General features: G+C 39.5%; 8 protein-coding genes across 8 annotated transcripts in view; 4 read left to right on the top strand and 4 right to left on the bottom strand.

Moving 5' to 3' along the window:
* LOC140949126 (uncharacterized) overlaps positions 1-1,705 on the bottom strand; it is a 46,829-nt gene extending 45,124 nt beyond the window's left edge. Inside the window, exons 1-2 of the mRNA XM_073398361.1 lie at positions 1,301-1,705; positions 976-1,033 (exon numbers count right to left, since the gene is read on the bottom strand). The gene's annotated coding sequence lies outside the window, so the exon portion shown is untranslated. The remainder of the gene's footprint in view (positions 1-975; positions 1,034-1,300) is intronic.
* A 34,071-nt stretch (positions 1,706-35,776) lies between these two features.
* On the bottom strand, positions 35,777-65,621 carry LOC140949124 (uncharacterized). Its single transcript, XM_073398358.1, has 4 exons — positions 64,800-65,621; positions 64,189-64,398; positions 52,856-55,190; positions 35,777-35,894 (listed from the first exon to the last, which is right to left on the bottom strand). Exons 1-4 carry the CDS (start codon positions 65,566-65,568, stop codon positions 35,777-35,779), a joined length of 3,432 nt encoding a protein of 1,143 aa, XP_073254459.1. The 5' UTR covers positions 65,569-65,621.
* Positions 65,622-68,573: 2,952 nt separating this feature from the next.
* LOC140947462 (protein FAM47E-like) lies at positions 68,574-78,740 on the top strand. Its single transcript, XM_073396571.1, has 13 exons — positions 68,574-68,680; positions 69,407-69,563; positions 71,287-71,390; positions 71,504-71,615; positions 71,757-71,831; positions 72,687-72,740; positions 72,965-72,996; positions 73,880-74,000; positions 75,305-75,358; positions 75,506-75,574; positions 76,201-76,329; positions 77,538-77,702; positions 78,423-78,740. Exons 1-13 carry the CDS (start codon positions 68,613-68,615, stop codon positions 78,630-78,632), a joined length of 1,350 nt encoding a protein of 449 aa, XP_073252672.1. The 5' UTR covers positions 68,574-68,612; the 3' UTR covers positions 78,633-78,740.
* A 340-nt stretch (positions 78,741-79,080) lies between these two features.
* On the bottom strand, positions 79,081-95,071 carry LOC140947482 (NF-X1-type zinc finger protein NFXL1-like). Its single transcript, XM_073396595.1, has 21 exons — positions 94,632-95,071; positions 93,314-93,420; positions 92,006-92,136; positions 91,098-91,167; positions 90,868-90,976; positions 89,835-89,996; positions 89,614-89,714; positions 88,952-89,066; positions 88,198-88,445; positions 87,639-87,729; positions 87,114-87,234; positions 86,921-86,954; positions 86,053-86,178; positions 85,034-85,131; positions 84,181-84,202; positions 83,936-84,070; positions 83,181-83,271; positions 82,976-83,051; positions 81,749-81,932; positions 80,547-80,687; positions 79,081-79,538 (listed from the first exon to the last, which is right to left on the bottom strand). The coding sequence occupies exons 1-21, from the start codon at positions 94,972-94,974 to the stop codon at positions 79,368-79,370; spliced, it is 2,676 nt and encodes an 891-aa protein (XP_073252696.1). The 5' UTR covers positions 94,975-95,071; the 3' UTR covers positions 79,081-79,367.
* Positions 95,072-95,159: 88 nt separating this feature from the next.
* LOC140947476 (uncharacterized) lies at positions 95,160-101,892 on the top strand. Its single transcript, XM_073396588.1, has 9 exons — positions 95,160-95,219; positions 95,382-95,506; positions 97,724-97,850; positions 98,591-98,664; positions 99,074-99,128; positions 99,542-99,637; positions 100,433-100,480; positions 100,584-100,655; positions 101,636-101,892. The coding sequence occupies exons 1-9, from the start codon at positions 95,205-95,207 to the stop codon at positions 101,645-101,647; spliced, it is 624 nt and encodes a 207-aa protein (XP_073252689.1). The 5' UTR covers positions 95,160-95,204; the 3' UTR covers positions 101,648-101,892.
* A 315-nt stretch (positions 101,893-102,207) lies between these two features.
* On the bottom strand, positions 102,208-112,452 carry LOC140947472 (small ribosomal subunit protein uS3). Its single transcript, XM_073396585.1, has 6 exons — positions 112,312-112,452; positions 111,634-111,858; positions 110,910-111,004; positions 103,846-104,033; positions 103,130-103,320; positions 102,208-102,296 (listed from the first exon to the last, which is right to left on the bottom strand). The coding sequence occupies exons 1-5, from the start codon at positions 112,339-112,341 to the stop codon at positions 103,139-103,141; spliced, it is 720 nt and encodes a 239-aa protein (XP_073252686.1). The 5' UTR covers positions 112,342-112,452; the 3' UTR covers positions 102,208-102,296; positions 103,130-103,138.
* LOC140947483 (uncharacterized) lies at positions 112,408-115,848 on the top strand. Its single transcript, XM_073396596.1, has 5 exons — positions 112,408-112,482; positions 112,550-112,589; positions 112,701-112,752; positions 113,676-113,740; positions 114,262-115,848. Exons 1-5 carry the CDS (start codon positions 112,423-112,425, stop codon positions 114,399-114,401), a joined length of 357 nt encoding a protein of 118 aa, XP_073252697.1. The 5' UTR covers positions 112,408-112,422; the 3' UTR covers positions 114,402-115,848.
* A 709-nt stretch (positions 115,849-116,557) lies between these two features.
* Positions 116,558-122,589, top strand: LOC140947460 (glutamate dehydrogenase-like). Its single transcript, XM_073396568.1, has 2 exons — positions 116,558-116,769; positions 120,688-122,589. Exons 1-2 carry the CDS (start codon positions 116,638-116,640, stop codon positions 122,035-122,037), a joined length of 1,482 nt encoding a protein of 493 aa, XP_073252669.1. The 5' UTR covers positions 116,558-116,637; the 3' UTR covers positions 122,038-122,589.
* Positions 122,590-124,238: the final 1,649 nt, after the last annotated feature.

The raw sequence follows: 124,238 nt of genomic DNA, 5'->3' as shown, positions 1-124,238 counted from the left end.
TCTCAAGTGAAGTTTGCAATCTATTCATCTGCTAATCTGTTTGTTGCTTTGGAATTTGCAACCTTACTGGATTTTAGTGGAACAGATTTCATTTTGAAAACATTAATGCGTAGCTATTCTCGGCGACTAGACTTTCTTGAATTAAATCCTTTGTTGATTTGCGTCGGATGACAAAGTTGACTATTGATCCCATATAACTACAAAAAACCCGGACACGTAGGTGGATAACAGTCAAATGGTTATATAAACTCATGACAAAAAATTACAAGAGGTGGCTCTGTGACTGAAAGCTTGAAAACCCCCTTCTGGAGGCCCATTTTAATATACAGTGTATTTTGAATTTAAAGGCAAGCCTTCACTCATTACTGTCATTTGAATGGACCCTCACTCGCCCAACAAATTAATTGCGACAAAATATTGTTTTCTCATACTCGGAGATGATACCAGTTTCTTTTTCATTCATTCTTTCTTTTTGTTATGTTATGTCATTGTACTTATTTTATTATTATAAATTTTTGCAAAAATTGTTTTCTTATTTTTATTCTTATTCTTCTTATTATAATTTATTAAATTATTACTTAATTATTTTTCATAAAAAATATTTTAATTTTTTCATTTTCCGAGATGTTTCGAGATGTCCCGGGATGTTCCGGAATGTCCGTGTTCAGAGTCCGGGTTTTATCGAAGCCCTCTCTTGCTTGTGGCGCTTTTGAGGAGCATTCATGCTTGAGTGGCCCGCCGCGGAAGCTTATTATCATGCGTAAGGCTTGATTTCCACTGTCGCGTAATTTTTACGTGCGTATGTGCGTAAAATTTACGTTAGCAAATAAAATAGAGGCAATATATGAAAGGTCGCACGTATAAGCGAAAAAGTAGAACCTCGCTCAACTTCACGTTTATTCTCAACACTTTATATCTTGCCTCTATTTTATTTAAGTGATTACAATTTTCGTGCGTTAACGTCTGTGAACGTACCTTAAATGTCCGGATGTTCTACGCGATGTAAAACTTTAAAGTCGACTTATAAGTTCCCCTAAAACATCGGAGAAAATTAATAGTTTTTAAGGCATCAAGTTAACCAAACAGGCTTCTAAAGCATAGAGAAAACTATTCAAAACACTTCTGACATATTTGGAAACATTCGGTCTTTGCGGGCCCCTGTTTTTCACGTTTCCCATATGAACCCTATAAATCCTTACGTCATGCAATGTTACTACATGTATAAATATTTTTAACAACCGTTCTCACATAGTGAGTTTGGGAAGCCTGTGACTAAAATCTTAAAACTGGTATGACCTACCTTGAAGGCATTTGATGAAAATTAAAAGCACGATATCAATGAGCTGATCCCACGGTCTCTAGATTTTCGTTTTTGTCGAGGAAAGAATGAATTATGCTCGATTACTGCTTTTGGTTCTACGCCAGCCCATAGGAACTTGAAAATTCCACAGCTACGAGGTCCTGAACAAATAAAAACAGTCGATTGTTCATATTCTTGATGCACCATTGATCTAAGTATATATAGCAGTATGTTATTCAAGAGTATGCCAAAGTGTCCGTATTAGACCAAGCTCTATCGTCATGGACTCATGTTTTATCGATGATGTAAAGAATAAAGCAGGAAATGACGACGCAGTCGTCAATTTTTGCACTAAACAGCAAAACAGCAGTGAAAATATTTAGAGTCCTCGAAAGTCCTCTTTAGTTGACGTCTTAATTAGAAGTTGGATGTAAACGCGCTCAATTTCCAAAATTGGTGAAAGAAGTGTTGCTTCACATGTCTAGGGTTGCTATTTCTTAGCTATTTCTTGGTTTCAGGGTGCATAAATGCATAATGGGTTTCCTGTAGGGAATCGGTAACCGGTAACTAATAACCTGAAATCGCCGATACCCGGTAACAACTTCCAATTAGTTACACCATTCCTAACTCGAAATCCTGACTCGGCAAATAGGTATCCTCTTAGAGACTTAAAGCATCCGTTCAAACAACAGGTTTTCCATGAATTCAATGTTCAAGGCACATCATTTTCTCCTTGGAAATCGTTTACGTTTCATGCAGTATTTATTCTCCTAGCCTCTTTCCCTTTTTCCAAAGCAAAAACACTGAATTTTTTAAATAGGTCCAAAACATATGTTAAATTGCGTCGAGTACTTATATAGTCTACACAAAATATGAAAGTCATGGAGCCACAACCTGGCTAAAACTTGGTTAGTTTTTGCTTATATCAAGTGTCAAAAATGTAACTGTTTTGCATGAGACATCAACAAATTTTTGAGGAGCCCTGTCGCATGTTCTAGCCATTACTGATTTCTCAGCTTGCGGGAAGCAGACGCTTTTTTTGGCTCTTGTTTCATCCGCTATTTTTTCGGCGGGTGAAACAAGAGTCGAAAAAAGCGTCTGCCCCTCGCAGGCTACTGCTTTCCGGGCTTGTGCTTCGAATCGGTTTGTAGAAAGATGGTTTACTAGATGGTAACTTTTGAAAAGGAAATACCAGTTATCCATTTTAGATTCACTCATTTATCCTAGAGACACTTTAATACTTGTCTTCGTGAAGGAAAGTTGTTGCCTCTGTATATGTTTCACCGAATTATATTTCTTTTATTGATTGTTACTAGTCTCTCTTGTAATTTTAATCGCTGTGCCGTTTGTTTGCAGTCGTTCAGTGAACATCGCTTGCAGGAGTACTCAAAATGTCACGCGTGAAACCATTCAATAAAAAATAAACATAATAATTTCTTTATTTTTGTTGGAGCTTAACTCTAATTAATGTTCATTCAAACACTCACCACAGCTCGCACTGCAAAAGTGAGAACCGGCTGGCCGTATAGGTGATTTTGGAAATTTTTTTAACGGTTTAGCTAAAAGCCCACGCGTGCTTCGATCGTCCTGAATATTGAATTCCAGGCCTGATTAAGCTACGGTGATCAAGAGCCATTATGGCTCTTAAATGTGATCGAAGATGATTTCCAGTTTTTTGGTGTACATATGAGGCTATCAACTCGATGTACGATTTGATTCACTCTTGGGCTGTTTGCAACTTATTTTTCTCTAAAATTGCTTAGCCGTTCCCTCAAAAGTCACATGAATGTGCTCTAAAGTTAACTGAATTGTGGAAAGGCAAGTTTATTGTTTGATTTGAATTATAAATTTATTAATGGGAGCCTCGCTTTTAGCCCTGGCTAAATCTATATATTATGAGTTTCCTAAGGGACGGACCATTAGAAAAGTTATGAGGGGGGGGGGGGGGGCGGGATTTTCGAGCCGCAGGAATTTTTTTTCGTTATCAGATTTCTTATATGAATTTTTTTTAGGCCATAGCATGAATATTTCTTAGGGTTAATTGGCGAGCATGAATTTTTTTTCGTTTTATTTTCTCTCGCGCGAATATTTTTCTTTGTACTTCGCCCACCCCTTCCCCCCCCCCCCCCCCAATACGTTTTGTAATGGTCCCTCCCTAAACTAGCTGATTGAAAGATCAGGTGTCGTGTCAAAAGCTTGTCAATCTTGGCATCTGTGAGGTATTTCTCGTGATTTCGTTGTTAACTGATTGAAAAAAAGGCAATCAATATAAAAAATATAGACCGATCTTAGGCTACTTTATTAAGAAAGGAGCATTTTACTTTGGAGAGGCGGAGGGAGAGTAGAGGTTGAGCAATTTTTTTCCATTTTTCCATCTTATTTGCAAGTTTTTTTTTTTCCTGCGACATATGAACACGTATATTCATAGCCTGTTATCACAGCCCACGCATCATAAGTTTAGTTAAATTAGAGTCATCGACCTTGGTACCTCTAGCAACAATTGTTGTATTATAGTTCAATATATGGAGTTAAAACTCCATGGATTATTAATTTAAGGCTGGTTCCAGAAACATTCAAAATGTGCTCTTAACCTCCCACAAGTTATAATTAGGCGAGCCACTGTTACTTAATAACATTAATAATGGAACAACTGGCTTTCACTGTTCTCGATTCAAATCTTTATTGCAACAGAGCTGGAAATAACTAACCGGTTAGGCGCGATAAAGATTTTCCGGTCAAGCGCATTTTTGCCTGGACAAGGGCGAACGTAGAGGAACGTTAAGAGGACTTTCAAATAAAACTTCTAAGCAAGAACAGAATAACAAGGGATTTACAGTACAAGCGGAGCAAAAATGAACGAAGAGTTTAGTGGACGTGGACCGGAGACGGGAGCTTGGGAGAATAGGGGGTGGGAGCACTGGGAGGGGTTTGGGAGATGAGAGAGGAAAGGACGGGTGATGAGAGTTCTAAAAGGGTGGAAAGAGGGAGAAATAGGGGGAAATTACCCAGCACTGCTTAAAACTTGAAATCGAAAAAGGGCTAAATGACAGTAAAAATAAACGGTAAAAAATTTTTCACAAGGTTTCGAAATGAAGGTTGCCAAGAAAAAAGGGGAGGAAAAAAGCTAAAAACTAATGTACAAAACAAAATGGCTGGTAAGGCGACGAAACTAAACTGCACATTGACAAACACCACTACAACAAAAACTACGGATACAAAGCGGTAAGAAGACAGGAATTTTGCTATACGAACACTGGTCTACGGAAAAAAGGTATAAAAGACAGGGCTAATAACGCACGAAAAAGCTGGCAATTTTTGTGATTTATCAAAATATAAGTTAGTTTGTGCTACTGAACACTTTGAAGAAAAGCATTCCTTAGACTCATTGCCAAAGCAAATCGAGTTGATCCAGGGCTTATCCTGGAAATCTTTTCATTGCAGATTTACGGAGATTCGGCAATGTGAGCAATGTTGTTTTATATCGGGGAGGTCGAAATTATGTCTATTCGACACTTTTCATTCGAATAGGATTAAAAATATGAGAATTTCCTTTCTAACATTCACGTTATACAAATCCCAAAAATAAGTGAGACTTGCATAAACGTTTTCACATGCTTCCTTGTGTACCTATTTTTCTCGTTCTTTTCTTTTGCATGAGTTTGTTTTTCTTTTGCTAACCCCCCCTCCTCCCCCCAAAAATAAATGGCTGGCCCGTCCCATAGCAAACATGTGAAAAACAAGAGACACCGTTCGGAATGAGTCATGATCATGAATTGTGATTTACACATGAACGCTTTCTCCAACGGTCGCCTTACCATTGCTAGAGACTCGATCGGAGTCATGATCAGTTTTAGCTCATTTTCTCTTAGTTTTAGTCTCCTTCGCAGTCGCTCTCTCTGTCTCACGCGTGGACGTTTATCTTAAGCCCTGTCCACATTAAACACGTAGAATTTTGAAAGCACGGTGTTAAATATTTTTGGTCCGGGCTGGACCGGTATATTGGAAAACACATCATTTATTTGGTCAAAAACTGATAAACGTGCAAAGTGCATATATTATTCTCAAAATGTTTTCTCTCAGATTAAAACGCAATTTACGCAAACCTGATGTTTTTAAATTTACTCGCTTTGAGGCTGGAATATGCGAGGAGCGTTTACCAGAAGTTCCGAGACTGTAAAACAGCCGGTCCTTTCTTATGCCCTCGCATGATTTTCGCGCGCGCGTGGGCTTCACACGCTCACAGGGCGTGGCAGATCTCCTTTTCACCCTCTGCGCTCCAGAAGTTTCGTTTCAGCGTGAGTGAGCTTGATCTACGTAAAAATACGGCCTGATTTACAGTCGAAAAAGTTCCATTTCTCTGGCCTGCAATTTCTCCAGCTAACTTTGGTAAAAAAAAGATATATATATATCGGACACCTAGAGTTAGTACCCTCTAGCATGAGTCCCTTTCTTATCTTTTTTTGACCTTCGATAAGACGATATCGTACTGAATACTTGGCTCTCTACTCAGTACTAGTTACAAAATACTTGTTCCACACACACAATTGGCTATCAAATGGTTTACCCAAATTACCAAAACCCTAAAAACCTTGTTCTTTTCTATCTTCTACCATCCGTCCCCAAGGCAGTCTGCGGGAAAAGTCCAGAGCTTCGGGACCGGGCCCGGGGGCTGAGGGTATAGTAAAGGTGGGCAAATTAAAACTAACTTTTCATTGTTTTTTTGTGTGTTTGTGTGTGCGAATTATTTGTGGCCGCGTGAAACAATAGCGTCGGTTGTTTTTTGAAAAAGTGCAGGGATCCCCTTTTTTTTTTTTTTTTTTTTTGTTGATGCAATGTAAGTCAGGTTCTCTTTATTTTCTACATAAATTATTAAACGAAACAGCCGCATAGTTGCGCTCGATGAAAAGTCCTGGGGTGGGAATTACGGCCTTTTATGTGTGCCCTATGGTGGGTTTTGCTAAAAGCAGGCCCGAGGCCAACGGCCCGCGACGGCCCGGCGGCCCGCGGCCCACGGCCCCGCGCCCGGGAGGCGCAGCGGCCCGGCTGCCCGGCGGCCCGGAGGCCGGTGGCCCAGTCCTGATTTTCCACAGTTTTTTGTCCAGCGTAAATCCACGCCCATGCACAGATCTGAATCCAAGAGACTATAAAGGGGACAGAGAGGGTATCCCCCATATACACCCTATTCCAGAGGTAATTCGTCTCGAGTTATTTTTAACACCACAGATCTCAAGGGGGATTAGACAACAGCCTATCACATATCCCGAATGTGTTCCGCGTGGATGACCCACGCTGAGAGCCACACGTCCTTCACGAAATGACGCAGAACAAAATGGGGGAAGACGCGGAGAGCGATTTTGCTATTCCTTTTGTCGACGAAAACGACTACAGCGAAATTTCTGCGAAAGGTGTGTCAGCGAAACCGAAATTAAAAAAGAATCGCCCTTCCTCTCTTGTATAGAGCTAACAGTAGAGCAGGGAAATCCTTAACACACTGAATATTTTTTCAGGATCATTTATAATTTACAGTTTGAAGAGAGCAATTTCTGGTTTGATGTTTATTTTTTTCAGTCTTTATAGCGATTATTCCTACCCACTTACTTTGTCAATTGTAGGCGAACCCTCCTAAAGCTGAATTTCAAGGGACCATATTCAAGCTAAGAAAGAGAAATAAAATTTCGTCGTTGCTTATTTACGTCCTCCATAAAACGCGAAATTAGGCATTTTCACGTCGTAGTCGTGCAAAAACGGGAAAGAAATGAACAAAAAAGTGTGTTGCACGTGCGAAGTTGTTGTTTTGCTAATTAAACCTATTGTTTTTTTTTACGTTCTTGTTGTCGTCCGCGTCGTTGGATCTTAAACTCCCTAAATTGTACAAACGACCGGTTTCAATAGACGGCAAAATTTCTCATTTTATTAAAGCACTGAGGTTACGACTACTTCGAGTTAAACTGATTTCACGGGTTGTCAAAGAGTCCAGCGATTCCTTTTTCCCAGGTGTGCGCCGACTCATTTCGCTTCAATATTCAGGAATGCTCTCGATCTATTTACGCTTTCATTGCCTCTCGCCCGACATGTTTTGCACGGCGTTTGGTCATGCGAAACCTCCACGAAATATCCACGCAGCGCGCGAGGCAACTTTATCCCGATTCTAAAAATAACTCGAGACGAATTACCTATGGAATAGGGTGTATATGGGGGATGCCCTCTCTGTCCCCTTTATAGTCTCTTGTCTGAATCGTGTTTTGGCGTGCAAAATGGACGACAGTGAGTTTGAATTCGATTACCATTTAAATATTCGTTTCAATCCTTTTCAACCCTTTTCTTTCGTTGCATGTTGCTAAGTGAAAAACGTTGTCATTCTCTGTTTATTCGTCTGTTTACAGAACCCGATAGAGAGGAAGTCCATTCTCAAACGATGTAAGTTATTTTCAAACCACAGTTCGAAAAACTGCCCTGTTCTCCTTTTGGGGTGGGGCTCCTGTAAATAGACCGACATGTCTCTGTATAGAAAAAAATTCGCAGTTCACATATCTCATTACTTATGATATTTTCGCTTTCAAAGTATGGTTTGAAAATAACTTACATCGTTCGATAATGAAAGTCCTCTATTGTGCTATCGGTTTCTGTAAAGAGACGAATTAACAGAGAATGAAAACGTTTTTATCTGAACAACATGCAAGAAACCGAAACAAGGATTCAAATGATTAAATGGTAAACGAATTCAAACTCACCGTCGTCCATTTTGCACGCCCTAACCCGATACAGATCTGTGCATGTGCGTGGATTTACCGCTGGACAAAAAAACTGTGGAAAATCAGGACTGGGCCACCGGGCCTCCGGGCCGCCGGGCTGCCGGGCCGCCGGGCCGCGGGCCTGCTTTTATCAAAACCCGCCCCACGGTGGGGAATAGACCGACAAGTGAGAGATAGATAGTATAAAGGAACCATTCAGAGGCCGATCCTGTACTCTTTGTAAAGAGTTTTTAATACAAACTGTAGTTGCACGGTTTTACTCAGGTAATGATGAACATCAAATGGTTCCTCTGAGTTCACTGATGATAAATTTGCCTGTAAAATTCATAAGAGGGAAATTGAGTACTTTCTTGGCTGGTTGAATAACGTATTTTATGAAGAGGCGAAGTGCCCTTCAGTTGTTTGTTTCAATAATATTACTTTTCGTACGAACATTTTGTGTCAATTTTAACAACAGTACAACAGTAGGGCTTTACTGAGGTATAATAATTCTTCTAAAATTCCACGTACCAAACCGTGATTTTTTCATTCACGCAAAATTTCATTGTTTATAAAAGTGCTGAAGATAGGAATCTTCGGGCGTTTTTTAACCGAGTAAAAAATGCATTATCCTGCAATATTTTTACCAAATAGTATTGTAACTGGGATGCCTTACTTACCTGCCAAAGATGAACTTGTTTCCTTGGACCGCCTTTCTTCCTAAGGGCTTTGAAAATGGTATAATTCAAAAGGTTTTGGACCGGCGACTATATGGCGTGGGGCAGCATTTCACTTTTTGGCGGTTTTCTCGAAAATGAAAATCCTTTGGAAACTATGACTGTGATTTTCGAAAATGTTTCACCAAAGGGTTCCTTCTGACTGAAAATGAAGTATTTCGAAATTTCAGTTTTGACAGCGAATTCTCGATATTTACAGACAGCCGCCCTTAAGCATGGATAACAGAAAGACTTTCTATTATCCACGTTTTAAGCCGGCTTCCCGGTGTTTGCTTTTTTTCAAAGATGAACTCGAGGCAAGAAAATCGCTCAAAGCTTTCTTTTACAGCCAGAATTATAACTAAATATTCATTGGAACGTTTTCTTTCCTTTTGCGGTGAGAAAATGTCTAAAGGCTGTTTAAAGTTCTGTAAGCTTATATCAAACCTGCTACTCGGTCAGATCATTGTCTCAAATCTTATAAACGTGCATAAAGTAAATAGCTGCATAAACTACGCTCGACTTTATTAAATTAGATATAAAAGAGAAACATCAAATACAATAATTACTCAGGCTTCGAGATGCAGCGCTGAAAGGTATCAAGAAAGGCCAGTATCGCTTCAGACTTTGCAACCCTCTTACGCATCAAGCAAGGTGCAAAACGAAAACGATGCCATCCGAAATCGGATTTCCGACTTTGACAAGTGACGTATTTCTTAACCAAAAACCCAATAAACAAACTAGCCATGAATAACAGAAGACTCCTGATATATAGCAGTTGAATTTCATTTTGTACATCCCAGTGGAAAAAGATAGTTAAAAATATCACAAGTTGACACAAAACTCTGTCAGCTTCAGCTGTCAAAGTAAACAAGATTCGAGATGCTGCATAAATTTTCCGCATGAGCTCACCTGTAAAATTTTGACCAATCAGAGCATAAAAATTGGACGTAGAGCGTGACCAACGCGTGACCATGGTGAGCAAAGTCAAAAGCAACTGTCTTCCCCGCCTGTAATAGCTGGCTGAATTTTCGCCTCCGAGGTCAGTTTTAAATCAAAATTTTAATTGTGCGGCACAAAAACAAAACATATTTCATATGAATAAAAAAAAAATTCAAACTTGAGCCTGCGATCATTCGAAAACTAGTAAATTGTCAGCGGATAACTTCAAAAAATACTTGACCTCGGTCGGTCAACACCTGAGCCCGCGATACGGTCAAATGATACTGATAAGTAGATACCCTGTTTTGACAGCTGTCAATTGATCACAACATTGATGTCCAATGGATGTGCGCATTATCAGTTTTCCTATGCTCTCAAACTAGCTAGAAAGTATGAGATTGAACATTGATTGCGATCTAGTAAAACAACTGGTCAGCGGACAGCAAATAAATCACGCCACCTCGATGAGTTGACACATGAGCCCTCGATATGGTCATGTGATACTGGTCAGTGGCTATCCTGTTTTGACAGCTGTCAATTGACCATATTGTGAATGTCCAATATAAAATATGTGGATTTGCCAAGACACGCCTAAGACACCCCTCCCTTCCGTTTGATAGTCTCCCCTACTCTACCCTTACAATCTGTAGACGCGTACGTACGTCATACGCTCGGTCAGTCACGTGACAACCAAACGAAAAGAGGTTGACCATGTTCTATGAGCTTTACTAGCCTTCGAGAGCATCCGGTTTTTTCGGCTTTGGTCTGCGGTTCGCAGGCTAATTATTTACCATTTTCAATTCAATGTTTGTCTGAATCTTAGTCCGTTTTCTTTCCAGCAATTTCTTTGTATAAAATACACCACACGACTCAAAAAATTTTGTCAAGTAAATCTAATTTCAATAAAATATATATTAGCATATCCTTAGCAGACCTTAGCATTGTTGACATTTATGGGAACGGCCGTTTGACCTTTCAGAGCTGGTTCATTGCGATCGTCCACTATCTAACTTTCTAACTACTCAAGTCCTACCAGAGCAATAAAAGACTCAATCGATCTTTCGATTTTGCAAGTAAAAACTATTTTCCTGATCACCACGAAAAAATGTGAATTCAAGACAATTTTTTGGAGTTTGTATTACCCCCGGTTGCGTGACGGTTTTAACGTTCATTTTATGCAAAAACATCGAAAATGAACTGCGCGTTTACCTCTCTCGGCGCGTTGCTTTTTAATTGCCCAAGCTGGATTTTTTATATGTTGTACTAAAACAGTAGGGCTTTACTGAGGTATCATGATTCTTCTTAAATTTCATGAACCAGCTGTGATTTTTTCCTTCAAAGTTTCGCAAAATTTCATTGTTTACGAAAGTGCTGAAAATAGGAATCTTCGGGCCTTTTTTAACCGAGTAAAAATGCATTATCTTGCAATATTTTTACCAAATAGTATTGTAACTGGGATGCCTTACTTACCTGCCAAAGATGAACTTGTTTCCTTCAACCGCCTTTTTTCCTGAGGGCTTTGAAAATGATAAAATTCAAAGGTTTTAGACCGGCGACTATATGACGTGGAGCAGCATTTCACTTTTTGGCGGTTTTCTCGAAAATGAAAATCCTTTGGAAACTTTGATTGTCATTTTCGAAAATGTTTCACCAAAGGGTTCCTTCTGACTGAAAATGAAGTATTTCGAAATTTCAGTTTTGACGGCAAATTCTCGATATTTACAGACAGCCGCTCTTAAGAAATAGATTTGTCCCTTTTTTAAACTTGTTACAAAGTAGTAAAACTGAAAGTCGCTAACCTGGCTGCTTTACACGTCGACATATTGTGACTTCGCAGTGTGAACCCCCTTCTGAAGAGGATTTAGAATAAATGCCTTTGTCTATATTCAAAGGATTATTTTAGTTCTTCTTCGATTCATGAGCTGTTCATTTCGATGGCGGCTGACTGAGTTGCTTTATGATGATGCATAGCATTCAATGTCTTCGGTGGCATTACGTCTTCGCTGCCCATTTAGCAGACTAATGCAACTACATTTAGCTGACTGTTACGGTTCTTGGTCAGCGAATATTCATTTATATTTTACCTACAATTATTACCTACCTGTAAGATATTAGATGCAAATTACAATCACAATTTCAATGAGCTGATCCTGCGGTTTCTAGATTGTTGTTGTTGTCAGGGGATAGATAAAAAGCACACTCTTCCACACTGGACAAACCAAAGCGTGTTCCCTTCGTTATCACCTACAACCTAGCCTCCCACGCAGACGTTCTTAGGGGTTCGTCACGCGTTCATGTCCAACAAATAGTCTGCGTGGCAGACGTAAGGGGTAGGGGGGAGGGAGAAAAGCGCGAAAGCGGGGAAAAGGGAAAGGGTCCCCTACCCTCTCTCCCCAATCCCGCTCCCTTTTTGCCTTCCTCCCTACGGCCCTACCCCTTTCAGCGCCTTCTAACGGGCTTCCCCACAAACGTCTGCTGAATCGAGTGGTTAAATTCCCTTCCCATTGTTCGCAAATATCAGCTGGAGCTCAAGTCAAGATTATCGGAGAACCAATCGGCGCTGTTGAAGTCAAAGTGTTGACAAGCCAAACACATACGTTCAAGCTCGGTAACGTGTTATAAGAGTTTAGCTCCGGACAAGAATATTTAGGAGATAAGTGTAATGCTTTAATGGTGAGTTTTCGACACGACTTGTGTACTTGAAGTATACACTCCACATGAATACATTATGTCCTACTCGAGTATGTATCTAGAGTATACAGCTATTTCGAAAAAGGTTGTCGGAAAAAATGTGCACGCGACAATCCCGAAAGGTAATATGGGATATGTTCAATACACTGTTCCTGACACTGTAGCTTTCCTTTAGACTCGCAGATATATGTTCACGGCTTCTCCTGCCATTCTTTCAAATTTCTTTGAAAAAAGGTGAACTCAAAACCGCCCACAATACCTTTCGGGGTTGTCGCGAGCACTTTGTCCGACAACCTTTCTCAAAATAGCTGTATGCTAATAACACTTGGCCCATGGGCATACGGACAATGAAGCTTGCTAGCAAGCTCACTGAGAGAAGCGAGCCCCAAGAGAACGCGTGAGCAAGTGGCGACGGAGGAAAGGAGAGCTTGCAACTAGCCTGCGAAAACATCCGTTTCTCCTCTGGCGAGGAGAAACGGCTGTTTTCTCAGGCTACCGCGTTTGTTGGGTTTAAAAGTTTCTCCCACAAAGAAATCAGTTGATTTCATATCCAAGTGGATGCGTGGAAGATCGACTTATCTCCTCAAGAAAAAAGAAAAACAATGCAGTGATGAATGAACATTTTTTTTGACAACGTGGAAAGTAACGAATGCGATTTTTGATGACGCAGTGGTTTAAACAGAATGCAGCGGCTTTGAAGTAACACGTCTCCGCTGGATTCAAGGAATATTGTAGATCCGACTCAGCTTATAGGCTACGATACAGACTAGAAGGTTCACACCAAATTGCCTTCTTTCACTGGTCTTGTCTTTGTGCGAAATTGTAATATTTTGCTCCTTGAACAGACAACGGTAGTGTAACTGGCGCGTTCTCAGGCCACCTGAGGCATGACTATGGCTCTTCTTTGTAATCAACCGCGCTTCCCAACCTAATTAAATATGCATATTTTGTTAAAGCTATTTATAACGGTTTGCTTCCATCAGTGAAACTAAAAGTGAACTACAAAAAGTGTTGCTCAACGTAAAAATCATGTGGAACGTGATTTCAAATAACACGTGACATTGCTTCGTCACAAAACACGTTTTCCTAAAAGGGGAAGGGTTGCAAACCTTAATCTTAGGAATTTTTACTACCAAAGTGTTACATAAACAGTGTAAATCGTAAATCTGCCTTGTATCATTGGAAATGTTATTTATCCTATTAGCTATTTAACTGATTAATAAAAGATTTTAATAGCCTCTGAAATGTACCTAAAAGAACTTGTTGTTCTTTCATTATCCTTTCCCATTTTAGAGTAAATATTTTGACCGTTAATTCTCATTCATCAGTCACTTGACGAAACTTTGAGCTTCTAAAATGTCTCATATTGCTAAGACCATTAAGCTAAATTTGTAGTTCAATTTTCGGGATCATTGATAGAAGCAAACCGCTCTAAATAGCATTTTATCAAAATATTCATATTTAATTAGATAGTCATGCCTTAAGTTACCTAAGTAATAACACAGGAAGCCCAAGCTCGAAATATGAACATCGGCTTTGTTGTGTAACATTCCAAATACAAATATGAGATTTGTATGGGAAAAAACCTATCGTTTCTGTAACCTACGAAAATGAAAAGGATTTCAATAAAAAACAGCTAGGTTACCTTACTTAAAATGTGTGTTACGTCTCTCCTCTGTCACCTGCTCTGTGGTCCACGGGCCGGTTTATGGCCGGTTTATGGGTTGGGCTGTGCTTAAGAGATTGATCTCAGTCTCAAAAGGCAGGCAGTAAATGCAGTGATCTTTGCAGCTGCATTAATGGTGGGGATGAGCTTTGTGATAACATTGCTGACAGGGATTAAGAAAACTCTAACGATGATGATGATGTTGATGACGATGACTTCGAGAAGGAGGGTGATAGCTAGAACATCTTGTCATGAATGTCTGGCCCTGTTAGTAAGGGAAATCGCATTTCCATTGTTTTGTGTAGGTCATAGGCCATTTGCATGACGGCGTCATTTTACTTCTATGACCAGGATCCTTCAGGGTTTTGCTTTCTTGTGCAAATTAGGGCTTTTGATATTGAAACCTCACTGGGGCTAGCAAATTTACATATGAAAGGAAAAACGAAAGGAATTCTGGTCGTAGTAGTAAAATGCCGCCATCGTGCAAATGGCCTATTGGAGCGTATCTTTAAAAAAGCTTAAAGGAATTTTTATGATGCAGCTTCGTTTCCAGGATTCTGTAATAGCTTGGCCGGTTCTACATAGCCTGAAAGGCGCCTCAATAGGTGTTTGTTGTTGTTGTTTTTGTATTGACTACGTGCTATTAGTGGTTGCTAAACGGAGTTTTAAGCTCAAGCCTCGTTTCCATGCTATCGCAGTCACGTGACCAGTTTAACTGCTTAACAGATACGTTGTCAAGTCAGATGCACTATTATGTGTTATAAGAGCAATTCTGTTAGCAATCTGTTGTCATTGAAGATGGTTTTCAAGTACTTTAAAGTGAAGCCTCGTTTCCATGCTATTGTAAGAGCAATTTTGCTATTCTAAGAGCAATTCTGTAAGCAATCTGTTGTCATTGAAGATGGTTTTCAAGTATTTTAAAGAGAAGCCTCTTTTCCATGCTATTGTGGTCACGTGACCAGATTAATAGTTTAACAGATACGTTTTCAAGTCAGATACACTATTATGTGTTATAGGAGTAATTCTGATAACAATCTGTTGTCATTAAAGATGGTTTTCAGGTACTTTAAGGTCTAGCCTCGTTTCCAGGCTAGAACACAAACGTCACATTTTAAAAGCACCCTTGTGGCCATCGGTGCAAGTTACAAAATTGCCGACAACATTTTTTACGTTCCTTAGAGTCCCCTTAACACATCTAGATAGGTGGCTTGCTTTTTTCACAAAATGCCTACGGGATTACAGATGCTCCCAGACTATATACCACAGTGCAAAGATTTAGAGATCACATAGAGAAACTGAAAAAAAGGCACTTTTTATTTAAGTGTCAATGTATTTAGCACGAAAGTGCTAATTGGGGACACTATATTTTACGTCTCCTAATGGAGACGAGACCAACTGGTCATCCGAGCCACGCGAAGATCTCGCCGCTGCAGTGCAAAGGGAGTACCTTCATTTCTCAGTTATTTTTTAAGACCCTGAGTATTGGTCCGGCCCTGGGAATCGAACCCGCGACCTCCCGCTCTGCAGTCACGCGCTCTGCCGACTGAGCTAATCCTGCCGCGTGAAATCAGATCGGCACATTCACGTATTATTATGTACATCTTTGGATCTACATAATTTGTTGAGATGTGAGAAAACAATACTACTGCTTGTAGAAGAAAAACTGAACTTGTTGTGATTTACATTTATATTATTGATATAACTTAAATCATTATTATTATCATTTGGTGGAATTTCGTTGGCAGGGCGGGGCCCAATTGTTGAAAAATGGTCATTAAGGTAATTCCATTGAAATTGTTCTACTATCAAACTTGAAAATTGGCATAATGGACATTCATGATATGAACATTAAAAAATGCAATAGAAAGATGGGGTCACCGAGCTTGTTTACGCGTCAGCAGGCTCTTAAACGGGGGTATTTTTACCGGTTGCGTGTTAAAAATTCGAATCCCCTTCTTACAGAATTAAGTCTTTGTTACCTGAAACACACAAAATTTTATCTTGATTATAAAGCTTCTTTTCTTCAAATAAGCACTATTGCTTCATTTAATTCGTTTTTGATTGCCTGGTTGTGGGTATATTACACTTTTTCGGACAGTTCCGTGGTTAGCTTGAAGTCCTCGCCTTGACCCAAACACACCAAATACGAAACTATTTTCTATGGCGCGCCGTTTGTTTCAAAATTATTTGTAAACGTATTGTTTAATGTGGTTGTGACATATCCAATAAAATGTTCCTGTGATAGAATCAACCAACCATTGTTATTTTTCACCTTCATATCATTTTACTACCGTGATGTAACATTTTCTACCTTGATATCATTTTACTGCCGTGATGCGACATTTTCTACCTTGATATCATTTTACTGCCGTGATGCGACATTTTCTACCTTGATAACATTTTACTGCCGTGATGCGACATTTTCTACCTTGATACCATTTTACTACCGTGATGTAACATTTCTACATTGATACCATTTTACTACCGTGACATAACATTTTCTACCTTGATATCATTTTACTACAGTGATGAAACATTTTCTACCTTGATATCATTTTACTACCTTGATGTAACATTTATTACCTTGATATCATTTTACTGCCGTGATGCGACATTTTCTACCTTGATATCATTTTACTGCCGTGATGTAACATTTCTACCTTGATACCATTTTACTGCCGTGATGCGAGCTTTTCTAACTTGATATCATTTTACTGCCGTGATGCGATCTTTTCTACCTTGATATCATTTTACTGCCGTGATGTAACATTTTCTACCTTGATAGCGTTTTACTACCGTGATGCGACATTTTCTACCTTGATATCATTTTACTACCGTGATGTAACATTTTCTACCTTGATAGCGTTTTACTACCGTGATACGACATTTTCTACCTTGATACCATTTTATTACCGTGATGTAACATTTCTACCTTGATACCATTTTACTACCGTGATGTAACATTTTCTACCTTGATATCGTTTTACTACCGTGACATAACATTTTCTACCTTGATAGCGTTTTACTACCGTGATGCGACATTTTCTACCTTGATACCATTTTACTACCGTGATGAAACATTTTCTACCTTGATATCATTTTACTGGCGTGATGCGACATTTTCTACCTTGATATCATTTTACTGCCGTGATGCGACATTTTCTACCTTGATATCATCTTACTGCCGTGATGCGACATTTTCTACCTTGATATATTTTTACTGCCGTGATGTGCCATTCTCTACCTTGACATCATTTTACTACCGTGATGAAACATTTTCCTACCTTGATATCTTTTTACTGCCGTGATGTGACATTCTCTACCTTGACATCATTGAGGGGTACGTAAGGGGGGTCCGAAAACCGCAAAACCGCACATAAATACACCAAAAAACCGCAAACCGCATTGTATTTTTTCCCGAATACCGAAACCGCGCGTACATGTAGGCCGCAATATGGAAGCTGACGTCAGCAAGACTTGTGATATATTCTGATAACATTGTGCGTTAGTATTAAACATACCATCATAACTCTAACGATATATTGTAGTACACTACCAGGGGCGTAGCATGGGATTTTGAAGATGTACGCACGAGAATAAATTTTTGCGTTAGCGCCGAAGGCGCTTACATCTAGGGGGGTCTGGGGGCATGCTCCCCCAGAAAATTTTGAAATTTAGGGTCTCGGAAATGCCATCTCCTGGTTTTTCTGCGGGGCATTTTCAATAAATAATGCGGCAGAAATGCAGTAGAAAGTTGTACAAAAACAATGAAGACAGGTCACAAGCAAAGGGCTAGCCTGCGAGCAAGCTCTCCTATTTGGGCGAGTTAAATGAGTCTCGCGAGAACGCGCGAGCGAGCGGCGAAGCCGCGAGGGGCACTCGCTCGCGCGTTTTCGCGAGGCTCAGTTCGCTTGCCCAAATAGGAGAGCTTGCTCGCAGGCTAGCAAAGGGCGAGGCGTCGACCCTTAAGGTATCAGCCACCCTTCAGGACCGTCCGCGCGCGGATCGCTGTAGCGTTAGTTGTTTTTATAAAAACCCCTATAAACCATATATGTTTTAAAAGTTTAATAATTCCAGATTATGGATTTGAACTAACAAAAACTATTTGCTTAAATGTGTTTCGAAATTGGAACGCTTTGTGTAAAAGTACACGTCTCTATAAACCATGTTCCACTGCCGTCGGAAATAAACGGAAGAAAACAATTAATACCGCATTCGCTTCTCAATACGTTCCACTAAAAAACCGTGCCTCAGATTTTTGACAAGTGCGTTTGTTTTTCTTTTATTAGCAAATGAAGTTGGGGAAGGCAATTATTCAACATTCCCTGTGGAAAAAAAGCTCTAGCTTTAAAATGAAAAGGAGTATTAAAATTCGCACACACGGTTTTGTAGAAGAGATATATGGCATCACTCTGGCCAAATTTTAGCCAAATTGATTGAAAGGCTGCCGACTTGGAGTTCAAAACGTACGAGTCGATCGGCAAAATTTGCGTTCGGAGATAAAATAGAAAATACATTTTTGGCGGCATCCTACCTGGAATGAGATTATAACACCTAAATGTTTATTCTGATTGATATCATTAGTGGCCATTATTAGTGGCCAGCACTGAATGATTGATGCTTGGATAATGGGAATTCTAATAAAAAAGCCAGTATAATGTGAAAATATGAAATTATTAGCCAGCAAATTTAATGAGAAAAAATTTTTTTTCGCAGATCTCAGCTGTACGCACGGGCGTACGTGCGTATATGGACGCTATGCCCCTGACTACAGTGTATTATACTCTATTTACTACTAACCAAATGCCAAGTATGCTGGTCATGTACTTGAACGAGTATTGATATCTCCCTTGACTTTAAAAACTCTGTCACTGATCCTGTATGTCTTACATTGGGTGACTGATTACTTTGGACGACCCTGTGCTAGTTGTGGAACGCTGAATAAATGTTTCTTCTGGAATTGTGACCTTCTTGTCTCGTAAAGAGTTCACGTCTTCCTTTCCTTCTTCATAAAAGATTGCCACCCAATTAATTACGTCCTCTTCGCTTTCAGTTGCGACCTCGACGACCTCATTTGCCATTTGTCGCTTACTGAATCAAAGCAACGAGAACACGAGGCTGTACGGCTGTACGAGCTAACATCCGGCATAGAATTTCACGAAGTCGACGCATCATTGGCCAAAACGGTTAATCACATTAAGTATTAACTGGAAAAGGCCGTAATTGCAAACCACAGAGTTAAATTGTAAGCTGATATTAAATGAACCCTGATGCGTTGTAAAACAAAACACTTGGCTCGCGCTTGCAAAACAACCGGATGCCGACCGTTCTAAAGAGTGTTATCACCGCAGACACTTTTTTTTTCACCGAAAACCGCGACTTAAAGGTTGTAATAACCGCAAACCGCTTAGTGTTTTGAAACCGCAATACCGCGAGTTAAAATAAAAATTACCGCGAAACCGCACCAAAAATAACGCAAAACCGCATCACCACAAACCATTACGCCCCCCTCATCATTTTACTGCCGTGATAAAACATTTTCCTAGCTTGATATCTTTTTACTCCCGGGATGTGACATTCTCTACCTTGACATCATTTTACTGCCGTGATGCGATGTTTTCTACCTTGATATCATTTTACTACCGTGATGAAACATTTTCTACCTTGATATCTTTTTACTGCCGTGATGCGACGTTCTCTACCTTGATATCATTTTACTGCCGTGATGAAACATTTTCCTAGCTTGATACGCTTTTTACTCCCGTGATGTGACATTCTCTACCTTGACATCATTTTACTGCCGTGATGCGATGTTTTCTACCTTGATATCATTTTACTACCGTGATGAAACATTTTCTACCTTGATATCTTTTTACTGCCGTGACGCGACATTTTCCACCTTGATATCTTTTTACTGCCGTGATCAAACATTTTCTACCTTGATATCTTTTTTTTCCTGGCGTGATGCAAAATTTTCTACCTTGATATCATTTTACTGCCGTGATGCAACATTTTCTAACTTGATATCATTTTACTGCCGTGATGCAACATTTTCTACCTTGATATCATTTTACTGCCGTGATGTAACATTTTCTACCTTGATATCATTTTACTGCCGTGATGCGACATTTTCTACCTTGATATCATTTTACTGCCGTGATGCGACATTTTCTACCTTGATATCATTTTACTGCCGTGATGCAACATTTTCTACCTTGATATCATTTTACTGCTGTGATGCGACATTTTCTACCTTGACATCATCTTACTGCCGTGATGGGACATTTTCTACCTTGATATCATTGTGCTGCCGTGATGCGATATTTCCTACTTTGATATCCTTTTACTGCCGTTCTACCTTAATATGATTTTACTACCGTGATCTGACATTTTCTACCTTGATATCATTTAACTGCCGCGTGATGTTTCATTTTCGACCTTGATATCTTTGTTCTTCCGCGATGGAACATTTTGCTGCCCTGATAACTTTACTACCGTGATCAAGCATTCTCTACATTGATATCATTTTACTGCAACGATGTAACATTTTCTACCTTGATACTATTTTACTACCGTTATGGAGCATTTTTGTAATTTTGTTATGTAACATTTTCTACCTGTAACATTTTCTAAGTTGAAGTAAATTAGTTTATACGTGGTGGTCATTTTTGTTAAGATACTTTTTACACTAGTGAGCAGCTGTAAGCAACGTGAGTATATGATTTAATTCGGAAATGTGCAATCTTTAATCTAGGGATTTACCGTAAATGATCTAATAAACGCCGGGGGCTTTTATTAAATTTCAAGGGTCTAAGGGAGGGGGGGGGGGGGTGTTAAAAAGATAAGAGGCGTTTATTCTAATAACTGTAACATGGTAACCTAAATACGGTATTATAATAATCTAAATGACAGAGCTTTAGCAGACTATCAAGTCCGTCCGCTAAACCGTTCTAAACCGTTCTAAACCGTCTACAAATCCATAACGGTATAATTATGGTACATTCAAAGTGGCGTTGAAGGGTACCGTACTGGTAGTTGTCATTGAGCAAGACGCAACTCGCACACCGGTGTTAATTAAGCAAAAACGCAAATAAATTGATTGATTGTATTGTACGTCTGTTTCCAGTTTATGTGTGGTTTTCAGGGAAGGGGGGCGTTTATTAGACAGGGGGCGTTTAATACAAACTTGTCAGCTTAGGGGGGCGTTAATAAGATAGGAGGCGTTCATTAGAGAGGGGGCGTTTATTAGATCATTGGTAAGGCCCTTCCTGTTTCTCATGTCGGGAATGAAAAAATTATTACTTTTCAATCAACTGAATCTGCAGCTTTTTTTAAGATTGGAACAAACATGAGCGAAAGTTTCGATTGGCATAGTTTCCTGGAATCTGTTGAGGATTTATGTCGGCAAGTGGAGCATAGGATACAATTATCAGATTCAAACACGTTACAAGATTTTTTATTCAGACTTCAGGCAAAACGAACAGCATGCGAAAGGTTAATCGGAGCTGCTGTTGCCTCTGGAGTAGATACTTCTGTTTCTGAGAATGTTCAAGGAAACGTCAAGCGGCTGAGCAATGTCATACAACATCTCATTGATGATGTTGAGCGACAGTTACAATCAGTTGACTCTACCTTTTATAGCTCTTCAATATTTTCGGAAACTCTCGTACATCGTAATGGTTCGGTTGGGAGACCTAAGCTTGTCATTAACTTAACTCAGATAAACTATCTTCGCAGCTGGCAGTTTACATGGACCAGGATATGCCACACATTATGTTTTTCAAGAACTACACTATGGAGGCGACTGAAAGAGGTGAATTATAATTTCAGAGAAAGTAGATTTACCATTATTTCAGACATCGATCTCCAGCAACAAGTGGCTGGCATAAAAGCAGAATTTGAAAATACTGGGGAGAGAATGGTTATTGGCATCCTTCGTTCCAGGGGTATACACGTTCCTAGACATCGCGTAAGAGATATCATTCGTCGCATTGACCCAATCAACACAGCTCTTCGCTGGCGAGCTATGCATCCCAGATATCAATACGACGTTCCTGGACCTAACGCACTATGGCACATAGATGGATTACACAAACTTATTCGTTGGGGGTTTGTGGTTCACGGGGGGTATTGACGGCTTCTCAAGGCTTGTGGTTTTTCTGAAATGTGCAACGACTAATCGAGCAGAAACTGTCATGTCCACCTTTATGGACGGTACAAGAAGGTATGGGATACCGTCGCGTGTTCTCTCCGATCACGGAGGGGAAAACGCTGATGTCGGCAGATTCATGGAGTCGATCGGGGGGCGAGATCGAGGTTCACATATACAAGGTTCGTCTGTGCACAATCAGCGTATTGAGAGGCTGCACAGGGACACTACACGGTGTTGTCTCTCTAGCTTTTTTTTTTTATTTTTTTTTTAATTTTTAATTTTTAAAACTAAACTAGTGTGCAGCACTAACAATCCTACTATATACAAGGTAGCCGAGAACAGCCTATAGCCGCCTCCTGAAAATAAAGACAAACTAGTTCTGCTCACGGTCGTATAAAAACAATATAAAAATACTCAGCCAAGCAGAAAAGGTCTCATACATCACGGCAATAAAATGATATCAAGTTAGAAAAGATCGCATCACGGTAGTGAAATGATATCAAGGTAGTAAAGATCGCATCACGGTAGTGAAATGATATCAAGGTAGAAAATGTTGCATCACGGCAGTAAAATGATATCAAGGTAGAAAATGTTTCATCACGGCAGTAAAATGATATCAAGGTAGAAAAGATCGCATCACGACAGTGAAATGATATCAAGTTAGAAAAGATCGCATCACGGTAGTGAAATGATATCAAGGTAGTAAATAATGCATCACGGCAGTAAAATGATATCAAGGTAGAAAATGTCGCATCACGGCAGTAAAATGATATCAAGATAGAAAAGATCGCATCACGACAGTGAAATGATATCAAGTTAGAAAAGATCGCATCACGGTAGTGAAATGATATCAAGGTAGAAAATGTTGCATCACGGCAGTAAAATGATATCAAGGTAGAAATGTTACATCACGGCAGTAAAATGATATCAAGGTAGAAATTTCCGCATCACGGCAGTAAAATGATATCAAGGTAGTAAATGTTACATCACGGTAGTAAAATGATATCAAGGTAGAAAATGTTATGTCACGGTAGTAAAACGATATCAAGGTAGAAAATGTCACATCACGGTAGTAAAATGGTATCAAGGTAGAAATGTTACATCACGGTAGTAAAATGGTATCAAGGTAGAAATGTCGCATCACGGCAGTAAAATGATATCAAGGTAGTAAATGTTACATCACGGTAGTAAAATGATATGAAGGTGAAAAATAACAATGGTTGGTTGATTCTTTCACAGGAACATTTTATTGGATATGTCACAACCACATTAAACAATACGTTTACAAATAATTTTGAAACAAACGGCGCGCCATAATTTTCCCCCAAAAAATCATGTTCTACTATCAAACTTTTTTTCTTCTTCAAATATGTTATTTATTAAACTGTTCTAAGCAAATACCTGGGAAAAAAATCGGGGGTCTCCGTGCTTGTTTCTTCACAAACTGCTGTGAAAGGTGGGCATGGCTTTGAGATCGCAGTCTGGATGGATAATTTGCGCGGCGGGGACTGGGGCGACATACAAAATAACGCCCATCGTGTTCGAAGTATGCACTCGAGATCAAGCTTGTTTTCAGTTGTTTTTATGTGTTTGATATCGCCAACACAGAAATTCAAACTTGAAAATAGTACATTAAATACCAAGGAAGGAGGTAAGTCAAGATTTGCGGAGATTTTGGAGTTATGAACCTTAATTTTGGACTATTTTGTAGCGCTGGCGTTCTGTTTAATTCCAGTGAGCTAGGGTTCGATTTTTTTGCTTTTGCACAATAATGCTTGACAAAGAAACTTGAAGAAAATACTGTTGATTCCTATTCTTCATATGTTCGCGTGTTTGGTTTGTATACACAGCAAAATGTGAATTCAGCAGCAAACTTCGTATTTACATCAAAGATTGGTCTACCTCGCGTGGTTCTGCTGCTACGGTGGGTCATATTTCTGCCAGAAATATTCGTCTCTCCACTCTCGGAGTTTAAACAACATATGTACAGTAGCGACCCCAGGCCAGATACTGGCCTGTTAATGCAGTTGGAGAGCCTTACAGCTGTCCCACAGGCTTCACAACCCCCTTAATCCAAAGCCTCGGCCAGGACATTTTAATAATTCCACAATCTCGACGGCCGCAAAGTGAAAAACCACTGCAAACTTCGGGATCACGCACATTTCTTTCATTTTCTTGTTTTTCGATAGCAAACCAGTAAGCTGTCAGCCGATCTGCGGAATTATTATTGCGAATAAAAGCTTTAGCTCTGCAAAAGCGGTCCTTGTTTGTTCTTTTCGTCCTAGTGGGAAGAACCGCCGCCATTTTCAATGTGGCAATGTTATGCGCAGTAGAGGGCGGCAGTGCAAAACAAGGGAATTACCTTAAAAGCATTAGAAAGCTCACTAGAATTAGAAATAATGGAACCATTCGACTTAAATTCTTTCACCGTTGTATTGTTGGTGCGACGGGAAGTTCGTTAATGGTCTGCCATGTTTTTAGAGAATTACCTTTAGCTTGACTAAAAGCATTAGAATAATAAGATGCCTTAGAAGTCTTGATGTTATTGTTTATTGTATTTCGCATCTTTTTGTTCTTTGCCTAGTCGCGTGGATCATTCGATGCCATAGTGTCTCTTTTGGTAGCATCACGATCGCGCATACCTTTCTTTAATTCTTAATTGATCCAGGGCGCTTTTTTTTATTCTAGCGCGTCTAGTTCGGAGTGGAGCATGAAAGTTAACAACATCCAAAAATTTCGTTTTCCAGTCAGCCCACAAAACATTAGGATCATCAGAGCCGTTACAAGTCCAGTCCTGCTGAGCGATATGGTTACGAAAACTCTCTCGATTAAAATTTTTAAAATTTCTGTAAGAAATGGTTGAATGCCCTTTTTAGGGAAAAGCAGGAGATAATTTTCTATAAGCGTAAATAAGGCTGTGATCGCTGATGCCAATATAAGAGACTCCGGAACAGACTACCCTGTCAGCATAGTAGAGTAGGTTCAGTTATAGGTTGTTAAAGCCCAAATAAATCAGAAATTTCACATAAGTGACGAATATTTGAATCATATTGTAAAGAGGCCTGGTTACAATTTAAATCACCTAAAAGATAATATTCAAGACCAAGAAAATCTAACTTTTCAAGAATGATTCGTAATATACAAATAAATCAATCGAGGAGCAAAGAGGTCGATACCATGTAGCTATCAGAAATGGCTTTGAGTTATGTTTACGAATTTTAATACATAAATTTTCTAGATTAGGTACATTTAGACTAGAACGAAACTACAAAATTAATCGAGGTTTTTTTTATAAAAGCCTACTCCTCCGCATTCAGGGTCACCCAACGTCAATTTTCGGAAAATATCTGTTCGGAAGACGATTTGAGATCTAGAATTTTCGGAACATTTTTTGTAAAATTTCTTGCTTGCCTACCTCTCCTAGGATTTTCGAACATCTAAAAATTGGTGTAATTGCCCATTTTTAACGGGTTTTTACCCTAAAAAGCTCACCTAGAATTTTCGGGAGCCTTTTTTCTGGCTGAAATTTTCGAAAAGGTAAGTTTTGATCCCTATGATTTTCGGATCTCGAGACTTTCAGCTAGGAAATCCGAACAGATGAAAAATTTTTAGGGGATAAAAATATGCCTATATCTACCGTTTAATAAATACTAAAATACGTTTAACAATTCTATGTTTAAGTGGTTTTGAAGTATATTCTCGTTGGGTGCCCCTGCGCATTGTCTGTTTCTATCACGACGAATAAATTCATAGCCTGGTATATGGACCTCACAGCTTTTGATAGTGTCATCAAGTTTAGTTTCATTAATTGAGATAATATCGATAGAATAATCAAAAATGAGAATTCTCAATTCATCAATGTGTTTAGTTAGACTGTTGATGTTCAAATAGGCTTTTCTAAAACCTCGTCTAAAAGGAATAAAATCAGAAATACTATTATGTTGATTGGAAATAGGTGAGCTAAAATACCTTTGAGGGGTTAACGTGGGCATTTCCAGTTGCGAGCTGGAACAGGACAGTTTCCTAGCTCCATTAGAAGCTTTCCCAGTCGTTGAATAGCTGGGGACCGAAAATCCTTACCAGACTGATTAGGTTTTGAGGGCATTAAAAATCGTTTTATCGGACAAAACTGTTCTACCCAACTATTTTAGCCCTACTATTTACAGGTAAAGCAAGGGGCGGATCCAGTAGGGGTTGGATTGGCTGGCTAGCCACCCCCTTTTAGCACAGCCCACCAAAAAAAATTTAATACACGGAAAGACATACGGAAATACATGAGTCCCAAAGAAATCGAGAAAACTACGTACCCAGCATAGTCAGCTGCACAGTACTGGAAGGAAACGGTGACAATACCTTTCCTTGACGTAATCAGGTCAGGAAAAGAGGGCACATTATGAGCTCTGTGCTCTTATTTCTCAAGTAATGAAGACGTCTCAAGAAGCCACAATAGAATTCAGGCGCGGATCTACACCAGTTTCCAACTTTTCACGAACATCGGTCAGATTTTTTCATAAATAAGTAAATATATTTTGAATGGAAAAAAATCCAAGTTAAACTCTTGCCAATATCCTATCTGAATGACTCAGAAACCCAACAAGGAAATCCGTTAGTATTCATCCTAGATCCGTGCTTGGAACTTGCTCAAGTACTGCAAGAGAAGTGGGGCCATCTGATGCCTTGCCGTCATCTTTCCAGAGTCAGGAACTGTGTGGGCTGGAAGGGACTGGAAGCGTGTCGGATTATGAATCCATCTCGGTCTCCTCACAGATAGACAACACGCAAACAACATCTCCTTCCCAAACGAGAGGGAACTTCTAAAAATTCTCACCGTTTTGTCTATGGAAAGCACGACGGCGGAGAAATCATTTTCCTGCATTCGGAGAATCCATAATTGGCTTCGCAACGCAATGACCATCGAACGACTCTCAGATTTGGCCGTCATCGCCGTGCATGCAAAAGCAGTTACCGTCGGTAGAAGTGTGGTTTGTGAGAAATTTGTGGCGCTACACCCTACACGATTGACAGCCTCTTCACTTCTGGCCGACTAGGTTAGTAAAGAATTTCTATTAGCTTCTATTTCTTCTCAGTTTTTGTGGCGTTTCAGGAGTTTGCAGTGTTACAGTCTCCAATTTGTCCTTCCTAAATCGCCATGTTTTGGGACAGACATAGGACAACTTAAAATAAATTAACGTATGGTTTGGTGGCTAATTGGTATCAGCCATCTCCCATTAAGAATCCTGGATCCGCCACTGAGAGCAGTTTGCGAATTGTCTCTTTTTAGCGTTGAAATGGACCAATCTAATTATCATTATATATAAAATCATATACTAAAGAATGTGGGGTTGAAACTGGCCGAAGACCGAACACAATGCCAGCCGGTATCAACAGTGTTGACCGTTAGCAATTCTCAGTGTGAGTAAATCTTGCGAGGTCGCCAAGCTAAAGGAGTCGTGTAATGTAAAATAATAAACTCATATGTCTCGGTTTAATCAGGACCTGTCTGCTTTTCTCCCAGTTCAATCAGAAGGTGACGTGTATGCTTTGCTGACTCTAATGCTCCCTCCAAATCACTAAGACAAACTTGAGTAAATGAAAGGGCATCGTAACTATCAGGGGTGCTTGCGTGCTCTTCTCCAAACAATTTAAGATGGATCTCAAGTGCGTGCTGGTCAGAATCTAGTGCTGCATTAAAGTTTCCAAGTGAACGATGAATAACGCAAAGCCCATCATAACTATCAGCGGTGCTTGTGTGTTCTTCCCCGAACAGTTTAAGACGGATCTCAAGTGCGTGCTGTAGAGAATCTAGTGCTGCTTTGAAGTCTCCAAGTGAATGGTGAATGAGGCCAAGCCCATGATAACTATCAGCGGTGCTGGCGTGTTCTTCTCCGAACAGTTTAAGACGGATCTCAAGTGTGTGCTGTAGAGAATCTAGTGCTGCTTTGAAGTCTCCAAGTGAATGGTGAGTGACGCCAAGCCCATGATAACTATCAGCGGTGCTTGCGTGTTCTTCTCCGAACAGTTTAAGACGGATCTCAAGTGCGTGCTGTAGAGAATCTAGTGCTGCTTTAAAGTCTCCAAGTGAATGGTGCGTGACGCCAAGCCCATGATAACTATCAGCGGTGCTTGCGTGTTCTTCTCCGAACAGTTTAAGACGGATCTCAAGTGCGTGTTTCTTAGAATCTAGTGCTGCTTTGAAGTCTCCAAGTGAATGGTGAGTGACGCCAAGCTCATCATAACTATCAGCGGTGCTTGCGTGTTCTTCTCCAAACAGTTTAAGACGGATCTCAAGTGCGTGCTGGTCAGAATCTAGTGCTGCTTTAAAGTTTCCAAGTGAACGGTGAATGACGCCAAGCCCATGATAACTATCAGCGGTGCTTGCGTGTTCTTCTCCGAACAGTTTAAGAAGGATCTCAAGTGCGTGCTGCTCAGAATCTAGTGCTGCTTTGAAGTCTCCAAGTGAATGGTGCGTGACGCCAAGCCCGTGATAACTATCAGCGGTGCTTGCGTGTTCTTCTCCGAACAGTTTAAGACGAATCTCAAGTGCGTGTTTTTTAGAATCTAGTGCTGCTTTGAAGTCTCCAAGTGAACGGTGAGTGACGCCAAGATCATCATAACTGTCAGCGGTGCTTGCGTGTTCTTCTCCGAACAGTTTAAGACGGATCTCAAGTGCGTGCTGTAGAGAATTTAGTGCTGCTTTGAATTCTCCACGTGAATGGTGAGTGACGCCAAGCCCATGATAACTATCAGCGGTGCTGGCGTGTTCTTCTCCGAACAGTTTAAGACGGATCTCAAGTGCTTGCTGCTCAGAATGTAGTGCTGCTTTGAAGTCTCCAAGTGAATGGTGAGTGACGCCAAGCCCATGATAACTATCAGCGGTGCTGGCGTGTTCTTCTCCGAACAGTTTAAGACGGATCTCAAGTGCGTGCTGTAGAGAATCTAGTGCTGCTTTGAAGTCTCCAAGTGAATGGTGAGTGACGCCAAGCTCATGATAACTATCAGCGTTGCTTGCGTGTTCTTCTCCCTCAAGAGGGATTGACAAGCCCAGTGCTTGCTGTTGGGCTTTAAAGGCTTCAGAATAGTTATTTTTCCCGGAGAGAAAGTTTCCAAGATCCATGTAACACGCTGCAAGAGCTTCACTGTGCAAGTAGTAAGCGGAGGAGTTTTCGTTGCATTGACAGAGAGCTGTTTGATGGTAACTGATTCTTGTTTCAAGGAGAATTTTAGTGTCTCCACTTGACTTAAATAAGGTTATAACATTTCGATGAAAACGAAAGAGACCGCTTGAAACGTGCTGCTTTATTTCGATCTCTTTCAGCATTTTATGAGAAATATTTCGAAGATGTTGCTTAGTATCAATATCCACGAAGTTCTTCGTTGCCTTGCTTACAAGGTCAAGTACTTGCCATCTTAGAGGATGGTTAGAAAGAATGCTAGAGTCTGTCTGGTTTTCGTCTACTTCAGTTTTTCTCTCTTTGCTTTTCCCTGACGATATCAAAAGTAGATCCATGTCTCCTACTGCCTTGCATTCCTTTATTGCACTGAACAGTAACTGATTCCAGTCAAGCATATGGTTTTGAATTTGGGAAAAATGACTAAGAATTTGGAGAGCAACAAGCCTAAGTACTGCCAAATCTGGGCTCCCATGCATCAACTGAAGAGCCTCTCGCAAATACTGAACTCCTTCTTCAGTTTTAGAGCTAGCAAGGTAGTTGATGCCTAAATAACACAGACGTTTTCCTTGTGGTTCTGACTTGGAAACTAATGGCAGGGCCGTGGATTCCGCCGTTTCCTTGGCTCTACAAAGCAACTGCGTCGTACTTCCCTTTGGTCCCCAACATGCTTCTCCAAACGCCTTTGAAACCAGTAGTTGACTGTAAGACTCGTTTACCTCCAGCCTCTTCGCAGCCTCAATTGCTGAATCGTAAATTATGTTAAAGGTTGATCCCTCTAAGAAATAAAGGTTATCAAGAAATAACTCTCCCTTTGCTAACACCTCAAAAACTGCGCGTGCTGTGATGGGATCAGAAAGAGACTCCAGTAGGCTTTGAACAATGCTGCGCTCATCTTTATAGAATGCCAGAAAGGCCTCCATTGAATGACCAGTGAGATATTGCCCGTTAAGCCTCTCAAACAGTGACACGTAAAATGAATGCAAATGGTGCTTTGATTTTAGAAACGTGTCTTTCATTTCATTTAGTCCCTTTTCTCTTGCAAATGTTTGAATCAGCTTGTGCATCGTGAAGAACTCTTCTTGCAAACCTAAATCAAGAAGTGACTTTCTCCGAAAGTTTTGCAACATCTTGTTAGTCTGAAAAGTGTTTTTACCCAAAACGGCAGCGGCAACCTCACTACCGAAATTATCAGGGAGAATACTCAACGACACTAGTGCTTCTTGTTCATGTCCATTCAGTCTTTGGAAAGATGAGGAAAAAAGAAATTTCAGTCTGAGATTGGGAGGATAATCTGGGTTGTCTAACATCTCGATAATACTCGCTGAAGCGGAGTGCTGAAGGAATTCATCAAGGAATTGGCTCGGTTGACCCTTATATTCAGAAACCGAGGAGCACAATAATTTAATTGCTAAGGGTACAAAGCCACAGATTTGCGTGATTCGCCGATAGTCTAGAGAACTGGCGTTTGAAAGTAATTCCTGAACTAAGGTCTGAGCATGGGCTTCCTCTAATGTTCTTATCCTTACACTCTTGTAGCCTTGAAATTGTACCTTCATAAACTCTAAAGACTCCCTCGTTGTTACTAGCATTGTCAACCTTTCATTGCACGTGAGAATTTTTTCAATGAGTTGTAAAACACCTTCCTTCACTTCTAGGTCACGACTTTCCAACAAATCGTCAGCATTATCAAGAATGAAAAGAGATCGTTCCGAAATTTTGCTTAAGAGCTTACAAAGCTGATTATCAGGGGAAAGACGCGAAAACAAGAGCTGATCATTTATGACAGGTTGCCTGAAACAGCCAAGAATCTCTGAGGACAGAGCTGCTTTTGACCTCAGACCACGTAAGGACAACCAACAGACCGGCATTCCGTTGTGTTGGAGATCGTGTCCCACCGCAATTGCAACAGATGTTTTTCCAAATCCAGGTGAACCCCAGATCGTCACGAGCTGGGTAGACTCAGACGCCAAGTGAGCCATAATCTCCTTACATTCGCTTTGACGCCCGGTAAAATTAGGAACCATTTTAGGGAGGGAAGTTGCCAATGGCGATGGTCTCACACCTTTAGACGTAAATAATAAAGAATAACAGTCAAATTTGATTTGCACTTTTTGGTAACAGCGGCGAACACAAAGAAACGATGAAACTTTAACTATCACTTTGACGATCTTTAAAATTAAAAAAGTGAAAAACAAAAATAAAGACCAACTATAATTATATAAGGATGGAAATTTAATTTAATTTCGAAGTAACTTAAATATGGGAAAGTCCAAACGAAAATCAAGTGCTTATGAAGCGATTTATTCAGTAACCGCTTTATTTGAATTCAGGCAAAGGTACATTTACTTATTTTACTTCAACGCGAACTGACTAATCCTAGTCAATATTAGGATGATGATAATATGTGCCCAGCCTGAATATGAGGCGTTTCTGGAGGAAAGGAAAAGAGAAAAGCGAAAAGGAGGTAGAGCAAAGGGATAGAAACCTACTTTCCTCTTTCTCCCCTCCCCCATCTAAGATCTCCTCTCCCCGAAAACCCTAAGAAAGACCTGATAGGCAGGCTAATGTGTACCCAGCTCTGGCGTGCATTAATAAAAACAAACCTGTGTGCTGACTACTTTTACCCGTGGATACGCAAAGATTTACTAAGTGAATATTTAAAGACTTCAGCATTATCTCATTTCTTCCTTGTTTCTCCATTTTAAGCTGTTTTTTTATGGAGAAAAAATCCCCCTCAGAATTTCCTTGGGTTTTTCAAGATATTGTTACGTCAGTATCAATAGCACAATATAAAAGTGGACACTATATTATATATTGTGTATACTAAACGAACCTACCTTTGATAAAATTATCATCGTTTCCTTGATAATGAGGCCATCTTTTGAAGACAACATCATCATTTAAAATCTTGGCAACTAGAGAAGCGGCATTGGCACTTGCAAATTCGCTCCATTTTTCATTTGTGCTCTCTCTGCCATCTGCATAACTAGCAATTCCCTTTACAACGAGCCATTCAACTTGGAGGTCAAATGCAGCTGTGTGAAGTCCTGCAACAGAAACAGCGGCACCACTCATAAATGGGGCCATTGAGTATAGCTGAGAAATGAAATAAATGTCAGGATATCAAATTGAAAGGTGCGTTCTCAAAACTTGAAAATTTTTAAAAACCTAGAAGGTTGAACAGATTATCGAAAAGGTGAGCCTCTGTCTAGGTGTTTTCGACAAAATCGAAGTCGCGACGATCGCCTTGGATGAAGCGATGATCTTAGAGGGCGACGATCGCATTGCCATTTCAATCCAGTTTGCTTGCGCGCTAGTTGAATCTCGTGCTCGTTTTTAAACCTGCCCCTAAGGGAATTAAAGAGGACGCGTTGCTAAGGGCGACCGATTTTTTTCTTTTTTTCGCCTTAACACCCCAGCGCCCCCTTCCCCCGCCCCCCTCCGCGCCGCCCGGGATTTCATTACCTTCGGCTTCGGTGTCAACGGCCACTGCCAGGGGAAAGGTTTCAGCCAACTGTTTACGCCGCGATTCTATCTTGATTACCTCTGGAACGCTCAACAGCTCACCACTGCTATGAATTTTGACTTCTCGATCTTCCAAGTTCTCCAAAGGAGCCTCCCAGCCAAGAGCTGAATCCTTAATGAGATCAAGAAATCGTTTGCTGCCAAACGTTCTTATATTATTGTGCAGCTCTTTATCGCTTGTCATTACCTTCAATCCATATGTTGTCAATTTGGCAGAAATTACAACATCACCCAATTTGGTTTCCTCAGGACGGAGGCTACTGCACGTTCCCACTAACATAACTCCTTTGGGCATAAGCGCTGAGACAGCATTTTTTGTAGTTACTATGGAGCCTCCCGGACCACTAGAACCTTCATGACATCGCAATAAAGCAACTGCTACTTTCTCTTCTTGGCCTTCATTCTCGTCCTCGAAGTAAACAAAACCTAGACCATCGAACCAACATCTAAATGGGTTGTTTAGGTGCATATAACAAGCTAAGAACTCACAGTCCTTTACAGTCAGTAACAAAATGTCGACAGGAAGGCGTGCATGATTCCGATCCTTTGTTGGTGATTGGATATCATTCATACGGGGAAGTTTAACATTAAGCTGGGGCGGGTCTTTACTGGTATGGCAGTGTTCTTTCTTAGTTCCCCTATTTGCACCATCTGAGATATCTTCTTCTTGTAAGTTGCTACCAAAGTCCTTGGCTAGCGGGTTCGACATTTCGCTCAATTTAGACTTGAGAAATCAAAATATATGGATCTGGCATATAAAAGGTACATACACTGTCACATGTTTGTCCAGGAAAGGTTTGATTTAAAATAGTTAATGAAATTAAATTAAAATGAAATTAAATTAAAATACCCGACTTGTCAGCGGAAAGTGTAAGTACGGAACTTTATATAGAGTGTTTTTACATGACGTAACGGCGGCCATATTGGTGTTTCAAAACAATGAAACGGCGGCCATGTTGGTGTCCCAAACTAATCCTGTGGGAGTTGGACTCTTTTCTTACGCAAAAACTTTCTTTTGTTCCAATAAATTTGCATAGATGATGGCCACGTGAGTGAAAACACTCTATAGGTAGATGTTAGAGATGTCAGATGTCTCTGGGTGGATGTTGTGCAGGTTCGGTTTTACTTTTGGTTCAAATTTTACTTTCCTTAGTTTGAAACTCATTATTACACAAAAAAAGGAAAATAAGACCCCGTCCACACTAGCCTCCCACGCAGGCGTTCTTTTGGCTCGTCACGCAATCCTCCTGTGGCTGGCGACGACAAAATAAGCAAACGAGGAACGAAACTTCGAGGGGTGTGTTGCAGCAGGTTAAATTAGGAACTATTTTACGGGTCGCAAAACAAGAAAACCACGGAAAACCAAAGGTGAAGGTTAACGGTGATTTAATTCCAAAGACCAAAATTTATAGACCAAAGATTGATTGTAAACTGAAATAACAATACAAAAAATCTCTATCAATTTGGCGAAAAGGCGATACTAAGACAAACAACGCGTAATTAACAAACTAAAGCTTGAAAACGGTAATAAAGCGGTTCTATGACGATTAGGTCGATAACAAGACAGTAAAACCTACTTTGAAAAACTAGATAATCTTAAATTAGACAATAATTCCATGAATCTGATCTTAATCCTTGTACTATCAAGCAAAATTGTGGGCGTAACTCTAACAGGCGTTCAAATCCGCTTTTCTCTCTTGAGACAATTACATTAATTGATTTAAGTTTAAAAACTTAAATCTGTATTGTACAGTAACATTCGTGTACCTATGCCCACTACTAAAGAACGAAACTAAATAATATAGCTTACAAAAGCAATCCCTTACATATCGATCCCGCTTGTACCAAAGGTTAAGAACGAACCAAAAAACGATGTCACGACGCGAATCGTAGTTGACTTTTCTGACCAAAAAGACACTCTTTTATATCCGCGTGGTGACGCCGAAATATCCCATTACAAAACCAGTAGAAAATCAGGTAAATATTGCAATAGGCTGCGTGGCAGGCGTTTGAAAGGGAAGGGAAAGGGAGTTTCTAGCGCGAGAGAAACCGGAGGGACGCGCGAGGGAGGAGGGCGGGAGACGCCTGCAAGAAGACCATTGTTTTTTTCGTTTTTAACAGGCGAATGTTAAAATCCTGATTGGTCAGTCATCAAAACATGTCAATCACAACCTTAATACCTTAATCCGATTGGTTGAAATCAACATCACGCTCCTGAGTATAAACTTAATCGATCTTTCAGCTACTTTCAGTAATCATTTAAAAATATGTTGTTAGTGTTAGTGAAGCGTGATGAGATTTCGGTACAAAATTCATCGTTAATTAGAAACTGAAGGCGTCAATTTCAGCTTGAAAGGAGAATAGAAAAAGGCAGTTATGAAGGAAAAGACCTGCCACAGATGCGTTTTACGGACTGGCTTTGAGAAGTCTCATCTCTTTACTCACTAGAAGAAAGAAAGAGAATATCATGCTGCCTGTGTGCTTGTTATCTGCCGTTTCACCTTAAACGCCTACCACGCAGGCTATACTTTATCAACGACTAGTCATTGTTGAAGACGAACCGATCTATGATCCTCAGCAAATTTTTGTTTGAGGACTTCTTCTTGCTAGTAGACGTTATAAAGCCACCAGGAACTTACATTAACAAGACGCTATGGGAGCGTGCACTTCGGCGTCGAGGTTGTGGAATTAATAGTGAATGCGGGGGCAATTAGTAAGAAATGATATTTTTCCGGCACCCTTCCTTACAAATGCCCTTACTATTCTCCTTTTGAGTAACAGACGTCTTAAACTCTTCACCGCAAGCCCGCTAGGTGCATGACCACGTGGCTCTAACCGAATTCGATTATAATTTGTCTTAAATAAATTGCGCACGACGAGATCACACGTCCACTTTCTTTATTTCCTCTACAACAACACTTTCGTTATGTACCGTTAACTCCACACCTTCTCCAGTAACGTAACTAACATCTCTTGCATCAGTACACTCCCTTATAAACCTAATATGTGAATATGCACAATCTCCACACCGAGGATAATTCATATAAAACATCGAAACATAAACTAGAAATGCGTATTTCGCAATAACCCTTGCGAAACTCGGTTTTTAGTAGCGCCACTCAAGTTAAGCCCTGTCGGGCGGGGTTAGGAACTGGATGGGTAGCCCACCGCGAATATCGTCGTGAAGGTCCTTAATTTGATCTTTCTTTTCCTCTTCTTCTTTTTTGCCTATTGTGTGGTAGTTATTGTATATTGAAAAACATATTTAGCATTATTTCTCCTCCTACGCCCCACGCTTTTCTCTCGCGCCCAAAACCCCCTTCTCCTTCCCTTTCAAACGCCTACCACGCAGGCTAACATTGTCACTACGCTAGTAACTAGGATCTAAGCATGGAAATTACGAAATCAACGAACGGTATTGTTCTTATGTCTTATCCTTTACACCTTCCGTGAGGCAGGAACGCTTGACGAACCCCTAAGAACGTCTGCATGGGTGGGAGGCTACGTCTACACGAATTGTATTCGAGTCTAAGATATTTGGATTTTTTTACCAACTTTTCAACGATTTTCGATTGAGTTTTTTTCACATTTTATTACCGCGATATTTCGATTATTCTATTAAAAAAGCTTAAGTCTCGTAAAAATTTTGGTAGAAAGGCAAAATATCCCAGAGAATTTCTCAACACGGCCAGACCCAACACGAAGGGTAGCTAAGTTTTTTCACGGTAACCATTGTTCGTAACACCATACTAGAAACACCGAAAAAGCAAAGTTTTGAAAGAAAAAAGTCTACATTAATTTATTTTCGTTGGATTTTCCTGTTTTTTTTTTCGCAGAACTGCATGAATATTAGCCCTCCTTTAACTACAAACAGCCGCTTTTTGATATAAGAAAAGTAGACTGTAGGCATTTTTTAAAATACTGCTATGGCGATTTTCGTGAAAATCGTTGCATGCAGGTTGCAAAAAAAAATATCGTAATTTTTTGCCTTCGCCAAAATCCTCCCTTTTCTCTCTTATTGTGGCGCTTTTGAGGAGCATTCATGCTTGAGTGGCCCGCCCCTGAAGCTCATTATCATGCGTAAGGCTTAATTTAGTGGTTGGGTAATTTTTACGTGCGTACGTGCGTAAAATTTATGTTCGCAAATAATTAAAATAGAGGCAATATATGAAAGGTCGCACGTAAACGTAAAAGTAGAACCTCGCTCAACTTCACGTTTAAACTCAGCATTTTATGTCTTGCCTCTATTTTACGATTCACGTGATTAAAATTTAAGTGCGTTAACCTGCGTAGCCAAAAACGCGTCAGTGGAAATCAATCTTGAATGACCGGACGTTCTGCGCGATGTAAAACTTTCGAGTCCTAAGACATCCGAGAAAATTAATAGTTTTTAGGGCATCAAGTTAACCAAACAGGCTTCTAAAGCATAGAGAAAACTATTCGAAACACTTCCGACATATTTTGAAACATTCGGTCTTTGGGGGCCCCTGTTTTTCACTTTTCCCATTTGAACCCTATAAATCCTTACGTCATGCAATATTGCTGCATGCATAAAAGTTTTTAACAACCGCTCTCACATAGTGAGTTTGGGAAGGCTGTGACTAAAATCTTAAAACTAGTATGACGTACCTTCAAGGCATTTGGTGAAAATTAAAACCACGACATCAATGAGCTGATCCCACGGTCTCTAGATTTTCGTTTTTGTCGAGGAAAATGAATTATGCTCGATTACTGCTTTTGGTTCTATGCCACCCCACAGGAACTTGAAAATTCCACAGCTACAAGGTCCTAAACAAATACAAACAGTCGATTGTTCATATCATTGGTGCACCATTGATCTAAGTATATATAGTGGCATGTTATTTAAGAGTACGTACAGTGGAACCCGGTTAATACGACACCAGCGCGGGACATGCCAAAGTGTCCATATTAAGGCAACCTCGCAGAAATAACGTCATGGACAAATGTTTTATCGATATATGGACTAAAGCAGGCAAAGACGACGCAGTCTTCAATTTTTGCACTGAACTGAATTGCAAAACAGCAGTGAAAATACGTAGGAGTTGGATGTAAACGCGCTCACTTTACAAAATTGGTGAAAGAAGTGTTGCTTCACTGTCTCGGGTTAATATTTTTATACTGAATAAACTTGTTGTTGGTTTCAGGTGCACAAATGGATAATGGGTTTCATATAGGGAATCGGTAACGGGTAACCAACTTCCAATTAGTTACACCATCCCTAACTCGAATCCTCAAATCAAAATCCTAACTCAGCAATCGTCTCAGAGAATTAAAGCGTCCGTTCAAACAACAGGTTTTCCATGAATTCAATGTTCAAGGCACATCATTTTCTCGTTGGAAATCGCTTTTGTTTCATGTAGTATTTATTCTCCTAGCCTCTTTCCCTTTTTTCAAAACCGGAAACACTGAATTGTTTAGGTCCAAAAGATATGTTAAATTGCGTCGAGAATATTTATATAGTCAACACAAAATATGAAGGTCATGCAGCCACAACCTGGCTAAAACTTGGTTTGTTTTTGCTTATATCAAGTACCAAAAATATAACTGTTTCGCATGAGACATCAACAAATTTTTTACGAAGCCTGTCGCATGTTCTTACCATTACTGATTTCCTAGTTTTTTCACCCGCCGAAAAAATAGCGGGTGAAACAAGAGCCGAAAAAAGCGTCTGCTTCCCGCAGGCTACTTCTTTCCGGGCTTGTGCTTCAACTCGGTTTATAGAAAGATGGTTTACTTGAAGGTAACTTTTGAAAAGGAAATATCAGTTATTTATTTTAGATTCACTCATCTATCCTGGTTATCGTAATAAGCAAAGTTAAGAAATAGATTTGTCTCTCTTTTTCCAAACTTGTTACAAGGCAAAGCTCGCTAACCTGGCTGCTTTACACGTCGACATATTGTGACTTCGCAGCGTGAAACCCCGCTAAAGAGGACTTAAAATAGATGCCTTTGTCTATATTCAAAGGATTATTTTGCTTCTTCTTCGATTCATGAGCTGTTCATCATTTCAATAGCGGCTGACTGAGTTGCTTTCTATGATGATGCCTCGCATTCAATGAAAGTCTTCGATGGCATTAAGCCTTCGCTGCCCATTTAGCAGACCGAGAGCAGATTAATGCAACTACTTTCAGCTGATTGTTACGGTTCTTGGTCAGCGAATATTCATATATATTTTACTTACAATTATTACCTACCTGTAAGATATTAGATGGAAATTAAAATCACAATTTCAATGAGCTGATCCCGCGGTTTCTAAATTGTCCTTGTTGTCAGGGGATAGATAAAAAGCACGCACTTCCACACTGGACAAACCAGAGCGCGTTCCCTTCGTTATCACCTACAACCTAGCCTCCCACGCAGACGTTCTTAGTGGTTCGTCACGCGTTCCTGCCCCACAAACGTCTGCTGCATCGAGTGCCATTGTTCGCAAATATCAGCTGGAGCTCAATTGCAGATTATCGGAGTACCAATCGCTGTTGAAGCCAAAGTGTTGACAAGCCAAACACATAAGTAAAAGCTCGGTAGAGGGTGATACGTACAGCAAAGAGTTTAGCTCCGGACAAGAATATTTAGATGATCAGTGTAATACTTTAATGCAATTAATGTTTACTTGAAGCGTCAACTCCGAATGAGTACATTATGTCCTACTCGAGTATGTATCTAGAGTATATGCTAATAAAAACTTAGCCCATGGGCATACAAGCAATGCTATTATACAATACATGCTGATTAGGTTTAGAAGAAAAAATGCTCTGCATGCTGCACAATACTGCACGGGCTTATGTAATATGTTCTTAAACACTGATAAACATGCATTATAAAGAAAAAAAATCAGTCCTTCAAACCTAAGTCTTTTTCATAGTAATATTCAACTTCTGTATGCAAACGAAACGAGTCTGAGTCACTGCAAACGGGGATTGCTGTCCAATAAAATAGCAGTCAAAGATTAAGTCTTTCCGGTGCTCGGATTTCGCGACCCGAGCAAGATTTCGTTGGCCTCTTATTGGTTTCTGCCGGAGTGGGAACTCGTGAGTCAACGCTTGAAGACATTGGCATTCTGAGTGTAGTCGTGCTTCCTTATGGGATGCTGGTCGACGAGTTATTTGCTGGATTGTTGGATGAGTTGTTCGGTCTGAGGTGGATCCTATTCCTACTTAGGTGAACACCGGTCTCGGTTTCCACAGTACAGGGGCACCCAAAGACTCTTTTCTGTAAAATATCTCATCGGAGAAGCAGTTGTCGCCTAAACCTTTCTATTACTTCAAGAGGACGGGTAAAAATTTCTAGATACCGTTTCTTTCATGTACAATTTTCGAAGTTCATGTAATAAATTCCCTACGATTTTCTAAGCTCTAATGTTGCACATTTCACTCTTATTTTTCGTAGAAAAAAGGAAACCTACAATTTCGGATTCAAAAATGTGATGGAGAGAGGAATCAGTAAACTTCTCACTTTCGTAATACAGTAAATTGCATCTAGAATTTTTGGGAAAATAGTAATGAAGCCCTTGTAATTTCAAGTTCTAAACGAGGTATGTGGTGAAAGGGGTATCATTCTTCAATAGAAGGTAAATGAAAGGAATACCGTCTGCACCATTTCGCTAACCATAAATTATAGCTGTTCGGGCAAAGAAGAAAAAAGGAACTCCTCTTTTCTCCTCTCGTCCCCCAAAGAAAAAGGGAACAAGGACCACCTTATTGCAGGTTTCCAACAGTGATAAAAAGAACGAACAACACATACGCACTTTATTTATTGCAAGTGTCAATCAATTGCGGAGGGCATGGAGACGGGACCGCCATTTCGCCACGTGGTCATTCGAGCGAATCAGTCGTGCCGGTTATGCATTATCATGCACAGGAGCTCCTGTCATGCACGATTTTTTTTCTTTCAAGTATTTTCTCAGTGATTTAGAGCCTGTTTACGTGGAGGTGTTTGACCCCAGGTACGTGAGGTAACCTGTTTAAGATGGGGTAACCCACCTGACCATATAATCTCTCATTTTAATTTGATCTCGTTTACATGATAGCTGGGGTGACCCACCACATGTTACCTCACCTATCTGGAGTCCCCCACCTCTATGTAAACAGTATCCCTGGGCTTATGAGACATGCCTTTACTATTTGATCATATACATACAGCTGTGCATAAATATAAAAAGGTACAGATTGACCCTCAAAAGATGGTAACGACCCCTACATGCCTCTATGTCGGCGGTAATTCCTGTGTTGAAGAGGATAGCTCCTAATGTTGTTATGAGGTCTGGTTTATTGTATGGCTACCGAAGTGGACACGATTTTAGGAAGGACTAGCAGATTTTTCAACAAAAGGATGAGGCAAGTGTCTTCTTTGATCGCCTTTTTTCGTTATCAAGTTTATTCCTTGCAATTTTAGTTATATTACAATAACAATTTGTCGTTCTTTCAAGTCTTTTTTTTGAGTTCTTACTGACCTTGAACTCGTCTCGGTTTATAAATACAAAACAAAAAAACAACGAAACTTGGCCAGTATCCAGCCATGGACCTACTATTGGTTGAATTCTTAAAGATTTTTTATATGAACCAACGCATGGAACGGTCATCAAGAAATTTTTAACCTTACGGCGTAATAAACAATATCACAGGAAAGTATCTTGACCGCTTGGGTAGCCAATAGGAGCTAGCCTGTTCTAGGCTCCAAGATGGTGGTGAAAAGTCGTTTAGTAAAAAGAAATACGAAAAACGCGCGCGTGCTGGGGAGAGACAGTAGGCTGACTTAGCAACAGAACGGGAATGTCAGTTGACGACGGCGCGCGCGAATCAAACACTGGACGAAAAAATGGATTTGCTTCAAAATTGCTCAGCGCAAATATGATTCAAATTTCTGCAAACTGGGGAATAAATCTGAGCAAAGGTGGTACCCAGTTTTCGCAAATTTGCGTCATATTTGCGCTGAGCGAATTTGAAGCAAATCCACGTTTTCGTCCACTGGCTTGACCAGTGGCAGAGCGGTAAATTGAGCACCGGAAGTTGTGTTTAGTCCTTTGTGCGCGCCTTCCCGTCGTCAACTGACGTTCCCGCCCTGTTGCTAAATCAGCCTTTTTTTCCCGCCGCCACCGCGCTCTTTCCAAGTCGCGCGCGTCTTATTTTCGCTTTGCTCGTTTTTAATAATATGTCCCCACCATGCTATCTGAGAGCCTGGCAGAGGCCGATAGGAGCAAACGATTCGCTCTATCTTCCCCCAGTATCCAGCCATTGTGACCGTCCAAGCTTGTTTAAAACACATACATATTTTTGCCTGGCTCTACTCCAAATGTTTTCTACCTACTTTATCCCAGTCTGTTCTTTTCTCAAAATCGGTTTTTTAAGGCTCGGAGCACCACAGGCAGCCCAATCTCAGTATGAGAGTTTTTAAAATCATTAAAAATTGGTATCATATTGCGTAATCCCCAAATAGCCGTGAACATAAAGGATTTGTATGGGAATTCAGGTCATAGATTCCAAAAGGTAAATAATTGCTGGAATTTTCAATAAAAAGCACTTTACCTTATTTAGGGCCTGTTTACATGGATTGGGGGACCCCGGTCTAGCGGGGTGGGTTTCTTTTGTTTTCACGCTCTGGAGGACACAAAACAAAAGAAACCTACCCTACTAGACCGGGGTCCCCCACTCCATGTAAACAGGGTCTTAGTTGGTTTGTTCTTACTTGCTGTGTGGTTATTTCCCCGATCCGCTGCGATTTTCTACCGATTTCCATTAATCTCGAGTTTCCACTATGAGTTTCTTTTTATTCGTGGAAACTCGGGGGTAAAGAAAATCGCTTAATTAGCAGCGGATGGTGATCTAACCACACAGCAAGCAAGAATAAACCAAGTAAAAAAGCTGAAGTGTTTTTTAATTGAAAATTCCAGCAATAACTATTGAATCTATGACCTGAATTCCCACATAAATCCTTTATGTTCACGGCCATTTGAAGATTACGTAATATGGATGAGACCATGGTGAACCTTAGCGGCTTACCAACAAAGTTACCATGTTTTGTTTTATGGCTTCTAATATGCGATATCATGTTTTTAATTCGGTCTGTTCTTGCGAGACATTAATTTTAATAAGAGCGGTGCTACAATTAACCTCGAAGATAAAACGTAATTTAGACACATCACAAAACTATCTTCTTTTTCAGTCTTCCTGGCACATGGAATTAACCGTCGCCAAATGAATGACCGTTTCCCTTCATTTCTTATTCAAAGCTATCAAGAGCAAAACGAGAATTATACACGTTGGTCTTTTTTGGACCAAACTAACATTGAAAAGGGGTGGGAGGAGGCCTTTTCGTTCCATTCTGTTTAAAGGGGATGGTAGTAATGCACAAATGTTTGAAATGTTTGGAAACTGGTGAAACTGTCTCAACAGTTTTGTCCGAGGTTGTAGCTCCCGTGAGCGGCTATCAATGCTGGATTGTTCTTGGATCAGCTCCAGTAATAAGTCATTTTCTGAATCCTGGGAGGTTCAGCTAACAGGAATTTTGGATGTTGTTTCAAACAACGAACCTACAATAATGCACGTATCACGATCAGTGACCATCACTGGGTGTCGACCTCGGGGGCATGCGCGGGCATGGCGCGGGATTTGTTGACATTTCCTGCCAATTTTTATCCCTGGATGGGGGGAGTGGATCCCTTTTAAAAGCACTTTTGTAGCATATTCTCCTAGGAAAGACCTGCGGGATTTGTAATGCACCAAGCGGCGGAGACCAAAGCGTTCCAAGATGGCGGGAATCCTTGCAGAAGGAGGGTCCGGAGTGAAATCCAGGAAGGTACGAAATTGCTTAAGCGGATGAAACATGCCACTTGCCTCTTTTTAGTTTGTTTTTACATATAGTACACGGCCTTTGCTTTGGCTTCACTTTTTACTTTCATTTATTTGCGTCTAACACACATAAGGGGTGTAACGATTCATATTCCTTGCGGTTCGATTCGATTTCGATTATTGCCTTTCGATTTCGATTCGATTATGTAAATGTCTCTTAATTCAGATTCTTACAACATAACGCATAATGTAAACAACATGCAACCCTAAACCCTCAATTTGAGAATAGCAGCAGGGACAGGAGGATTCACAGTCGCTTGGTTCGTCGCCATGTTTGAGAACCTGACAAAGAGCGTGTCGCACATAGTTTGCCTTATTTGGAAATTCTCAAGGGCTAGTTGAAGGACAGCATGTTTACCAGGCAACACAAAATGGCGCACGAAATGCTATCGTTTTTGCTCGTCAATCATAAACGCACAATTTAAAACGTTCTGGATTCCCATTTTACAATCTCATAACTCACTAAGGGCACCCTGGAAAAGATGTACAATAATCGAACCAAAACCGAAACGTGGAAGCAAAGAATTGTGAATCGAACCGAACCGTCATAATCGCGATTAATCGAGAATTCGGTTAATCGTTACACCACTAACACACACTACATAAACATAGATACTTAAATGCAGAAGAAATACACAAAAGAAACAAATGAATTAACGTATTGATAGTAAGGTTGCTAGACAGGATATTGCGTACTAGAATAAATTTTTTCTTTTGTCTTCTGGAATCTGTTCACATTGGATTTGTTTAAAAAGCAGGGGGAAAAAGGAGAGTTCACTCAAATAAACGCCTTTTCTGAATTATTTTTTTTCCACTTTTCTTCAAAAATTTCCTGCGTTCCTTTAATAACTGAAATTTCTTTTCAATTATAAAGTTGTCTTTAACTTGATAAATATATAATTCTACAATAGATGGTTTTGAACTTTTGTATTTGCAACTAAAAATATAAAACCTAGCCAAGGGTAGACAATGACTAAATATAACATCTCCTTCTTTACCTGTAAGACCTAAACATTTAATTTTTTATAAAACGCCAGAGGCTTCTATCAAATCACCTGAAACCAAGAAATCTTTGACATTATTTCAAAAAGCTCTTGACACTGGACAATCCCGAAAAAAGTGAATAAGCGTTTCTTTGCACGGGTTTCTTGACTAAAGCAACAGAGATCGATATCTGCAGCTTGAATCTTAAATAAAAATATATTGGTCACATTTCTTCTCTGAAGGAATGTAAACAGAAAGTTTCTGTGAGTTTCGTGCTTAAAGTACATTTCCTAGGTAATAAATAAGTACAGTGAAACCTGTATTAAGCGGACACCCTCTATTGAGCGGACAGTAGCCGAAGTCCCCAAATTTATTTCCCTTATTTACTTTAAATGAAACCTTTATTAAGCGGACACCTCTATTAAGCGGACGCAGACACCTAAAAAGGGCCATTTCTGTTGCCAGCCTGTATTAAACGGACACTTGTAATTAAATTCCACCACCCAACATGCCAGACACCGGAAATGCGAAAGATTGCCTCGAATGGCCACCCACAAATTTTTGGATTTTTACGTTAAAAAACGTGACTTGACGAACTTATTTGATTAGTTTCACAGTACAGGATTGTTTTCTATTTCGTTTTGTTTGTATAGAGCTTTCACTCATCTGATTTCTTCAAATTTGAGTTGCAATCCATGTCTATGGTACTATGTTTGATAAAGAAATTAATGCAAACGTCTATCGTCATAGTCTCTGGGAGTATTATAAACGCTTCCACTGTTCATTTGAATGGCATTTGACACTTCATATGACGTTATATATCGAAACCTGTATTAGGCGGACACCCTGTATTAAGCGGACACTACAGCATTCCCGGAGGGTGTCCGCTTAATACGGGGTTCACTTTAAATGGACCCCCAGTCGAAATTTTCATGATCTTTGAGTTCACAATCTTTTTTCCATTTTGCTTGGCTTTTCATAGGAAGAGTACGTTACGTTTCTTGTTAATAAAAGCCTTACAAGCTAGTTGGCTTGGTTTATTGTTAGAGACTAGCTTTGCTAGCAACGTTTCACTTTTTACTGGCTATTTATCAAAAATTACAATTTGAAAGTCCCTTGAAATACTGATTTTGTGACTTGAGGTAGCCTGCGTAGCAGGCGCTTGGAAGTAGTTCCAAGCGCCTAGACTTGGGGGGGGGGGGGGAGTGCTTCTTGTGGAGAAATATTGTTCTTAGGTGAAGGAGATTTGTAGACGTCGGTGACGTCGCTACCCCCCCCCCCCCCCACCCCCTTCGGGCTCAACCCCCGGGATAGCCGCTGATAAGTGCGCAACTCGCTTTAGAATAGAATAGAACAAAATAATTCTTTATTTAAACACGGTAAAATTCATCAGGAGAATAAAAAATTTTAAATAAACCTAACTAACCTAAACAATATGCAAAACTGTCTACAGCTAACCTAACTAAGACCTCTTTCTCATGAATGCCCTGTACAGTACTTTAAAAATCAGAAAATCAGATGAACCAATCGTTTAAATTGACTTAAAGATTTAGCCTCTCTCATATCAGAGGGCAGACCGTTACAGAGAACTACTCCGCTATAACTGAAGCTGTTCTTCATGAAGTTAGTTCGAGGGAAACGGTGGACAATTAGTTTGTTAACAGAGTCCCTTAGGGAGTAGCGCGTTTCATATCGTTTAACAAATTTAGAGGATAAATATCCTGGAACAAAAGACTTGTAAACCATTAAGGCTTTTTTTATTTGAAACTGAGTGCTCAAGTCTTTCCAATTAAGTTGTCTAAATAAGCGGTTGGCATCAGCATCATATCTAGAAAAGGTTAGAACACGAGCAGCACGGTTCTGAGGCTTCTGTAGTCCGTCAAACAAAGTTTTTCCACAATTACCCCAGACAATATTACAATAATCGAATTGAGATTGAATGAGATCGTTGTATATACAATGGAGAGTAGGCGACGGAACAAAATCTCTAATTGTTTAAATTGCTCCTGTCCCGGAAGCGATCTTTTTAGATGATTTATCTACTGTGCGTTTGTCACCGTAGATTTTCATCAATAAATATTCCAAGCGGTTTTACAGGGGTAACTTTTTCTATCGGAACATTATCAATCGAGAGCTCGGGTTGGCTCGACAAAGTACTCAATTTTTGTGTTGATTCAATTAGAATAAATTCAGTTTTAGCAGTCTTCAAAGTAAGTTTGTTAGAAATAAGCCACTTGTTTAGATTACCTAAATCATGATTCAAATTTAACTGTATTGAATTCACACCAACATCTGCATAAGTGGTGTATGTGTTATGAGCATACCCAGCATACATCCTAGGCTGGCATGAAGTTAGGCAGTTTGGCAAATCGTTGATGTAAATAAGAAATAAAAGGGGACCAAGAATTGTTCCCTGAGGTACCCCGCATTCAAGTGAACAGATTCTACAAAGGGAACCATTAACGAGACATCGTTGTGTACGATTTGTCAAATACGACCTAAACCAATCGAGAGCAATTCCTTGTATTCCGTAAAGGTTCATTTTAGATCAAAGGATATCATGATCAACAGTGTCAAATGCCTTTTTTAAATCAAGAAAAACCTCAGCATTAACATTACCACGATCGATATTAAAGGTCCAGTTATCAGTAGCTTCAAGGAGAGCAGTTAGAGTTGAGTGTAAAGAGCGAAAGCCCGATTGATGTGTAGAAATGATATCTTCATTGCTCCAAAAATTACTATACAATTGGTCATAAACAATCCTTTCGAAAGATGCCTCACCTTGCTTAAACAACGGAGTAAATACAGCTGTAAATATACTAGAGTGCAAAGATTTTTTAAAGAGATTACATAGAGAAACTGAAATCAGACCGGCACATTCATGTATTATTATCTTTGGATCTACGCTAGTTGTAGTTGACACTACAGCTGCCCCCGCTCTTAATATTGTCGGTCAATAGTATTCTTGCTCGTTAATTGTGTAGCTCTTTGAAATATACCGATTCATAATGAAGATTTTCACACGTCCCATGCACAGTTTCAGTTCGATTTACACAGCTTTGATCAAAACATTCTCCGTTTCGAGAATAGTTTATTCTAAACCATAAGAAAAGATTTAATTAGAAGTTGAATTTTTCGCTATTTCACTCTCACTTTTTACAGTCAGTTATTTTTATTTGTCGGAAAGTAAGCCTTAGAAATTAAAAAGACGTTTGATCAATTCACGCTCGCGCATTCCAGTCTTACTTTAATCTTTATAGCGGAAGCACATCTGTGAGCAGGGAATAAGTCAGCACAGAATTTGATTATCGGTGAATTTCTGTAATTGTGCATCGTTCTTCTAGTGATACGGCTAGCCGTTGCTCACTCGTCTTGCTTGTTTGGGGCTGAGTTTTATTCCGGTCAAAGAGAGAGAAAGAGTGACTGGCAAAGGTTTCCAATGAAAGATTTGTGAACTCGTGTCTGGCAAACTCTCCAAGTGTTTATATATACACAGTACGCACCTTATAACTTCATATGCGATTAACGAGTGTCTTTTGGTCCATAACTTTCAAAACAACTGCTCCACAGAATGTCACTGATAACAAGTAACGAAGTATGACTGCACAATAAATGTCACAAAATCTACCTAAGCGGTCCCTTGGGGATGTTCTGTCTTTACGTCATCCTAACCATTTCGTACTTGCGGGCGCAAACAATAGAAACGTCATCATTACCTACCGATTCCTCGCGGCCCCTGTTCAAGCAAATCGAGATTTTTTCTATATTGACTGTATGACTGTATATTTCAGCTGTAAGTACTTTACTTTACGCGCGAGTTACTAGAGTGCCTCCTCGGCATTTCGCCTTCTGGGCGAAATCCCTGCGGGGGCAATAATTTGTTTAAATGTGAGAAAACAATACTACTGCTTGTAGAAGAAAAACTGAACTTGTTGTGATTTACATTTATATTACTGATATAAAATAAATCGTTATTGTTATCAGTTGGTGGAATTTCATCGGTAAGGCGGGGCCCAATTGTTGAAAAATGGTCATTAAAAGCCTTAGAAAGCTCACTAGAATTAGAAATAATGGAACCATTCAACTGACATTCTTTCACCGTTGTACTGTTGGTGCGACGGGAAGAAAATTCGTTAATGGTTTGGCATGTTTTTCGAGAATTACCTTTAGATTGACTAAAAGCATTAGAATAATAAGATGCTTTAGAAGTTTTGATGTTATTGTTTATTGTATTTCGCAACTTATTGTACTTTGCCCAGTCGCGTGGATCATTCGATGCCATAGTTTTCTTTTGGCAGCATAACGATCGCGCATGCCTTTCTTTAATTCTGAATTGATCCAGGGTGCTTTTTTCATTCCAGCGCGTCTAGTTCGGAGTGGAGCATGAAAGTTAACAACATCCAAAAATTTCGTTTTCCAGTCAGCCCACAAAACATAGGATCATCAGAGCCGTTACAAGTCCAGTCATGCTGAGCGATATCGTTACGAAAACTCTCTCGATCAAAACTTTTAAAATTTCTGTAAGAAATGGTTGAATGCCCTTTTGAGGGAAAAACAGGAGATAATTTTCTATAAACATAAATAAGGCTGTGATCGCTGATGACAATATGAAAGACTCCAGAACAGATTACCCTGTCAGCATAGTTTGTACAAATTAAATCAATTAAAGTTGACGAGGATTCTGTTACGCGAGTAGGTCCAGTTATAGGTTGTTGAAACCCAAATAAATCAGAAATTTCACATAAGCGACGAGTATTTGAATCATATTGTAAAGAGGCCAGCTTACAATTTAAATCACCTAAAAGATAATATTCAAGACCAAGGGAATCTAATTTTTCAAGAAATGATTCGTAATATAGAAATATATCAATCGAAGAGCTAGGAGGTCTATACCATGTAGCTATCAGAAATGGCTTTGAGTTAGGTTTACGAATTTTAATACATAAATTTTCAAGATTAGGTACATTTAGATTAGAACAAACTACAAAATTAATCGAGGTTTTTATATAAAAGCCTACTCCTCCGCCTTGTCTGTTTCTATCACGACGAATAAATTCGTAGCCTGGTATATAGACCTCACAGCTTTTGATAGTGTCATCAAGTTTAGCTTCATTAATTGAGATAATATCGATAGAATAATCAAAAAGGAGAATTCTAAATTCATCAATGTGTTTAGTTAGACTGTTGATGTTCAAATGGGCTTTTCTAAAACCTCGTCCAGAAGGAATAAAATCAGAAATATTATTATGTTGATTGGAAATAGGTGAGCTAAAATACCTTTGAGATGTTAACGTGGGCATTTCCAATTGCGAGCTGGAATAGGACAGTTTCCTAGCTTTATTAGAAGCTTTCCCAGTCGTTGAATAGCTGGGGACCGAAAACCCTTACCAGACTGATTAGGGTTTGAGGGCATTAAAAATCGTTCTATAGGACAAAACTGTTCTACCCAACTATTTTAGCCCTACTATTTACAGGTACAGCAAAGGGGCTGGTCCAGTAGGCTTGGATTGGGTGGCTAGCCACCCCCTTTTAGGACAGCCCACCAAAAAACTTTTAATACGTGGAAAGACATACGGAAATACGTAGGTCCCAAAGAAATCGAGAAAACTACGTACCCAGCATAGTCAGCTGCACAGTACTGGAAGGAAACGGTGACAATACCTTTCCTTGACGTAATCTGCTCAGGAAAAGAGGGCACATAATGACCTAGCTCTGTGCTCTTATTCCTCAAGTAATGAAGACGTTTCAAGAAGCCACAGTAGAACTCAAAAGCGTATCTACACCGGTTTCCAACTTTTTACGAAAATCGGTCAGATTTTTCTCAAATAAATAAATATATTTTAAATGGAAAAAAATCCAAGTTGAACTCTTAAAATTATCCTAACTGAATGACTCAAGAAAGAAAAAAACCCAAGAAAGGAAACTATGGGGAGTTAAAATCCAAAAGATGTACCGGGGAAGCATGCCCCCAGACCCTCCTAGAAGCTTGCGCCGTCTCCGCTCATTTAGGAAATCCGTCAGCATTCATCCTAGATCCGTGTTTGGAACTTGCTCAAGTACTGCAAGAGAAGTGGGGCCATCTGATGCCTTGCCGTCATCTCTCGAAAGTCACGAACTGTGTGGGCTGGAAGCGACAGGAAGCGTGTCGGATTGTGAATCCATCTCGGTCTCCTCACAAATAGACAACACGCAGACAACAACTCCTCCCCAAACGCGAGGGAACTTCTTAAAATTCTCAGTGTTTTGTCTATGGAATGCACGGAAGCGGAGAAATCATTTTCCTGTTTTCGGAGAATCCATAATTGGCTTCGCAACACAATGACCACCGAACGACTCTCAGATTTGGCCGTCATCGCCATGCATGCAAAAGCAGTTACCATCGATAGAAGTGTGGTTTGTGAGAAATTTGTAGCGCTACACCGTAGACGAATGACAGCGTCTTCACTTCTGGCCGACTAGGTTAGTAAGGTATTTCTATTAGCTTCTATTTCTTCTCAGTTTTTGTGGCGTTTCAGGAGTTTGCAGTGTTACAGTCTCCAATTTGTCCTTCCCAAATCGCCATGTTTTGGGACAGACGAAGGACAACTTAAAAGAAATTAACGTATGGTTTGGTGGCTGATTGGTATCAGCCATCCCCCATTAGAAATCCTGGATCCGCCCCTGAGAGCAGTTTGTGAATTGTCTCTGTTTAGCGTTAAAATGGACCAATTTAATTATCATTATATATAAACTCATATACAAAAGAATGTGGGGTTGAAACTAGCCGAAGACCGAACACAGTGCCAGCCGGTATCAACAGTATTGACCGTTAGCAATTCTCAGTTTCAGTAAATCTTGTGAGGTCGCCAAGCTAGAGGAGCCGTGTAATGTAAAATAACAAACCCATATGTCTCGGTTTAATTAGGACCTGCCTGCTTTTCTCCCAGTTCAGTCAGGACGTGAGGTGTATCCTTTGCTGACTCTCATGCTCCCTCCGAATCACCAAGACAAAGTTGAGGTAAGAAAAGGGCATCATAAATATCAGCGATACTTGCGTGTTCTTCTCCGCACAGAATCCACTGCTATGGTGAAGTCTCCAAGTGAATTTTGAGTGACGCCAAGCCCATGATAACTATCAACGGTGCTTGCGTGTTCTTCTCCAAACAGTTTAAGGCGGATCTCAACTGCGTACTGTTCAGAATCTAGTGCTAATTTGAAGTCTAGGGGTGCTTGCGTGATCTTTACCCAACAGTTTACGGCGGATCTCAAGTGCGTGCTGTTCAGAATCTAGTGCTGCTTTGAAGTCCCCAAGTGAATGTTGAGTGACGGCAAGCCCAAAATAACTATCAGCGGTGCTTGCGTGTTCTTCTCCAAACAGTTTTAGGCGGATCTCAAGTGCATGCTGTTCAGAACTTAGTGCTGCTTTCAAGTCTCCAAGTGAACGTTGAGTGACGGCAAGCCCAAGATAACTATCAGCTGTGTTTGCGTGTTCTTCTCCAAACAGTTTAAGGCGGATCTCAAGTGCGTGTTGTTCAGAATTGAGTGCTGCTTTGAAGTCCCCAAGTGAATGTTAAGTGTCGGCAAGCTCATGATAACTATTGGCGGTGCTTGCGTGTTCTTCTCCAAACAGCTTAGGGCGGATCTCTAGTGCGTGCTTCTTAAAATCTAGTGCTGCTTTGAAGTCTCCAAATGAATCGTGAGTGACGCCAAGCCCATGATAACTATCAGCGGTGCTTGCGTGTTCTTCTCCAAACAGTTTAAGGCGGATCTCAAGTGCGTGCTTGTTAGAATCTAGTGCTGCGCTGAAGTCTCCAAGTGAACGTTGAGTGACGCCAAGCCCATGATAACTATCAGCGGTGCTTGCGTGTTCTTCTCCAAACAGTTTAAGGCGGATCTCAAGTGCATGCTGTTCAGAATCTAGTGCTGCTTTGAAGTCTCCAAGTGAATGTTGAGTGGCGCCAAGCCCATGATAACTATTAGCAGTGCTTGCGTGTTCTTCTCCAAACAGCTGAAGGCGGATCTCAAGTGCGTGCTGTTCAGAATCTAGTGCTGCTTTGAAGTCTCCAAGTGAATGTTGAGTGACGCCAAGCCCATGATAACTATCAGCAGTGCTTGTGTGTTCTTCTCCAAACAGTTTAAGGCGGATCTCAAGAGCGCGCTGTTGAGAATCTAGTGCTGCTTTGAAGTCTCCAGGTAAATGTTGAGTGGTGCTAAGGCTATGATTACTACTTGCAGTACGTACTTGTTCTACTCCCTCAAGTGGGATTGACAAGCCCAGTGCTTGCTGTTCTGCTTTTAAGGCTAAAGAATAATTATTTTTCCGTAAGAGAAAGTCTCCAAGATCCATGTAACATGCTGCAAGAGCTTCACTGTGCACGCGGTAAGCGGAGGAGTTTTCGTTGCATCGACTGAGAGCTGTTTGATGGTAACTGATTCTTGTTTTAAGGAGCATTGTGGTGTCTTCACTTGTCTTAAATAAGGTTATAACATTTCGATGAAAAAGAAAGAGACCGCTTGAAACGTGCTGCTCTATTTCGATCTCTTTCAGCATTTTATGCGAAATATTTCGAAGATGTTGCTTATTCTCAGTATCCACGAAGTTTTTCGTTGCCTTGCTTACAAGGTTAAGTACTTGCCATCTTAGAGGATGGTGAGAAAGAATGTTACAGTCTGTTTTCTTTTCTTCTACTTCAGTTTTTCTCTCTTTGCTTTTCCGTGAGGGTATCAAAAGTAGATCCGTGTCTCCTACTGCCTTGCATTCCTCTTTCGCACCGCACAGTAACTGATTCAAGTCGACCATATGGTTTTGATTTTGAGAAAAAAAACTAAGAATTTGGAGAGCAACCAGCCTAAGTACTGCCAAATCTGGGTTCCCATGCATCAACTGAAGAGCCTCTCGCAAATACTGAACTCCTACTTCAGTTTTACCGCTAGCAAGGTAGTTGATACCTAAATAACACCGACGTTTTCCATCTAGTTCTGACTTGGAAACTAATGGAAAGGCCGACGATTCCGCAGTTTCCTTCGCTCTACAAAGCAACTGCGCCGTATTTCCCTCCGGACCCCAACATGCTTCTGCGAACGCCTTTGAGACCAGTAATTGACTGTAAGACTCGTTTGCCTCCAGCCTCTTCGCAGCCTCAATTGCTGAATCGTAAATTTTGTCAAAGGTTGATCCCTCTAAGAAATAAAGATTATCAAGAAATAACTCTCCCTCAGCTAACACCTCAAAAACTGCGCGTGCTGTAATGGGATCGGAAAGAGACTCCAGTAGGCTTTGAACAATGCTTTGCTCATCTTTATAGAATGCCAGAAAGGCCTCCATTGAATGACCAGTGAGATATTTCCTATTCAGCTTCTTAAACAGTGACACGTAAAACGAATTCAAATGATGCTTTGATTTAAGGACCGTGTCTTTCATTTCATTTAGTCCCTTTTCTCTTGCAAATGTTTGAATCAGCTTGTGCATCGTGAAGAACTCTTTCTGCAAACCTGAATCAAGAAGTGACTTTCTCCGCAAGCTTTGCAATATCTTCTTGGTCTGAAAAGTGTTTTTACCCAAAACGGCAGCGGCAACGTCACTACCGAAATTATCAGGAAGAATACTCAATGATACTAGTGCTTCTCGTTCCTGTGCATTCAGTCTTTGGAAAGATGAGGAAACAAGAAATTGCAATCTGTGATTGGGAGGATGATCTGCGTTGTCTAACATCTCGATGATACTCGCTGAGGCGGAGTGCTGCATGAATTCATCAAGAAATTGGCTCGGTTGAGCTTTATATTCAGAAATCGAGCAGCACAATAATTTAATTGCTAAGGGTACAAAGCCACAGATTTGCGTGATTCGTCGACACTCCAAAGAACTGACGTTTGAAAGTAATTCCTGAACTAAGATCTGAGCATGGGCTTCTTCCAGTGTTCTTATTCTTACACTCTTGTGGCCTTGAAAATGTACGTTCATAAACTCCAGAGACTCCCTAGTTGTTACTACGATTGTCAACTTTTCATTGCGCCTGAGAATTTCTTCAATGAATTGTAAAACACCTTCCTTTACTTCTGGGTCACCACTTTCCAACAAATCGTCAGCATTATCGAGAATGAAAAAAGATCGTTCCGAAATTTCGCTTAATAGTTGACAAAGCTGATCATCAAGAGAAAGACGCAAAAACGAGGGCTGTTCAGTTACGACAGATCGCCTGATACAGCCAAGAATCTTTGAAGTTAGAGCCGCTTTTGACCTCAGACCACGTAAGGACAACCAACAGACGGGCATACCCTTGTGTTGGAGATCGTGTCCCACCGCAATTGCAACAGATGTTTTTCCAAATCCAGGTGAACCCCAGATCGACACGAGCTGGGTGGTATCAGAAGTCAAGTGGCCCATGATCTCATCACATTCGCTTTGACGCCCAGTAAAACAAGGAACCATTTTAGGGAGGGAAGTTGCCAAGGGCGATGGTCTCACACCTTTAGACGTAAATAATAAAGAATAACAGTCAAATCTGATTCGTACTTTTTGGTGACAAAGGCAGACGCAAAGAAACAATGAAACTTTAACGATTATTTTCATGGCCTTTGAAATTAAAAGAAGTAAAAAAGCAAATACATAAAGACCAACTATAATATAAAGATGGAAATTTAATTTAACTACTGCCACTAGAAGTAACTCGAAATATTTTCAAATGAACACTCAGTGCGAATGAAGCGATTTATTCAGTAACAGCTTTATTTCAATTCGCATGCAGTCTGAGGCCTGTTTCAAACGTCGTGCTACTTTCGTGCCGAACTCAATTGATCGAATAAAATTATATTTTAGCACGGCAGTAGCGCGACGTTTGAAACCAAGTCGTACTACTGCCGTGTAGCACGGCAAAGTAGCTCGACTTGGTTTCAAACGTCGTGCTACCGCCGTGCCAAACTCAATTCATGAATTATGAATACACCAGAATATATTTAAAAATTTGCTAAACCGTTTCTTTATTTTTGTGTTTTGTTTTTGGCAATAGCCGTCTCATTCGACTGTCATTGTGTGAATTAAATTCGACGTCTGAAACTAAGTCGTGCTAATGTCGTGCTAATGTCGAGCTACAGTCAAGCCAGGTTAGCACGGCTCTAGCACGACGTTTGAAACAGGCCTAAGTGGGGGGGGGGTTTGAATTCAGGCAACGGTACATTTACTAATTACTTTACTTCGACATGAACTGACTAACCCTCGTTAAACGTTGGATGATAATAGGGAGTTTAAGAGCGACTTTCTGTAAATACCACGGATAGATGTGCAAGATGGAAAAATCGAAATCCCCCAAACTTTGTCCCAACAAAGCCCTTTGGAAACTATTTTAGAAAATACAAGACTCAGTTCGTTTGACTCAATATTTTCCAAAATAATATATTTTTTTAATTTTCACCTTCGAGAGGCCTTCAAACCACCGAAAAATGTGCTTGATACCCTCGCTTCGTGAATGAAAACGGAAACTAATACCATAACTTTTCTTACATTAATCAATTTTATGATCCTTCCTTTCTACCTAAACGTTGTTACAATTTCAAAAGATTTCAATCTGATTTTTTAATATTTTTTCAAAATTACCCTCTAAATCAGCATTATCGCGACCATCAATTTAGCCATTTTTCAACGGCGAAAATCCCTTCCTGGTACATGGCTTTCATTACAAAAATGGTATTCCAGAGAAAGAGCAATGTTTCCCCTATCAATCTGTGAAATAAAATTCTGGGGCAATTGAAATTGCGAGTTTTTACAACGGAAAACATTTACGGTACTCGCGTGATTTACGACCTCTGAACTTGCAGTTGTATTGATGAATACAAGGGAGAACTTAGACAGCACTTGAAACTCTGACGCAAATTCGCCCCTTTTCCGCCAGCTTAAACACCAAAAACGATTTTAGATTTCACAGTGGTAAATTTTCAAAGGGAAAAGCAATTTTATTGTGCGAAAGTGTGCTATGAACTTCTTGACTACAATACATCCCTTACGTGCATATTTGTTTACTTTTGCCGTATCTGTAACAGTTATCATATATCTACAAAACGGCTTTAGTGTCGGTAGCTGTTCTTTAAAATGGCCTCATTTCTCATGAACCAAATCGTTATAGCTATAAAAAAGGAAAACGTTTTGACCTACCTCACATTATTTGACAACAGAACCGAATCCTTTACTGCCGTTAACGAAATGAGATTGCGTGACAAAGAACTTTGAGACCCAGGTTAAAGACAGATACCATTCCGATAAAGACACTCACGCGGTGCCTTCTGTAACTATAAAAGCAAAACATGTAAATAATCAAAATCCTTAGTTTCACTGACTTATCCGCTAGAGCGATTATGAAAACGTAAGACTAAAAAACATATTTTCCACAACAGACTATGAAGTGGTTGGCCCTTATATTCTCTTACTTTCCATAAACGCCTGCTTACACATTTTGAAATACGATTATGAATTCCTTACTTGTATCCTTAGAAAAATGACATTTAGGGGGAAAAAAGTGCTAATTCCTAGTCTTAAATGTCATCCGTTCCTTCCCTCCACCCCCTAAGGGGCGGCAGCCCGTTAAGGGGTGGGGCGAAGAAACGCAGAACATTTCTGACTGGACATAGCGGGGCTAGAAAACCTGCATAATTTTAGAGCACCTCTGGTGTTAAAAGCAAAGCTTTCAGTAGTTCTGGCAACCTCGAGCAAGTTTTGCATTTCTGAGCAACGTTTGGGAAAAATATAGGCTTATGTCAAGCCAGAAAAAAGTGAGCAGTTTGATAGAAAATGTCAAGTACGACTGAACCGCGCCCGTATAAGCGTCCCTAATGATTCTGGCAGGGGGAGGGGGGAATTTTGAAATGGAGCGAAGGGGACCTAGGTCTAACCATACCGTCTGCGCTTTAGCTGTGAGTCTGCCTTGGAGATAAATTTCGCTCATATTTTTGAGCAACTCTTTAAAGAAGATTGCAAGCCGTATAGTTGCGTCCGTCTGGAACGCTGGAGCGGTGAAACCAATGATCGCGCCCCTCGCACCTTGAAAAAAAACTGCGTTTTTTGAGAAAAAACGGAAAAGAAAATAAAAGAGAAGGAAAGGCCGTTCGCACTAACTGAAAGCTATTGTTTTTTGCATTGCTGTTGAAAATCAGAAAAGGAACAGTCTTACACACGTAGCCCTCGGGGCGGTAACAGGTGAATATATCACATACCCCATCGTTCCAGGTATATAACCTTTACGTAAGCATAGGATGTAAGACACACTTGCGGATACGCGTAAGCATAACGTGAGATACCCAGGCGCAAAAAAATAACAGTCACGCGGCTAATGTTGGCTCCCCTCAAAAATGAAGCGAGTTAACGTGGGCTTGAAAAGTGAGATATTCGGATATCTTCGGATAATTGATAGCGAGTTATTTCCAGTCCACGGACTTTCTCCTAAATTTTTCGAAAGTATTTGTTCTCTTAGAAGACCCAGAATTTCGAGATTTCTTGATAGTTTTATACATACGCTAATTATGAGATTCCTTTTCGACGATAAGTTAAATAGGTAAAAAAAAAAAACAGCTTTCAGTAAGTTAAAATAAGTTTTTTGTGGGCGCGATCTTTGGTTTCACCGCTGAGCGTTCCTGACGGGCCCAAATATACGGGCTTGCAATCTCCTTTAAAGAGTTGCTCGACACTGTGGGTAAAATTTATTCCCAAGGGAAACGGACAACTAAAAAGCAGGCGGTGTGCTTAGAGCTAGGTCCTCTTTGCTCAATTTCAGAGTTTCCCCTCCCCACCGAGCCTCCCCCTCCCGCCCGAGTCATTAGGGGTGCTTTTACGGGCGTTGTTCAGTCGTACTTGACATTTTTTATCAAACTGCTCACTTTTTCTGGCTTGACATGTGCCATAACCTATATTTTGGCAAAACGTTCCTCAGAAATGCAAAACTTGTTCGAGTTTGCCAGAACTACAGAAAATTTAAACACAAGAGGTGCTATAAGGTTGTGCAGGTTTTTTAGCCCCGCCATGTCTAGTCTGAAATGTTATGCGTGCCTTCGCCCCACCCCGAAACCTGCTGTGGCCCCTTAGGGGGTGGAGGGAAGGGACGGATGACATTTTAGACTACGACTTAGCGCTTTTTCCTAAGAATACAAGTAAGGAATTCATAATCGTATTTTAAAACGAGCGTGATGAAAACAAGAGACTTCAGTGGAACCTCGATTTAACGAAGGGCCAAGGGCCTAAAAAAATTTCTGAGCCACCCAACGACGGTTTCCTTCTAAATTCATTGAAAACATTTTTCAATGGTGTACCCAGAGTACTTTTAGATCTCTAGAAATGCATTCTAAGCGGCTTGTAAAATTTGTTCCTGTTCGGTCATCCTAGGGAAACTTGCATTGAGAATTTTTGAAATTACAAGGGCTTCAGTATTATTTTCCCAAAAATTTTAGATGCAATTTAACGTATCACGAAAGTGAGAATTTTTCTGATTCCTGTCTCAATCACATGTTTGAATCCGAATATTTTAGGCTTCCTCTTTTCTATGAAAAATTAGCCTAACCTGGGATGTAAAATGTGAAAAATTAAACTTCAGAAAATCGTAGGGAATTTATAAGATAACCTTCGAAAATTGAACAGGAACGGAACGGTCATATAGAAATTTTTAGGCGTCCTCAAGCTATAGAAAATTCTAGGCAATATCTACTTCTCCCAAGATATATTTTACAGAAAACAGTCGTTGAGTGCCCCTGAAATTTGCTCGCTATAACGAGGTTTTTTTTTCATACCGTAAATCCTCTAGTAAGCTCCCCCGGGGGGCTTATTATTTCAAGCTCATTTGAGGGGGAGGGGCTTAATAGAGACGGGGGGCTTAATATGTTTAATTTAGAAACTAAGATGGTATCGCTTCTCCATAAAGAACTAGAATACAAAGTCGAAAAGCTCAAGTACAGGAGGTTTAAGGTCATGCAGTCGAAAATCATAATCAAATCCGAACTTCCAGTTGGTAAATAAACCATCCCGGATCAGTCCACCCGAAGCCTTTACGGTCGTGATTGATTAATACAGTCTTTCATTTATTAGTGAAGAATAATTACGGGTGGGAAGCGGGTGCTTGATAGAGGTGGGGGGGGGGGGGGGGTTATCTTTTGGAGGGGGGTTATTTGACAGGGAGCTTTAATATAGGTTTTACGGCATATTTTACTATTATCGAGGTAAAGAAAATCATTCGTAGGTTCTTTATATCGCGGTTCCACTGTATAAGGGCCCACCCCTATATAGTCTTTTGACGAAAAAATATTTTTTTAGTGTTACGTTTGCAGGGTCGCTCTGGCAGATAAGTCAACGAAACTAAGGATTTTGATTTTTTACATGTTTCGCTATTATAGCTACAGAAGGTGCCGCGTGAGTTTCTTTTTCGAAATGGTATCTGTCTGCGCGGTATAACCTGGGTCTCAAAGTTCTTTGTCACGCAATCTCGTTTCGCTAAAGGCAGTAAAGGATTCGGGTCTGTTGTCAAATAATGTGAGGTAGGTCAAAATGTTTTCCTTTTTTTATAGCTATAACGATTTGGTTCATGAGAAATGAGAGCATTTGAAAGAATAGCTACCGACACTATTAGCCATTTTGTACATATGTGTACGGCAAAAGTAAACAAATACGCACGTAAGGGAAGTGTTTGTAGTCAAGAAGTTCATAGCACACTTTCGCACAATAAAATTGCTTTTCCTTTTGAAAATCTACCACTGTGAAATCAAAAATCGTTTTTGGTGTTTAAACTGGCGGAAAAGGGGCGAATTTGCGTCAGAGTTTCAAGTGCTGTCTAGGTTCTCGCTTGTATTCATCACGACAACTGCAAGTTCAGAGGTCATAAATCACGCGAGTACCGTAAATGTTTTCCGTTGTAAAAACTCGCAGTTTCAATTGCCCCAGAATTTTATTTCACAGATTGATAGGGGAAACATTGCTCTTTCTCTGGAATACCATTTTTGTAATGAAAGCCATGTACCAGGAAGGGATTTTCGCCGTTGAAAAATGGCTAAATTGATGGTTGCGATAATGCTGATTTAGAGGGTAATTTTGAAAAAATATTAAAAAATCAGATTGAAATCTTTTGAAATTGTAACAACGTTTAGGTAGAAAGGAAGGATCATAAAATTGTTTAATGTAAGAAAAGTTATGGTATTAGTTTCCGTTTCCATTCACGAAGCGAGGGTATCAAGCACATTTTTCGGTGGTTTGAAGGCCTCTCGAAGGTGAAAATTGAAAAAAATTATTATTTTGGAAAATATTAAGTCAAACGAACTAAGTCTTGTATTTTCTAAAATAGTTTCCAAAGGGCTTTGTTGTGACAAAGTTTGGGGGATTTCGATTTTTCCATCTTGCACACCTATCCGTGGTATTTACAGAAAGTCGCTCTTAAGATACCACGACGGCGACGGTCACGACAACGCCAAAACTGAAAAGTGTATTTTCCTTCTTCCAATATCGCCGCGATTTCTCCAACTCATGGTTAACTTTGTCAAATGTAAGCGAACTCTTGTAGAGCCGAATTCCTAAGAGCCGTATTCAAGTTCAGAAAGAGAAAGAAAATTTAGCCGTCGCTTGTTTAAGTCCTCCATAAAACGTGAAATTAGGCATTTTCCCGTCGAATTCGTGCAGTGATGGCAAAGAAATGTTCCAAAAAGCTTGATAAACGTACAGAGATGTGTTTTGCTTATTCAACCCATTGCTTGTTTGACGTTCTCCTTGTCTTCGCCGTCGTGTCATCTTAAAGTCCTTAATAATGTGTACCTAACCTGAGTATGAGGCGTTTCTGGCGGAAAAGGAGAAAAAAAAAGTAAAAAGAAGATAGAACGAAGGGAGAGAAACTTTTTTCCTCTTTCCCCTCTCCCCCATCTAAGATTTCCTCTCCCCGAAGCCCCTGAGGAAGGCCTGATACGTACGCTAACGTGTACCCCGCTCTGGCATGCATTAATTAACAATTATTCCTCGAGCCCAAATGGGCTCTGACTCAATAGCCCATGAGGCCGAAGGCCGAATGGGCTATTGAGTCAGAGGCCATGAGGGCGAGAGGAATAATTGTTTTAGTAAAATCCAACAAGTTGGTCAAAAATATTGAGACAAAACAACTTTAGCTAGCAAAACGCGATTCAGTCGCCATTGTTTTGGTTTTCAAGCGCCGGCACTTTTCCCTACTAGTGGGCTATAACATATAGTCCAGTAGTAGCTCAACCAATCAGAACGCAGCATTGATAATAGACCACTAGTTGGATTTTACTAATACAAATAAGCCTGCGTGCGATAAAGGAAATACGATACGTCTGCACGCAGGCTAAAAACCAATGCATCCACGGTAAGACACTTATTTACTACACAAATAATTCTGGGAAAAAGGAAAAGGCGAATTCAGACTCGTCTCAACAAGACTAGGCACACAAGAACGTTAGCATCTTTTATAATAAAGAGCATTTAAGTCAAGTGATGGACCTAAATCATCTTTTAAAACTTCTCACTTTCAATAGTGAGAGTTTTGAAAGGAGCTTAAAGTGCCTCCTCCCCATTCTCCACACGTCTTTGCAAAACTTTCCTCGCGTGAACGATCTCTCCGGCAAGGCAGGCTGGGCAAAATCACTACAGCTTAAGGTTTCGAAGTCCTTTGAATTCTACTCTGAGGATTTGTGAAATGGGGGTGAATCATCTAAGTGTTATTTTTAGCTAAAAAGAAGAAAATGCTACGAAATTCAAATTTAGAAAGATCTTTCAAAGTTTTAACGCAATTATCCTAACATATTTTAACATTATAAACATCGTCATTCACTTAAACTTTTTGTAGGTTCTTTTTCAACATTATTCAGATCTAGACATTTTTGTCCCCAAAAGGACGCCTAATATTTGTTGTTATAAGGTATCTATTTAACAATTATTCCTTGAGCCCGAATGGGCTATTGACTCAAAGGCCGTGAGGACGAGAGGAATAATTGTTTTAGTAAAATACAACTAGTTGGTCAAAAATATCGAGACAAAATAACTTTAGCTAGCAAAACGCGATTCAGCCGCCATTGTTTTGGTTTTCAAAGGCGGCACTTTTCGTTACTAATGGGCTATAACATATAGCCTAGTAGTAGCTCAACCAATCAGAATGCAGCATTGACAAGAGACTTCTAGTTGGATTTTACTAAATACGGTAAGACCTTTTCCAAAGGAAAAAAAGGAACTCGAAACTGAAAAAAAACATTAACATATGTCCATTCACTAAAAAGTTATAAAGGTCTAAAATGTGAAATTTTCGCTTACTTACTTGCTATCTTTTTTTTAGCCGATCGCTTGGCATTTGTAGTTCATTTTTTATGTGTTCCAAAAGTAGTCCAATTGAGTGAATACGATAGCGAAATAGAGGATATTACATGACCGCGCGGAGACGCAGACCTGCGAACTCTCACGATTCTGCCGTGCGTCTCAAGATTTTTTAACTTTTCTCACGGCCTCACGACAAGACTTCCAACCTCACGGTTTTTTGGGAAATATCATTCTGAAAACTTAAATGAAATGTTACTTCGTTGAATAAAAACGGAAGTTTCGCGGGGAATGCTATTGCCTGTTTAAGCCGTGATGGGGCTTTGAAACATTTTAGCCATGAAGTTCGCTTATCGGGAAGAAATGCCGCTCTCCGCTCTTTGATATAAGTTTCTTCCCAGTGATGACCTGTTCCCTGGCCTCTTAAAGTGATCAAAGTAAAAGCGGCATCTAATTAGTTACAGGAGGGACTCGACTAAAGCAGGGAGATATTGAAGATCAATGTTAAGAAGAGTAAGGCGATGGAAATCAGTAAGAGGCCTAGTGAGGAATTACTATTTCTCACTATTTCAGCTAATCTTCACGGGATTCTGGCTCCTGAAGAATCTCCAAACTGGAAAAACCAATTCCCATATTCTCAAAAACACTCTTTCTTGGCATTACAGGACCTTACAACCTACTTGTATCTGAAAATATATTTTGAGATTTTATAAGTGAAAAATTTGGAAAAAAATTAACCGTCAACCGTCAAAGCTATCACCCCATTGAGGCCCTTGTTAAAGACCACGTCCACACTCATGAATCCAGGGGAAAAAAATATGCGGTTTCATGGCTGTCAGATTCGTGTGGAGAGTGATCAACGTCAAATTTTTCTTTGTAATAAAAATTCTGTTTAACACTGACGGGACACGAGAATTAATAGGGACCTGATCAGGCAAAATGTATTTAACTTCACTATATTACTTTTACCTGCGGATACGCAAAGGTTTCCTGATTAAGTGGTTATTTAAAGGCTTAAGCATTCTCTTATTCCTTCCTTGCTTTTCCATATAAGTCGTTTTTATTCTAAGCGACATGGGAAAAATTTACCCTTAGTATCTCCTTGGGTTTTCCAAGATATCGTTACGTCAGTAACAACAGCACAATATAAAAGTGGACACTATATCATATCTAGTGTATACTAAACGAACCTACCTTTGATAACATTATCATCGTTTGCTTGATAATGAGGCCATCTTTTGAAGACAACATCATCATTTAAAATCTTGGCAACTAAAGAAGCAGCATTAGCACTTGCAAATTCGCTCCATTTTTCATTTGTGCTCTCTCTACCATCTGCATAACTAGAAATTCCCTTTACAACAAGCCATTCAACTTGGAGGTCAAATGCAGCTGTGTAAAGTCCTGCAACAGAAACAGCGGCACCACTCATAAATGGGGCCATTGGGTATAGCTAAGAAATGAAATGAATGGCAGGGTATCAAATTGAAAGGTGCGTTCTCAAAACCTGTAAATTTTTAAAAAACCTAAAAGGTTGCCGGAACCGATTATCGAAAAGGTGAGCCTCTATCTGTGTGTTTTCGACAAAATCGAAGTCGCGACGATCGCCATTGATGAAGCGACAATCGCATTGCCATTTCAATCAAGTTTGATTGCGCGCTCGTTAAATCTCGCACTCGTTTTTAAACCTGCCCCTAAGGGAATTAAAAAGGACGCGTTGCTATGGGCGACCGATTTTTTTCTTTTTTTGCTGTAACACCCCAGCCCCCAACTTCCCACCCCCACCCCGCCTGGGATTTCATTACCTTCGGCTTCGGTGTCAACAGCCACTGCCAGAGGAAAGGTTTCAGCCAGCTGTTTACGCCGCAATTCTGTATTGATTACTTCTGGAACGCTCAACAGCTCTCCGCTGCTGTGAATTTTGACTTCTCGATCTTCCGAGTTCTCCAAAGGAGCCTCCCAGCCAAGAGCTGAATCCTTAATGAGGTCAAGAAATCTTTTGCTGGCAAATGTTCTTATATTATTGTGTAGCTCTTTATCGTTTGTCACAACCTTCAATCCATATGTTGTCAATTTGGCAGAAATTACAACATCACCCAATTTGGTTTCCTCAGGACGGAGGCTACTGCACGTTCCCACTAAAATAACTCCTTTGGGCATAAGCGCTGAGACAGCATTTTTTGTAGTTACTATGGAGCCTCCCGGACCACTAGAACCTTCATGGCATCGCACTAAAGCAACTTTTACTTTCTCCTCTTGGCCTTCATTCTCGTCCTCGAAGTAAACAAAACCGAGACCATCGAACCAACATCTGAATGGATTGTTCAGGTGCATATAACAAGCTAAGAACTCACAGTCCTTTACAGTCAGTAACAAAATGTCGACAGGAAGGCGTGCATGATTCCGATGCTTTGTTGGTAATTGGATATTACTCATGCGGGGAAGTTTAACACTAAGCTGGGGCGGGTCTTTACTGGCGTTCCAGTGTTCCCTCTTAGTTCCCCTATTTGCACCATCTGAGATATCTTCTTCTTGTGAGTTGCTGCCAAAGTCCATGGCGGGCGGGTACGACATTTTGCTCAGTTTAGACTTGAGAAGTCAAAATATATGGATCTGGCATATAAACGGTACATACATCGTCACATGTTTGTCCAGGAAAGGTTTGATTTAAAATAGTTAACGAAATTGAGTTAAAATAGCCAGGTTTCTATCTAGGATTTATCGTTTGCGGGAGAAGTCCCGACGAGCTTCCAAGGGGGGTCCGGAGCATGCCCTCCCGGTAATTTTTTGAAATGAATATGCGCTGAGATGCAATCTGGTGCATTTTGAGACACAATTCTGAGAAATGTTACACTGTGTGTAGTGACCTCGTCGTGTCTGGATGATTTTTCCGATATAGTTACTTATATACCGTAATGATAACGATATATTTTTTTTGGGGGGGGCGTGGGAAGCCGGGGATTTTTGGGGGAAAGATTCTACCCCTCAAATACCCTAGAGAGAACGCTGATAGTATTACCCTTACCTGACTAGCCAGCGGAAAGTGTAAGTACGGCACTTTCTATAGGTACGTGTCAGAGATGTCAGATGTCTCTGGGAAGATGTTGTACAGGTTCGGTTTTACTTTTGGTTCAAAGTTTACTTTCCTTTGTTTGAAACTCATCGATTTTAACACAAACAAAGGAAAATAAGACCCCGTCCACACTAGCCTCCCACGCAGGCGTTCTTTTGGCTCGTCCCGCAATCCTCCCGTGGGGCAGGAACTAGCCTGCGTAGCAAGCGTTTCCGTGGGGTTTAGCTAGGAGCAAAGAACGAAGAACGAGAGACAAAATGGCGCAAGCAAAAGAGTGGGGAGGGGATGGGGAAGAAAGGGAGGAATTGCTTGCAGACAACCTCCGGGATTTTGAAAACCGCCCACTTGGTCTGTAAACCTGAAGAAGGCTGGTAAAGCCTGCCGAAATATTGTTATAAAAAACAATACACGTTGTTTTAAATCAGCTTTGCAGTATTCCTTGGACTTCTCGTTCTTGGTTCACTTGGTCTGTCATGCCTGACGTAGCTTCAGTTTAACGTGCCATCCATTCTTCGAAATTTCGATCTGAAATCACTATCCGAGAGAATCTTTTTACTAACGAGCCGGGCCCCTCCCCCTCTACTCGTTTCATCTCTCGCGCGGCCAATTAAAGCCGAGAATCCCGTTCCTCGGTCTTTCTTTGCTCTGAAACCAAACGGAAACGCTTGCGACGCAGGCTAGGCAGGAACGCGTGAGGAATTCTATTCGCATCTAAGATATTTGGATTTTTTTTTTTACCAACTTACCAACGATTTTCGATTGAGGTTTCACATTTTATTACCAAGATATTTCGATTATTCTGTGAAACAAAGTCTCCTGAAAATTTCGGTATAAAGACAAAGTATCCCAGAGAATTTCCCAATGAAAGTACGGCTACTTCATGTCCTCGATCTTTCGACCGAACCCAACACGCAGGGTAGCTACGTTTCTTCAGGGTAACCATTGTTCTAAACTCCACACTAGAAACACCGAAAAAGCAAAGTTTTTTTTTTTTGGCACTACTGCATAATATTAGTTCTCCTTTAACGTTCTCCTCTGTGGTTAAATCTACAAGAAATGGCAAACTTCGATGATTTTTCGGGAGATTTCAGACTCTAATCTGGAGACCGGGAGAAACAGTTCAAAATCTGGAGTCTCCCGGATTATCTGGGAGAGTTGACAGCCCTGGTCTAGGGGGAGAGAGAAGAAGCCCTTACGCCCCCCTACACACTTCCACACAGGACAAACCAGAGCGTGTTCCCTTCGTTGTCACCTACAATCCAGCTCTTCGTTCCATTTTGTCTGATTATTCACAAAAATTTAGCATCTTAATTTCATTCCCCCGTTGCTCTAAAGTCAGTAAGGCTGCACCCATTGTAGCCTATAGACGTGCAGTAAACACCCGCTAATAAGAACCTACTTTTTTCTGAAGTCTTGCAAAATAGGCTCATGTATTTTGGGGTAATTATTGGCGATTTAGGCTAAGTAGGTTCTTAATTACGATCTTGATTTTTATGAAGGAGATAATAGATTGTTGATTACCAGAAAAATAAATAAACTTTAATTTATTCACAAATTTATTGGATTATTATAACCCTAACAAGACTGATTACCCACAGTTTAGCACAGTATGTTCTTGTGGTATTTAAATTTACAACTTTAATTTATCATAATTTTATAACCAAGAGAGGATAGCCCGCATATAAGAACCTGCTGGATCTTGCTTGGCTAAACAGGTTCTTGGGTTTTTGGGTATCAATATGAAACCCAAGCTCATGTTACGAGTGTGGGTAGCCCGCGTAGCCGTGGCGCTTGGAAGTGTGAGAGAGACGCGTGCTCCTCGCGCGCCCCGTTCTTTCTTGTGCCCATTACTTCCAAGCGCCTGCTATAGTACGCAAGGCATGGGATGTAAATTTACTCTCTCTCAGCCACCTTTGAGACGTTGTATGAGAAATAAAAAATACTGAGGCCTGTTTCAAACGTCATGCTACTGCCGTGCTAAGCTGGCTCGACTGTAGCTCGACTGCAGCACCACACTAGCACAACTTGGTTTCAGACGTCGAATTTAATTCACACAATGACAGTCGAATGGAACGGCTGTCGCCAAAAACAAAACACAAAAGTAAAGAAACGGTTCAGCAAACTTTTAAATATATTCTAATGTATTTATAATTTATGAATTGAGTTCGGCACGGCGGCAGCAAGACGTTTGAAACCAAGTCGAGCTACTGCCGTGTAGCACGGCAAGGCTTGCCGTGCTAAAGTCGATGAGTTCGGCACGGCAGTAGCACGACGTTTGAAGGACCTGAGGTATGCGAAAGCTAAATAACATTATATTTTACTTTTTTTCGATAAAATATATAAAGGAGACTTACCTTTGATGTACAGCTGTGTTTTTGGTGTGAATTTACCGATTTAGTCGCTTTTCAGGCTGTAAATCGTAACGTGAGCTTGCGAAGCCTGTGATTAAAAAGGGACTGCGGTTGGACTGCGGTATCAGTCAGGGGATTGGTTACTAGTTTAGTAGATCATTACCATGGAAACTAGGTACCACTAATGTTCCAATATGGCGCACAAGTATGATCTTCTTCTCGTTCAAACCAAAACAGACGAGAAAAAGCGACTTAAACCATGGTAAGGAAGCTTTTGTACAATTCAAATGTGTTAATGAGATAATTCAGGTCTTCTTAAACAAGTCTGTAGGCTCAGTTCGGTGGTTGTTGTCGGCGAGAGACTTACTTTTGTACAGCCTTGAGCTCTTCACCTAATGCTTGATTGCTTTAATTCCCTCGATTTTCCAAGCATATAACAAAAATATGACGTACAATTAAGCGTTGATTCGAAATGTGTATATGACTACACTGTTAAGGCTCGCTCTTGAGCCAGTGATGTTAAAGACGCGCTCGCAGATCTCGAGTATTATGATAAATTTCAAGTTCATTTTATTTTACAGCCACACACAAAGTGCGTTATTTGCGTCTAAATCACGAACCATAGATTTTTATCCCTTATAAAAGACAAACTGAGGACTCTGCAGCGTAAAGGCAAAGATTTCTGAAATTAATTTGAAGAACGAAGAGAGCAGTAGAACATAAAGAGTTTTTTAAAAAGCATGTGCAAACAACAACATCATAATTATTAAATTTAAGGTACTCTGTTGTTTTTCAGTAGCATCCTGCATATGGTGAGGGTTAGTTAACTTAAAGCTATGTTCACCCTGTATCAAGGCCCTCATATCCTTTGTTTTGCATTTTGAGGATTTTGGCTTTAGTTGACAGACGGACTTAATCAAAAGTTGTAGTTTCATCTGTGGTGCAGGCTAGGTTTCATCATGCATGTATTATGACAAATGGTTTTCAGGTACAAGGAGAGGTTAGAGACAAAGTACATCAAGCCAAGAAAACTAAGGGGAAATTCAGAGACACTTGTTGGTTCTGCTTGGACATTTCTGGAGAAAGGAAGGGATGACTTTAGAGATGGACTCCCTCCTGAGGCTAATTATAATTATGTTAAAAAGGTGAGGAATGCATTCTTTGGGAATTTTAATTCTGTACTAGTGCCTTGATTTCTTGAGTTTACATGGCTTAGGTGAAATGAGAAAATGAGGCTCTGAGCTAAAGAACAAAAATTATTTGTCATTGGGTGATTCCAGAGAATATCCATACCTTACCACAGGCAGCTTTTTGGAATTCCGAGGGTAAGGGGGGTTCTTTGAACTGGAAATCCGAAGGTATGGGAATACTTACAATTGGAAGTTCGAAGACAAGGGGAAGGTTTATGTGTGGAATTTCCACTATTTTATCGACTTAATCATGATCAGTTTGCAAATAAAGAGCATGAACTAGCAACAATGGATACAAGACAAGCATTGATCAAGCAGGCATGTTTTTGTGCTCATTTGTGGAAGAAAACTGACAAAACAAAGGTTGAATAACAAGCTCCAGAGGCCTCAGTCCGACTAGCCTGAGATCATGCCCTCTCCCTATTATCCCTTTATGTCTATCACGGGAAGAGGGCATGATACATTTGTTTGTCGGATCACATGTAAAAAAGCCAGAATCTGGACTTTTTTCTGATTGGATAGGAAACAATACGGATGATTTGCGCCGTTCCGATTGGCCAAAATGCCGCCATCCGTTAGTTGTTGTTGATTTCAGTCTGCATTTTTGCTTGCGTAATGAGCAGTGAATACGCACGCGAGTTCGTCATGAAATTTCTGCCGATTGAGTTTTCTTGAATTTGAAGGATGCCTAAATAGAAATTTCATCCATTGAAATATTTTCCATCTCATCGTATACTTAAAATTCACCGATCATTTGAATGCAATTTGATACTGGCTACAAGTTACAGAAGCGACAAACGGGTTCACTTTTCAAATAATTCATGAATGGAATCTTGACCTGGTTTGACTGTAATCGTCCTTCACAAACCTGCGAATTATTCTGAGCGATCTTCGTTTTCACAACACCTTTCAGGTGCTTTAGCCTAATTTTTTTTCCCACTGCTTTCGGTACAGTACGAAGTCAACGAGCTTTAACCAGTAAAGTCTTTATTATTTGTAGCTGTTAAAAAGATACGGCAGCTCCAGCTAGCAGTATTTCATCACAAAAACAACACATTTAAATTTTTTTTTTAGGAAGCGCCATCTGAACATGGACATACTTTTAAAAAAATTTTCTGTTCCCTAGCTAAAATTGATTTCAAAAGAGACATTATTCGCGCCAAATTTGATTCCCTTATGGTAAACGCTTATTGGCTATTAACATGACAGGTCAAGCAGACGTTAGATTATGTAAATTAGGGGGCGGTTGACGGCTTGTTAAATAAATGTATCAGGCGTTATTTTTTTCCCCTCGAACCAAAGAAGCAAAAAATAAAAAAAATAACGCCTGATCTCAGGTTACAATCCGACATAATGTCCTTTTATCTCTCATCAAAGTGGCCTCATAAATTATTTTGTCCATTCAGTGTGAAACATAGTCTTTTTACTGAGGACGCCATTTTACTTTTGAAGCTTGTGGGATTGAGAGTGACTTCTGACCCCGAAGGCTCAAATTCAAGATCGCGGAAATGAAAAATACCCAAACGTGCTCTCGATCGTACTACCCCACGGTAAATCCTCTATTAAGCCCCCCTCTCTTTAATAAGGGATCATTGATCCTGACAAGAGTGTAGAGATGAAAAAGAGCTTGAAATTTTTTCCTGTTCCTTAAATGTACTTTCTTGCTTTAATTTTTCAGACTCGTAGTGGATTAGGGCCACATATTACTGGATCGGATGAATCAGTCAATACTACAACCAAGGCAGCAACTAGGTTTACAAAGAATGAGGCTTGTTATTCAAGGTCAGGAGGCAAATCTTGCATCTTGTTGTATGCTTGATCATTTTATTTGTCTTTGCTGTTGCACTGATTAAGAGGCATTTGCGCAGCTGACCTGTAATGTTTTTCTCATGCAGGTCACTCCCTCTTCAACAACAGAGGCGGGGTCGTGTAGATGATATAGAGTTCAACCTGATGCAGCACCCACTGGCTTTGTTCCCGCACCTGGAAGAATCACTTCCTCCTGATGTAAGTTGCCACGGGCTGCCTCCTTAGCAGGTGGCAAAACTGATAATTGTTTGTTTTTTTTTTTTTGGCAGGGGGGGCTGCATGCTGTACATTTAACTGTGTACTGGTACTCTCCTTATTTGTTTGTTTTCTGAAACTCAGGTATTCGAAGATGTAGTGGAGATTCTTGATCCAGAAATGAACATTGACAGTGAAACTGGGGATGATGAAATACAGGTGACACTTTTTAATAAGTGAAGTCAATGAGTCTCTACTTTCAAAGCTTCTTTAATCACTAATCTTAAGTCAGGCATTTAACTTCTTTAAGTTTCGTGTGAGAATTCAAAAGTTTTTTGTTAACCCAGCACTCCACTGGCTGGTAACCAGTTGTCTCTATTTGGATGTGGGAAGAGCATGCAGGGGATGAAATGCAAGAGGCATTACTGAGGGAAGCTTGAGGGGTGATGGGCACCTTGCACTCCTGACTTAACCATGCTTAATAGGAGACTGAGAGATTACTAGGGACAAGTCAGAGTACTCTAAGAACTAATTGACTAGTGGGGTGGACGGGCAGGAGTGCAGCAAGGAGCCTTTTAGCCAGACATTGAAAACTGGCCATCCAGAAGGCATGTTTTCCCATAAAATTATAAAAGATTAAGTGAATTTTCCTTGTATTTCTTCGGAAAATGGGCGTCTACAGGATGGCTGGACATGCCTGCATATAGGTGTACTCTAGGCACCATTCTCCACTGATAAGAATTGGGTGAGGGGATACTTCACCTAAAAACATGAAGGCAGTCTTTAAACTAAAGTGAGGCTGTCTACTTAGGAAAGTGTCTGTTCTTGCTGCTTTGTTTATGAACATTTACAGTGTTAAACAAAGAAGAGGTTAATGACACTTGCGATGACAAAAAGCTGCACCATTGCTCCAGCATTTATGGTGGGAACTGAACTATCTCAGTCAATGTAATAGAAATAGTAACTTGTCTTGAATCAATGGGCAAATTAAACACAACCCTTGCATGCTTTGGCACCAAGAAGACTGTTGTGAACTCCACTTAGATTCCAAAGTATGTTTTAAATTTGTTTCAGGAGGGAAGTGAAAAGGACTCTGAGGAAGACAATCAAAGCAATGTTCAAGATGAGGTTAGGAAGTCAATTACAACCTTAACAGTCAGTCTAGCCTGCATAGCATGGAATGCTTGCTATGCAGGCCAGTAATAGCTAACATCATCAAGCTGAGATATTTAAAATTTGCATTTCGATATTATTAAATAATAAAACACAAGGAGAAAAACCTAAAAGTGGCAAACTGGGAAATTTTGGTATCTACATGTATGACCTAGTTAACATTTTTTTTTCTCTTTCAGTCCATCAGAAGCGGAGAATCAGGAAAAATCAGGTGTGAATTCAAGCAATTTTTTTTATACCTAGAAACTCATAAAAGATCTTAGCTTCAAATCACCATATTATAAATAAAAATGGCTTGTAAGTTTCTTTATGGTGTGTGAAGTGCATCCTCGGAGACCCAGAGGCATGTGGGGACGAGAGAAAGTCTAAACGAGTGGAAAAATATATAATTATGGAATGAAGAAAAGTAAAGAACGGCGAGAAGAGCCCCTGGGGACAATGTCTTACCAGACCAGTTCCAAACAGTCGCTGCTGTTCTGGCTTCTGATTGGAGCCAGACAACTTGTTTTTCTAGCACCAATCAGAGACCAGAACGGCGGCGACCGTTTGGAACTGATCTGGTAAGACATTGTCCCCGGGGGCTCTTATTAATTCTCGCCGTTCTTTACTTTTCTTCTTTCCATATATATTTTTTTCCGCCCGTTTAGCCTTTCCCTCTCCCCCTTTATCTGCCCCCGGGTCTCCGAGGATGTGCGAAGTGATGAGGTGCACACAGATTGGTTCTATTCTTCTGTGTGGGATTAGAAATCCCATGAAGCCCCTCTGGCAAAAAAAAGGCCAGTGATGTTTTTGTTTTTACTTTCCTAGAACCTATCTACAGGTATTTCATGTGGTTTAGCTCTCTATCTTTTGTTATTGGGTCTCAACTTTGCAGTTGATTCACAGTCATAAACATTTACCTTTTTGATTTTAAGATGTGTTTCATTGTTGAGTTGGGTAAAATAATTTATTATGTTCATGAAGTTATTAACCACTGGCATTGTTCTACATATTTATATATATGGCAGGTCTTATTGTGTAGGCTTTCCAGCACTGATGACTGAATAGCTATATCTAGATATTTTAATATATTATTATTTACATTCCACACATAGCAATCCTGATTCTGATAAGGATCAGGCAAAGCTGACCTATAAATGGAAACCCAAACAAGAGGAGGTAGCGAAAGAAGAAAGCAAAAGAGCAAGTCGCAAAAAAGCAGAGTCTCCAACATCGGTAAAGTTAAAAGTTTGTTTTTTATCAAATGAATGTTATGATAAGGCAGCATGGACAAGTGGTTATATTTAAGGGACTTGCCAGAAATTAGCAGGGGAAGGGGGGGTGGGAATTGTAAATTTGGGTTCGGAAATGAGGTGACCCATCCCTGCAATGGGAGTGAAATTTTCTAACCCTCCCCCTCTTGTATAAATGATAAAATCTAATTCTTGCAATACACTAGGGTGAGTCAGTATTATGAAAGCTCAAAATATATTTCTAATCTGTTCTTTGTAATGCCATATACATACATTTTAGATGACAGCATTAAGCTGAGCCCAACTCTGATTCTGACAGCTAATCACTCAACTCTCCTATTTCTCCCAGGTGTTTTTTACAAAATAAAGAACTTCTTTTTTCTTCTGTGGGTGAACCTCTACATGATCACAGACACATATTTGCATGACCCTCCCCCTTTTAACGGCCCATTTTTCATGACCCCTCCCTTTCCTGCAGTCTCAAAAAGTTGTGACCTAACCTCTGTTTCCACCTCCCCTCCCCCACTGCTAATTTCTGACAAGTCCCCAAAGATACAGTTGCAACCTGGAGGCCCCTGAGTTAGAATCCTTCCTTGACCTCTACTTAGATTTGTTCTTGTTAGTTCTGAGTTAATTAACTCCTTGGCTATAATATCATTGTAAATAGGCAACTGGTTTGCCTTCAGCCAGCTGGGAGTCTTACTACATAAGTACTGTTAAGAATCCTGACTGGCTGAATTAATTGCTTCCACTTTTATTAGTGAGCCACATCGTAAACTACTGGGTAACCTGTGCAATGATTTGACAAAGTATTATTTTAGCAATTTACATTTTATTAATTAATAATGTAAAATGCCAAAATAAGTAATGGTAACAGGACTGAGTGGAGTCCAATTCAGTCTGTAATCATATGAGTGATTAACAAAATCGGACGACCGCGTAGCAGGAGTCTGATTTGTTTAATCACAAGTATGATTACAGACCGAATTGGACGACACAAAGTTCTGTTACCAATTAATCATAACTTTGATAAAATTTGTGATATAATAGGCTATTTTTTAAATCAAAACACAAGAAATTTGAAATTTTGTTTTGCTAGCAGTAAAAAAAAAAGCCATTTAAGCGCGCGCGTGATGGTGCGTACTGTCCAATTACTTAGGCATGACGCATACTGTCCTATTAAACTGTCCAATTAAGGCTGAAATCAGGGCAGTTGATAGCCAATCAGATTTGACAATTTTGTTATAGTTATGATTATACTTTTAATAATACTTACTTTTACTTTAGGATGCAAGGATACAAGAAGTGACAAAAGAATTCTGTGAGTGGGTAGCTGGATTGGTAAGTATATATCTGCATTGTGAAGGCCACAGTTTACCAACCGTTTAATAACAGTCCTATAACAGTCCTATTCATACAATAAAATTTATCATATTTCAATTTGAACGGCAGTCTGGTTATTACATTTTACATTTACTTCCTTATTAGGGTGGGCAAAGCAATAACATTGAAGAATCAACTGTGATGAGCCTTTTCGCTAGTGGATATGAAACAAAGGTTGGTTTGACAAATTATGCAGTACATGATAATACTGGTGTTAAATTCATTCGCTCTTACTGGGCAAGAATACCAAACATTATGTATGGTATTCTAATTTTGTATTTGTAACAAATCTAAGTGCTTGTAGAAGACCCTGTTATGTGATAATTCAAATGAAACCCCTCAGTTGAACTTTCACATGCTATTTCATTTTTTCTAAGGTTTTAGGAAACAAAAACTGGTAATTTTCATTTCTAATGGCCAATTATGGAAACCCCTGGAAAGAAAGTTTGATTGGCTTAGAGCAGTGGTATTTCAGCTAAATTTGAAATACCTACATGTGAAAATTACAAACCCTTTGAGGGCAGTATAACAGTATAAACAAATAATAGCATGATTTGTACATGATATTTTGCATAAATACCATTTGTGATAATTCAAAATTGTCTCAAATTTCAATCACCTGATGGCTCGTGAAATTACGTAAAATAATTTTGAAATATTGCTCATGATATTTCCTATACAAATTCTCTCCTTACTATTCTCACATGGTGTAAGTGTTTCATGAGAGAATAAGTGTAAAATATAAAGTAACACCATCGTGCATTTGCATAAAGTAATGTTTTGTATCATTTTTTTTGCAGCCTGCACTGTCAGTACCCATCCATGTTGTTGAGCTCACAAATGTTCCACCAGAATTAAGAATGAATACAGGGTCACCATTACCAAAACCAAGTGACACAAGACAAGTTCCAGAAGCCGACAAGGATAAGGTAGGATAAAAGAACTGCCCTTGAAAAGTGGTGAAGAACAAGAAATGAGGGTGGTGATGAGGATGAGAGTTAAATGACCATGGGAAAGCGTTAACTGTTTAAGCCCCAATAGTGACCAGCGTCTAATTTCTCCCAACGATAACACTGCCTGATCAAACAGACAGGTCATGAGAATTAATGAAATGATCACCAAACATGACATGTTGTGATGTTACAACAAATTCTCTCAAGCAGTACCATAAGGAATGTATGAAGAACAGTGTGGAGAAGATGCATGTTGATGTTGGGGCTTAAAGGGTTAAAATGTTGTCAGTGCCACTAACAAGGATGCTTTTAAAAACACAATCTCATAATGGCCCGTGAATAGAGCCATCCATTCTTGCTGCCAGGGACACATATGCATCAGAAAAACAGAGATGGCACACCGATGACATATAATCTGTCCAGAATCTGGTCAGGGGCTCTGATTTGTTGAAGTAGTCGGGGTTCTCGTTAAGTGCCGGCAGCCGGCTAAAAAACCGGCTACTTGAACGTTTGAGGCCTCTACTTTTTGGGGCAATAGGGTAAAGTGAGAAAGTGAAATCCTGAAGTTGCCTACAGCATTTAGTTTCCAAGCCGCCTATATTTACATCATAGCTGTCCACTTTAAAACTTAAGGAGAACCCTGTGTAGTAAATATATTCTTTGAGCCGTTGTTTTTGAATGACAGACAAAAGACAAAAGGTCACAAGGTCAAATGTAAACATAATAAATCCACTACAAAACAGTCAGTATTTGTGGAATATATTCTTCTTTAGATGAAGTATTTGAGTTTTCCTGCACTTGTTGCAGAAAAACTCAAGAAAGAAACATAAAGTCGAAAATTTACATTCGGCGCCCCATGACCACCCGATCAAAAAAGTCATCAGTATGGTGTTTGTATCATTGTGGTGCAGACGCTTCTCCTGCCAAACCTCCCTTGTGGTGAGGAGATAGGGAGACGGCTGTAATCACAGGGTAACACAAAAATAAATGGATCAACACAGATTGTCTTTTCTGTGGCAGTTCATGTCATTCCTAGCCTGCGTAGCTGGCGGTATTGTGTGGGTGCAAGATTAACGTTTTGGCGGTGGAGCCATGTTCCAAAAAAAGGGAGTAGGGACGAGCTACGCAGGCTATGTCATTCCTGGCTTTTTAAATAACAAGTGCCATTTTATTGTGACTCCTAGCAAGCCAAAGGCAAGTATGTTCCAAGTTGGGTGAAAGTGAAATATGGTGCATGGTACCTGAGTCCGAAGACATGGAAAGCTCGGCCAAAGGATGAACCATTACAAGATCCTAAGGAACAACAAGATAAAGCTTTATCAGAATCCAAAAAGAAAAGTCATAAACTGGTAAGATCCACAGCCTCCACTAGCGCACCCATAGATTCCATTAATGAATCGATTATTTGCTAACCTGTATCAAATTCAAATCAGCATTCCTGCATGGGTAACGAGTAGCAAATTTTGGCTACAAGTCCTCAGTATTCGGTCAGATTGAAAGATCTTTGAATGGACAGAATTGCTTTGAAGACATTGACATGAAATTCAAGAAACCTGAGGTTGAGCTGGCAGAAATTTCATAACTACCTCGTGTGAACTCTCTTCTCATTACACATGCAGGGATGCAGAAATGAATCTGAAGTCTACGACTACTAATGGATTCAACTTTCAAATAATATATTCTTTAATGGAATCTTGGCTTGACTGTAACGTATAAGAAAAAAGTCCAATGTAATGTTCATGTATGTATAAAAACGTTTTTGAAAGAATGAAAAAAAGGTTAGAAATACTTCTTTAGCAAGTCAAGATTATTCCCTCCATTCTTGTCCTTTTATTAGCTGTTGGCTACTTTTTATAAAAAAAAAAAATCGCCAGTGTGCTGTATTGCGATCCCTTTTCAAAAGTTTGTCGCTACGTGGCAATGCAATAATTTTACAAGTTTAGTTGTAATGGGATCCAGAGATTACTGCTTGGGACTGTTAAAGAAAAAAAGTAATTTAAATATGTTAAAATTAATTTAGAAATGATTACCATTTCTGTTGTGAATTTCTGATGACCATCTTTCTGTAGGATGCTGTACTTTCAAGCATGCATGGAGCAAAGGCTTTTAAAGAATTTATAGACAAGAAAAACACCAGAGTACCAGAATTCCTTGAGGCTGTGTCTGATCAACAAGAGCAAGTCAAGGCTGAAGCAGAAGAGACACAAGAGAGAAGGAAATCTCGCTCCATTAGCACTCAGCATACACAGTTTGGAACGTCACAGAACTATGTGTTCTGATTTTAGATACATCAGTAGAAAGATAATGCCAGACCTTTTACTGACGCTTAAAAGAAAAATGTGACTGGAAAAAATATTGCCTCTTGCATTTGTACAGATACTTTATTCTTTTGACATTATTTTAAATGTAAATAGTTTTGTAAGTATATATTGTATAGAACAATATTTATTGTAAAATACTAGAATCAAAATTATATTCTGGTAATAAATTATTATTGAAAAATATCTGACCAGATCCTTTCTTGGAGAACAGTGGAGAAAACCTTTCGTGAAGACTGAATAAAAGTTATTTCCACATTCACTTTCCCACAATAAATTAGCATGGCTCCTGCTTTTATCAAATTAACTGGTGTTGTGAGCATAGAAAAGTGGAAAGTGCTTCAATTTACAGGGACACCCAATGAGAATATTGTCCTAGCTGAAAGTCTAGTGATCTGAAAATTATAGGGATCAAAACTTACCTTTTCGAAAATTCCAGCCAGAAAAAAGGCTCCCGAAAATTCTAGGTGACCTTTTTAGGGTAAAAATCCGATAAAAATAGGCAATTATACCATTCTTTAGATGTTCGAAAATCCTAGGAGAGGCAGGCAAGCAAGAAATTTACAACAAAATTTAATGTTCCGAAAATTCTAGATCTCAAATCGTCTTCCGAACAGATATTTTCCGAAAATTGTCTTTGCGTGCCCCTGAATTCAGGGTTATTTCTTCATCATTTCTTTTAATCCATCAAGGTTTTTAGGTCACTGCAATCACAAAAAGTCCTGAAACTAAGCCAGCTGCTAATGACACCATTAGAATGGTAAACATGTGACGCTGGAACCAGGTTGGTTCTACTGTTTCTTCTACTTGTTTTCTTGGTCTTCGTTTCTTTCCACGCTGTTTCCTCTCAAACCACTCAAGTTCCTCCTGCAGGAAAAATTAATATACGCAATTCATAATCTTGGAATTTCTGTGTTTCTTGGTTATCCTGTGGAACCCAAAGTGGCCATTTGCAGCAAGTTCCTGCATTTTCAGCTCGATTTTGAATAAATTACATTATATGTGCACATGCATCACCCTTAATGCATCACCCGGGTTCTAGCCTATGCGCAGGCTCTTATGCCATCTTGTTCCCAGAGGCCGCGAACCTTTTGTACAGTAACAGGGGGATGCCTCTTCCGCTGGAGAAAAGTAATGGAGGCTCTGGCAATGAGATTGGCTCACTTGTGCGAGTTTGGTTTCATCAAGGACAACAAGATGACACATAACATGTCAAAAGCACGGAGTTATTTGAGTGCGCCAAATGATATGAAATTTGGAGTTGTTTTCGAAGCGGGTTTTATTGCTGAAATAGCGATTCTGCCCCACCTTTCTCGGTGTTGCTACATTGTTAGGTTGAGATGTTATACTGGGTCAAATTGGAGCAAAGAAAAAGAAACGAGAGTCAAAGATCACAGGAAAAATGGGGCAAGTAAAAGAGTGGTGTTGGCTCTCGTTCCATTTTTTGCGTGACCAAAGCTGAAAATCTTGTTCCTCGGTCTTTCTTTGCTCCGAAACCACACGGAAATGCTTGCTACACAGGCTACGTCCTTGTGGTTCTTGAGGCCCTTCAATCCCTGCCGTCGTTATTGCTGTTGTGGTCCTTGTGGTCATGGTAGTTGTGGCCATTGTGGCCCTTTTGTTAACTGGAACACTCTTTATTATTTCTCCTGAGTTTAGAAAAATTTGTCCCAAAAAGTGAAGCCATAAATAATGACGACCTTATTAAAATAATTGCTTAACTAAAGACAGTATAGAACTTATTCAGTCTTCTACAAGATTTGCTAGCTCTGGAAACTAACCATCTTAGAACAAGTATTTTTTTTTCTGACAGGTGCATGAGTAAAAGTAAAGAATTGGCGGAAGGATCAGCGGTAGGAGAGAAGAATTTATTACCTGCTGTGCTTTACGTTCTTTTTCTTTTCTGATTTCATCTTCCTTTGAGGCCAGTTTCTCTTCACTTGCTTTAAATGCATCACAGTCTTTGTCACAGTCCATTTTAGCTTCACCTTTCTGGACCACATGGCAAGGGAAATCCTTAAGAAAACACATAAAGCAGAAACCTATGAATCATTTTTATCTGGAATACTGAATAAGATATTCTGTAATTAATCTGTTATTACTAATGATAATAGGACTGAGTGGAGTCCAATTCTGTCTGTAATCATGCGAGTAATTAACAAAATCGGATGACTGCGTAGTATTATAAATCAGGACAGTTGATAGCCAATCAGATTTGAGAATTTTGGTGTAGTCATGATTAACAATGTTATTGTATGGGGCTGACTTACGCGGAGGATGTCGAGGCCTATTCATATTACACAAAAGCTGGGTCCAATAACTGATTTATTTTTAAGTTTTTAACAACCTTACCTCCTCGTAGAGTTTCTTCAAAACATTAGCCTATTTCTCAGCACGGTTTCAGGATATAAACAGATTTTTTTGTCACAGAGATTTCTCAAAAACTAGATGAAATCAATCGAGTAATATTTTTTGCACTTTCTTAACCACGCTGACCAAAACTTTGAATTTTTTGATTGACTGTTGAACTACTAAACTCAAACTCCTTTCTTGTCAGTCTGACCTGTGATTGCCTGATTAATAGTTGGGTTTGTGTTCCCTTTGGAGTTAGCTAGATTGTAATTATTGCTTTGACTTTGGAAAAAAAGCCTGAATATTCTCTCCTCTACTCACAGATACAAACAAAGTTCATTTGGAAGTAAATATATAATTGCAGAAAACAGATAGCTTGAGAAACTCTTTGGAACATATAACTATTCATAACAGATACCGTAAAATTCCAAAAATGAGCCCCTCCATGTTTAAGCCCCTCCAAATATAAGCTCCCCAAACTCGTAATGCAAAAACCCCTCCGTTAAATTGCCCCTCCAAATCTAAGCCCCCCGGAGCTTGTACTTGGAAAATTGCCCTCAAATACAAAGTAAAACAAAGCAAAAACGGTAAATTTACTTCCCGCTATAAGGCTTGCCCAATCTATTTTGAAACTCAAATTTCCCTCCATATAAGGGCCTTTACAAAATATAAGCCCCGGGGCTTATTTTCAGAATTTTACTTTACTAGATTAAAAACAAGCTCACTTTCTTTTTCCGTCTGCAAGGACATCTTACAGCAGTTTTCTTACTACATGTCTTGGGTGAGGGACAGGACCCGGCATGGCATAGAGATGGGCAGCGGTGACCACACGCAGCAAGGTTCTTTGGGCACTGATTTTTACAGGATGTTAGATCATTACGTGTTTGTTCATCTGATGAAGTCAGCTCGCTAAAATGAATGGAAGTTGAGGTAAACAGTGAGAAAAATACAAATGGGCATATAGAATCCCATTCAAATGAGGTGGTAGGTGGCCAGGGGGAATATAATCTTCAGTAAAAAGTACTTTGTATCACTGGCAGAGAAAAGAAAAGTTCCACTGAGACTGTTTGAAAAATTATCTTTCTTACATATTCACTTGGCTCTGAATTCACCGTCACACATAAGCACACATCGGCATTCTTGTCCTAGCAGTACTTCTACTTATGCAGGATTTTTGTGACATGAACCTAGTTTAGTAGCCTTGGCCACTAAAATTGTCATCCACAGTTCATCCTATCTGGTATACTACAGCACTGGGAACATTGACCATCAACATCAAGAAAAAAGTTGTCTGCATTAACACATGTCCGTATTACAGTCAACCGGGAAAACTGTAAACACCAAAAATATTTCTGGAATGTTATTGTGATGTGAGAAAAAAGCCAATCAGGCATGAGAAAACTAAACTGCAAGCAAGAACATTAATCAGGAAATGCTTGCTCGCATGTGCTGATCTTTGCTGTGATTAGTCGTAACACAAAATGCATTCCTGAAATATTTCAAGTGTTCACGGTTTTCCCGGTGACACTGCAAGTGGGTTGAATTATTTAAGAGAAAATGTAAACTGCTTTCCTAAAGGAAAAAAAAACTGTCTGTAATAACGAGGTGACTCCATATTAAGTGGGTGTCTATAAAGCGGGGTTCAATTGTATCTTGTACAAAATCTAGGAATTGCCGTATCATAAAGCGTTATGAAAAAAATGCTAATAGCTGTGGGACAATAGAGTCCCTAAGATACACCATTTCTGGCTATGGGTACAGGTAGGTGCTGGTGGACATGTCTGCTATGTAGTTATTTAAAAGGTAACCATGATTTCCCAGATGTGATAAATGCATCACCATCCTAACCTGTAGCCTGGCCATTTCTCTGGAGTAAGAAGTTAACCTAGCCGTACACGCAGGAATGGTGTATCTTAAGGTCTCTAATTACAAATTAATAAGATGTTTGATACCTGCAAGACACATAAACTGGCATCAGTCTGCAGTGACATAACAACTTTACCACCTGTTTACAACTTGGACAATCACCTAAAATAAACAATCAATATAAAGTCAGCCTCAATTCAGTTTTCACATGCAAGAATCATTTTAAACATTGCTGCAGTTTCTCTCAGAAAGCTAACATTCATTATTCTTTTATGACAGTTAAATTGTCACCTTTGTGACATGGTAGTGGACAGTCATGGGTGCATCCTTCTGGGCGTGGCTTGGTGCAAGGTTCCTCGCAAACTTGACATTCCCTACCAGCCTATACAACAGACAAAAAAAATTACTGGTAAGTGAAATGTTCTCAATAACTATAATTATACTACTGTTATTGACTACAGTTAATATAGTGTTGAGGAATTGAGGACTATTTTGGAGAGCACTTTAAGACAACAGGTACAAAAAGCAATACATTTATTGTTATTTATTATTTATTAACATGGCTCAGATTTTTTAATAAAGGGCCAGAAAGATTTGTAAACATGAGATGATTTTGTTGTTTTCATTAATTTTTGCCTCAAGGGGGTTTAATTTCAGAAGGTCACTAAACACTGATCTAAATTCTTCTGAAAAGTACAAGATCAGTATACTGATAAAGGAACTATGAGCAGATGAGGTTTTGTTATTGAAAAATAAAGGTGCTGTAAATCAACAATAATGTAAAATAGTGTGATTTAAATTAACATAGATGTAAATTAAGATGCATTAAATTAAAGCAATTTTTTAAAATCGCATTAATAAAGTGCATCATTAATTTCCTATAAAAAGGTGAGTGGCAGTTTATGGTACTCAAGGGGAGACTGGAGGCTTGAATAACTCACAGTGCACTTCTTTTCTGTCCGGGCGATATGTACTGAAAGGTGAGATGTATTTCCATAACTTAACACTTAACCTACAGTAATTAATGCTATTTTAATTACTCATACCTCTTGGTCATTCGTGGCTGCCTCACTGACAACATGACACTCCAACTGACATGTGTGGTTTCCACATGGCAACTGTCGTCCGCAGGCTCGTGCACAAGAGAATGGTTTGGCAGAGTGACATGGCAGGGTGGAGACCTACGACAAAGAAATTTATTCTTAGGCTTTTTTATATTAATAAATAATTTATGATAAAACACTACACTTAAATTTTGAAAAACCCAATATTATACATGTAGACAACATACCTCATGTTTTCCAAAGCAGCTCCTATCATAATTTAAAAAAGAATATTAAATGCTTAATTGAAACATTAAAAAGTAAAGTATGGAACATTACACATGCTAGGTTTATTGTTGACAAATATATTTTCCTATTGAAGATATCCTTTCACACTCAAGAGTCCACCTGTTTGAGTATTTTGAATGACATATTATGACAGTTATAAATAAATTACAATGATGACATTTCTGTTAAATTTGTAAATAAAAATTTGTCTTTTTTAAGTAGGTGTGACACTTCAAATGAAAACTACATTAGAGTTTTTTCCTAGAAAATGCCACTGTCTAATAATAATAATCTTTATTTCACTAATAAAGGTATATAACAAGTGTTACATGGCCTTTATAAAAATAACTAGTGAGTAAAAACTTAAAATGCAAAAATTGCATTTTAATTCCTATCCTAGATTATAGCTAAGTCAATCTAAAAGTGCTCAGCATTGCAGACTGGAAAAGTGATGTCTAAGCCTAAAAGTACAAAATGTTGCTGGATTGATTCTGGAAAGTGATTGAAACAAAGGATGTCCTTTGCCCTCGCTTAGTTTGTTTATGTGTTTATCTGACTTAGGGCCTGTTTACATGGAGGCGGGGACCACAGGTAGGTGAGGCAACATTTGGCGGGTCACCCCACCTATCATGTAAACGTGATCAAATTAAAATGAGAGATTATATGGACAGGTGGCTTACCCCACCTAGGCCAGTTACCTCACCTACCAGGGGTCCCACACCTCCATGTAAACAGGCCCTTAACTAACCAATATAAATGGAAAATGGAAATGGGAAAGGAGGTCTGGCTGGGTCAGAGCGCACAACTACTCACATTTCAACTGGAACAGCACATGGTGGGCATGGCATCGGAACAAACTCAGCAGGATTTGAGGCAGACTTAAACCCAGCTGGCCAACCATTGAGTGGTGTCTAAAAATAACAAGCTCAAAAGTTATATAGTCATGCAGACTAGCATAAATGTAATAAAAATTTAACTACTGCAAACAGAACTAATAATTTGCTGCAAAAGGAGACAGGGTTGCCACTCATCAGAAAAATAAAAATTCCCTGACTTTTCACTGGCCTTTCAACAGTTTTCACTGACCTTTTATTAATGAGAAACAATCCATGTTTACATTCACTTTAGCTTTTTTTGCAGGCTTTTTTTTTTGTTTTCTCTTCATTTTCAACCTCTTTCCGCTTTTCGCAGAAAGAGGGAGAAGGAATTTGGAAGAAAGCTTCACAACGAAAACCACTGACCACAACTACTACATGTGTCAGGTGCAGAGTGTCAAATTTATCACTTTGCTTGCTTTGCAGCATACTTTTCAGCTTTTCCAAAAGATAAATGCATTTCAAAATCTTGAAGAAAACTTATGAACTATATACCGGAAAAAAGAATTCCAAGACTTTTCACTGACTTTGACAACAGCAACGATTTTCCCAGACTTTTCCCTGACCATGGCAACCCTAATAAGGAGAGCTAAGTGTCTGTCACATTATCTGCCTTTTGAAGATGACATTTTTCAGTCAGTGACATGGCTGACTCAGAAACAAAATGTGAGTTCTCCCAACAAGATGCGGGCATAGGACTTCACTATCTGCACTGGGTACTAGTACAGGTGCTCTACAACTAAGTTACAGGAGACTCATGAGAACTATAAGGCCTGGTTTTGTTTAAACCAATATTCATTGTCGTTTTCCTTACCCTATGATTTATAAGTTGAAATGAAAGAGAAAAAACTTGATTTGAAATAAAGTGACATTTCCAATATTTTTGTAATGATATTGGATGGTCAGTTCATGAACATTCACTAACATGCACAACTTTAAAACTAAAAAAGAACTAACCTTAGGGACTTTAGATGGATCAGGTTTGTTGTCATGGCAACGGGCAGGACAGGTATGCCTGCAAGGATGTACAAGATCACAGCGTTGGCTACAGGGAGGACATGCACCATAATGGCAGCGATGAGGCTAAAAACAATGAGGAGATAATTTTTCATTTAACGAAAGATTTTATGAAACATTTAAGGTTAAAAAGCAACACTATTAAAACATGATGTTTTGTTGTGTATCACACCTTCATTTCCTTTCCATATCATTTCATAGTCTCTTTCATTTGCGTTTGATAATGGTGACCTGTCGTCACCAAAACATCATGTTTTAATAGCATTGCTTTAAATCCTTAAAAGATATTTTCTAAATTAAATAATGACTGCTTACTGAGATAGAATAACTGAGTTCTCACTTGTTTCAAGGGAATTTTCATATACCTGGAATTTCTTTCAGTGATCAAAGCAATGATATACTAGCGAATTACATATCTTGTACGTATCGTGGAAGGAAACCTTTGCCTAATGACCCTCCTTGTCTTTATTGTGTTTCGAGTGTCATAGATTATATTGTATAAAATATAATACATTAATATAAATTAATAACCATATTATTATTATGGAGTGTGCAGGACAATGTGTGTGGTAGGTGGTGAAAACACACAAGTTCAGATTGCGAGTGATAGAAGGTCCAAATGTGCATGGCCAGATTGCATTTCTTCTTTCTGTGTATTCCATTCATTCTTAGTGGACATCCAAACAAAGCTGGTTACACGTGTGCCATGCACACATAAAAGCAGCCTTGAGATTAGGATTGCGGGCTCCACTTGTTGCCTGCAATTATTACGCATCATGTCTGTTTTTTAATATCAACATTTTCTAACCTTGCGTTGTTTATGATGACAATCTGGTGGATGTCTGGATCAATAAAACAAAAACAGGATATTAAATTAGAACAAAAGCCAGCAGAATAATTTACAAAAATTATTAGTTTCTGACAGTAAAAATAAAAAGTTTTTAATTCCTCCTAAAATGTACTCCAGCAGGGAAAAGAAGAACAAGATAAAAAAAACTTACGTGCACAGTTCAGAACATTTTGGTGGCTTAGTGACTCTTTCACGGCCACATGGTAAAGTTAACACTGTTGCACCACAGAAACACTTTATGTCCACTGGCAGGGGACAGGGGTAACATTGGCCTACAAGCAATCATGTTATATTAAATTGAATTGTCATTAATCCTCTGTACCCACACTGCATGTACGGGCTGTTTGAAAAATACCTCTTTAGAGAACAGTTGGTTTTACTGGAATAAGTTAGTGATTTAAATGGCAGACAGTATTATTATTCTTTGAACAAATGGACACTGGTTATAAATAGGACCCCAACCACCAATGAACCGCTAGGGAACCTTTAAGCAAAGTAAGAAATTGCCTGACTAACGTTTATTTATAGAGAGTAAACAATTTTCCAAAGCTCCATATGGAAAGTAAAAGCATATTTTTGAATACCTCTAGAAAGATTGGTTGAATAATAAGGCAGTAAGACATTTCTCTATCACTTTTCTTACAACAAAAAAATGATAATTTGTTACATAAATTACCTCTGTGACACCGTGATGGACATTTGTGATTCCGACAATTCAGGGTTCGGTTACAAGTCTGTTCACATGGAGGGCAACTACCACCACAGCACTGAAAGCAAATACGTAAAATTTAATATTATACTATGAACATCACCAGAAAGCTGAAGAGAAGCGTCACTGCTTGCTGCAAAAACAGCTCCCCTCTCCCCTCCTCCAACCTCATCTGCACCATGGGCAGTAAGGCTGCTAATTGAATGGAGGGGTTTCTAGGATTTTTATAGCTACAGGTATTTTATGAAATAATTCAGACATCATGACTGTGCGATGCCGTTATTTTGTATGTTCTTTTGTCGTAATGTGACTGTGTGATGCAGTCATCCTGTCAGTTCACAAATGACCTGCTCATCACTGGAGTTCCCAGTAGCCTGAGCAGTGGTTAGAGCATCTGATCAGTGTTTTTGAAGAATGTAGGATCAATCGCCATCTGGAAGTCAGAAACCTTTTTCAGAGTTTTTTCTCTCCAGACAAATTATTCTGTTTTAATAATAATTCAGACATCTTAAGAATAAACTCCCACCTTTCTCTTACACTGATGCCGTTCACATTGCCTCATTTTAAGGCATTTTAATTCACATAAGAACTCCTGTGAACAAATGACATCTTTTTCTCGTTTGCCACAACGACAAGTTTTGGTCACCAACTGCCTGCAGATGCCACATGATCCTGTGTGACACTGCTGAGTACATTTATGTCTGCTGCAAGCTAAGGGTTTATCACATGTACCACCACAAGTTGGAACATCTTCAGTGCAGGGCAGTGAAACAGCTGTAAGAGTCAGAGATTTTGTGTTAAATGTATTATTATTTTTATATTTTGATTAAGGGTGCATTATGTAAACAGTGCCACAAGAATTTTGCAAATTTGTCCCCAAAATTTTGTCCATGATCGTAGCTGGATACTTACCCTGACAAGTGTAATTATATTATAACAGATCATTGTCATATAAAATTATGTGAATTATATATATATCCAGTATACGTGTAGGATCAATAACAAAAGTGTAAGCTGAATGTTCAGAATGACATGAAATTGGCTTAAGCTACTTAACAATAAGTTGCAGGTCAAAATTCAGGTTAACATTTTTTAATCATGTTGTTGAGTCCCAATAACCTTTGCCTCCTAGCTCTTATTCATGAATAATTATGGCTGGGCCAAGATGAAGGTTATTAAAATATCTTAATGTAAAATTAGTTTTGACCTGTAACATATATCCTTATCTATGAGTCACTTAACAAAATCCAGTTGTAAATAAAAATGTCTGTTTTACTTACAAGTTTGTCCACAGGGACATTTCCTTTGTCCTGTTCTTGGACAATTACCACAGCTGTCTGCATGACACACTCTTTCACATCGGTGATGACCACACGACAAGACTTTGTTGCAAACCTGAAAGGATTTAGAAGTACACATTAAGACCAAAGACTTCCACAGAAGGTCTAGGGTATGCAGCCAGAGAAACACCAACAAACATGGATCATAATAGGTTGCTGGGAAACTGCCTCCCTACCACTCCTCTAAGCCAACATTAACACTGATTTCTCACTTAGGGCAAAATATTGGCTTAGGGAAGGGGAAGGTGGGCAGATTCCAAGAAATTTATAATGATCCACGTAAATGTCCTTCCTACAGGGCATGTTTCATCACCACCTTTTGTAAATAAACTATCACTCTGCCTATGCATCTGACACTAGATCCAAATACAATGGTAGGCCATTGGTCTGTTCTTGAGTTTCTTCCACATTCCATTGCTTCAATATTGCTCTCTTCCACAGCTACTAAATATAATTTATCTTAAAAAAAGGGAATCACTAGGGTTGATCCTTATTAGTAATCGCCTTACTCAAGCAAAAACTAAGTCTTTGCAGGTGGTTGCGTATGACTAGAGATTGGACTGTATTTTACAGTGCAAGCATGATCAGACTAGACACACTACCTGTTCACACTGCCATTCTGGGCTAGCACAAGGTCTTTTACTCTTCATTTTACCACATTGACAACTCTGTAAACTTTCCTTAGGACAAGGCAAACATTCACCTAAAATCATAAAAAAAGATTTAAAAGTAAGAAGCTTCATCCATTTCGCGCATAGCAGTTTATCAAATCCAATGAAAAATTACAAGGATCAATAATATTTATTTTGAAACGAGTACATACCAGAATGACATGGTGTCTCGCAGTTATGATGACCACAAAACAAGCGCTTCCCACATGGTTTTCCACACGACCACAATTTAGCACTGCAGCGTCTCACAACAGGAGGATGCACAGCACAGTGACAGGACACCCGCACAGTCTTAGGACAAGGAGGACAGGGACCTGCAAGGGACAAATTAAGCAGGCTGCAATAATAAACATATAGGTATCAAACAAGGCTGATGAAACATGATGCAGCTACTGTAGAACACAGGCGGACCATCCAAACTGTTCGAGGCATCATGATGTCACACAGGACATGCTGTCTCAGACGTTTACTGAATTTCACAATGCCCGCTCTCGGCTTGATTCAAGTGATCGGTAGAAACGCTTAATAAAACAAAGAATTTTGTACCTCTTGATCCCAAATGTTAGTACATAATGTATTAGTCGGGGGGGGGGGGGGGAGGGGGGAGGGTGGGTCAGTGTCAAGCAAGTGAAAACGTCACAAAAACGCAGAGCACAACACTAAAAACATTGAGTTTAAAAGTTATCTTTATTCACTTTTCTGACATTAATCAACATTTGAGATCACAATGTACAAAATTGTTTTATGAAGCATTTCTACCAATCACTTGAATCCAGCCGAGTGCGGACGTTACGAAATACAGTAAATGCATGGGATCACATGTCACACATAACATCACAATACCTCGAACAGTTCGGATGGTGCACCTGTGCTGCAGAAGAATAGTTTACTGCTTCTCATCCCAACCCCTGGATAAGGTCCTATATCCATTACAGTGTTGCCTTGGTGGTATGTCACTGTAGCCATTTATACTCCTTTTTTGTACTTTAATGTAGGTAGTACAGCATTTTTCTGTTATGTTTCCTTAACTTGACTCGGCTATAAACTATGAACTAAGTAAAAGTTCTGCCAAAGAGATTTAATTTGAATGGCCATGCTAACATTAGAGAATTTTATCCAGAGAATCAAAAGTTAGAAAAACACTAGTTATATCACAACTTTAATAATGATGAACAAGCAACATACCAGGGTGACAAAGCAGCAGGCAGTTATGACCACAGTCAGGTTTGAGAGGCTTGCTACAAGACTGGCCACAGGAATGTGGTGTAAGCCATGGATCAAAAGAGGGATTTTCCTTGAGAAAAGACAGTACCAAATGAATATTATTGATATAATTCCAACAAAAAGCAAAATACTCAGGTTTGAGTTCACTAACTGTCAAGTTTTTAAAATTGCAATAGGATACATGTAGTTACCTGTTTTCCACAGAAGCAGTAATATCTTGTGGGACATTCTGATTGTTTGAACTCATATCTGCACTTTGGGCTAAAATTAAGAAAAAGTCACCTCAATACTGTGGCATCATTGACACATACATGTAAATAACTATTCAAGGTAGTCTGATTATGAAATGTCTGCCATCGTTTCGCTCCACCCTCCAGCAGGAAGCCAAGCAAGAGACTCTCTCAGGCTGGGGCAAAGAGGTGGCTGGCATTTCAGAATACTGTTCAGGGCTGTCACTAAGATTTTAAAACACCAGGTAAATACAACAAGTAGGCGGGGAATCAAGGTGGTTTTATCTTTCTTGTATAGAGAAGAGAAGTCTTTGTGTCACGTTGCCATAGTAGCAAATTTTTCTGGATGTCAACAAACTGAAAATATCACTTAAAAAGTGAATTTGCACCGCTTCAAACTTCCATCGATCTTATTCAACTTCATTTTTTTGTCAAATATTGGCAAAATTTTCTGGGGTTGAATCTAAAAGGACCATATTTATGTTAAGAAAAAGAAAATTTTTGTGTTCTGTTCACCTACTCCATAAAGTGGGCCATGAAATTAGGAAGTTTCATGTGATTGGCACACTTGTGCAACGACGGCTAAGAAATGTACAGAAGCATGATGCATGTGCAGAGTTCTTGTTTTGCTAATATAAACCTATTGCTTTTTTGCAGTTCTCACTGCCGTCGCCATCATCGTTGGTTAAGCCTCCAATTGTTGTGATCCAGAAATTTTGCCACCATGGTAACATGACGTCACAATTCTCCTCTTTATTATCCTAGAGAAGAAATCAAGGGCCACATTCTTAGTAGCCCTTGGGAAAATCCCTGGCCCTCAGCCCTTGATGACAGTCCTGACTGTTGATAAATTATCAAAATTATTTTACCAGTGCCATGGGATATCAGCTGGAGATATATTTTCTTGAGAATTCAACTGAGTATATGCAGCACCATCCCTGGCCCACTTCTGTATACACTGAAGGTGTAGAGTAGAGAAACACTGGCTACAGGTCCACACCTGAAAAGAACAATATATTTTCAGACTTTTTCCTCCTGACATATAATATTATAATAATCTATGGTTATGAAGTTGATGGTGATGATCATGATGATGATGATTGTGAGGATAATAATGGTGACAATGATGGTGATGATGATGATGGTAACAACAATGTTACAATGTTTGAGAGAGTCATGGGTAGTGTTCTTTGTTGAGCTCAATTTTATCCTTGTTCAGATTCTTATCATAGCAGCGCCAGCAAGAATATCAGCGTGCACATGTCCGACGACATTCAGCCAATACTTCAAGCAGTTTCCAATGCAACAATCATCAGTGTTACTGCAGATCCTGAGCGGGTCTGACTGCCCACACGAGAACCTGTTTAAGATAGGCCTCAACTCAAATACAAGACAGTCATCTTCGGCAACGAAAGACAGCCATTATTTTATTATTTTCTCATAAATTAACATACCCCAAAACACAAGGAATATAGTGCTATTTTCCACCAGGATAAAACTGAACAACAACATATACACCATATACACCTCAACCCCATATGTTATGTTTCAACTTCATTAGCAGTTTTGTAAATGTGGCTAAATATCATTTAGGCAAAGTTAAACTCGAGCGAGCTGGCTAGTTGTCTTCTCCTACTTCAGTATGTGACCTACGGGGCGGCCCGTGGGGAATTGCAGGGCTCCTTGTGTACCCTTTTGCTAGTGTTGCTTTGCATTGTAGCTTTGCTTACTGATCGTAGCGGATCAATTTTTGCCAACTTGCGAATCATTGCGGATTCTTGCTCCCTCTCCTCCCTCCCTGCCTGGTGGTTTGGTAAGTATTTTCTGAGGTAAGTATTCTCTTAGGTAAGTATCTCCACTGAATTTATTCAGTGTGCCGGTGCCGGTTAGTGGCTGCTCTTGGGGTGGTTCCCGTTTCCAGGGTTGCCATGGATACCTCCTCTCTGCTAATTGCATTTGGCCCCCTACGAACCGTACAGGCACCTACTCCCAAGCTCATCATTAGCGATAAGTTTAAATGAGGCATGGTGAGTACAATGTGCCTTGTTCTAAGAAAATTCCACTCTATACCAGATGGTGCAATGCTGAGTATATGTACTGCTGTTTCAGGACTAATGGAACTTTCATCCCTGAAAATATTGTGGGAACTACTGAAAACTACTTAAGTAAAAACTCACAGCATCAATGTGCTTGATGGAAGCGATACAAATTAAACAGATGCTAGCACCAGGTTTGCATGATTCCAGTAAATATTGCGCAGCTTTTTGTAGATCTGATTCATTATCTGCAATAGAAGATACATGCATATAACTGCACTGCAGAAGTTGTGATAAAAAAATGACATAACCAAAAGGCAAGTTCAATTATAACGCAAACCATTCAAAAAGTCAAGTTCTCTGGCCCAGCTGTTCAAAATATGGATAGCGCTATCCACTGGATAAATCTCTATCCACTGAATAACACAAGTGATTTCCCTATTAATATACTAATCCACTGGATAGTGATTTATCCAGTGGATTAAGTGTTATCCAGTGTTTGAACAACCAGGACCTAAACTCTTATTACTGTTTATGAGGCAAAATTTGCCTCATAATCGGTAGAAGTTGTCATTATTGTTTATTGATCTCTTATCAATTATTTGTTTACTTGTTTATTTTTCCTCCATTCATTTATTTTACAAGCCATTTATATTGTATTACAAGATTTGAAGATGAAGATGCTATTTTTAGAATAAATATCAGGTTACAAGAATAAATGGAGAGGGCAGGATATAGTTAATTGCCCTTTGATTAGATTACAGTTTTATTTAGGTTAAAAGAGAAAAAAAGAGAAAAGTATAAACCCTACAAATTATGAAAAATATACGGAAAATATACAAAAGAGAGGAAAAAAAGAAAAGCACATACATACACACACACATAAAAAATATAACATTTGAGAGTTGGTGTGGCAATGATTAATACTGAGCAAGATAATAGTTGAAAAGTGCTCTTTTAAACAATTTTTTAGTTGTTTTTTCACATATAGACAAAGGAATATGATTCCAATAATAGCACCCTATAACTGTTGGACAGAATTTTCTTAAATTTATTCTAAAGCTACTGGGATTTAGGTGTTGCAGGGATGCACTTCTTGTGTCATAATTATGTTGCTCAGATACTGAGGCCAATATACAGGAAGACTTGCAACTGTGATTTTTAGTGCAATTTGGCATTAAAATTTTGTGTTGCAAGTTTTTTGCCTGCATTTAATTGGGCTAAGGTTATAGGAATTTGAGCAGGCCTCTCTAAAAAGATCAAATACTTGGGGGTTGCCCAAGGGGGAGGGGGGGGGTGGGGTATGTTGAAAATCCTAACCCCCTTTTTGAAAACCCTAAATACGCGGATAAAAAATGGAATGTCCCCACATGACCAAAACAATCAAACTTTGTACATTGCACTCTACCGTGCATAAAATCGCCAAAACAGCAGCTGAAATGTTAAAATGTATCAATACCTTGAGAAGTATGCCTGTAGTTCTTCAAAGTGTTATTTAATATTTCATCGTCATTGATCTCCTCGTCTTCTGAAGAGTCTTCAAACTCGTCCTCTGCTTTTTCCATGTATCTTTTCGCAGCTTTCTTTATTTCCTCTGCTTTTTCCATTCTCTCCTTAGAAACTTCATAAGTCTCGGATGATTTTCCAGCTGTAATTAAACCCCTACTACGGGAATGCAAGTTGACTTGGGACTGTAAATTCCCGGCGAATCGTCCTGACCGTTGCCTTGAATTTGTGTCATTTTCCTTAACTCCGCGTCCCCTTCCCCGGCCTCGACCAAGAAATGATGGTCGCTTATCCATTTTAATCTGCGTCTTAACTCCCGGCTCTACATTTTCTAAAACAAATGGGTTAAAATTCAACGTAAACAGCTGAGCTATTGTGACCGGCACACGAGTCCACGAGACAAAATTTTATTGTGATTATGTGAGCCAACAAAATAAAAGACAGCGGTTTGTCACCCTTCCATTTTTTCTATCGTGTAAATGGAATCCAAAGTTCTACATCACGAATCCGAAATTGAAACGAAAACATGGCTTCGAGCTCTGTAAGAGAAGTGTCGTTTTTATTTATTTAGGTTGTGTCTTTATTGTTTAATGTGAATATGCTGTCTTTTAGATACGCTTGATTGAATCAAAGACAATTTAAATGCAAATTACCTTAAAGCTTTCAGTGTTTGAGACCATTTAACGTTATTTAATACACACAGAGAGGCAGGAAGCTGGGTGAAGGTGATACCGAACATGATCTGATTCATTCCTTGGATGAACTTTGCAAAGAATATGATCCCGAAACAGCCAGACAAGCTATACAAACAATGTTGACGCTGGCAAAGTAAGCATGCTACCCATCATCTTGTTTTCATTGAGCTTTAATTGTGTTAGGAATGAATGTATTTAATTTTAGACAGAGCTATTGTAGATATATCGCCCTTATGGTCAGCTGTTTATGGGCTACTGCGTAGAAATCAGAGCACGCAACAAGCCGAATATTTCATACATGACTCAACCTGAGGTTGATGCCCACATTTGTATTCTGACGGTTCTGATATATCCCTGGATTATATGTTACAGGTCAAATGTGATTTCAGGTTAATTTTGATTTGCCGTACACCTTCCTTAGCTTTAATTTTTATTGGATGTAAGTTTTATGTATAAGGGGTCGGCAAAAGTTGTTGTTGTTGTTGATGATGATGATTCTGCATTTCCTTTGTCTGAGTCCGAGCCCAAGGAGATGAAGGAAATCGAGAATCAACCAAGGCTGAAAAACTTAATCTGATCAAATCAAAATTGACCTGTAACATATATTCTCAGATTTGGCAAAAGCATAAGCATGCGTGGCATCTCATGAGCATCTGTGATGGATCCAAATGGTACTGTGTCAGCTGAGGTGTGGCCTGCGAACAGCAGACGTTTCTCCTCGCTCATCGCCTCTGAGGGGCATTTCACGAGGAGGAACGTCTGCGACTCAGCAACAGAAATTCCATACTGATGACGCAAAATCTGTCCGGAATCCGGTCAGAAGCACTAATTGCTTGACGGAGTAGTTTTCTTGTTTTGGCTTTTGTTTACGAATGACAGACAAAAGACAAAAAGCTGCAAAGGTCAAATGTAAACGCAATGAATCTCTAACAAAACAGCCAATATTTGTGGAATAAAGTCTTCTCTAGAAGAAGCATCTGAGTTTTGCTGGAGCTCATTCACAGATGAACACAACACTTTATCAAAATCAACCAGGAGAAACATAAAATTGAACAAATTTGCATTTAAAACCCATGACTACCGGATTTATTATGTAAACATTGATTTACGTCATCAGTATGGAATTTCTGTCGCTGAGTCACAAACGTTCTTTCTCACGAAACATCCCTCAGCGGCGATGAGCGAGGAGAAACGTCTGCCATTCACAGGCTAGCTGAGGTGGGAATATTGGGGTGAGGGTAGACTGCTATCATTCTCTCAGGATCAGTGATTTTGTTACCTCTGCATCCTGCATCCCTGATACATAAAAATCCCTAAAGATGCAAAATAATTCATGGTAAGCACCCCATAGGACACAAAGATTGATAGATCGATCAATCTGATCATGTGTATATATAATTGTAGAAATATCCTGTTTGTGTAATTTCTGTGGCAGGTATGATGGCGGTTGTTGAAGGATGCATATTTCTTTTAGCCTTTGTTGTGCTTTAAAGTAGAAGGACTACATTTTAATTTCAGTGTACAGTCAAACCTCTTTAATACGGACACCAAAGGGACAGAACTAAGTGTCTGCTTTACTGAGGTGTCCGTATTATAGAGGTAGGGAATAAAGGATTTTTGTCATTTCTGGGACCAAACGAATTGTCCGTAATAGAGAGGTGTCCGTATTATAGAAGTGTCTGTAAGGAGAGGTTGGACTGTACTATAATACAGAGTTTTGGAGTCTGTCTTCAGATTAACTGTCTGGTTACATAAAGGCCCAAGCATTTTCAATTTTGGATTTGTCTTTTTTAACTGGGACTCATGATTTTTCACAAGAAGAGTCCCAGGACTCACCATTTATAACTATTTGTAACAAAATCACTGCAGGATGTTTTGGGTTGAGCATGTGTCAAGTGCTAGTGAATGAGGCAAACACATTGGGGAGAAAACTCCCTTCTTGTCTAAGTCACTCTCTTGAATCCTGCTAAGGCTAGACTCAACAGACTGGAAAGGGGCTGCTTGTAATATAGGGGAAGGGGGTGATATACTGGGATATTGATTGAGATGGACTTGAAGAATGCATTGTTCAGACTTGAAGGAATAAATTATTAACTAATTGCGTATTGTAAAATTTAATTTAACTTAATTTAATTTTAAGGCCGCAAACTAAACTTCTTATTCCATGGCTGTACTTTAGCAATGCCCAGTTGCCATTGGGACCTTACCTTTACTATTGAGTAACTAGAAAATCTTAGTTTTTCATAGAAATTCTATGCTGGGCACCTTGGATTGCAGAGCACTAGGCTCTCTTCAATTTCTCTAAAGAGCACAGCCCGGTTTCTGTTAATTTAAACTTACTCTTTTTTAGCAATATCATTAAATCTCCTGAAGATGAAAAGTACCGCAAGGTAAAAACCCAAAACAAGGCCTTTTCATCAAAAGTTTGGAGCCTTCCTGAAGCTCAGGAATTTCTTCTTCTTTGGGGCTGGGATCAGGTATGGAGGTTGATGATTGATTACTTTTGTCAACAGTCAGATGATAATAATAATAATAATAATAATAATCATAATCATAATCATAATCATAATCATAATCATAATCATAATCATAATAATAACAATAATAATAATAATGATAATGATCGATATGATAATGATAATTATAGTAATGAAGAGGTGAGGAAGTTTATAAGAACCAGACGTCATATGGAGTTATAAGCTCATTATATCTTAATGCTTTTCTTCCACCAGGAAGTCCTTTTCAGGATAGTTCATAAGTCAGCCTATTTCAGGAATTAAAAAGAAAGCTGAAGGAAAAAAATTACAAAAAACTTTTGCCACAAATAGTTAATTTGTACATTTTTGTCCTTTGATTTTCCTAATAAAAGATAAACCAAATTGATACTGATCCTTCCTTGCTTTGTGGAGGGGTGTGTGGCCCAGCGGTTAACACCTTGAACTCCAGATCTTGAGGTCCAGAGTTCAAGCCTCCCCCATTGCGTTCACCTTAGACAAGGAACTGTACTCCACTTTGTCTGTCTTCACCCAGGTGTATTAAATTGGTACCAGCAACATACTGCTGGGGGGTAACCCTGCAATGGACTAGCATCCTGTTCAGGGGGGATTAGCAATACTCCTAGGCATGCTTCATGCTAAGAAAATGGGGATAAGCTCCAGCTGTTTGGGCCTTTGGCTTGCGTGCACCTTAACCTTTACCCCCTTCCTTGCTTTGGCAGGTCGATGAGTGTGTTGTTCTTTCATCTGATGAGGATGTTCAGTTAATAAAGCAAATACTACAGAAGAAATTAAAGTGAGTTCAGTTTGATTTATGCATGCAATTGATTTATGAAATTAAAAATTTCCCACCAAGAAACTTCCTCATTAAATCTGAAGTAAAACTGTCAAAATCCAATATTGAATGGCATTTTCTAATTTTTGCATTTTGAGCCTTTTGACCAAAATTAGTCAATTATTTTTGTACCAGTTTCTCAATTTAGGCTGGTACTTTTATGAGACATCTGACACAGTCACATGACTCCTCCATGGGGAAGATCACAGAAGCCAGTCTCACACTTTGTTTTTAAGTTGTAAATATGTTAATTTTTATTGTAATGATTATTAAAAAGAATTCATCAGAGTGCAGTTGATGAAATAGTGTTTTATTTTTTGGATCCAGGTAAAAGTAAAATGTCAGTGAAAGTCTAAGAATTTTTTTGCAGTACCATTTCTCTGAAGTCACATGCTGCAGCTGCAAGGCCCTCTCGGAATGAACTTGTGAGTCAATCATCATAAAACTGCCAAATCATTGACCTCTTACCGTAAATCCTCTATTAAGCCCCCCCCCCCCCTCTCAAATAAGCCCCCCTTTTCAGGGGAAGAAAGTTATTGAGTTCTCCTGTCTCTATTAAGCCCCCCCGTCCCCACACCCCTTATTATTCTTCACTAGCAAAATAATGATAGACTGTATTAATCAATCATGACTGTAAAACTTTGTGTGGACTGATCCAGGATGGTTTATTTACCAATGGAAGTTCGTATTTGATTCTTATCCTCAGCTGCATGACCTCCAACCTTCTTGTTCTTGAGCTTCTCTGCTTTGTATTCTAGTTTTTTTTTATGGAGAACTAAGTGTATAGCCCCTCCGGCCCGGCCCCTGGAAACCATTCATCTTTGTTTTCATTTTGCAGCTTACAGAGAAAGAGAAGCAGCTTCAAGAAGAAAGAAAAAAGTTGATGGAAATGAAAAAGCTGGAAGAACAGGAAAAAGCCAGAATCAAAGCTCAGGTAATAATCTTGACAATATTCTACAAAGTCAAGACACCTTCTTCTTGAAAAAATGATGAATATTTAATTTTCTTAATTATTAAGTTTTTTAGAAGACATTGCTCCCCTTTTAGTTTATCACCAAATTTAAGAAGGATAACGTACTCAATCTGAAGTAAAGGAAAAAGAAATTCATCTGGGTTCATAAAGTTACAAACGGCTGCTAAAAACAAAATGAATATTTTTAAGAAAATAAATATTTTGCTAAAATATATTTTTTCTCTCATTTATTCTTGTAATAATTTTCTTTCTAATATGTAGATTTAGCCAAGGTTAAAGGTGAAGCTCCCATTAATTAATTTATAATTTACTTCACACAATAAACTTGTAACCATGGTACGGAAATTTGAGCCTGCGATCAGTTGAAAACTACGAACTTGTCAGCGGATAACTTCAAAAAAACAAGCAACCTTGATGGGTCGATGTCTGAATCCACAATATGGTCATGTGATACTGGTCAGCAGATACCCTGTTTTGACAGCTGTCAATTGACCACAACATGGATGTGCAGTATCAGGTTGCGGCTCCCAATCTAGCCAGAAAGTGTGACATTTCACATTGGTAACCCTGTGCTGCGGACAGTTGATCACGTGACTACCAAAATTTCTGAGATGGATAGAAAACCAGATTTTCTTAGCTATGGGGCTCCACTCGTGCACATGGAGCTCAGCTATGAAAGAGACTTAAGGACAGAATTAGTCTATTAGTGATTATCATTTTATTTTATTAAAGGGATGTGGTCCTCTTATTTTTCAGATTCAAGCTGACAGAAGAGATACAAAAGATAGAGAATCAAGGGAATCAGTGAGTTGTACCTTTAATTCTTTTTGATGTATTAAAATGTACATTACTGGGATAAATGCTTCAACAGTATATCATTATATCTACCTTTTGGTTTATATCTCAGAGAGCAAGAAAACTTGATAAGTTTGGTGGAAAGATGACCAAATTCGAAGACATTGGTGTGGACCTCAACAAGGTAAAGGTGCAACAACCTTTGGAATGGCCAAATCTACTTCTGTTAGGAGCTAAACTTTGTTGTTATTTTTGCCTTTGACTTTCTGAGGTTTAGATCTAGCCAATAATCCATGCTGATTGCAATTTTGAGCTGTGCACTGAACTGTAAGCACAATTTCAGTTTCACAAGGCTCGTCTTAAGCAGACATGGTAGTGGACTGCTAAAGGCCCCCATCTAGAAGACACTCAAGAATAGGGTTGAAGGGGATACTTCCTTCTTCTACTCTGCCTTTTTTCTTATTCATTTGTGGGCCAGTCACCCTATCATGAAGCTTAGTCATTTGCCAACAGAGGCTACTTTGATTGATTCCCATGAAACTTGACCTTGGATGAAGCACAGTCAAGTATCATTTGTATCCAAAACCACATAGTATTATTAATTTTACCATGTCTTCTGGGTATTAAAATCTAGTAGTTTTCTTGGTATTGCAGACATGTGCAATTGCCAGGTAATATATTACAAAAGATTAAAAAGACAGTGAATAATACCCACACCACAAAACAAAAGCAAACCAACAACACCAAGAACCAATAGTAAATCTGGGCTTCTATGAATTTGATTGGCAGCTGTAATACAGTTGAACCTCTCCACAACGGCAACCTTGGGGACAGAAAAAAGCAACCATTGTAGAGAGGTTTACACAAGAGTCAATGTATGGACTGTCTGCCAAGAAAGTGACAGTTGTAGAGAGGTTTAAACACGAGTTGATGTATGGACTGTCCACCAAAAAAAGTGGCCGTTGTAGAGAGGTTTAAAAAGGAGTTAATGCATGGACTGTCCACCAAAAAAGTGGCCGTTGTAGAGAGGTTTAACAAGAGTCAATGTATGGACTGTCCACCCAAAAAAGTAACCTTTGTAGAGAGGTGGCCGTTGTGGAGAAGTGGCCATCAGTGGAGGTTCAACTGTAGCTTGCTTATAGATGTTTTAATCTTTCATTTCAGGGTGGTGGATGAGGATAACTTTTCATTGGACTTAATTCCAATGATTCCAGTGTATACAATATTATTGTTGAACTATATGTGCCATGTAAAATGACAACTTCTCTGGAAAAGCTTTCGTGAGCCTCAAAGAAGATTGATGGAGACTGGCAAACTGTACTTAATAAAAAACATTTTACAAAGCTTATCTATTCTTAAAAAGGATGATATCCTTTTTTTTTTTAAACTGTACTTGAGAAATTATTTAACACACACAAAATATTTAAAAAAAACTTCTTGGTTAGTTGTTAAACTTCTTATCCTGAACTTCTGTACAAGAGGAGTGCAAACCATGTATGAAAAAAAAAATAGATGCAAATAATGCTGTATTAATTAGCCCTGACAAATTCACATAGTGTGATTCTTGGGTGTCTCTATTTACAGTAACGCATACATGTATTGGGAAGGTGACACAGTGACTAATAACGTGCAAAAAAAAGTATTGTCAAATGGCGTCTGTATGATGCAGTGATTTCATTTAGGATTGTGTATCATTGTGTATCATTAATAAACACAATAAACAACTTGCCACAAAACAATTTCAACATTGTTTATTAGTTCTTTGGCTGTTAATTAATTTTTACAGAAAGCACGATGGACAACAGTAGGCTGCATCTTTTATCATCTGAAAGAAAAAACAAATAAGAACAAGATACACTTGACACTTGACAATAAAAATAGCAAGACAAAGTGTTACTGGATAGTGTCAAGTTTACAATGTGTCAGGAATAACGCCATTTACAAGTACTACATGTATTTGGTCTTTAATTTGAACTCGGCACTTTCCTATGTTGCCTTAAGACGTTTAACATTCACGTACACGGCCAGTAGCAGTTTCTTGTGCTATTTGGTTGGATTTCATTTACCATAACAATAGAAATTTCTAAAGTAATACCCAGTTAATGTATTTGTTTTTTCATTTTCCAAAAAAATAATGACCTTTTTTGTTGTTGAACATGCTTTGCACCCGACTGAAATTATGACGACAAATGGTGCCAACAGTATCAAGACAGTAACATCCGTTTAAGTTTTCAAACACTTAAAACCAGACTGTAGTAAACCTTAACAAAGTTTAGTAAATATTCTTGACTTTAACCAGTGAATGTCACAATAATTATTAGCTTTGAAGTAATTTGGTTCCATAATCATGTATCTTTTTCAAATTTCTATCTTTTAACGGCAGTGAAGTATTAAACTAATTCACAACAGTTAAAACATAGAGTGTGAGCTACAGGAAGCATCTGTCAGAGGATGCATTGATTTTCAGATTACTTGCTTCGTTTGAAACTCAAGAGTTGCCTTTATGATAACACATAGAAAATGAAAATGTGTTTCCTCTCAACCAAGGAAAATAATTTTAACAGTGGATGGACGATACATGTAAATGAATTTAAGAATGATCTGAAAACTATCCTTTTTTCTTCTCTGCATAAAAAAAAAACGTAAGTGCGAGTGTACCTTGTAAAATCACATGATGGGTCCCGCAGGCTGTTCAGGTTTGCCTCCTTTGTGTTCAGATACAGGAGTAGTCGGGATGACCTCCTCTTTGGGTTCCACAATACTGACATGATCTGGAAGTGGCTTCTTGGGTCCTGTTTTGCCAGTAGGATCCCATGGAAGCATGATCTTTACTTTGATACCAAGCACACCTGACAAAATTAAAACTTCTTAGCATCTCACTTAATGTATTTAGCAGTAGAAAACACTCTGTTTCACATCAAGCTTTTAAATATTATCATTATATGTGGCCCTTTGCACACAGTAAAACCTTCCTGGAATTTCTAGTACTATCACTGCATAATATTAAATTGTCCTTGATGCAAACTTTTTGGGCTTGCCATTTGCAAAGAACCTAACTCAAACCACAGTTTAAAGACTTGTTGGGTCTGCCAGTCCATTTTTAGGGTGTTTATTTCAAGCGCATGAATGGCTGAGTCTCTAGTCTGGACTGCAAGCCTTCTTGATGCCGTTAACAGCCATTAATGTTTGGATAGGAAGGTTGAACAAATATTGAAAATGGTTTTGTTAAATACATCTACACTACATAATTATGTTAAATTACCAGCCCTTTTATTTTCCTAGGAGTTTCCATTTGGTAAAAGGAGAGTCAAAAAATAATTGTACCAAGGACAAAACTGAAGCACAACACATATTGGTTTGTTCATAATGCATACCCTGCCTGAGGTAGACATGCCTGATGGCTGTGTCTACATAGTGATTGGTGGGTTCACCACTGTGGATCATCAAACCATCAACAAACTTCATGGACTTTGCACGCTGACCACGCAGTTTTCCAGATACAACAACTTCACAACCCTTGGCACCACTTTCCATGATGAATCGAAGAACACCATAACAAGCCCTAACAAAGCAACACATCATTTCAACCTCATTATTTTAATATTATTTTTTACCAGGAACAAATCTTGGAACACAGGCGTAAAATGTTTTTTTCATTTGCAAGTGTTGAAACTTATTTCTCTTGCTCTAGACTAGTACAATCCACTAGGCAAGTTTGGAGAAACACATTAACCCTTTTAATCCTAACAATGGTCAATGAAAAATTCACTAGCACATTCAAATTTCTATATTTTGTTTAAACCTAAGAAATAAATAGAACTATGCAAAAAATCTACCACAGAGGTTTCATTTGAATGGTAACATATGATTTTTTTCCCATAGATTTAAAAGTTAGGGTGACCAATCATCTCACTCTAACTTTTACAAGGAGTTAAAAGGCTAAAAACAACGTTGGTCAATATTCTAACATTAATAGGGACCTCATGATCCAACAACGGCAATGCCAATGAAAACATCACTGAAAATTAAGAATTTGTTCATGCTTAGCGTGCGTATATCGAGTTATGGATGCACGCGGGAAGTTTGGAGAGCACGAAAGATGCGTAAGCGTTGCACGAGGCGATAGCCGAGTGCAACTCTAGCTTCTTGAGTGCTCTCCAAACTTCCCAAGTGCATCCATAACTCGATATACGCACAGCTAAAAGCATGAGCAAATTCTTTTATAACATAGCTGACAAAAATGCTTGCTTTTTGATTAACTACAAAATTCTCGTAACGCGCTACACAATAACAAACGCTTCTATTGGCTGATTACGAACACACCACAATCATCTACAATCATCGTCAAAAATGTTGGGAAGGTTACCAATTTTTACCTTTTTTGTACTTGTCCCCCCCGCCCCTGGATCAATGTTGGACAAAACTAAATTGTTTTTGTGCGTAATTGTTGTTACATGTCCCAACATTGAATAGGGGGCGCGGGGGGTATTCAGGAGAAGAACAAATAATCTTTTTTTAACATAGACATAAGGCGTATGAAATGGAGCAATAATGTTGCTAACTTATTCCACCTTCCCAACTACTTTTGTCCGTGATTGTCTTGAAATTCTGGGTGTGGTCATGAAGAAACAAAAGTCGACGACTTTCTATAGTAAAGCACGTCTTTAAAAAAGACACAGGATTGGTACTCTCGTGAAAAGTAAGAGTTACTGTGCGTTGTTTTTATCATTTCAGGCGAAATAAAATGGCTAATACAATTAGGTTATGATTATTATTTTTTGGAACATAAGGGCATGCATTGTTATGATTATGTTTTTGTCGGGACAGCTTCAATGAGTGATATCTGTAAAGTATTTCACGTGTTTAAAGTTCTGTTGTCATTTATGCGAAGGGGAGGAGTCGAAATTGTTTTGTAATGCGAAAGATAATTTGTTTTGGCCTGTTTGAAAGGTCTACGGACAACGATAACAACCCTGAAAATGGCAGAGGTAAATGATACTTTGCGAAACCGTGAGCAGCGACTTGTGTATCTTGTGACATATAGCAGAGCCGATGTAGAAAAAGTTGCGACAAGAGAAGCATTTGCCGAAAAGGTCTCACTAGGGTGGATGGAAATGACGGGTGTTAAGGTTGTGCAGTGGGTTGTTGCGCGAGAATTACACGCTGATGCAGGTGTTTCAGAGAGCAATTCCCATTATCACATGGCAATGAAACTGGAAAAACGTGCTCGCTGGCTGAAGGTACGCCAATTCTTAGACGACCGCTACGGCATAAGGGTGAACTTTAGCGCCGTACACAACACATACTACTCTGCGTACAAATACACCACAAAGGAAGATGACTTCTGTGTTCACTCAGAGGGTCACCCAGACCTAAGCAATGCGCGTCCACCGAGAACTGAGAAGGCAATCTCAGGAAACAAGAGAAAAGCAGTTGGCCGTACTGGGGGTAAGAAAACGAAACGAAAGCGTGGTCTTTCAGTGTACGAGGTTGCCCAGTTTATCCAGGCTAAGAACGTAAAATCACGGCTACAGCTTCTGTCTATAGCAGCTTCACAAAATCGGGAAGGCAAGACAGAGCTGGCGGAATTTATATGTAACAGGGGCGGAAAAGCAGTAGATGAGTGTCTGGCTATCACGCAGGAGTTGGCAACTGCGGAAGCGAAGTATGAAAGGTCACAGAAGACTCGCATGCAACTTCTACACGAAAGCTACTCTGCCGAATGCGTTGCGAGCTGTGAGGGGAAGTGGCTAGAGGCGGCAGTTAACCTCCTCAATAGAAATGAAATCAGCGTCAGTGTTTTCGCCCAAGCTGTGTTGATGTTGCTGGAAAAAGGAAGAGGAAAGTACAGAAACCTGTTTATACATGGAGTTGCCAATTGCGGGAAAAGTTTCGTGCTCGCCCCATTGAAAAGCATTTATGGCACTTTTTGTAATCCCGCCACTGGAACTTTTGCCTGGGTTGGTGCAGAAGAGGCGGAAATTATTATGTTGAATGATTTTCGGTGGAAACCCTCCATAATAGCGTGGGCTGACATGCTCCTGTTGCTAGAGGGAGATATAGTGCATTTACCAGCTCCCAAAAATTTCTCGAAACGGGACATTGAGCTTAGCAACGATACCCCTATCTTCGCAACATCAGACGCGCCAATTGTTTACATACAGGGGGGAAGTGTTTGCCACGCAAACACTGAAATGATGAACGTAAGGTGGAGATTTTTCCACTTCTGGAGACAAATTCCACCAGCTGAACAACTCCAGTTAATTCCTTGTGGTCACTGCTTTTCGAAACTCATTTTAGACAACATCACTGAGTAGAGTCTTTTAAAATAACTTAGAGTAGCGCGCGTCTATTGTCTTCGCTAATCTGATTACACAATGAGTCAAAAGGCGCAGACATGAGAGGCCACATTACTCCATTTAAGTAGCCGAAATTATTTCGTTTATAGTAGCTCCAAAGAGAAAAAAGTTATATTGAATTGTGCAGGACTTTCAATGGAGTTAGTGCTATGCTTTTTAAGGGCCATTTTAGCGTTTTGGTAAGGAAAGTACCACATTACTCCGCAGCTAGCGTTTAAATTAAACTTGACCTAACTAATTGACCTTTATTAGACACTGTTTCAATGGAGTAATGTTGAAAATCACTAGTTACATTTATTTCTGTGGAAAACTGAAGGAAAAATGGAACATATTCTAATACGGTTTACATATTTTTGTACTTTGTTCGCAAGAATGTTGGTTCATTGGTGATGTATTTGGGACTTTCTTATGGAGTAATGTGGTGGAGTATTGTGAAAATCGTTGTGGTTTACTGTTCTCAGAATAGCTTAATGATTGACAGGTGACGCCATTAGCGTGAAAAGATAACCACACTGTAAATTGTGGAAGCTCCAATTTATTATATTATTCCCTTTATGACATCGTCAGTACATGTAAACATAATATAGTGTAAAAACTGAAGTATGTTACCATTAAAATACCTTGTTTACGTTTGTTTAATACTTGGTTCGACAACCCTTTCCTTCAATAATTGATAGAACTCTATTGGACATACTTTCTATGGTTTTATCAATGACAACAGGATCCATCTAGCTAAATGTGCGCAACACTCTGTTTTTGAAGTCGCCAAATGATTCTTTGTTGATGTGTTTTTCAATGGCTTCTTCGTCTAATGAATCTTTGACAATATGAAAAATAGATTCACATGGGTTCAGGTCTGGCGAGCGAGAAGGTATCTTCGAAAGTTCGCATTCAATTTCTCTTAGAGCACTCATAGCTAATTTGGACACCTGACTTGGATCGTTATCCATAACAAATAGACGTTTTCCATCTCGTTTTGGCCCTGCACGTCCGAAACATAAATTAAAATGTTGCCTAATAAAATTAGCAAAGAACTGGCCATTCAATTTCTCATAGCGCTCTTTCAGAATAACTCCTTTTCCGTAAGCTATTGCAACCATTACGTGCAGCCTTTTTCCTCCCGCTAAATCTTTCGAGCCTTTGCTGGTTACTTGCAAGCCTTCGCTTTTTTGACGCCATACTCTTGCCTTTGGAGCCATTGCTGTGCTCATGGGATTGGTCTTGTATACGAAAGACACACCATCTAAATAAAAAGCTACTTCGTCAGTCCAAAAACCTGGCAAATCTCGTTCGTAGCGTGCCATTTTCCTTGCATACTGAAGCCGGTCTTTTTTGTCACTTTCTTTCAGAAGACCCTTTTTTCTAGCTTGTAAGAACCAGAAACCCATCTCATTTAAGCATCTGGAATACGTGCGAATACTTGCGGTTTGAAGGCTTAGTCCACTATAAGTGACAAGTCTCTTCACAGTTACGGCTACACCTTGTCTCCTCATTTTCAAGAGGTTTCTTTTCAATAACCGCTTCATACGGAGTGAAATCTTTCTTCGTCGACCGCGTTTCCTTGAGTGGCCCGAGTTTTGTCTTTGGAAAAGATTCTCATTGCAAATTCTTTCGGCGGAGGAGGTTGAAATGTTACATTTCTCAGCAATTTTCGGATAACTCAGGCCAGATTCTTGGCGTAAAAATATTGCTAACGCTCTTTTCTCTGGAGGTATTTTTCCTCTGAATACCATGGTGTAATCAATAGATTGAAATTATTTATTTCTGTATTGGAAAATCAACAGCTTGTTATATATAGGTTTTGGGAATTCGGAGCCTAAGAGAATACAGTCTAGAAAATTCCGCACTCATGTCACACCCCTCTCGGCCCACAGGTTTCACGCATACGTGTGCAACTAGAATTTTCTGGTGTTTCTCGAAAACGTTTATTGTCCCTAAGCCTCCTGCTAACTGTAGTTGTTTTTCAAGTTGTTTCTCTTTGTTTCATCTTTAAAATCATCGCACTCACTGAAATGACACAAAGTGAAACTGTGTAACTGAAAAGAGGCAAAAATGCATAACAACAAACGTGTGACATTTAGTACTAATTGCTCTCATGTCTTCTAATTTTATGTAATGAAACAGACAAGCTATGGCGATTCTTTCCACTTTCTCCAAACAAGGAAACTTCATTTAATCTATCGCCGGAAAGTAAGGAACATAAAGGTTTTTTTCCGACGTTCTTAAAAACACAATCTACACATGCTAGTGGATTTTGTGGTCACGCTTTGACATGTCACGCATGCGAGATACAAGGATCTCATGATGGTGATTTTAACGAAACTAAAGCTTTATTCCATTTTATATACCCATCGTAAAGTACATTATCAATAGATTTCCAGGGTGAGAAATCTCAGCGAAATGTTAAAAGCCACAAGTTTTACAAGCGTTAAAAGACAATTGTCTATTCTCACACAATCATCGTCAAAAATGTTGGGAAGGTTACCAATTTTTACCTTTTTTGTACTTGTCCCCCCCGCCCCTGGATCAATGTTGGACAAAACTAAATTGTTTTTGTGCGTAATTGTTGTTACATGTCCCAACATTGAATAGGGGGCGCGGGGGGTATTCAGGAGAAGAACAAATAATCTTTTTTTAACATAGACATAAGGCGTATGAAATGGAGCAATAATGTTGCTAACTTATTCCACCTTCCCAACTACTTTTGTCCGTGATTGTAGTTTGAATGAAAATATTCTTTCTGCAGCTTTTCTGTAAAACTGAGAAAGAAAATTTGCTTCTTTATTCGTTAACGATCACTGGAAACTAAGCAGAAACAAAGGTAAAAGAGTCTTAAAGTTCACCTAAAGTTAAAATACTAACATGTTCGTAAGAAGTCGTGGAGCTAGTATGGTTTGGATTGCCGTTTGGATTTGCTGAAAAGATGTTTACGTTTTGCTCGGCGAAATCCAGAAAACATGTTTTTAGCGAAGACGACTGTCATCCTTCTTTAAACTCATATTCATTTACAAACATTGGCTGGTCATTACGGCTTCTTCAGAAGACCTGGCAGCAGTTGTTCTTGTAAGTAATAAATTTATGTCTTCTTGTGTAATCTGTGTTGTTATTGCGAGAGAAATCTTCCTGCTTCAGTCGGATTGTCCGGAGATAACAACAGTGCATAACAAATTTAAAAACAACAATAAAAACGGACATTTAACCTCTTAATGTTGTTGATGACCAGTTGGTCTCTATTCTGTTCCCAGTGAACGTCTTTCGGCCAAAATTTGCTGCAGCTGGTCTTCCGACAAATTTGCGAAACGCGCAACATGCGAGTTTTTTTAATTCGGCTCTATTTTTGCTGCTTGTTGGACTAGGACCTAAAAGGTCAATGCCGATAGAAAAATTGGGCAGTTTTTCGCTGGTTTCTTCCATATTTTAAAGAGAAGGAAAACTGCACTGCAGCTTAAAAGACGACAACTCTGCAGCCCAGTCTGCAGCCAGGTAAAAAAAAATGCTTACGTCATCTTATTTATGCACGGGCGTGCGTAAATAAAGATTTTGTTCATAGCGGCTCAATAGGACTTATATAGGGCAAGCACGCGCGCTATGTTATAAATAGACTTTGCATCCTTTGAAACTTTTTCAGGTTAGGTTAGAACTAAAGATAGAGGGCCACATCAGAGTTTAGAGAGAAAGTAAAATTTATTGCCATGTGTTCCTGTTCTCATGTCAACCCAAAATTTGGTCATTTCATGTTGTAGTTGTGCAGGGACAGCATAACGCACATGCAGAGTTGTTATTTTGCTCAGAAAATCTTTTGTGTTTTAGACATTCCCATCATCATTGCCATCATGGTTTTAAGGGGTCCCTAACATACAATGCGAGCAGAAGTATTCATGCAGAGAGACACATAATAAATTTATTATAAAATGCAGTTGCACAAAACTAAAAGCAGTTTCTAATGTTTTCTGGAGTTTGTCTTTCTATCAAATTAACTAAGGCTCAAACACAAATAGTGTAAGAAAATCGCCAGAATCTCATCTTGATTCACATCTCTACTTGGCAAAAAAAATTGTGGACTTCTTCTGATCACCTACCTCCTTACTGCAAGTCCACCAATCAGCTTGTACCTAAGAGACTCACACTGTGCAATGGCACACAGACCTCTTGTGGCAACTTTCTCTGCATACAACTGGAAAAAACATTGGTGTAATATTTAACAGGGTTTGAAAATAATAATTAGCATATATTGCTTGCTCTTGACGAGAAGGCAAACGCATGAGAAATTACAGTGATTGTATGAGAATCTAATGTCGAATAATTTCCATAGAACGGCTGTTCTGAAAAAAATATGATTTGTAAACTAAAGCTTCACTCCTAAGGATTCTTGTGAAAAAATTTGAGGGCATTACATGCGCTAGAAGACCTAGAACCACTTTTTAAAATTTTCTATAGATTTGTCTGTAAGAAAGTCCCGGGAAAATTACAGACAAATAAATGGAAAATCTAAAGCAAGACACTGGAGAAATTTAAGCACAGGTATGCCCCCAAATTTTTTTAAGACAATCCTTTGCTTTGTAGCTTTAGTTTACGATTGATATTTTTTTCAGAACAGCTGTTTTACGGAAATTATTCGACATTAGATTCTCATACAAACACTGTAATTTCTCACACGTTTGCCTACTCGTCAAGATGGCGTCGAAAACCGTGACAAGGTCTATTTTCCCATCCTTGAATGTGGGGGGGGGGGGGGGGGGGATCTAAATTTTTCATCTATTTTGTCCAACATTGTTATAAATAGAGTTGAGTTTAAGGACAAACCTCTACAGTTCCCTCAGGAAATCCAAATCTCTTCTGTACCACTGATGTTAGTTCACGGATCCGTCGACCTTTCTCTCCAAGAACATTCTGGGTCCTGGTCGCCAATATGATGATCTCAGTTCGGATGGGAGTAACACGAACTTCGACTCCACTGTAACCATCTTCTGCTAATTCACGAGTTAAAAACTCGTTCAGTTCGGCTTTGAATACGCCATCAGCAACAAACTATACGAAAACGAAGAATAATAAAGTTGATTTGGACAATAAATCAAAGCATTTTCCAGTCCGTCTATCGATGTTTTAGACTGACAGGATTATTGAAAAACGTTGTATTTTACTGTGGAGAATTACCTTCCAAATACATCGCGCAAACATATGCTTTCAAGAGAGAGCCACTGAGTACACAAGAGAGAATCAAACTAGTGACGCATTAACTTCAGTATAACGGTGGGAGAATAGGCCAGGGACTCAGTTACAAGCTCTGATTTCTAAAATTGAAAGTCTATCATTATCCAGATAAGAAAAATAAGAAAGTAAATCAATTTAAATCTTGACCATAACTTGGCCATCGCCTCCATACAATGAAATGAATTGACAGGTAAGTAAGTATATTTTAATGGCATATAACAAATCCTTGTTAAGATGACGTCCTGAGAGAGATTTCGTCGGTTTTCTAACCTTCTTTTTCTTGCTGATTTGAGCCGCCATGATGACTGCCGCGAAAGAGAACTATCCCAACGTACATTGCGCGCATAAACCAACACGCGCAGGCGCAGTCAGCAGTCCGCCATGTTTTCAAGTCGGTGTTTTCGTTCGATTTCGAAGCTTTCTTCCACTGCGCGACTGGTTGTAAGTGAATTTCTCGTCGTTAAATTCCATTGTGCACTTAGTTCAACAAAGATGTTTCTTTTTTCAGCGCCATGCTTCAAGGTTGCAGCAGGAGACCTGTCGAGAAGGCAAGTAGAACTTCCCGGCCCCGCACGTGAGAATTTGTAAGCCACATGTGCAAAGTGACGATAAGAAGTCATCTAATAAAACAATGACATAATTTTTGTTGTCGTCTGCAGGGTTGATTCTACAAAGCGGTCTACTGGGAAGATCAGCAACAAGTGGCCAGTGGTAAGTACTGCCATGGGGCCTGGAACTAGTCAGTGAAGATAAATATCCTGAGGCTATGTTTACACTGTTTCTGGTTTGCTCGTGACGTCACGGCGGCCATGTTGGTGGTCAGGAAATTAATGTGGTTGCAAACCAAGAATACCTGATAGTCCTTGCACCTGCACGAAAACTATACCGGGTGTTGCTTCTGTTCACACATGAGGGGAGTGATTTGGCCATTATTTCTGTAATTTAGCAAATTAAAGTTGCACCGCACTGATCTCAAAAGTGGAGCTTCACTTATTGGATGGGTTCCACAGGAAAAAATAATGGATTCCCATAATTTTTTGGACATTTTAGGGTATTTAAGGAATACCCACAAAAATCCCAAATTTGGAAGAGTGAGACAAGTCCCAATAAGGGAACTTGGTTGGGAATTCCCTGGTTGGGACTTGTCTCACTTTGCCAAATTTGTGATTTTTATGGGTACTCTTTAAATTCCCTAAAATATATGGGAATCCGTTATTTTTTCCTGTGGAATTCTGTGTCACACTTTGGTGCAGCATGAGCAGGTATTCATCCCCTAGTGGAAGTGAGGAGGGCTACTCTTCACTTTGTTTAAAATCAGTCAAGATTCACGAGACCTCTGCAAATCACAGAAATAAAATGCAAGTCAGAAATGTTCAAGTTGCACACATTAAGGACCATTCTTTCTATAATTCTGCACTTGTCCAGGCAACCCAAATTGTAAGCGGGCAAGTATGCTATTAGGCTTACTTACCCAGATGATGACTCTGATTAAAAATGAATAATTATGGCTCCCTGCTCAGTTATTGTAAAAAAAATGTTTGTAATTCTACATCTTTAACTGCATAAATTTTAGATTGCACTTTGAAGGCAAAACAATGTGTCAATGAATTTGTATTTTATTTTATGTATAGCAGCCTTGCCACACAAAGCAAATATGGCAGACGCTTTACCAGGAACCTGTACATAACAACAGTAGCATGTAAGTTAAATTATTGCTTTAAGTGTGCCTAACAACAAAAATATTGTTTCTCATTAAGGTAAATTCCCTCATTATCCAAGGTATGTCTTTTTTTCTTAAAATTTTTAATTTTCTATGAAATTTTGCAAATCATCAGGGTTTCTGTTGAGACATGATCATCAGAGGGATCTGTGGTGAACCACATAGATGATGTCAAAATATGACACCAAATCAGGAGTAGAATTTAAAATCTAGTCAGGTTTAGGCTACTGGTTAAGCATGCAATGCAAAGGTTTTAGTTTTATTGCTTGTAGAAAATGATAAACAAAATAATAAATTAATAATATTTTAGAGGGAACACATTCACATAGTGGTTTTCATATTAATAATACTCCTGATCCAATATAATATTTTACTTTGGAATGCTGATTTTTAAAAAGAGGGGAAAACCCAGTTTCTTTGTGCTTAACTCAACACACCTCGAGCAATAATATTGTTGCTCCTTGTATTTTTATGTTTTATATGCTGTTTTCTCAATTCAGGTGATCTCTCCAGAATACCAGAAATACTGACCAATTCAGTCACTGATGGAGCTGGTGTTGACAGTGATATAGCTGAGGACGATGATGAAATGTCAAGTCCAGTAAAAAAAGCAAAGCATTGGCGAAATCCTAGTTACTAACATTGTCTACACTGCCAGTAAGAAGGAGCAAAAACTGTGAACATTTTTGCATGAAGTTTTCTTAATCTTACAGTTCCTTTTTACTTTTAATTCACAGTTGAGGAAGTGCTAAATGCTGTGATTTCTTTCAAAACTGTAAATCTAACTTTCACTTGCAGTCCTTTTTTGTAGGGTTTCTTAATTTTATTTCTGGTATGAATAGTAATTATTCCAAAGTTATAAGTGGCAAGTAGTTACTTTTATTTAAAGTGATATTTTTATTCCCTTAGAATAAATTGTGTATGGAAAGAAGTGTAAAGATGAGATTGTGATTATTATCACAAGTGAAAACAGTTGAACCTCCATTTAGCTGCCATCTATTAAGCAGATACTATCCAGTGAATGTCTAGTGGTGTTCCAGATAAGAGGCAGGTCTCAGGTCAATGACCCAATAAAGAAGGCTTCCTGACCCAACAGATAAAATAATTTTTTGATTTAAATATAATGATAAAAATTAGCACATGATCTGGATGACCCCTCAGATGGTCTACACCACTTCCCTGTTTAAAAGACTTACCTGGAATGCTGCGTCCAGTAATCTAAGTCCTCAAATAATATTGTAGAAAATAATAAATTGTAAATTTTATTAAACCTCTAGGGAAGTGGCCACCTCTATCAAGCTGCCGTGGCTAGCCTGAGAAAACAGCTGACATTTGACGATGCTACCATTGGTTTCCTGTCAAATGACGTCTGAGAAACAAGCACAGAAATTCCATACTGACGACGTGTCACTACCCAGATCTGGGTAGTGCTTCTGGTTGGTTCAATCGAATTTCTCATGTGGCACGACCAATCAGAAGCATGACCCAGATCTGGGTAGTGATGCGTCATCAGTATGGAATTTCTGCACTTGTTTCTCAGATGTCATTTGGCGGAGAAACCAGTGGTAGCGTCATCAAATGTTGGCTGTTTTCTCAGGCTACCTTTTGGCTGGTACAAAAAGAGTTCAACCCATTTTTGTCACTTTTATTATGTGGCCATCAAGCACTTGATACACTTAGTTTGGCATTATTTTAAAAAATATGATGAAGAAAAATACAGCCCGAGATAGGTGTCAACTGATTGTGGACCAGTAATGCTCCTCCCATCACCATTTTTTTTTCAAAATAAAGTTATATTTCCTCTAAAAATTATGCTAATTTTATGATGAACCTCTTTGGAGCGGCCACTTGCTGGTACCTGGTTCCCTTAAGGTTGGCCGCTTAATGAAGATTCAACTGTACCAAAGTTTTAAGCTTTCAATCTTCCATGTTTCTTGACAGTGTATTAATTTTTACACAAAAGATTTTCTTACTTTTGAAACTGGCAGTGTTATATTTTGATTAATTAGTGAACTGAAAATACACCGTTTTGTCTTCTCCATTTTTAATAATGAGTTGATTCATTGGATAACATTTTTTCTTCAGAATTAATGCATCAGTTCTCTGAAATGACTGAAAGAAACTTTTGAGTGGATGTATAATCATTTTAGAAAAGAGCATAGAAATGGAAAATAGCACGCCTCGAACACAGAACTCGTCATTTCAGGAAAAGGGGAAAAGGATGCATCGTGCCATCTAACACGTTGTAATCGACGAATCCCAGGAACTCTCTAGAACGTGGCTCCTTTAACCTGATTATCATACGTAATTTTGTTGTTGGGGCCGTTCTGGAATCAGACTAGTTCTTGGTTTCTGCGGAGATAGAGAGAGAGAAAAAAAGTAAACGATCAAGATGTGTCTAACTTAACGTATTCAAACACTTCCTTCAAGGAAAGAAGGAGAAGAAACCCGCTGAAAAGGAATGCCTTACACATGTCATGTGATGCTCTTCGGATCGTACTTCCTATTATTTAAGTGTTTTGTATTTATTAATATATCTATTTTCTGTGAATACCTCGAACAGTTTACCAAAGGTGACTTCAATGAAACCATGAGACATTTTTCCTTTTTTACAATTGTCTAACTCTTTATACCGCTACGCAAGTCAGAAATTTGAACGTGATAGTGCTGTCGTTCGTCGTCTGTGTTTGTTTTGGATGCATCACAGCACGCCTGTCAAATCTATTTCCATTGTGTTTCGTCCAATCAGGTAACACTTTTAAGCCAACACCCACCACCCTCCCTCGCTAATGAAACGTCACAGCAAAGCGCTTACCGGCATACAATTCTTAACTGTTTTGGTGCAATTCAGTTTGCAGAGCAGAGTCAATTCAAGCATGTTTTTACGAACGATAGGTAGTAGACTTTCGATTCAGAGAGGAGCCTTGCTGCTCCGGCGTGTTCCCATCCGTGCTGCAACTGGAGCTTACAAAGTTGTAGTCGAAGAAAACGGCGGCGACATGTCACTGGTAGGTGAAGGTCTCTTATTGCACACAGTAGTCACAAAACGCTTGAAAACAGGAATGTCTCACAAGAGAGCCCTAGTTTAACCGAGACACAGTTAATTAACACTGTGTTAGTCGCCAAACAGAACATTCGTGGTCGTTTAAACAAAGTAGAAATATCAAAACGAGGATAATGAAACGTGGAATGCACAAACCAGGTGAGGAACCGATCTTTGATTTCCGTGAAGCCTGGTGAAGCCCATAATATTCTCTCTAGATATCGATCGGGATACAGTTGTGAAGAGCAGCTCATCACAACAAACAGGGTTACCATTTTTAACGGCAATACCTTGCATAGAAGTGAACATAAGCGATGCGTGGAAGCGCTGTAAACAACCCGTTTAATTTGTTGCAACTTGCTCGAATATCGAAGCCTAACGAGGCAAATCGACCCGGCTGCAGCGTAGCTTATTGGTTTAACATTTCTCTTCTTTGAAGTACAACACGAATTTAAAGAGCCGTCTCCCAATATTTTTGCATCTTTGACGTCTAAGATTGACATAAAGGAGCATCTGTGGCGAAATTATGATGAAACCATTAAAGGCAGATTCAGGCTTGTGGGAGTATCGATTAAACGTAATTTTAACGCTTTGCACTGAATGTTAGAAACGCTTATAGCTCTAGAAGTTTGTTTTCCTTTTGCTATCCGAATGCAAACTTAAACACTTCATGGGAAATAAAAGCTTTAAAATAGAAACTAGTTGTCTGCTTTCGATTCATTTTTCTTGGAAAAGCGGTGAATATAGAATTCATTGTCGTCGCGTGACTTGTATGTTCTTTGACTGTCGGTGTCAAGAATCGACAAGAAACGAAAACATCGGAAACAGCTAGCTATCTTAGGGATGAAAATTTACTTCGACGTTTTGAATAGTGTCACTGAGGGATGCGCCCCTTCCCAGACAGCTCAGTTCACCGTTTGCTTCGTCACGGCTCAAGGCGTCGGTTTGAATTTCACCGATTTGGACAGAAGGCTTTAACAGTTTTTCAATCTTTGGTTTGTCTCAGTTTGGCTGTGAGCCCTTACAACACATTAACTGGCTCATTAGTGACCTAGTAAACTGTCGTAATCGTTAACATACATTTATAAACCGGCCGCTGATGAGACACTGAGAGGCGCAATAGACGTGGGGTGATTTGTTTAATGGCGGCGTGACCGCTCTAAGCTAATAACCATATGAAAAAGTGTTTTGTTTTTGTTTTTGTTTTTCCTTTATTTTGACGACCTGGGGCCAAAACAAACGTCTGGAACAAGAACCAACGTCACTTCAATAGCCCAATGAAAGTTTCTTCTCGCCAGACGTTATTAACAATTACGGTCTGGAGTTACAAACTTCTCTGCAACTAACCCCTGGAGGCCACAATTATTTTAAGAAATTCGACTAATCTAGTTCGTGTAACCAGAATCCCAAGTGGAAAGAAAAGAAGAGTGATTTCTTGTAACATTTACTATCGGTGCGTCAGCTTGTTCTCGCAAATGACTCTCTACTTTAATTTCTTGATTTAACTAGAAAGGGCGGATGGAATTTAGGTTTTTGGGAAACTGCCCACCAACCCCTCCCCGAAGCCAACAGATACACCGTTTCGGTGTAAGTGTAGGGTAAATTAGCCGATCACGTAGCCCTAAATACGGGTAAATTGCCTCTTACCGGAGAGAAACGGGTAGGCTACCGGATAGAAAGGTTACGCCATTATCACATCTGGGAAATAATGATTGCCTATTATAAAATTACGAGGTAAACATGTTCGGTTTCGTAGGCTGAAACTGTGTTTCGTTTAAATGTCACTACATGTATTAACATGTACTTTTCACGTGGGGCAAAATGTTGACCTTAGGGGAGGGGTAGGTGGGCAGTTTCCCAGAAACCTATATTGATCCGAAATGGATGATATTTCTATAGAATGATGATGTGAACTGCAAATGCGGAAATACAAATTTAAATGAAGATATGATCTTCAAAAAAAAAAAAGAAAAAAAAATCGGGACTTCAACGGGATTCGAACACATGGGCTCTGCGTTAACGCTGCAGATATTTCTATACTACAATGCTACAATCCAACGATCCTACAATAATTTCGTTGGCATGGAAACTCTCGGAGTGACCGTGTCAATTTTTCTTCCTGATGCTTTTGGCGATCTTCACACTAAACCGGGTAGCCTTTTCTGCCGAATTTAAAAGCTACCCGTTGTAGTGTGAACGCCTATACGATATGTGACTCTCCACTTTAGAGATCGGCGAGGTGCAGCTTAGCTCCGTCACAGAAATCGCGCCAAAATCACCGTCCTAATGTGTGAACAGAAGCCCTATCTGGTATTGTTTACGTGCCGGGGCAAAAGCTATCCGGTATCCCTTCTTTGGGATCCCTGTGGCATTCTGCGCGCGCGAGGTTTTGCGTGAGATTTCAGTGTTTGTCGACGTAAAGTCGAGAACGACTATAATTATCGGAGTTTTCTCTTGAATGTCTTTCCCCAGAATTATACGAAAGTTTTGTTTAAACGATTTTAGGAAACGCACTGTACAATTGAAGAGATATATTTCGCGGCATTCACTCCGCCAATTTTCAGCAGTGCAAGCCAAGAAGGTACCGTGTAAATTTAGATGGAAATGTGCTGTTAGTGACACATTCTGATCATCAAAGTTTTTTTAGGGTAGGACACACCAGGTTATTTTTTCCTTGCGTTACCTCTTAAGGCTGTTGTTTGCCATCTGCGGACTCGCACCCGATGTCGGATTCATAGGACAGAAAAGACTTAGGGAAGATCGACAATTGTCGGCGGCGTCATGAATCGTAGTCGCTAGAATCAGAGCGTTCCCTTTTTCCTCCATTTCCGCAAGTTGCTTTGATTTCCACTTGATAAGCTCTGCGCGTCTGATTCCGACCCTGTCTGCAGACAAACTGTCCTTATCAATTTAAACATGCGAATGAAACGAAACGAGACTGTTTCTAAGTCCTGATGCGACAGGAAGTCGCTTGATAAGAGCCCTTGCTTTGTGTAGTGACATTCGTGGATAAAGAAACGTAAACTGCAGAACAGGCGTTAATTATTTCTTCGCGCTTTTCAGGCGAGAAAAGTCAAGCGCAAAGCGACGGGGGAAGGCGAAACAGTAACGCCGCGCCCGTCCTCAAACCACTGTTTGTGCTCTTTTGCCGTTCATGTAGTGAACGCAGCTATCCAGTTAGTCAATTTCCGCGCCTTTCCCGTCGCGCGTGTCTCGCGAAGAATCGAAGATGCTCTTTGAAAAATTAGAATTAAGCTCACTTAGATACTAATCTGGGCGTGGCTTTATACACCAACATAGTATAGTATCGCAGATAATGACAGCAATTCTTTTCAAAGATATGTCTTTAATTACAGTCGTAAGAGATCTTTGTATGGGTAATATTGGCGTTCCGTCTTGAAGATCCTTAAGTCGGACCAAAATCTGTAATCTACACCCCAAAGCGAGATAAAGAGCATCTTCTTTCTTTTCGTATATGGGAGTCCTCCTTCTCACCGGATTAAATTAAGCCACACTGTTTTTTGTTCTTCTTGTTGTTGTTTTTCGAGACCGTTCTTTGACTATAACCTTAACTATTGACACTACATCTAATTGACTTTTAACCACAGCAGGATTAGCTCAGTCGGTAGAGCGCTTGACTGCAGAACAGGGGGCGTGGGTTCCATTCCCGGGACCGGACCAATACTCAGGGTCTTAAAATAACTGAGAAATGAAAGTACTGCTTTTGCCTTGCTTGCAAACGGCTAGACCTTCCCGTGGCTCCGATGACCACGTAAAATGGTGGTCCGGTCTCCAATAGGAGACGTAAAAATAGTATCCTCAATTAGTACATTAGTGCTAAATAGATTGACACTCAAATAAAGGGCTTTTTTTTTTGTTTTAGATGAAGTACAAGAACGTAGATGATTTTATGCAGCAAGTTGTTATAGCAAAGAACCCGGGTGAACACGAGTTTCATCAGGCCGTCGAAGAAGTTATAAGCTCCTTATGGGACTTCCTAAAGGAAAACCCCGCCTACCTTGAGGGCAACATCTTAGAGCGCATCGTGGAACCAGAAAGGGTCGTCATCTTTAGGGTCCCTTGGAGGGATGACAAAGGAGAGACCCATGTTAACAGGGGCTTCCGTGTGGAGTTCAATTCAGCCATTGGCCCTTACAAAGGGGGTCTGCGCTTCCATCCCTCTGTCAATTTAGGAATTCTTAAGTTTCTTGGATTTGAGCAAGTGTTAAAAAACAGTCTCACGACCCTTCCTCTCGGAGGTGGAAAAGGAGGTTCGGATTTCGACCCGAAAGGAAAGAGCGACAACGAGGTAATGAATTTTTGCCAGTCATTCATGTCCGAGCTTCAGAGGCACATCGGCCCAAACACGGATGTCCCGGCCGGAGATATTGGCGTGGGAGCAAGAGAAATCGGTTACCTGTTTGGCCAGTACAAGAAAATACGCAATGAATTCACCGGGGTGTTGACCGGTAAATCGTATTCGTTTGGGGGAAGTTTGCTACGACCGGAAGCCACCGGGTACGGCCTCGTGTACTTCACCGCGGAGATGCTAAACACGCGACGCGAGACCTTCAGGGGAAAACAGGTTACGGTATCTGGGTCCGGGAACGTGGCACAGTTTGCGTCTGAGAAAGTCATGCAACTGGGTGGCAAGGTGGTAACGCTGTCTGACTCAACAGGGACCATCTACGACCACTCCGGCTTGGACAAGGAAAAGATCGAGTACGTCAAATATCTGAAAAATGTAAAACGCGGACGCATCAGCGAGTTTGTGGAGAAGTTCCCCGATGCAGAGTTCTTCCAAGGGAAGCGGCCATGGTTTGTAAAATGTGATGTCGCTCTACCATGCGCAACTCAAAACGAAGTGAGCAAGGAAGACGCGGAAATGCTGGTCGAAAATGGCTGCTACTGTGTGGCAGAAGGCGCGAACATGCCCACGGAGCCGGAAGCCATTGAAGTGTTCCAGAAACACAAGATCCTATACGGGCCTGGTAAAGCGTCCAACGCCGGGGGCGTGGCCGTTTCCGGTCTGGAGATGTCTCAAAACAGCTTACGTCACGCCTGGACCCGTGAGGGTGTGGACGAACGCTTGCATGACATCATGGAGAGCATTCACAATACCTGCGTCATGTATGGTACCTCGAAAGATGGCTACACCGACTATGTAAAGGGCGCGAATATTGGCGGCTTCATGAAGGTGGCTCAATCCATGATAGAACAAGGAATTGTTTAGAGATTTCATTGAACCATGTCGTGAATTTTAACGTAACAAAACTTTTTCTTTAGAACTGTAAAGTACTTCTTTATCTAGGAATGTTCAAAAACAGTCCATGGACACTGTGGTCAACGAAAATTCATCAGGAGGATAGATTAGCTCTTCATTCATATACTAGGTAATTTGAACTGCCATCATTTATTTAAAATAATTATCTTATTTTGTTAAGCCATCTACAGCTTTGCGGCCCTAAGAATTTAGATCCTAGTTAGTCCTGTCTCTTTCCCTGTCTCTATAAGAAACTTAGTTTAATTACGACGTTTTACTCAGGTAATACAGAACAAGTGTAAAGATTGGTGATTTGCGTGTGGCTGCTTGTTAATAGCTTGAGGCTTCTAACGATTGTAGAAAGAAAGAAAGTTAATTATTGGGTTATGTATTTATGTGGTGTGTAACACGTATAGTTGAATTATTGAGCTTGTACTCAGTACCATAGGAGACGCCAGCTCATTTTTACGAAATGAAACTTTATGAAATGTAAAAAATGAAGAAAATAATAGTGTTTGAAAATATGTTATTTCTGACGAATGAGCCAGCGAAGAAGACAGAAATAAATATTTTGACGGCACGAGATACAACAGGGCCTGGGTACTAGGCCGGGTGCACCATGGGTAGCCATATCGGGGGTATATAAGGCAGGGTATATCACGTGTACGTCATCTAGGCTTACAAACCAACCTCTCTTTGGTTTTTCTTAACGCTCTTATCGGCTCTTTCTTGCGTTATATCCGTCAGCAAAGACGAAGTGTCCGATCTCATTTAGGAGAATAACAAACAGTTAATGGACTCGTTTAAAGATTTGTTAACAGAAACCGTTGGTCAAATCAAGCGCGCTAACGAATATTTTGCCGAGCAGCAGATGAAAGAAATTAAGAAACTAAAGTATAGCGAACCACGTAAGTTCAAGAAGAAGGCCAACGAAGACCAGTTTCAAAGGATCCACAGTGCAGAATTTTGCGGCCATGTAGCGTACTAGGCCGGTAAGACGAAGAAGACCACTCTTTCAAGTCTCAACAACAGATCCTCGCCAGTGGGAACGCCGGCGTCCACCCCAAGTTTACAGATGCAACCCCAGCCTCTTATGTCAAACGTTCCTGTTTTTCGCCTTCTCGTCGACCCAGTGTCGGGACCTGTTTTGCCTGTGGAAAGCGTTCCTGTTACCGGACGATGGACAAGCCAAACATCCCAAACGGCTTCATGAAGGACAACAATCAGGTGCAGTCTATTCTAATTTAGTACTGAATTTTTTAAGCGGCAAGGCGTAATATGGATCAGGATTGTCTTGATGTTATACCAGTTTCTTCTGACGTTCACCCCGCTAGTTTTAGGCGCGGTTTAGAGCTCTGAGTGTACCGTTGATATTTCTATTCTACCTTCAGTTTGGCGAATATTTTTTTTTCACAGTGATCTATTTCTGGCATACTTTGCTAGTTTCTCTGTTCATTTTGAATGTTATTAGTCTTAGTTACTAAATTCCCTTCTTCCAGCTTTTTATGTTTTTTTACTAATCCTACAATGCCTCTGCACGTGTTTACAGTTCCTTTTGTCCGTAGCTGTTAATGAGCTTCCCAGTCTCAACCTCCTTTCAGAAATTTTTTGCATTCCAATATCATTTACCCGCTTTCTGTTTGACCCGCCGCTCCGTCTAACAAAGGTTAATGCTGGATTTTAGGCACGTTTGCACCTTTTTCTACAAACAGAAATTCGAGTGCGAAGACTTGTCCATGGCCACTTAAATTTTTGAGATGGGTTTTTATTTATTTATATTTTATCCGCTAGTGCGGTTATTGTTATTTTCCCTGATCACCGGTATTTCCTTGCGTTCACCTGGGATCTCGGCACCTCGATTTTTAGGTATTTTCTACTTTGTGCGCTTCCCTTTGGGTTCTTGTCAGCCTCCCTCAAACCGCTTCAGAAATCAAGAAGAAGCCAAGGTATCCCTACTGCCATTTTTCTTTACTATGGTCTAGCTATAGGAGGAGGAGCCTATCGCGTTCAGGCCAAAATTTACAGTTTGCGGGCTGTCCATGCCGATTTGCCTTAGTCTCGCTTTGTTCGAATTCCTAATGAGGATAAGTCCCTGTGGGAGCCCGTTCAAATTTTCTCGTGGCTTCGTGTTCATAACACTCTCGATGGAAGTATTAGAGCCACGGATGAAC

The sequence above is a fragment of the Porites lutea genome, chromosome 9, assembly GCF_958299795.1.
Source record: "Porites lutea chromosome 9, jaPorLute2.1, whole genome shotgun sequence".
Taxonomy (NCBI): Eukaryota; Metazoa; Cnidaria; class Anthozoa; order Scleractinia; family Poritidae; genus Porites; species Porites lutea.
The sequence above is the reverse complement of the archived record's forward strand: the minus strand, read 5'-3'. Positions and strand labels throughout refer to the sequence as shown.

Excerpts from the sequence above, each read along its gene's own strand:
- LOC140947462 (XM_073396571.1), top strand. The coding sequence starts at position 68,613 with ATGGCGCACAAGTATGATCTTCTTCTCGTTCAAACCAAAACAGACGAG. Across the intron at positions 71,832-72,686 it reads CTGGGGATGATGAAATACAG|GAGGGAAGTGAAAAGGACTC; the intron begins GTGACACTTTTT and ends AATTTGTTTCAG. Across the intron at positions 77,703-78,422 it reads AAAAGAAAAGTCATAAACTG|GATGCTGTACTTTCAAGCAT; the intron begins GTAAGATCCACA and ends ATCTTTCTGTAG.
- LOC140947472 (XM_073396585.1), bottom strand. The coding sequence starts at position 112,341 with ATGGCGGCTCAAATCAGCAAGAAAAAGAAG. Across the intron at positions 111,859-112,311 it reads AAATCAGCAAGAAAAAGAAG|TTTGTTGCTGATGGCGTATT; the intron begins GTTAGAAAACCG and ends GTTTTCGTATAG. Across the intron at positions 104,034-110,909 it reads GGTGGACTTGCAGTAAGGAG|GGCTTGTTATGGTGTTCTTC; the intron begins GTAGGTGATCAG and ends TTGCTTTGTTAG.
- LOC140949124 (XM_073398358.1), bottom strand. The coding sequence starts at position 65,568 with ATGTCGTACCCGCCCGCCATGGACTTTGGCAGCAACTCACAAGAAGAA. Across the intron at positions 64,399-64,799 it reads TGTTGACACCGAAGCCGAAG|GACTTTACACAGCTGCATTT; the intron begins GTAATGAAATCC and ends TTTCTGTTGCAG. Across the intron at positions 35,895-52,855 it reads CTTGAGATCCGCCTTAAACT|GTTTATAAGGGAGTGTACTG; the intron begins GTTTGGAGAAGA and ends TTCACATATTAG.
- LOC140947476 (XM_073396588.1), top strand. Across the intron at positions 95,507-97,723 it reads ACAATGTTGACGCTGGCAAA|CAATATCATTAAATCTCCTG; the intron begins GTAAGCATGCTA and ends ACTCTTTTTTAG. Across the intron at positions 100,481-100,583 it reads ATAGAGAATCAAGGGAATCA|AGAGCAAGAAAACTTGATAA; the intron begins GTGAGTTGTACC and ends TTTATATCTCAG.
- LOC140947482 (XM_073396595.1), bottom strand. The coding sequence starts at position 94,974 with ATGGATAAGCGACCATCATTTCTTGGTCGAGGCCGGGGAAGGGGACGC. Across the intron at positions 93,421-94,631 it reads CTACAGGCATACTTCTCAAG|ATAATGAATCAGATCTACAA; the intron begins GTATTGATACAT and ends CTTCTATTGCAG. Across the intron at positions 83,272-83,935 it reads CAGCCACGAATGACCAAGAG|GCTGGTAGGGAATGTCAAGT; the intron begins GTATGAGTAATT and ends TCTGTTGTATAG.
- LOC140947483 (XM_073396596.1), top strand. The coding sequence starts at position 112,423 with ATGTTTTCAAGTCGGTGTTTTCGTTCGATTTCGAAGCTTTCTTCCACT. Across the intron at positions 112,753-113,675 it reads TCAGCAACAAGTGGCCAGTG|CCTTGCCACACAAAGCAAAT; the intron begins GTAAGTACTGCC and ends TATGTATAGCAG. Across the intron at positions 113,741-114,261 it reads GTACATAACAACAGTAGCAT|GTGATCTCTCCAGAATACCA; the intron begins GTAAGTTAAATT and ends TTCTCAATTCAG.
- LOC140947460 (XM_073396568.1), top strand. The coding sequence starts at position 116,638 with ATGTTTTTACGAACGATAGGTAGTAGACTTTCGATTCAGAGAGGAGCC. Across the intron at positions 116,770-120,687 it reads ACGGCGGCGACATGTCACTG|ATGAAGTACAAGAACGTAGA; the intron begins GTAGGTGAAGGT and ends TTTTTGTTTTAG.